The sequence below is a fragment of the Malus domestica genome, chromosome 10 (assembly GCF_042453785.1).
Source record: "Malus domestica chromosome 10, GDT2T_hap1".
Lineage (NCBI taxonomy): Eukaryota > Viridiplantae > Streptophyta > Magnoliopsida > Rosales > Rosaceae > Malus > Malus domestica.
The window spans coordinates 31,708,852-31,853,030 of record NC_091670.1 but is presented as its reverse complement, the minus strand read 5'-3'; the positions used below and the strand labels follow the sequence as shown (position 1 = coordinate 31,853,030).

The 144,179-nt window shown below is 37.7% G+C and overlaps 10 protein-coding genes, 2 long non-coding RNA genes and 2 pseudogenes across 18 annotated transcripts; 9 read left to right on the top strand and 5 right to left on the bottom strand.

Moving 5' to 3' along the window:
• LOC114827698 (vinorine synthase-like) overlaps nucleotides 1–142 on the top strand; it is a 1,352-nt pseudogene extending 1,210 nt beyond the window's left edge.
• A 966-nt stretch (nucleotides 143–1,108) lies between these two features.
• Nucleotides 1,109–2,712, top strand: LOC103445776 (NAD-capped RNA hydrolase DXO1-like). 4 transcript variants are annotated; one of them, XR_530813.4, is made up of 5 exons: nucleotides 1,109–1,553; nucleotides 1,673–1,861; nucleotides 1,960–2,047; nucleotides 2,224–2,280; nucleotides 2,371–2,712. XR_530813.4 is itself a non-coding variant. In XM_008384817.4 (5 exons), exons 1-4 carry the CDS (start codon nucleotides 1,434–1,436, stop codon nucleotides 2,233–2,235), a joined length of 378 nt encoding a protein of 125 aa, XP_008383039.1. In that variant the 5' UTR covers nucleotides 1,119–1,433; the 3' UTR covers nucleotides 2,236–2,280; nucleotides 2,371–2,712. The 4 variants fall into 4 exon arrangements, 3 of the variants coding, with proteins under 3 accessions (XP_008383038.1, XP_008383039.1, XP_008383036.1); XM_008384817.4 differs by having other exon boundaries at nucleotides 1,119–1,553; nucleotides 1,960–2,016; XM_008384816.4 differs by lacking the exon at nucleotides 2,224–2,280.
• Nucleotides 2,713–24,805: 22,093 nt separating this feature from the next.
• Nucleotides 24,806–26,571, top strand: LOC103445778 (BAHD acyltransferase BIA1-like). The gene has a single exon (XM_008384818.4). It carries the CDS (start codon nucleotides 24,882–24,884, stop codon nucleotides 26,340–26,342), a length of 1,461 nt encoding a protein of 486 aa, XP_008383040.2. The 5' UTR covers nucleotides 24,806–24,881; the 3' UTR covers nucleotides 26,343–26,571.
• Nucleotides 26,572–39,862: 13,291 nt separating this feature from the next.
• LOC139188681 (uncharacterized) lies at nucleotides 39,863–40,779 on the top strand. The gene is made up of 2 exons (XM_070806348.1): nucleotides 39,863–40,094; nucleotides 40,409–40,779. The coding sequence occupies exons 1-2, from the start codon at nucleotides 39,863–39,865 to the stop codon at nucleotides 40,777–40,779; spliced, it is 603 nt and encodes a 200-aa protein (XP_070662449.1).
• A 4,988-nt stretch (nucleotides 40,780–45,767) lies between these two features.
• LOC103445779 (epi-neemfruitin B 7-O-acetyltransferse L7AT-like) lies at nucleotides 45,768–47,628 on the top strand. Its single transcript, XM_070806993.1, has one exon. It carries the CDS (start codon nucleotides 46,118–46,120, stop codon nucleotides 47,441–47,443), a length of 1,326 nt encoding a protein of 441 aa, XP_070663094.1. The 5' UTR covers nucleotides 45,768–46,117; the 3' UTR covers nucleotides 47,444–47,628.
• Nucleotides 47,629–63,759: 16,131 nt separating this feature from the next.
• On the bottom strand, nucleotides 63,760–66,093 carry LOC103445837 (limonoid 21-O-acetyltransferse-like). The gene has a single exon (XM_029110022.2). The coding sequence runs from the start codon at nucleotides 65,487–65,489 to the stop codon at nucleotides 63,969–63,971; it is 1,521 nt and encodes a 506-aa protein (XP_028965855.1). The 5' UTR covers nucleotides 65,490–66,093; the 3' UTR covers nucleotides 63,760–63,968.
• A 9,506-nt stretch (nucleotides 66,094–75,599) lies between these two features.
• On the top strand, nucleotides 75,600–77,196 carry LOC103445835 (galacturonosyltransferase 8-like; annotated as a pseudogene).
• A 12,463-nt stretch (nucleotides 77,197–89,659) lies between these two features.
• Nucleotides 89,660–91,045, top strand: LOC103445775 (stemmadenine O-acetyltransferase-like). The gene has a single exon (XM_008384813.3). It carries the CDS (start codon nucleotides 89,660–89,662, stop codon nucleotides 91,043–91,045), a length of 1,386 nt encoding a protein of 461 aa, XP_008383035.1.
• Nucleotides 91,046–98,981: 7,936 nt separating this feature from the next.
• Nucleotides 98,982–100,694, bottom strand: LOC103412267 (uncharacterized). Of its 2 annotated transcripts, none has more exons than XR_525671.4 (3): nucleotides 100,472–100,694; nucleotides 100,112–100,312; nucleotides 98,982–99,279 (listed from the first exon to the last, which is right to left on the bottom strand). It is a non-coding gene; the product is annotated as an uncharacterized lncRNA (long non-coding RNA). The 2 variants fall into 2 exon arrangements; XR_525672.4 differs by having other exon boundaries at nucleotides 98,982–99,275; nucleotides 100,472–100,681.
• Nucleotides 100,695–116,532: 15,838 nt separating this feature from the next.
• LOC103445773 (uncharacterized) lies at nucleotides 116,533–121,055 on the bottom strand. The gene is made up of 3 exons (XM_070806061.1): nucleotides 120,679–121,055; nucleotides 119,248–119,319; nucleotides 116,533–119,161 (listed from the first exon to the last, which is right to left on the bottom strand). Exon 3 carries the CDS (start codon nucleotides 118,337–118,339, stop codon nucleotides 117,044–117,046), a length of 1,296 nt encoding a protein of 431 aa, XP_070662162.1. The 5' UTR covers nucleotides 118,340–119,161; nucleotides 119,248–119,319; nucleotides 120,679–121,055; the 3' UTR covers nucleotides 116,533–117,043.
• A 2,978-nt stretch (nucleotides 121,056–124,033) lies between these two features.
• On the top strand, nucleotides 124,034–126,394 carry LOC103445772 (pentatricopeptide repeat-containing protein At4g33990-like). Its single transcript, XM_008384810.4, has one exon. The coding sequence runs from the start codon at nucleotides 124,180–124,182 to the stop codon at nucleotides 126,238–126,240; it is 2,061 nt and encodes a 686-aa protein (XP_008383032.1). The 5' UTR covers nucleotides 124,034–124,179; the 3' UTR covers nucleotides 126,241–126,394.
• A 318-nt stretch (nucleotides 126,395–126,712) lies between these two features.
• LOC139188488 (uncharacterized) lies at nucleotides 126,713–132,962 on the bottom strand. The gene is made up of 7 exons (XM_070806060.1): nucleotides 132,837–132,962; nucleotides 132,671–132,752; nucleotides 129,355–129,487; nucleotides 129,021–129,178; nucleotides 128,427–128,903; nucleotides 128,198–128,326; nucleotides 126,713–127,032 (listed from the first exon to the last, which is right to left on the bottom strand). The coding sequence occupies exons 2-7, from the start codon at nucleotides 132,718–132,720 to the stop codon at nucleotides 127,008–127,010; spliced, it is 972 nt and encodes a 323-aa protein (XP_070662161.1). The 5' UTR covers nucleotides 132,721–132,752; nucleotides 132,837–132,962; the 3' UTR covers nucleotides 126,713–127,007.
• Nucleotides 132,963–136,705: 3,743 nt separating this feature from the next.
• Nucleotides 136,706–139,144, top strand: LOC103445771 (pentatricopeptide repeat-containing protein At1g79080, chloroplastic). Of its 3 annotated transcripts, none has more exons than XM_008384809.4 (2): nucleotides 136,706–136,895; nucleotides 137,090–139,144. In XM_008384809.4, the coding sequence occupies exon 2, from the start codon at nucleotides 137,123–137,125 to the stop codon at nucleotides 138,824–138,826; it is 1,704 nt and encodes a 567-aa protein (XP_008383031.1). In that variant the 5' UTR covers nucleotides 136,706–136,895; nucleotides 137,090–137,122; the 3' UTR covers nucleotides 138,827–139,144. The 3 variants fall into 3 exon arrangements, with proteins under 3 accessions (XP_008383031.1, XP_008383030.1, XP_028965853.1); XM_008384808.4 differs by having other exon boundaries at nucleotides 136,716–136,895; nucleotides 137,096–139,144; XM_029110020.2 differs by having other exon boundaries at nucleotides 136,823–137,012; nucleotides 137,096–139,144.
• Nucleotides 139,145–140,210: 1,066 nt separating this feature from the next.
• Nucleotides 140,211–140,849, bottom strand: LOC103445770 (uncharacterized). Its single transcript, XR_530809.4, has 2 exons — nucleotides 140,668–140,849; nucleotides 140,211–140,489 (listed from the first exon to the last, which is right to left on the bottom strand). It is a non-coding gene; the product is annotated as an uncharacterized lncRNA (long non-coding RNA).
• Nucleotides 140,850–144,179: the final 3,330 nt, after the last annotated feature.

Here is a 144,179-nt window from a genome sequence, read left to right as displayed (position 1 = left end):
GCGAGATGGAGATGGTGTTGAAGTGTCCTTAACTTTTAATGAAGAAGACATGGCCATAATTGAAAGCAATAAGGAGCTGCTTGCACGTGCTTCTCTCGGTCGGAATCTTATTCTTCAAAAAGATGTTGCCCTTGTTGTATGAGTTTTGTTGGCTGGGAAAGTTCAGGGAGCAATGAGAAGTCGTCCAGCACAAGTATTTCTTTTTTCCTTAATTAACATGCTGCACTTACTATCTATTTATACCAGCTTTCTAATAGAGGTAGAACTCATCAACACATGTGGGTCTCACATCTCTCTAATAGAGAGGATATAAATGATGGTACAAATTGTAACAATAGCAATTTTTGAAGTTTTTATTAAGTGGCTGGCGCAGCAATTATTGTCAGGTGAAGATTTGGGAAGAGATTGTTGTGAAACATAAATAACGGCCATTCTTACTCAATGTATGTTAGTAAAGCATCATAAACAATCATATTAATGTAGAAAGCCTTTTGGGTTACCACTCATGTATTTGATGCCCTATATAAAGATGGCTTATTGATAATTCTCTCCTTAATTTCTTATCTCTCTCTATTGTCTTTTACTTCATACTTTATTTCCAACACATTATCAGCACAATAACACTCTTAATTTTAGCACCAAAATAAAGAGACAAGGAAATGAAATGAATACTGCAAAATCATCAGCACGTTATACAAGAACAGGATTATATATGCTTCAACTACAAATTCCAATTAGTTTATTTTAATAAACTTTACTGCCGAATGTCCTTTCTAACATATATGATATTGTTTTCTTCTTACAGATCCATTATTCCACAAGGGCATGTGTGCTAGGGGTGGGTTCAAAAAACCGAAAACCGAAAAAAACCGAAAACCAAACCGGACTGAGGCCGAAAAAAACCGAACCGAAACTGTCAAACCGAACCGAACCGAATCTGGTCAGTTCGGTTTCGGTTTTTGAGGTTCGAAAACCGAACTGAACCGAACCGAACCGAATTATATATATTTAATTATTGTTTTCAATATTATAAATAGTTTAGTCATACAATCATAACAAAACAAAACCTGTTGCCAAGTTGGTTTCAGGGAAAATTTTCAAGTTGCAGCGCAAGGGTTCGAACCCCCATGCCTCCAACATTTCAGAAACGTTTTTTAATTTTTTTGAGAAATCCCCTTTAAGTTAACCCTAGCAGCCACACCTTTTATTCATTCCCCTCTTCTCTCTCTCGTTCCCTTCCCTGCCTCCAGTGTAACCCTAACTAACCCAGTAACATTCTCGCGCAGCCGAGCCTCCTCTCTGTCTTTCTCAAACTCTCTGTCTCTCTTGGTCTTGAATCCCAGGCGACCCGCGACGGCGCGACCCTTCTCACTCTCAATCTCTCACACCTCGCCCTCGCCGTGTGCTTCGGCGACCTCGAACAAGTGAAGGCGATGATCCTGATCCAAGTGGAGCTCACCAACATGGACCTCAAATCCATCTCCTCCAGGTCCTTGCCCGACCCGCATACCCTCCGAAAGTCCTCTCACCTCATCGGCCCCAAAGTCCTCCAGGTATTGACTCCTCTCCGTAATTTCTCTCGTGAATTTTCTGGGTTCTCTTTTGTTGCTGAGAAAATAGATAAACAGAAAGAAAAATGTGAGCTTTCGTCTGTTTGTTTGTTGATTATCAGATAGCTTGGGTGAGAGATCCAGGAAGAGGCGATGGACCGATACATAATGTTGATGCCAATGTTGAATACTGTTCTGTGATCAAAACAAAATTAGGGGCTCATCGTATTCTGATGGGTGCTGAAATGGATTGCTGTGATTCAACTGATGATGGAAGGAGGTTTTATGTGGAATTAAAGACAAGCCATGAGGTTGAGATCTGTTTTTCTTCACTTTCCGTTACATGCAAATTTTTTCTTCTCTGAGTTTTCTTATGTAACTGACTGTAATTTCTCATTCAATTGTGCAGTTGGACAACCATAAGATAGAGTACGAGTTTGAGAAAGAAAAGCTCCTCAAATTTTGGGTACATTACTGTTTTAAAGACAAGCCATGAGGTTGAGATCTGTTTTTCTTCAATAGCTTTTGTTAGAGATTGACATGCATAGTTGAAATCATTTCGATAGTAAATAAATGAGTAGAAGTCAGTTTGAAAAGAAAATAAACTTTGCGAAATTTTGTAGCATTTAAATGGTGATGTAAAGCAATGATGTATAACTAGTTAAGATGACAGATAAAAGCTTAAGTTGGTGGATATGAAAATAGTTCAATTGGTGGAAGATTGTTCAAGGTAAGAGTCTGTAGTCTCTGCATTTCTTAACAATTGAATAGAATGTGAACATTCAAAGTTCTAATACACATTTGTTTCACAATTGTATAGGACTCTCTATTGACGAGTTCTCGAGGAAGAAGTTGGATGCAACTGCAGAGGAGCTCAGTGAGGAGAAAGCTTTGGCATACTCTTGCCTCTCTTAGATGCTCTTGGCCTTTCCTTGGTGTGGTTGTAAGTTGGCCTCCCTGCAATGTGTGAGAAAAGCAGCTGAAGTTTTGAATAATGCCATTGTTAAGATATGTTAATGATGCAGAAGCTGCTTCTGTGGGTTTTACGGTTGTTGAGCCCAATATTCTATTCGGACACTTCGACTTTTTTCTTCTTTTAGTTGCATATTTGAATGGGATTGTCCCATTGACGTAAAATAATCCATATCTGCCTTGATTCTAATTTGTTAGTTCTTGTGCTTATGTTGATTTCCAAGACTTTCTTGGAGGAAAAAAAAAAAAAAAAAAAAACCGAAAAAAACCGAACCCGAACCGAAAAAACCGAACCGAAAAAAACCGAAAAAAATATGGGCCGAACCGAACCGAACCGAAATTTCGGTTTGGTTTCGGTTTTGGCAAAAAACCGAACCGATAAGAACCGAACCCAGCCCTAATGTGTGCTTATTCGTTTCATGGCAGATATATGGAACAAAAAAGGTGAGATTAATATCGTTGCGGCTTGCATCATGAATGACATATCTTTATTGCATCATCAGCTTATGTTAGTATTCATGTATTCACTAAGCGTGGTTTCAATTTAGTTAATTGTAATATAACTCCAATTAATAACGTAGTGATGATGAATTTACTAGAGATGAGGACATGCAGTCCCTTTATTCTCGTCAAATAGTCAGATCCGGACCTTAGTTCTCATCACATGATGATTGAAGGGCCTATAGCCTCATATGAGTACAAAGTTCATAGTTATGCAATTGCTAGAGCCTATAGCTCATTGCATCAATAACCAAATGAGAATACGGACTTATGGGATTTAGTGGATTGTATTGAGTATTCTTTTCCCCGAAATTGTTGCAAAATTATTTTGTAATTTCTAGTAATGAAATTCCACATCCCAGTGATAAAGTATTGAATTAAAACCTAGAGTTCAATGATTCTATATAATTGAAAGCCTGAAATTTCTTGGCTTAATTACATAAACAACGCAAACTAACTTTTGGTACGTTTATGGTTATGTAATTAGGTATCGAGCATGACTGCTTTACACCAAAACATTTGGTGTATTTTTACCAAGTCTTTGATCAAAAGAAAAGGAAAAATGTTGGAGACAATTTTACAACTCTCCCACGAATTTTAACTCGGTGGATATAACCAATTTGACGTATAAATTCCATTCTAGTTGATGAGTTTTATATCCCACCTTGGGCTTGCAAGCAATTAACAGTTGAGTTATCTCCCAATAGCTTGGCTTTTCATTTTATTTCATTTAATTTTTCAGCATTTTATTATGATGATTTCAATTTTCTTATATTAATATGCATTCGTTCATTGAGTTCATTTATTTTTATATTGAATTATATGTTAATCTGTTCAATTCATTTTTTCGAGAAAAAAGCTTCTACGTTCTCTTACAAGTTGTATCACACATTCAAAAGAAGTAGTGTATGTTTGTCATGAACCAGAAGTTCATTAACAAATCATGGCATGATTATCTTGGCTATTCAACATCCACAATGATGTGTAGGATAATTACAAATTTGTACGGTCATATTTTGTAGGCCTCAATATAGTGCCCTGTGCACGTCCTTGCAAGGATTGCTTGTACAGAAAATTGGTCCTCAGACAATGTAAGTCAAAATTGACTTTGAATCCCCATTTTCTTCTCAAGATTTAAAAGCATATTTGTGAGCTTATTCACCATCTAATTGTGTACCATTTGACCTAGGTGTACCTATAAGATGGTCATTGTGGAGTAAAAAATAATCCCAAAAATTCAGAAGACGACACGTGAACTTTCTCTCGAAGAAGACAATATTTGCCCTCATTAAATGGACAGGGCTCTCAAATATTCGCATGCACAGCTCAACTTCCTTGGAGGCTCGAGCAGTTGCCTATGACACCATCAAGCTCATCTGGTCACGGTATGGAAAAGTCAAAAGTATTAAAGATATAATTAATCACCAAATCCTAAATCCTATAGTTAATACATTCCTGATTGAAGAACAACTCAAACAAGTAAGGAATCCTCATCACTATCAATTAAGAATACTTACATGATAATTCTATGATTTTATCTCCTAATTAATATCTTGGAATCATTCCTTCTTCGTCCATTCGGCCACCTCCCATAAATACGTCATCTCCACCATCCACTGGTAAGCTTTACGCTACGCATACAAGCCTTAAAATTTCGACTCTTTTCTGAGTTACTGACTTAGGCATTGAAGATCCAATGACCAAAAAAAAAAAGTTAGGCGCGTGTGGCTTCGTCAAGATTGAAGACGGCAGATTCTTGCTACCACAGTCATAATATTATTTGATAGTTATTGTACCGCAATTTCTCGAATTTCGAAGAATATTTCATGTCAAATTGGGATTAATTTTGAGCACAAAACTTCTCATGGCTTAACAAAAGCCTTAAGCATTTTATTCATTGCTAATTTTTGCTTTGGAGATGCATTTTGAGCATGTGGATCATCATGATCAATTCGGTTGAGGCAAATTTTCCAATCAACAAGTAATTGTGAACACAAAGGTGGTTTTGTCAATTAATATTGGGATTTGAGTCGATTTAGTTATGCTCGTATTTACCGTGTTTTTGCGAATTTTAACTAAATTGTCTCATCGTTAGGGGAGAAATGTTAGTTTTAGGAACATCGTGAATCTATGTTGATACATCTGCTCTTGTCTCATAAATGACGTATATTACTTTGTTCCATGCCTAAGGCATGACAGATATATAGGTTTCCAACTTTGAAATCCTCAAAAGTGAAGGTTAATAAAGTTAAGCATGATTGAAAATAATGCTCCATAAGAGTTTATGACGAATTCTCTAAAGAATTTATCTTGAATGCTCTAAATAATTCATCTTGAAATGTTTGTATTACAAGTGACAATGGACGCCCTTAAGGAGAACAATACCCAAACAATATGATACTTATAAATTACATATGCGCCTGCATATAGAAATTGTTTTAGATCACGAATTGATGATAATTGATAATTTGATAATAGTAGCTACTTATCATATCATCAAGAGCTATTTAATCATGTGTTACCATTAATGTCAACAAAGTAAAGTGTTCACCAAATTGGAAAGAGGCAAATTCCATTTTTAAGAGCCATTGAAAAACGTGGAATAAAGGAACCTATAGTTTTAACTCCAAAAATTAATTTTGGGTGTATGTCACAAAGTGAGATAAATTTACTATGGCATAACGCTTATTTGTAGAGACATAGTCTACTATTTTAAGTGCAACCACATTTCTATAAGTATATTGATATTTTGAAGGTGAGACTCATAGCATGTGAAGGCTGCTTACTTGTAACGACCCGTCCCCAATTATTACAATTTTATAAAGTGAATTTTCGAAAATGCCCTTCAAGGCAAATGTGTTGACTTTTGTTGACTACATTGTCTAGTTATGTAAGATTCATTTTCTTGGCATATCCTCGTAGTACTCGTCGCTACGGACGCGTGGGCGCAAACGGATCGTGATTTGGAGTTATAACGAAGGAAATATTAACGTTTAAAGTCGGGGGCATTTTAGTAAATTGGTTATTTTCTAGAAAGCTCCAGATTTTTGAGCCACGTGTGTGGCCCGGATTTAAAGAAAGAAAAGTTGGGCGGTGGAGATGAAATATAAAGGAGGGAAAGAAGGGGGAACCGGCCAATGAGGAAAAGAAGGAAAAAGGAAGTGACCAATGGGGGAGAAAAGATAGGAGGGGAAAAGAGAGAAAGGGGATGCACCGGATCACACTTGACCCAGTTACACCTAGCCAACTCGCGCGACCCGGTTTTGACTTGGGGCTAATTCCAGCGGTTCGCTTCGGTTTTCTTCAGTTTTTCCAACAAATTGTGGCTATCCCTCATCTAGAACCGACTCAACAACCTTCATTCTTCATGTTTCACTCCAAAATCGAAGGAATTGGACCTTGATTCATGAAGATTGAAGCCATTGGCTTCGAGGGCACACACGACGGTGAATCCGCCATTCCTGAAATGATTTCGTGCAATTTCCACCATCAACATACTTATCTTAAGTCCAGGAAGAATACCCAATCATTTGTTGGAGCGTTGGAGTCGATATGAGAACGAATTAAGAAGCACTCTTTATAGGGTTTCCGACGGGTTTGGACGAAATTGGGACATTTCCCAGACAAATTGGCCTTAGTCACAGGTATAAAAGTTGCTCCACTCATTGAGATCTTCATTCCTGTAAAATTTGGTAATTTTTTAAAATAGTTGAATTTTCCGACGAGTCTGGGTGGCCGACCACCAACTGCGGTGGCGCGTGGCCAATGGGCCGCCGATGCTATTTTACACTAAATTGATATCCTGATCTCAGATTTGATAACCATGTGATGTGATTTGAGTATTGTGAATCTAGTTTGATTAAGGTGTGTTACTTGACAATTATATGAATCGACGATTCGACTATTGGATTGTCACCAAATCTTGATACGATATAGTACGTAATATTTGAGGATATTAGAAACTTACGGATCGGGAATCCGATGTACGGATCTTCTCGAATAGGATATGTAAGTTACGTATTCTATTGATAAGAATTCTAAAGCATGATTTGATAATTGTTCTAAGCGCCGATTGTTCGTGACGCCTTGATGTTTGTGCTAGGGAGTTGTAGCGCGGACTCCAGGTGAGTGAGCTTTTGGTCTATATATACATATATATACATATATATGTTTTACGTTTTCCCAGAAACTATTTTAAATAATCGTATATCTTTAAGTGTCATGTCATACCTGCATTTCATTTTAGTATGTGCATTTGTATTTGTATGCATGATATCGCATGACGCGGCGGAGCCCAGGTAAGCATCAGGTGAGTACTAGATGATGATAGTGGTTGCATTGTGTGTGGTTATAAATAAATGCATTTAGAGCTCATTATCCTACACCCCAGTGTTAGTACTCCTCCCGAGGCCAGGGCCTAGCCTTCAAGTGATCGTTCACCTCCCGCGCCACACGCTCACCTTGGATCCAAGGCAGGGGCCAACCTGTCATACAGACCACATTAGGTGGTTCCGACTCGTAGGTGACTTGCGGTACTTCGCACAGCCTTCACGTGATCATAGCACTTGAACGTATCTATTTACACCCAGCCTGTCATACAGACCACATTAGGTGGTTCCGACTCGTGTGCAGGAATTGGTTATGAGCTTTAGATTCAGCCGTACAGGCTCCATTAGGTGACTCTGGTTGATATATCATTTTATATTGATTTACATCACCTGGCTTACATATTTATTATTGAGATACTTGACATGGCACAAATCTTGGTTTTCACTACTCTTAAGCCTGATTTTTATATATGTATATATTATTATTTTCTGGAAAATTATACGGGTTTTACGGTGAGGGGTTATTATTTTTGGAAAAAGAAATGGTTTTAAAAGGCTTTGTTTTTGCCCACTCACGTTTTCTGTTTTTCGCCCCTCTAGGTTTTAGTGGCTGAAAGTTCGTATCGACGAGGACTATTGGCAAATCTCAGTCTAGGTGGCTACCTCTGAGGGTATGATCCTTACCCACATCACTGTACTTTACTTATGTCCTGACATCGCGTGTGAAATGGGTTCATTCCTGCTCATAGCACACTCTGGTCTTTAGGCAATTTTAGGTTCAAATTTATTCACATTTTCCACATCACTGTACTTTATGGCTTCATCACCTTCCAGGTATCAGCCAACACAACTCGATTTGGTCCTCAACGAGTATTTTGGTTAGTTTGAACTAAATTATATTGTTGCAGCATACCCTAAGAGCTAAGAGTTTATGACTCTTGAAGAGCTTACAAGGCTATTTGTATATATGGTTTATAGTTGCCATGGAGTTTATACTACTTATAGTTTATTTTAAATCATAAATTTAATTTTGTATTTATTTGTTGCAAGAACACAAATGGATGTTGTCAACTTCTGATAAAGTTCTGCATTTCCCCATGTCAAGTTCTACTCAAGTTTAATTTCTCGAAGACCGAATTCACATTACTTCAAACTTGACAATGGTGACCAATTGAATCAAGGCTACAATCATCAGGGGAGTCACTTATCTAGCGAAGTTATTGATCAGGGAGTCTTTGACAGTATGCTACAATGGACATATAAGCTCGTTGTGCTCTTTTCCTATCAAGGTTTTAGCGAGGCAACATTATGCCCGTCCAACACCATATTAATATTTCATAATCGTGGTGCCCAAATTTTTTCCTTCACTTAGGTTTTTCCTCACTGGGTTTTCCAAGCAAGGTTTTATCGAGGCAACTATCATTGAAACATAAATAGTGACTCTCCTTATTCAATGTATAGTATTAAACCATCATAAATAATTATATTAAGGGTTAATCTCAGTTTACTACCCTTAAGTTTCTTGGTTTTCAACATTTGGTACAAGAAGTTTTTTTCATCCTAGAGTGGTACATAAAGTTATAATTTTGGGATACTTTCATACATCCGTTAAGGTTGCTGTTAAATTTGCCGTTAACTGATGATGTGGCATCCACATGGACAATGACTGGGCGCCACGTGGATATTATATATATATATATATATATAATTTGGGTGTCTTCTCCTTCACCCCTTCCGACCCCCCTCCATTTTCTCCTTTACACCCAGCCTTCGCCCTCCTTCTTCGACTCCACCCACTCCATTTCTCTCTCTCTTTCTCCCTCCCACATGTCTATCCATCAATGGCTTCCTCCAAGTCCACATCTCTCCTAAACCCTATTAGGCTCCGGATCTCCTCATGTACCCACATCTCTGCCCGTTTCTTCTGCCCGGTGGCACCGCCTGGATTGCCTCCTGCTCTGCTGCTCACAACCACACATAATTCATGCTCCCTCTCCTCACCACCGCTGCTCTGCTGCTACTCTCGTTCGTTTTGATTTTGGTGGTGAGGTGGCGCTCTCCCATTCACCGCTGCCACCTCTATCATCATCCTGTCTCCATTTCTTGGTATAGTCCTCATCCCTTGTATAAGTCAACGACGTAGGGTTTCTCCGAGAGGTACATGTCCGATTGCTATTGGCTAGGGTTTGAGGGTGTATGAGAGTGGATTGACATGTGGGTGTAGCGAATAATACAGAATAGTGGAAGAAGACAGGACAAAGGATAAAACAGAATGAGAAATGAAGTGGGTGGAGTCAAAAAATGAGGGGGAAGGGTAAGTGCAGGGGAGAGAATGAAGGAGGGGTCAGAAGGGGTGAGGCAGAAGAAGCCTAAATTTATAATTTTTTAATTTTTTATATAATTTTTTAATTTTTTAAATTATTTTTTAATATCCACGTGACGCCCAGTCATTGTTCATGTGGATGCCACATCATCAGTTAATGGCAAATTTAATAGCAATCTTAACGGATGTATGAAAGTTTCCCAAAATTATAACTTTATGTATTACTCTAGGATAAAAATGCTTTATATACCAAATGTTGAAAACAAAGAAATTTTAGGATAGTAAACTGAGATTAACCGTTATATTAATGTATATAGGGTTTAATGATGATTGAAGATACTTGTTCTTGGACCAGGATCCTTGCCGGACGCCGTGGGGATCAATCCATTCGAACCGTAAAACTCATATCCTACTACCCACAATTATTTTGAATTTTGAATTTTTATTTTTCAGCTTCTCCATTTCTCACTTTCTCTGGGCAAACTCCATTAAATGAAGAATTAAATATTCTGCAAATCGGTCCGATAGGCATATCATTTGGCCCGCTTCATTTTCCCCTTTGATCCCTCCGTTGGTGACCAATTCGACCATCAACGCTGGTGGCAGCAAGATGAAGACGGGCTTGCTGGTAGCTAGGGCAAGGGTAACAAGGTCTACGCTAAGTCTTTCCCTCCGTCCCCAAACCTCTACTAAGGATTACTTGGTCGCGAGGGCAAGCTTGCAAGGGTTACTAGGTACTGAATTTTGGGGAGAGAGCATGAAAGAAACAGTAAGAAGGGAAAAAGAAGGAAGAGGCAGCGGCAGCGCCTCGTTTCTCGGGACATAAATTGGAAAAATTAGAGGCCGCACGATTTTCATCTATTTTGAATCAACGACCACGATGATGTGGTCCACTGGCTTCGTCTAGAAAACATCCGAATGGGATCTGAGTCCCTTGTTCTTCTCTCTTTTCTTTCTATTCTTTCTATTCTTTCGTATACCTTACTTTATTTCCAACATAAATGGTTTTTTCTTTTTAACAAAAAAATAAATTTTGTTTTTTTGACTTTTGAGTTGTTCAGCAGGAGAGAGAGAATGTGTATGAAAGAAATATAGTTGTATTTTTTGCCTCATTGAGTGTCGAAGATGTGTATGAAAGAGATATCTTGAATGAAAAATTGGATGTCTAACTCTAATTTTTATTGTTACTCAGTACTATGGTCTGGTTGTATTTTTATTTATTTAGAAGTGAGAAGTCTTAGATTTAAATCTCGTGGATGGTGAATTCGATACTAAATTAGGCTAACTAGCTGAACTCTCAATCTTCTTAGTGTAAAAATATCGATGTACTAAGAAAAACTCTAATTTTATTTGAGAAGTTCTTACTACCTTCCTCATTATCCTTATTCTTTAAGCCTTTTCCACTCATTTTTTGACTAAAATCACAAATTCTAGTTTTTCACTTTTACCCTTGTGGTAAATCAAAGAATGCAAAGTAGATGATAAAAAAGTGGGACCCCACCACTTATATCTATTTACACTTTTCATGAGCTTATTGACTATACGAATTCTTCCCTCAGTAGCCTTGTAGCCGTTAAGAAATTTTTTGACCGAAACACGAGTGGTATATCACGTGTTTTTATAGAAATTGTGGAAATTTTTATTTTTTAAGTTATTAACTTTTAAACACACATAGTATTAGGAAAATATTTCTCATTAATTCAATGAATAACTTTACACTTTAGGTATTTATACAAAGCCATCATAGCTAACAGAAAAGAGATAACTAGCAAAACTAACTAAGATTCCTTATCCTTCCTTAACCTCTAAGTATTATCTCTTGTAGGTGTAATTACATTTTTATCTTTAATATCCCTCCTCAAATGAAACTGTGGTACTTGTAGTTGTAGTTTGTCACGTAGAAGCAATAACCTGGGCTTTGACAGAGACTTGATACAAATATGTCACATCTTGGGCTCAACTTCGCTATAGCACTATATTGTCAGCTTTGGGCCCCGACCACGCCCTCATGATTTTGTTTCTAGAAACTCACACGAGAACTTTCTAGTGGGTCACCCATCATGGGATTGCTCTTGCGAGAACTCGCTTAACTTCGGAGTTCCGATGGAACCCAAAGCCAGTGAGCTCCTAAAAGGTCTTGTGCTATATGGAGGTGAGCATGTACATATAAGGTTTAGAAGATCCACTCCTCTGGGCACTATGGAATGCTACAATCCACCACCCTTAGGGGCCCGACGTCCTCGTTAGCACACTTCCGGCCAGGGATTGGCTCTGATACCAAATTGTCACATCTCGGCCCAGGCCCCCACCACATCCCAGGCTCAACTCTGTCTTAGCACAATATTGTCCGCTTTGGGCCCCGACCACACCCTCATAGGATTGCTCTCGCGAATACAAAGTGGACAATATTGTCCGCCTTGGAACCCAAGAGAATACAAAGCATTATAAATCTTGTCATACCAGGCTCGATGAGCCTGTTTTAAACCATAGAGTGATCTGTGAAGATGACAAACATGATATGGTTTTACAGGATCTTGAAAGCCAGATGGCTCTTGCACAAACATTGATTCAGTAAGTGTGCCATGGAGAAAGACATTGGTGACATCTAATTGATTAAGAAACCAATCATATTGTGCAGCAAGAGTGAGAATGAGTCAAATAGTCACAGGTTTAGCCATTGAAATAAAAGTTTCTGTGTAGTCCAGACCCTCTTGTTGGTGAAACCCTTTAGCAACCAAACAAGCTTTATACCTGTCAATAGATCTATCTGGTTTTCATTTGATTCGGAAAACCCATTTACATCCCACAAGGTTGTGAAAAGGGGAATGGGGTACAAGAGATCAAGTACTAGTTTTGACAAGGGCATTAAACTCATCTTGCATAGTTGTGCGCTAATGGGAATGTTTTGAAGCTTGTAAGTAGGTTGTAGGAACATAGTCAACTGCAAGATGTGGAAGAATGGGGTCCGTAGTTGCAGTTAGTGCTTTGGGTTTGAAGATTCCAGACTTAGATCTTGTTTGCATTGGGTGGATATTGGTAGGTGGTGTAGAGTGTGAGGAAGTGGAATTTGAAGGAACTGCAGAAGTTAATAAGGGTACAGGATGTGGAAAAGTGGATGTGGTTGCAGTCTTGGATGTAAAGGAAGAGGTTGATGAAGAGGTAGAATTTAATGGAATGGATGTGAGTACTGAATTTGGTGTAGAGACAGTATTGGGGAGGGGGAAGTACTGAATATGAGGGATGATGGAATTGGAGATTGGTATAAAGGAGAGGTAACAGGTTTTGATGGAAAAGAAAGCAAGGTATGAAATGGAAAGGTTGACTCATCAAAGATGACATGCCTTGAAATATACAATCTATGAGTAGATGGATGTAGACATTGATAGCCATTGTGATTTAGGCTATACCCCAAGAAGACATATGGCTTGCTTTTAGGATCTAGTTTTGAAGATGTATATGGCTTCAACCAAGGGAAACAACTGCAACCAAAGACTTTAAGGGACTTATAGTCTGGTGCTTTCTTGAAGAGAGACTGCCAAGGAGAATATTTGGAAATGGTGGGTAACCTGTTAATGAGATAGACAGAGGTAGCAAAGACCTCAACCCAATAAGCATGAGGCATCTTAGATGATGGCAAGAGAGTCTGAGCACTCTCAACTATAAGCTGGTGCTTACGTTCTGTACATCCATTTTGCTCGGGGATATGAGGATAAGTGAGCTGAAGTTGAATACCATGGCTAGGTAAGAACTGAGAGAAAGTAATGCTAACAAATCCTCCACCAGAATATGACCTTAGTGCAATAACTTTTGTACACAAAGAGTTTTCAACAAGTAATTTCCATTGCATAAAAGTGGAGAGTACATCAGATTTACACTTTTTATGAAAATGACATAGTACCGAAATCCTTTGTGATAAACTATGGGTAAGGGTCCCCAAACATCCGTATGGATAAGTTCTAAAGGCTTTCTTGTTGTACAAGTAGTACTAGAAAATGGACGTTTAGAACATTTCCCTAATGCACAATCTGAGCAAAAAGTTTTATTGGAATTATCAAGAACAGAAATACATGACTGAGATGCCAACTTATTTATGATCTTAATAGAATGGTGGCCCAATCTTTGATGCCAGAGATGTTGTAAAGCTTTGCCAGATGTAGTTAAAGCTTGATGAGAATTAGCAGGATATTTTGATGAGTGAAAGGATAGAATCCATGTTGAACTGGACCTTTAGAAAACATCCTCCCCGAAGAAAGATCATTTACAGTGAAGTGAAAAAGGATAAAGATGCATATAACACGAATTGTCAAGTAGAAATTGATTGGCATAGATAAGGTTATGTTTCAAATCAAGAACATGTGAAACATGCTTCAATGCAAAAGAATTAGTAGAATTATGTAAAGATGAAGAGCCAAAGTGGAGAATAGGTAAACATTTACCATCTCCAATATACACTTGCTCAGGACCAGTGTATGCTTTTGGATTATGAAGGTTGGCATATGAATTTGTCATATGCGAACTGGCATCAGAGTCGACAATCTAGGTAGGAGTAGAATTAGAAGTACTGGTAACCATTGCAGAATGAGAAGATTTACCAATATAGTTTTGATCTATGCCATGAGGACACAAGCTTCATGATCTGGTTGTCGAAAAATCTGAGAGAATATCTTTCGATTTAAAGAGTAATTGTTGCGCGCTCCACGATTGAATCTTTGATTGGTGTTTTGAGAGTAGTTATTTCTGCCAGTGTTAAATCTGTAATTTCCATGAGTTTGAGAATTGTCCTAATTTGTATTTGGATAATTTCGATCCACATTGTGACCTTGATTGGTGAAATTAGGAACATGTTGAGCAAAAAAAGCTTGAGGATTAGAATTGGCAGGCAAAGGAACAATACCAGCAAAAGAATTATACGCCTAAAACAGTGCAGTTGTGACAATTTTATTCCGATTGTTGAGTTGAATTTCCTTACTAAGAAGTAAGCTGTGCAATTCATCAATAGTCGTGGAACCAATATGAAACTAAATAGCATCCACAAAAGAGTCAAATTCGGGAGGCAAGCCATAAAGTGTGATTAAGATGAGTTCTGAATTTTCAATAGGAGCACCAACACTTGTAAGTGCATCTGCGATTTCTTCAATTTTCTGGAGATATTGAATAGCAGTTGAATCTCCTTTAACAAGACTGAGAAGATGAGATTGAAGCTCGTGAATGTGAGACTAAGATGCAATGGCGAGGCGAGTTTCCAATTTCGCCCAAACCTCTCGAGCAGAAGTCACGCCAACTGTGTAAGGGATTAAAGATTTAGAGAGTGTGGAATTAATCCAGATAAGAATGTTTTGATCATGACATAGGCTAGATTGAGAGTTGCAGTTCGATTTCCAGATGAATCATGAAGGTATTTGGGCGGCGCCGCCATAATTCCGTCAACGAGACCAATAAGTTTGTAATGACGAAAGATTGGAGCAAACAAGGCACTCCAAGTCAGGTAATTTGTAGTTGAAAGCTTGATTGGCACCATGGATCTAATATTTTGGATAGTAATGGAGGAACAAATCACAGAATTAGGGTTAGGAATTGCATCAGGAATCAGATAAACAGGAGAGTCTGATTCTGAAGAGGGAGATACAACGGGTACCATAGCTAGAGATTGAGGAAGAAATCATGATCAAGAACAAAGAATCAAGATCAAGAGCAAGAACTCGATCAATTGATAGGAGAAGACGAATATGGTGAGGCGGTGTAGAGAGAAGAGGGAAAATTGGATCGAAAAATAGGTGTTGTGAGACTAGAGGTGAGTGATACGATATTATGAAAATATTTCTCATTAATTCAATGAATAATTTTACACTTTGGGTATTTATACAAAGCCATCACAACTAACAGAAAAGAGATAGCAAGCAAAACTAACTAAGATTCCTTATCCTTCCTTAACCTCTAAGTATTATCCCTTGTATGTGTAATTACATTTTTATCCTTAATATATTTCACATTATTTGTATAGTGACATATGATGTACCACTCTGTATACCGGTCACATTGAAAAATCTCTTGTAGCTGCAGCGAGCCCGTGGTTGCTCACCACAAACTCTACCAATCCTTCATCCCCGTCACCCCAACAAAAGATATAACTCAAAATAAAGAATCGTGAACCTAATCAAGTTTTGAACAATTCATTTACTTTTCTCACCAACCAAACAATGGCTAATGCGACTGTTTGGGCCAAAAATATTGGTGTGGGCCGAGTTAGGAGTTGTTCTCAGCCCGGCAGTATGTTTCTAGAATCATCGCGAATTCTAGTTATTATGGGCCGCTTGGTTAAGATCGGTCGAGTCCTAGTATGAGGCTGATTGATGGGGTAAGTCAAATCCTAGTATAATAAAGAGTCTCAATGGGATGAGGATGCTGAGATTCGAGAAGTGAATGTGGCCGGATAAAGAGGTTGGTTCAAAGCCCTAATAGAGGTAGGATTAGCCAAGATCTAGTTAGATTAGGTTAAAGAATCCTAATCCAAGTGTAGTTCTAGTTCGGCCATGATAAGATTAGCTGCTATAAATAAGAAGGGGGTGCATTATTTTAAGACCTCCAACTCAACACACAAACTGCCCTACGCAAACCCCCACTCTACGCGAAACCTCTCAACAACCTTGAGATTTTTGTTTTCCTTTTTTGCCAACACATCTTTAGTTTGGATAAACAGCACTGTGAAGGCAACCTGCGACACCTTCAGTTTGGATAAACAGCACTGGAACAGTAGAATCAGCCGACTGAAGAGCATCTTCTGCTAAGGCAATTGCAGAAGTACACGAAAGAATTTGCAGAGCTTATCAATCTGGATGCAAGATGCGTTGGTTGCTTCATTGACACAGATATTTCTGGTCGAGTATATTGAAAGATTGTATCGAGTATGCACGAAGATATGTACAGTGTCAGATTTATGGGCTAATACAAAGAGCCCCGGTCGAACTACTTCACTCGGTCACCAAACCTTGGCCGTTCAGAAGATGGGCTATAGATGTAATTGGTAAAATAACGTCGTCTTCTAGAGTAGCAAAACATTCATGGATACTTATGGCGACCGACTACTTCACCAAGTGGGTCAAAGCAAAATCATACGCCGAATTAACATCCAAAGACGTTTGCAATTTTGTAGAAGAAAACATCATGACACGATTCGGCATACTAGAAACAATCATAACTGACAACGGCACGATCTTTACGACTGAAAGGTTCAAAGAGTATACAACAAACTTGAAAATCTGACTCAAACAATCCACGCCGTATTACCCATAAGCAAATGGACAGGCCGAAGCAAGTAACAAAGTTTTGATCGCCATCCTTGAAAAAATGATAAAAGAAAAGCTTGGTATGTGGCATTTAAAGTTAAACGAAGCATTATGGGCTTGTCGAACTTCACTCCGATCAGCCGCCGGAACGACTCCATAGGCGTTAACCTATGGACACGATGCGATGTTACTGGTCGAGCTAAGTATAAACTCGTTGCAAGTGATTGAACAAAGTAGTTTGTTTAGTGCCGAGTATAGTAAAGCCATGAGACAAGAGTTAGAAGACTTAGAAGAAATTCGGCTTAATGCTTATAATTTATTGGCGGCACATAAGAAGATTGTTGAGAGAGCCTATAATCAACGAGTCAGACAAAAAAAATTCGGAGAGGGAGAGTTGGTTTGGCAAACTGTGCTACCCGTGGGGATTAAAGGCCCCAGGTTCAGCAAATGGTCATCGAATTGGGAAGGGTCGTTCGTCGTTCACAAAGTTCTCGGCAATAAGGCATACTACCTCAAAGATTGGACTAGTTTAATTCACAAGTTGCCAATCAACGGGAAATTTTTAAAGAAATACTATCCAATTACTATTCAATGAGGGAATAAAGGCGCGTTTCACTAAATTTGAAAAAGATACAAGTGATAAAAAATTAAAGCAGCCTATAGATATACAAAGTCCTAAGGGGTCGAAAGTAGGAAGGCTTCGAGAGCGACTTTTAGTTCTAGCCACCTTACTTCACCCATTGTAACCTCGACCTGTCTCGTTCTCTTATCAAGTTTCATTTGTTCAATCCGCCTTGGGCTAGCTGCGAACTTTGTCAACTTAGCCTGTTTGATTCAAAATCCTTCTCAAGTTCAGAGGCAACGGTCGATCTCAGGTGTTGAACTTCTGCAATTTGATGGTCGAGATCGGCCAACCATTTCTTCTTCATTTTTATTGCCTGAAGCTCCTGTCAAATTGCTTCTTGAACAACCATTGCAGCCTTCAGGTCATCTCCTGCTTGAAGAGCCCTCTCAAAAATAGTAAAATATTCTTGAGTTCTCTCCAAGACCGATGACAAGTGAACAATGGATTCATTGCTCAATTGACCTTCAGAAGCAAGGATGTTCAGACACTTTCCCATGGAGTCGAGACCTTTGCACTCTAGGACGTGCGAAGCCAAAAAAGAGAGAACCTCTTGCAGTTTGACAAAGGTGTTGGTTTTGGTTGTAGTTACAGCAGGTTCGCTTGACGTGGTTGAAGGTCTAGCTGCCCGGTGGTGGTAGAAAAAAGGCATCGAGCTCGACCTCCCATGAAGGTTGCATGAAGGGACATTGTTAGAACATGTCAAGTTGCAAGGGAATAAGAAAAAGAGGAAATGGTAGACCTGCTGAGAAGAGACTTTGGCCATGTCTGCTGGTTCATTGCTCGAACTCAGAGAGCTTAATGGCCAAGCCCAATGCTTAAGACTGCTTTTTAATTCACAAGGCCAATAAAAGTTATCTATGTTCGACGGGTAAAATAAATAACGCCTTTCGGCGCGTAAAATTTTCAATGAAAGGAGTAAGTAGGCACCTGACATTTAGTATTTTCCTGGTTTAGAATTCTAAGGCAGAAGAGTGACCAGAGGAAAACAATTAGGATATTTACAAAGGCTGAAGTAACTTCTTGAGAGGGAATGCCAAGGTTCTGATCCTGTAGATGGATTGGTGTCTCCGCCCTTGCTTCAGGCTTGACAAAAGACCTTTTTCCATGATAGGCTGCAGGAGGAACGACCTGGTCAGTTGCCTCAACCACAGGTAGAGGATTAGTGGTAGGGGGTTTAGTTGGTCGATAACAACTCGTTAGCGAGATTTCTTCGATGTTGTCGTCCTGAAATAAAAGTTGTTAGTATTCATAATCTAATCGAAGAAAAAATTTTGCTAGCAACATAATCATACCTCTTCTTCCAGAACGACCACTGGTTTTGTTTTTGGATTTGGGGGAAGATTTTTCTCGGCCAAGGTAGCCACTTCCTCTAAGGCAGGAGCAACGGTCGGCCTTGGGGTTGCAGGTTCCTTGATTATCGGATCAACGGTTGGCTCGACCATGAATTGCTCAATGGGACGAACCTTAGGTGCTTGACTGGTGGGAGGTGTTGGTTGCATGTCGGTCGAAAATCGAATGGTAGGAGCATGAGGAGACTCATCAGTTGTTCCTGTGGTTTAGCTGAAGATGACATGAATCTCCCGTTCCCCTTTTTTGCCAACTTCTTGATGCGTTTTTTAGGACGGGGAGCATCGTCAGCCGTTTTGGCCTCTGGACGAGACCGTTTGCCCGGTAAGATTGGTAAAGTGGTCGTGGTCTTCTTTAACGAAAAGGCAAGTTTTTTCTTAGCCATGACTGCAGCTGCCATGTCCGTATGACTACCTGAAAAAGGTAAAATCAAATCAGAAGGGAGTTTGAACAAGTGGCCAAAGTGAAATGATAGATGTAGACAAATACCTTGAGCTGTTTCTTTAGATTTTGAGGTGGGAGTCTTCTTTGGATGGTCACCGAAAATTTTCTTGATAACATCTTCAACTGGCGCGCCAAAAAGGTCTTCAGTATATGCTACCCACCAGTCAACAAAGGTGGCAGTATTAAGAGTCTCAGGGACGTTCGCCTGAAGGCGGAATTTCTTGCACCTTTCCTGAAATTCTTGCTCGGCCTCCCTGCATTCTCTCTCTGAAGAACTAGAGAGGCATCATCGACTTAGGAGGGAATGAGAGGTGAGTAGAGTTGGAGGTAGCCTTGGAGGTAGCAGAGTTGCCTTGTGGTGAAGTGGGGTTAGTAGACTTCCCAACTTGCACACTGAGCATTGCAACCGAGAAAGAGGTCATGAGTTAACACAAACGATCCCCAGTTCTTTCGGAGGTCAGCATATTTGGCTTCATTCCATGCTGAGGATGGAAGTTTGATGGAAGAGGGATATTCTTGACAACGACAGATTAGAAACTCGTCATCGGAAAGATTTTCTAGGCTGAAAAAGTATTTAAAAACTTCTTCGGCCGAGTGAGGAGGAGCGAGTCTAGAGCCCAATTAAAGACCTAACACTTCAAAGGGTTTGAAGTTGGGGACTTCTGGCGAAATAGACTTACAGCTAGAGTTGAAAAAACTAGAGTGGGCCTCTCTGGTGTGGGTTAATCTTGTTGACTGTCGTCTCAGTTAGGCAACGCGTGAGGTTGGCGAGGATAGCCGAGTTAAGAGCCAAGGTATGACCACTGGCTAAGGCTTCAGCGACCAGCATGTTCTCGACCAAACATTTATTCGACTTGGTACATCAAATAAATTTGTTGTGCCAATAGAATAGGAAGGCTTCATGTTCTCCCTTCTTGAGGGTTTTTTCCCTCGGCCAGCGAAGTGTTGGATGAATATGTTGTAGCTGAAGAAGTTCTTGTGCAACTTCTGAACTTCTTCTTTCGAGGGCTCTTAGTCTTTCTTCCTCAGCGACTCGACAGTGCGTTCGTCGAAAAGTATCTTGAGGTCGAGGTTAGATTGATACCCAGAGAGGGTGACGTCAATCGGAAGACCTGAAAGGGAGGTCCCAATGATGGCTGAGACGTCAAGAATAGTGGGAACAATAGGGCCGAGTGGGAAGATCATAGTATTGGTAGCCGAGCACCAAAAACCTAGAGCTGCCATGAAAAGTTCTTTATCTATGGCGATCTCGATAGTCGAGAGCTTGATGGCGTCATAAATGCCGAGAGTCTTCCATTCCATATTGAAGAACTTCTCCATCCTCTCGACCCAAGCTACCTAGGCCGCAATAGTTGAAGGCCAGGCCATTTGAGATTTGGTCAATTCCCATTTCGACTAGTTATATCCTTGAAACAAAGGTTTTAGGCAGTGATCTTTGATGAGGTTGGTAATGGACGTTGGGACGTTGTCTTTAAAGAGTGGTCCCAGGATCTGGTAAGAAACACTCAAATCACCTTTGAATCGTAGGGTTTTGATGGCACTCTGATCAATGAAGTCCCGACAGTTGGCATATTCATCGGAAAGTTTGGAGATGAAAGTGTTGGAGGCCATTGTTGAGAACTCGAAGAAATTTCTAGACTTAAAAGTTTTTATGGGTAGAGAAAGAGCTTTAAGGGTTGTTTTGGGAGTAAAAAGTTTAAGAGTTCTGAAAGCGTAAAGGAAGAAATGAAGGAATTTGGGTATTTATAAAGGTTTTGGAAAGAGGCTAATCGTTTGATTTTGAAAAGAAAGGATAAGACCGGTGGGACAGTTTTACAATCATCATGGATATTCAGGGAATCCGTATGAAGGGACCGGAGAACTCGTGGATTGAGGCAATGTGGTGACGTGTGGCGGCAATTTTTATGATGAAGGGACGATTCGATGACCTAGCAGTTCGTGATTCAAGGTAGTATGGTTATGTGTAACGGCAAGGTTAATGATGAATAGATGTTTGACATCTGCACATTTCAAATATCATCATTAGGGGATAAGCAAGTAGAGAATTTCCACTTGGAAAGAACTAGGAACATGTGATCGTGTCTCATAAATGCGCATGTTTGGGTTATTCGAGGCATTTCAGTTTTTGTAGAGGTATAAGAGTTAATTTCTCTTCTTCAAGGTCAAGGCTCGGCCTAAGAATGAAGGCCAATGACCTAAGAAGCAAGAGGGCAATGTTTGGGCCCAAAATATTGGTATGGGCCGAGTTAGGAGATGTTCTCAGCCCGGCAGTATGTTTCTAGAATCATCGCGAATTCTAGTTATTATGGGTCGTTTGGTTAAGATCAGTCGAGTCCTAGTATGAGGTGAATTGATAGGGTAAGTCGAATCCTGGTATAATAAGGAGTCTTGATGGGATAAGGATGTTGAGATTCGAGAAGTGAATGTGGCCGGATAAAAAGGTTGGTTCAAAGCCCTAATGGAGGTAGGATTGGCCGAGATCTAGTTAGATTAGGTTAAAGAATCCTAATCCAAGTATAGTTCTGGTTCAGCCATAATAAGATTGGCTGTTATAAATAAGAAAGGGGTGCATCTTTATAAGCCCTCTAACTCAACACACAAACTGCCCTGCGCAAACCCTTGCTCTACGCGAAACCTCTCAACAACCTTGAGATTTTTGTTTTCCTTTTTCGCCAACACATCTTTAGTTTGGATAAACAGCACTGTGAAGGCAACTGGCAACACCTTCAATTTGGATAAACAGCACTGGAGCTGTAGAAGCCGACCGAGGAGCACCTTCAGTTTGGATAAATAGCACTGCGTCGGGGCCGACTGATTACCTATCCAAGTCTCGGTTGAGAAGGATTTTCAAGTCCATATTGGCAGAGGTCATCTCATTAGCCTCTTCGACGAAGTAAGGTGTTACGAATTACTAGGCTCAGCACATTGAACGCCGAGTTGCTTATGATTGGTTATTCACAAGTAGGTTTTAAAGTTCGCCATTCTGACGGCCGAACTATATTCACCATCAAGACATACATCTCTTTTGAGTACTTGTGTCTGTATAGTTTAGTACCGATTCAGTGTGTTTATACTCTTACAAATATAATCATCGTGATCGAACCCGGTGCCAATGATTTGTGAACTTTGCAGAACTAGCAGCCTTGTCTTTAGGCTCTAGAACCTGAAGGTTGAGACGTGTTCCTTCCTCGGCTGCAGTCGCAAGATCAAGAAGTCAGCAACGTGCTCAACACAACATCAACTCATTTTACTCACCAGCCGAGCTCGACCGTCGAGTTGGCACGCCCCGCACATAACTGAATGACGTAGTTAGCTTTTTAATTACTCAGCCGGCACGCCACTTAGGCTTGGTAGTTTTTAGGGTCAATAGCGACATAAAGAAAATAAAATTGTACAAAACGAAGAGAAAAATGAAGAAAAGACCTATGCATCTTAAAGTATTGAGCATAGCCAAAATTAATGAAATATTATGCCTAGCCAAAATTAACAAAAAAGTATTGAGCCTTTTCATTGATTTCTTTTTGTCTGGTTCCAATTGGACGATTAATAGGGTTTGTGGTAAGCAGTCGTCGCGGCTACTCCAAGAGGACTTGGTAGAGAAAGTTAGGGAGGAAATGAAGGCATAGATAGGAGAAATTTTTAATTGTGTCCAGAACACGAGGGTACATCACGTGTTATTAGATGAGTGGTGGAAAGTCTTATTTTTTAAGTTATTAATTTTTTAACACAAGTATCTCACCACTTATATAGTGACTAGGGATGCAACTTGAGTGGGTTAGAAGGTCAACTCAACCCCAACCCAACGTTCAAATATAAACAAACGTCGAACTCAAGTCGTTTTGTCCAAATTCAATTTGCATTCCTATTAAATAAGAAAAATAGTTAGATATATATCATATATTCACTACTATCATTATGATCCTTTAAAACAAAGTACATGATGACCTACAAGTTACCAAATAGAATCAAGCTTAATTCTACAGGAAACCCCAATGCCAAAAGCTTCAGCACCATCAACTATACTTATAAATGAAATTGTACCAAATATTACATATGTAATACATGCATTAGTTCATTTGGGTTATATAATTGGGTTAGGCATGGGCTGGCCAAGGATCAACCCAACTCAACTCAATAAATGACCGGGTTGAAGTGGGTTGGGTTTGGACGGGTTATTATTAAGAAAAAGCCTACTTATTTGGGTTTAAATTTGATGGGACATGGGCGAGTTTGGGTTGGTCCAACCCAAATTCCATCCCTAATACTGACACGCGGTGTACCACCCCGTCTTCTGGGGATATGAAAAATCTCCTCATAGACAGATAGGTGGTCAGGCCCCACTTTTTATCATTTATTTGTCCTTTTGTTGTATTATAACTTTATAAGGATAAAAGTGGAAAATAAGAAATTGTTCTAAGAATCTCTGCCTAGCACCGCCTAGGCGCTAGCAGCTAGCCACCACCCCAGTTAATCCTTAGACCTGCTTAGGCGCCCATCTAGCTTGCCCATATCTGCCTAGGCACCTGTCTAGGTCGTGACTCTCACTTAGACAGAAAATAGATAACTTTCGCTTTGCATTTTATTTTTAATAAATTGTAAGAGACGTTGAATACTTAGATTAACACACATTATATGAGTGTTTCTTATGTTTTCATTATGTTATAATACTTTATAATCTATATGTCATTTTATTTTGCAATTTATGTATCACAATGCAATTATGCATTACTTAAGTATAATGAGACACTTATTTACACGATATATAATAAATTTACATAAAACTGCCTAGACCCCGCCTATGTGATAGTCCTCAGACCGCCGCTCAACTAGCGCCTAACGTCTTTTAGAATCTTGAGACTTTGTAATGTCAATACATTAATTTTTTATATAAAGATGTAAGTGGAGCATACGTGTCAAATAAAGACACAAGGGAGAAAGCAAATTGGAGAAGTAGGTAGCATTTCCCAATTTATTTTGCCCAACTTGAAGGATAATTTATCAGCATTCTCTCTCGTGGCGTTAACAAAGCATTTTTAATGGCAGATGCAAAATGCTTTGAAATTTAAATGTTATATTTCATGTCTGTCATTAAGTTTGAACAAATTTTAAAGGATATAAAATATTATATTTTAACCAATAAGAATGTAAAGAAAAATATGCAAGTTTATATTTTTAAAAGATAGGTCACGCCACTTAAAATGATAAAAGTAAATGGATTCAAATTTACATCTCTTTTATTATAGTAGAATTCAGATTTGTATATTCCGCAAATATAAATGAGATGTAAATCTGAACTTTACATCTCAGTTCTCAATAGTAGTATCATTATTAGTGTGATTGTTATATTACTATTAGTAATTATTACTACATCCATCTGGACCATTGCAATATAAAAATGTACAGAATGTAACAGCTGGGAATCCACCAAGAAAGCAAATCCTGTTCCGCGGGTCGCATATGGTAGACTCATTTTGCGCATTAATATTCACTTTTGGTTATATCTAGTCAATGCTTTCCTTTGCTCGAGTTGCAAATGGTAGACTAATGAGACAATATTATAATGGTGATCTAGATCTGCGTCGTTATATGGAGGTTCGTGTTATGATTGTGAAACTCGAAGAGTGGAGAAAAACGATGGCTTCAGAGAACATCAAGGTTGAAATAACCCACAAGGAAATAATTAAACCATCCTCTCCAACTCCTCGCCACCTTTCAAGTACCGATCTCTCGGTTTTCGATCAGTTTACGCCTGAAATTTATGTCCCATTACTTCTCTTCTATCCCAGCTCCAGTGATGAGGAGGTCAATAGTATTGATCACCATTCTTTGTTTGCTGAAAGATCCAACCTTCTGAAAACATCATTGTCTGAAGCCCTCACTCGGTTCTACCCTTTTGCCGGAGAATTTGTATACAATGTTTCGATCAGATGCAATGATCATGGGGCTGGATTTCATGAAGCCCAAGTCAACTGTTCCTTATCGAAAATTTTGGAGAAACCTGATTTAGGTATCTTAAAACTATTTGTTCCAACTGCTGTAGAATCCAAGCAAGCAGAGGCAGGCCATCTTCTCCTTGTCCAGGTCAACTTATTTAAATGTGGTGGAATGGCAATTGGGGTCAGCATTTCACATAAGGTCGCCGATGCCGCTACACTAAGTACATTCATCAAAAGCTGGACTGAAATTGCCCTTGGCTCAGATAGTACTATTGTTCCTGCTGTGCTTCCTGCAGAGTTTCGGGTTGCAGCTACTCTATTCCCACCACAAGATTTCTTTAGCTCATCCAAACCAATCGTGGAATTTGCAGAAAACAAGTGTGTAACAAAGAGATTTGTGTTTGACGCTGCAAATATTGCTGCTCTCAAGTCCAAAGCTGCCAGTACCACCCTGCCGAATCCAACGCGTGTTGAAGTTTTGTCTGCGCTCATTTGGAAGTGTGCCACTGAAGCATCGAGATCAAACTTGGGTTTTGTAAAGCCATCTGTGTTGCTTCAAGTGTTGAACATGAGGAAAAGATCAGGGCAGGCATTGACAGAAAACATATTGGGGAACTTTTTGTGGTACTTCACATCAACGACTATGGAAAGTGAATTGGATCTTGAAAGCTTGGTTGAGAAACTCAGGAAAGGCATTGAGGAATATAAGGAAAAGTATCCTAGTGGACTTAGTAGTGAGGTTATATTTCAAAGCTTGAAAGAGTCCGGGAATCTCTTGCTAAAGGATAGTACAGAAAATTATACTTGTACCAGTTGGTGCAGGTTTCCCTTCTATGAAGCCAATTTCGGGTGGGGGAAGCCTTCATGGGTGAGTACCCATGGCAGTGAGTTGAAGAATAAAATTCTGTTGATGGACATGAGTGACGGGGTTGGCATAGAAGCGTTATTGACTCTCAAAGAAGAAGACATGGCCATAATTGAAAGCAACGAGGAGCTGCTTGCGTACGCTTCTGTGAATCCGACTATCATTTAATCAGTACTTTGTGTGCTTACGTTGTGTGGACCTTTGATTTGGAGATGCCTTGTTAAAGCTTCGATGCTTGTACTATGTTTGTGCTTTCATTTCTTGCTGTTGGTGCTTTCATTTCATTGCCCCTTTATTTGTATATGTGTGGTTTTTTTTTTTCCCGATAAAAAATGATATGTTTTCTGAACTATATGAGAACAAACATGAATGAATAAGTTATATTTCTGAAGCACAAGAGAGGAGGGGTTTAATTTTTTTGGATACTACAGTCGGATTCAAAGCAGCTCTTTGTTGCCTTCAAATATATGGCCTTGTCTTCCTTCAAACAAGGCCCACGTTGTCGAATTCTAAGGGCTCCCGAAGCATTATTAGCCCCCATTTCCCAAACAAATTAATTTTTTAGGCAAGTGACCGTCTAACATGTTACGTGCTGGAGACCTTTTGGCGAGATGTTCTGATTCCCCAAGATTCCTCATGTCTTAATTTGTTTAGTTTGTATTCGAGCAAGTTACAAGTATGAGTGCAACGTAGTGAAATTGTTTAGAATTCCTTAAATTCATGGAATACTCTGAAGTATATGTCTTGCCACAAACAATTGTCAGGTAACATGTACATATAGAAACAGGAAAACTCCCTCTATAAGCTTTCAATTGTATTTACTTGATTAATTATGTGTACACTGTGAAGGTATATATATAGCCCTTGGCTATTTACATAGATACCCCTTAACTACCTAACCTTATAACAGCCCTAACTAATCACAACCATTAGCACAGGTAATTACATTTAGTTGTAACAAACTATTTAACAGTAATTGAAATAGATGACTTGTCATTCTCCTTAATACACCCTCTCAAGCTAGAAGGGGAATCAGAACAGATTCCAATTGGAAGCTTGGAGCACAGATAGTGAAATCGACTTTTAGATAGGGACTTGGTGTGGAGATCAGCCAATTGGTCTTCACCGCAAACAAACTGCACTTTAAGAAGATTAGCCAGAACCAATTCTCGAATATAGTGGTAGTCTATCTCAACATGCTTTGTGCGAGCATGAAAGACATGATTAGATGCTAAGGACATTGCTGAGATGTTGTCACACCAAAGTTGAGGCAGTGTAGGTAGAGGAAAGCGAAGATCTCTAAGAATTTTGCAAACCCAAGTGAGTTCTGTAGCTGTGTGAGCTTATGAGTGATATTCAGCTTCTGTAGATGACCTAGCAACAGTACTTTGTTTATTGGCACTCCAGCTAATGAGATTGGAGCCTAAGAACACACAATAGCCACTTGTAGAATGTCTATCAAATGTACAGCCAGCCCAATCAGCATCAGAGTATGCAGAAAGATAGACAGTATCCTTTGTGAACCACAAACCATGTGAAAGAGAACCTTTAAGAAATCTGAGAACTCTTTTAGCTGCCTGAAGATGTTGTTCCCTAGGAACATGCATGAATTGGCAGATCTAGTTCATAGCAAATGCAAGGTCCGGTCTAGTCCAAGTTAGATATTGTAAACCTCCTACAATAGAACGATATTCAGTGGGATTGGACAAGATAGGCCCACTGAGATCTAATTTCTTGGAACTAAGAGGTGTGCAGCACGGTTTTGCAACCTCCATGTTTATTTTCTTGAGAAGATCAAGTAAATACTTGGTTTTATGTAGAAAGATGCCTTGTGAGGATCTGTGTACTTCTAAGCCCAAGAAGTAGTGTAAAGTACCAAGATACTTCACTGGAAACTGAGAACTAAGTTGTGTAATAAACTGTTGACATTGTTGAGAGTTTGGACCAGTTACTAGAATATTGTCAACATACACTAGGACAATAACCAAATGAGGACCATTTAGAACAAACAAGGAGGCATCAGAGGAATATTGTTTGAACCTAAGAGAATGAAGGGCTTGAAATAGTTTATCAAACTAGGCTCGAAGAGCTTGTTTGAGTCCATATAGAGATTTCCTCAACTTGCAAACATGACTATGAGAATTAAGGTCAACAAACTCGGGAGGTTGCTGCATATAGACATCCTCCTTTAAGTCTCCATGAAGAAAGACATTACTTATATCCAATTGATTGGGAAACCAATTATATTGGACAACAAGAGTGAGTAGGATTTGAATTGTAACTGCCTTGGCAACTGGACTAAAAGTCTCTTGGAAGTCAATACCTTCTTGTTGATGGAAGCCCTTCGCCACAAAGCGGGCTTTATACCTGTCAATAGTACCATCAGCATTTTTCTTAACTCGAAACACCCACTTACATCCAACTATATTTTGGGAAGGATGATGCTTGCAAGTATGTACTGGGGACATAATCGAGATCAATAGGAATATGATGCTTGGTTGCTGCATAAGCTTAAGGTTTAGATTTGCATATGCTAGCCTTGGATCTTGTGATCATTAGATGAGAATTAATAGGGATAGAAGGATGACTTGTCTGACTTAATGGCAAGGTTGAGGGTTCTGAAACAGAAACAGAACTAGAAGAAGGAGGTACTAAGATGGTTTGAGAAGAAGATGAATTTAGAGAATTTGAGATAGAGGCAGAAACATGTGGTGAGGGGGTGATTCACTGCTAGTTGAGAGATTGGGAATATATTGATCAAAATGAAAATCCAGAAATGAAGAACTTTCTGGAGATGATGTATTTTAATTGAAACAGTGAGGCTACAATGACTGAAATGGATAGGTACTTTCATCAAACACAACATGTCTGGAGATGTAAATTCTATTTGTAAGTGGATTAAAACACCTATAGCCTTTATGTTGTAGACTATATCTGAGAAATGTGCAACTTTTGCTCTTGGCATCCAATTTGCTATGAACATAGGGTTTAAGCCAAGGGAAGCATTGGCAACTAAACACTTTGAGTTTGGAGTATTCTGGGGGTTGATTGAATAGTAGTTTCCATGGTGACTTTGAAATACCAGAGATGGGAAGCCGATTAATGAGATACATTGCAGTGGAGAAAGCTTCAACCCATAATATATGAGGAACATGAAAAGCAACTAGCAAAGTACAAGCTATCTCAACAAGGTGCCTGTGTTTTCTCTTAGCACAACCGTTTTGTTCAGGAGTATGGGGACAACTAAACTGGTGAAAAATGCCATGTTTACTAAGAAATGATGCAAAAGATGTTATGGTGAATTCACCCCCTGAATCTGAACGCAGAACTTTGATTTTATTTCCAAGTAAGTTTTCTACATAGGATTTGAAGTCAACAAATGTAGAAAATACATCTGACTTTGACTTTAAAGGAAAGAAAAAGCTATATTTGCTAAAGTCATCAATAAGAAGCAAAATAGTACTTGAAACCACTATTTGATATAACAGATGTTGGACCCCACATATCACAATGCAAAAGTTGAAGACTTTGAGTTGTTGAAGAAGTTACTCCAAAAGGAAGCTTATGATTCTTTGCAAGTACATAATCTGAGCAGAAGAAATCAACAATTGACTTGCCTTGTAATGCTAGTTTATTAGTAGATATTACCCTTTTGAAAATAGAGGAGGAATGATGACCCAAGTGTGCCAAACTTTAACAGGAGCTTTAACACTGAGCAAAGCTAAATGTGATGGAATTGAAGAGTTGCTAGAACCTTGAAGAGGGTAGAATCCATCTCTAACCGGTCCCCGCAAAAACATCTTCCTCGAAATATGATCCTTGACACTGGATCCATAAGGGTCAAAGGTCAATGAATAATTATTATCATTAAGAAACTGATAAGCTTACAAGAGATTATGTTTCATGTAGGGAACATATTTTGTAGCTTAAAAGAAGTATGAGGAGTATGCAAGGCTGATGAACCAATATGATGAATAGAAAGGCCTTTACCATCACCAATATACACTTTATCCTCGCCAATATAGGGATTAGGAGAAGAAATATTTGCAACATCATTGGTAATGTGAGAGGTTGCACCTGAGTCAATCAACCAAGACTAAGATGGTTTGGTAGAGTGATTTACACACATAACAGCGAGTTTGGCTGAAGGAATTCGACCACAGATGTCAGGATTCATGCGATCAAAGCAGTCAATAGCCTCATGACTGGTAGATCCACGTATTTGACAAGGAACTTTGAAGGTGGAAGAACCTTGAGCATGGCAGGGGCTTTGATAACTACGATTTCCACGATTGTTGGAGTAATTACCACAATTGTTATGGAAGTTACGATTGCCTCTATGAGAGAAGGAATTGCCCTCTTTCCACCATTGTTAGATTTTGGTTGGTGCCATGGTTGAAGTTGGTGCTGAGCAGCAAACACAGAAGAAGTGGTTAATAGAGGGGGCTGAGATTACACCGAGAAAGCTTGAAAAGGCTCAGCTGCAGAAGATGAACTAACATGTTTGCGTCGAGCCATAGATAATTCTTTAGTGAGAAGAAGACCATGGAGCTCATCAAGAGATGTAGAGGACAATCAAAGCATGATTGAGTCAATGAAAAACTCAAAATCATCAGGCAAGCCATGAAGTGTGGCTGCAATAAGATCGCGATCAGATATGGAGGCACCAACAGCTTGCAAGGAGTCTAAAATTTCCTTAATTTCTTGAAGATACTTAGAGATGGAATGAGATCGTTTCTGAACCGATTGAAGACGTGATCGCAATTGATGAATGTGAGCCTTTGAAATTCCACCAAATCTCTGTTCAAGCTTCATCTAGAGTTCTCGAGATGAAGAAACCCCAACTGTGAAAGGGATGATTTCCTCAGAAAGTGTGGAATTGAACCAGATCAAAAGATTTTGATCTTTTTCATACCATTCCTCAAAAGCAGCATTGATGCTACGATCAAGCAGGAATGGCGATGGACATGCTTCAGTTCCATCATTGATTCCAAGAAGCTTGTATCACCTGAGGATTGGGCCAAACAGCGCACACTATGGCAAATAGTTTAATCTTTTTAGCTTGATCGACACCATGTTGCCGATGTTGTGAATTGTAAGAGAGGTGTAGGAACTCAGAGGACTTGGATTACCAGAGAAATCAAGGTTTTGAATCGACGGAGAAGATGATTCAATTAGTTGCGAAGATGATTGTGCTGCCATATCTTGCAGAAATTAAGATGCAAGAAAAATTGAAGAAGAAAGATTGAAGAATCAGAGCAGACGAAGAAACAGGAAGGATGGATCGATGTTGTTAAGCAAAATGACGTGATACCATATAGAAACAGGAAGACTTCCTCTGTAAACTTTCAATTGTATTTACTTGATTAATTATTTGTACAATGTGAAGGTATATATATAGCCTTTGGCTATTTACATAGATACTCCTTAACTGCCTAACCTTATAACAACCCTAAGTAATCACAACCATTAGCACAGCTAATTACATGTAGTTGTAACAAACTATTTAACAGTAACTGAAATGGATGACTTGTCATTCTCCCTAATAATACATACCCACCGTAGTTTTTGGTCTGTGGTCTAAGCGGACATTTCTTTCTCGTAATTAAGATATGTTTGTGGTATAATTCGTTAAAATGTTTGTCACACATTAAATAACTGAATCATTTGTTTAATAAGCACCTATCACATGATGAATTGATTACAAGAGAGAGTCTCTCGTCTTCTTGGGGTGTAACATTTTAATCAAATGCATGCCCAATCAAATAAAACAAAAGAACTGCAAAAGGTGAGGGAGATCTAATCCTATATTTGCACCTTCAACAGCTGGCATATATATAATAGCTTATAAAGGGAATAGTAGACAATACAAAGCATGGTACGAATATATAACTACACGTATGTAACTTGAGGAATCGCAGTGTATGCTAGTGAGACTAATTTTTTAAATTACCTTGACCTTAAAGCATCGGCATTATACTTTTTTTTTTTTTGAATTATGTCTGTCTATTTATATCCAGCTAATTATTTCTGTCTATTTATATCCACCTAATTATTTCTGTCTACGTATGTCCACCTAATTATGTAAGCAATTTCTAGCTTTGTATTAATTATTACATGTCAATAATATTTTCTCAAGTCTCGACTATATAATAAATCAATAATCGTGACAGAAATCAAATCATGGCCACGCACCTCAACGGGTTTTTTTTTTTTTTTTTTTTTTAGGGTTAAATGAGATTAAAGCCCAAAACTACAATTACACCACTACCATCCTTTCTTCTTGAGAGTTTGAATAGTATAAATTAAATTAGAGTAATTAATTTTTTTATTGTTATTATATTTTTTAAATATATATTTATTATATAAATTGCCGTATGCATGCCGTATCATGTCTTAAATTTTAAAAATTTGACGTATCCCCGTATTGTATCGTGTCGTATCCTTATGTCTGTGTCCGTGTCCATGCATCGTAGGTGTTGCATCTGTTTTTCAACCAATAGGATTTTCTAACTCATCACGGTCACTAGCAAGGGAAGTCATCAAAGGAAAATGCATAACATTGAGGTATGTGTTTGATGCCTCAAAGATTGCCACTCTTCGATCTGAAGTAGCCAGTTCAGTTGTTCCCAAACCTACATGCGTAGAAGTGGTTTCAGTGCTCATTTGGAAGTTTGTAACCGAAGTATCGAGATCAAACTTGGGGAAGCAAGGGCCTTCATTTTTCTATCAAAATGTGAACTTGCGCATAAGGGTTGTGTTTGGGCTAATATTTGAACATTGGGCTACAAATATGTGGAAGCCCAGTGATACCAATTAAAGGGAGACTTGCCCGAAGCCCAAGCATCAAGCCCAAAGACAAATTGGCGCCTTCCCATTAATGCATAGGCCATGTGCCTATCATTTAAATGTCAAGTGATGTGGACTGCCTCACAATCAGCCAAAAAGCACTTTTCGGTGGCAATACAAGTAAAAAGATGATGACTCACTACCCTTCAAGTGTTTTCGGGCAAGAGCAAAGTCATTGCAGTCAGACTAATTTGCCTATAAAAGGAGGAAGAGGCCCCAAAGACAAGGACACTCAACCAATCAAACAAACAAACATACAAACTCTACTCTCAAGCTAGATTTGCATCTAAAAGCTATAATCAGCCCAGATCTCAGTCCTTTTCAGGATGTCTCCCTCACAAAAGCTATCTTTTGTCTTGATTAGAAGCTCTGTTATCACCCCTAGTGGCGTAGTATCGATTCCCTTGTGTAAACTGGTGTACCATCCATCCATTTCTAGCATAGAAACCACTATAAACTCAAAGAGAAGTGACTGCAAGAGGTTTAACCTTGCCAGACAAGGTGAAATCTTGCCCGAAGCTCTTTGTTTGCTTTCTGAATTTGTAGATCTATTACTTAATGCATTTTCCAGTATGTATTCAAGTTATATCCGCCTATTTTCCTACTTTAAAAGTCTTATTTGTATATGGATTTGGTCAATTTAATAGATATGCTTTCACTTAAAACCAATCAAGAACCAAACAAATGGCTTAAAGGATCTGGACTCCCCTCATTCGAATATACAAGAGTATGAACTGAAATTCCTTGGTGACAAGGCAAGAAAAATAACTTAATGTGGACTTAACCCATTCACGACAATCCTTTGATAACAAGCAGTCCAAGTAACTTGGGGCGCAAGTAATCGATTAAACACAATCTTGTCTACATCTGCTATACTGAGATAGCAGTGACACACCTAGCACTTAGTTAGTTTTGATTGTGAGCCTTAAGGCTTACACCTAAGGCCCCACAAAGGCACATTTCAAAACTAACTATGTCCTCTTCTTGAAGCACATCAGCAGGTAAGAACCCGACTACACATCCAAATTGCCAATCCCTTAGGGAGCTATGCTAAGAGCTGAAAAGCCCTTTCTGGAGAAATCTTCACCCAGACATAGTTTTGGCACGCCTAGTGAGACTCATTTAGTCTTGTATGCCAAGAAGAAGGAAGGAAGGAGAAAACCTACAGGTGCAATACAGAATACGGGCAACCCCAGTATTTATCAAAAGCAAGCATGACAAATCATCCAGATGATTCTCCTTCCTTGCAAGGACCAGCTATTCTAGAAAGCCTGACTTCATCCGAGAAGTCAAGAGGGAATGTGACCAATGAGGACTTGCAAGCCACCATGGTACAAGTACTAAGAAGTATGGAGAAGATCACTCTGGAAACCAGAAGAAAAGTAGGCAAACTCTGTTCTTTAACGAGGAATTTGCAAAGAAGACTAGATCTGGAGTACTTTACTCTAAAGAATGGTTATGCTAGAGAAATGATGAGAGAAACCAGCCCTGTGAAGGAGCTAGTTATTCCTCTATTTCCATTGCTTAAGGAAAAGAATGATAAAGGGAAGACCAATGAGAAATCTGGAATTGATCAGCCAGTGTTGGAAGAGATCTTAGAAGCGGAGTTGCCCGACCTTCTATTATTTTCACTAGATAGTAAGGGGCACAAGGGGCAAGAAATAACGAAGTATGGGATGCCCCAGTCAATCAAAGAAACCAGTGGAAAAGGCGAGCCTACCAAGGCAGGCAAGCCTCCCCCTTATAGGCCACCACCATTAGCTACTAAAGGAAGAGAGACCAAATGGAGGAAGCCCGAAACAAGAAAGGAGACTCTTTCGGGCAATGATCGTAGCCCGAAGTGAGAACTTCCTCATACCTCGTCTAATAATGCAGTTCAGCAGTAGCTTAGGATGAATTGACCGAGTTAAGAATGATGATTGCCCATAATGCTTAACCCCAGGCTCGCCCGCTGTTCAAGATCACCTACCAAAAGCCATACCCGAAGTTTATTGATGAGCATAATCCTTTTCCTCAACTTCAAGATGCCCGTGTTTCCAATTTTCAGTGGAAATGGTGGCAGTGTATCCTCTAGAGACCACATCTTCAAGTTCTCCAACCATTGCGTGGCATTTGAAGATAATCCTAACTATAAGTTGAGGTTGTTTTGGAACTCGTTGGTTGGCTTAACATCTCAATGGTACTATTTGTTGCCCCCTAGTTCTATTGCTAACTGGGGGCAAATGAAGATGGCCTTCCATGAGCAGTCCTATAGGATGAAGCCTGAGATGTCCATTAATGACCTTGTGGAGGTGAAACAATATGAACATGAATCTATAGAAGGACTTCATGATGAGGTTTAGCAGGACAAGAATGAGGTGTCAGTTCCCTATCAATCATGCCCAACTTATATTCATTGCTCAAAAGGCCTTGAGGCTGCCTTGAGGAAGAAGTTTTATGATGTGCAGTTCAATGATTTGCAAGAGTCAGTGATTGCTACCACAAAGTATGAGAAGTTGTTGCTTGAAGAACAGCAAGTGAAACACTCGTCTAAGGTGCCTCTTTTCTACAAAAGCAAAGCTGTCATCCACCAAGTGGAGTTTGAAGGAAAGCTAGAAGAAAATGATGGGAGAGAAGGAATGAACATGTGTGCAGTAGAAATGACTACCCCTTTTAAGCCTTTAATAGTAAAGAGGTTAGTCCAGCTGACTAGAAAGTGGTAATGAATGATGGTGGTTATGTCCCCATGAAGCGCCCTAAATAGCAAAGTTACTTTTTTGATTTAACCAAGGCTGCGGAGATCTATAAGGAGTTGGTACGAGTAAGGGTAATTGTGCCCGACAACACCAAAAAGATGCTTAAGCCAGAAAAGTTGAGAGGAAAGAAGTACTGCAAGTTGCATTATACCTTCAATCACTCCATAGCCAACTGTGTCCAGTTTAGAGATTGGATACAAGACCTTATAGTGAAAGGAAAGTTGTTGTTGGAGAAACCACAGGCTAACATGATGATTAACACAGATCATTTCCCAGAGACCCTAATAAACATGATCAACCTAACGTGGGTTGAGAAAGGGAAAGAGAAGTCCACCTGGGAAGTAAAAGCAGAAATGAGGCAAGTAGTTAACAAGCCAATAGAAGGAGCCATAGAACTTTGGCATAACTCGGGAATAAAGGTTGCCCGAGCTGATGTTACCCAAATAAGCAGAAGCTTGGTTAAATGAATTCATGAGCCACATTGGGGGCAAGAATGAGGACTTAACTAGACCTAACAATTTCTACATAAACATGACGTATGTTCTATCTACCATATTTTGTCCCAAGCATGATCAACCTGCCACAATGGAGGGCGATTACTTGGCAATAGAACTTATGATGGCACATGTTAGTGTTGAAGAAGCATGAAGGGATGAGTCACGCAGAATAGGTTTGCCCGAGCTTGCAAAGAAAGAGCCCGAGAGAGTGTACTCAGACAGAATGGTCTTCAGTCGCCCGAGTTTGACCCTAGCTAACCATTTTAAGCCTATTTATGTAACTGCTCATCTAGAGGGAATACCCTTAAATAAGGTTTTGATTGATGGAGGAGTTGCAATCAATATGTTGTCATACAAGCAAATGAAAAAGATGTGTATAAGTGAGGAAAATCTCATCCCCATGGATCTAACAGTTTCCAGTTTCTTTAGAGCCGTTACTAGAACTCATGGGATATTGCCCTTGGAGGTTGACTTGTGTTCCAAGCAAATCATGCTAGCCTTCTTCGTTGTGGATAATACTTCCACATATGGAGCTTTACTGGGCCGAGATTGGATTCATTAGAGTCTCTCGGTGCCTTCCACCCTACATCAAGAAGTAGCAGTTTACCATGAAAAATGAGCCATAAGACCAGGATTTTGGGCAATTGTGGAGGCCAAGTCATGGCCATTCCTCCCCACAGCTAATGTTGCAGAAGCCAGCTTTTACAATCCTAGTATTGGGATTCTCTAGTGCTTAGGAGCTAATGAGAACGGCCGCCTAACTAAGGTGACAGCCCAAAAGCTTTTAGAACAATGATTGTTCCTCACCAAGAAAGAATGGGATATACCCCATATTGTCCCAACTCCCCAACACCAGTAATGTCATAACAAAGAAGGAAGGACCAAGTGATTGCAGTCAAGTCCTTAATCAAAAGATTATTAGTGTATGAGAGAGAGAGAAAACAAGAAAGGGAGAGTTTGGCCGACGAACAAAGTGAAAAGCTTCAAGCATCCAAAACCAAGATGAAGAAAAGTTTTTTAGAAGAGAGTTGGAAGCGGCCATACAAATGGCCGAATGTATATATGACCTGGATAGGCCAGAAAACTTACCCGAGAATCCAGAGTTAGTTGAGTTTTTGTGTGCAGAACCTGACAAGCCACCACTAGAGGTGCAAGACCCCTTGGTAACTATTGATTTGGGGTCTAAGGAAGATCTAAGGCCTATACAGATTAATGGCTTGTTAGAAGTGGAGGATCAGGCAAGAATTGTCAACCTTTTACATAAGTTCAAAGATTGTTTTTGCTTAGAATTACCCTGAGATGCCAGGTTTAGATCCAACCTTAGTAGAACACATGATGCCTATTAAAGAGGGATATAAACCTGTAAAGCAAGCACCACGGAGGATGTCAAAGGAGATTGAGGAAAAAGTCAAAGAAGAAATTGAAAGATTAATGAAGGCGAGATTTATTAGGCTTGCCAAATATGTCAAATGGTTGGCCAACATTGTACCTGCATTGAAAGCTATAACTAAAACAGATTGTGTTGACTATAGAAACATTAATGAAGCCATGCCCAAAGATGAATATCCCATGTTCATGGTTGACTTATCCATTTCATGGTTGGGAATGCTGGTTATAATCAGATAAAAATGGCTAAAAAAGATATACACAAAACAACTTTCAGGTGCCCAGGCCATGTGGGAGCATATGAATACTTAGTCATGTCATTCGGGCTTAAAAATGCTGGTGCAACCTATCAAAGAGTAATAAATGCCATTTTCATGACTTAATCAGCCATAGTGTGAAAGTATACATTGATGACATCGTGGTAAAATCTAAAACTGAAGAACAACACTTGGTAGACCTCAGACAAGCTATAACAAGAATGAGAATCTATAAGCTGAAAATGAATCCAAAGAAATGTTCATTCGGGGTAAGGTCAGGCAACTTTTTGGGATTCCTTGTTCATCAAAAAGGTGTAGAGGTTGACAAGAACAAAGTTCGAGCAGTAGTGGAATCACCTTATCCCACCAATAAAGTACTACTGCAGAGGCTACTAGGAAAGATCAACTTCTTGAGAAGATTTATTGCTAACTTGGCGGGTAAGATTCAGCCGCTAACTCCTCTGCTGAGATTGAAAGACAAGGAAGAATTTGAGTGGGGCCCACCACACCAAGAGGCTTTCGACATAATAAAGGCTTACTTAACCTCCCCATTAGTGCTTATGCCACCTCAGAGGGGGAAGCCGTTAAAACTTTATATTTCTGCCTCTGAAAGTTAATGGGAAGCTTGCTAGCCTAAAACAATAAAGGTGGGAAGGAACAAGCAATATACTACCTCAGTAGAATCCTTACTGAGGTAGGGACGAGATATACACTAATGGAGAGGTTGTGCTTAGCTCTATACTTCACTGCCTGCAAACTAAGGCATTACATGTTGCCTTGCCACATCCGTATCATCGCCAAGACAGATGTGATCAAGTACATGCTATCAAAACCAATGCTAACTGCAAGAATTGGAAAATAGATTCTAGCACTATCAGAGTTCAGCTTTCAATATGTGCCTCAAAGAGCGATCAAGGGACAAGCAATTGCAGACTTCTTGGTTAAGCACCAAGAGTCTCAAGAAGAGATTATCAACATCCCAGAAACTCTGGAGGTAGCTAGTATATGGATCCCGCCAAGCAAAGCCTTCTCGGGCAGAGAAAAATGGATCCAGCAAGAAATAAAAAGAATAACTAGCCTCTGGATCACTCATTAGAGACTGTATTTTAATGGTTCTTGCACTCAAAATGCTACGGGAGCTGGGATTGTTATCATTGATCCCAGGCGTACTCACCATTACTATTCATTCATTCTGGATTATCAAGAGACTACCAACAATCGGGCAGAGTATGAGGCATTGATAATTAGCCTGGAGACCTTAATAGAGTTACGGGCAACTGAAGTTAAGGTGTTTGGTGATTCAGAATTGGTGATCAATCAGTTAAATGGAGAATACAAGTGTAGACACATCACCATGGCAAGTTACTATTTGGCATCCACACAACTATTGAGCTATTGGGGCACTGAAATATCTGTCAACCATATTCCCAGATAATCAAACATGATTGCCAATGAGATAGCACAATTAGCTTCTGGAGCATAAATCCAAGAAAGGAAGTTCGAAGGGGATATATAAGTTCAAAAGAGGATATCCCCTCTATCTTTGAAAGGGGATTCAATCTAGATTTGGTAACTGAAGAAATAGAGAGAGAAGATTGAAGGACACTTATTGTTTAGTATTTGAAAGATCCATCATTCCTCACAAGTAAGAAAAATAGACAACAAGCAATGAAGTATGTTTTGTGGGTGGGAAATCTATTAAGAAAAAACTCTAGATGGACTTTTGCTGAAATGTTTAGGCTAAGAAGAATCAATAAGGGTAATGGCCAAAGTACATGAAGGAATCTGTTGGGCATAGCAAGCTGGAACTAAGATGAGATGGTTGCTTATGGCTATTTCTGGCTCGAGACTACAAGGCTTATGCCCGAGGGTGAGAAGAATGTCAAAGGCATAGACCTCGCCAACATATGCCCTCAATACCCTTGAACCCCATGGTCAAACCTTGGCCCTTCAGAGGATGGGAAATGGACTTCATCAGGCAAATTCACCCAGCCTCTAACAAGGGACATATGTTCATAATTGTGGCGACGGATTACTTCACCAAGTGGGTAGAAGCTTCAACTGTAAAGACTATCACATCAACTACAGTCAAGAAGTTCATTGAAATCAAGATCTTACACAGATTTGGGATGCCCGAAACAATTGTCACAGACCACAGGCCATCTTTTATTTCAAGAGAAGTAGAGGAATTTGCAAGTAAGTTCAAGATAAAGATGATTCAGTCTAGTCCTTACTACCCCCAGTCAAATGGTTAAGCAAAAGCCAGCAACAAGATCTTGGTGAACATTATTAAAAGAATGGTGGCTGAGAGTCTAGAAAAGTGGCATGAGAAATTAGGAGAAACTTTGTGGGCTTATAGAACTTCTAAGAGGGCAACAACTAGAACTACTCTTTATGCTCTAACCTTCGGGCAAGACGTTGTACTCCCCATGAAGATTAATATGAGTTCCCTTAGGTTCAGAACCAATTCAGGTTACACAGTGAATAATACATTCAGGCTATGTGTCAAGGAGTTGAAGATCTAGATGCAGCCCGAATTGAAGCTCTAGATAGAATTCAAGAGGGGAAGAGAGTTGTTGCCCGAGCATACAACAAGAAGGTAAAATTAAAGACCTTCAAGGAAGGAGAGTTAGTTTGGAAGGCAATTTTGCCTTTGGGGGCTCAAGTTAGAGGCTTTGGGAAGTGGAGCCTGACTTGGGAGGGTCATTTCATTATCAACCAAGTACTTGACAAAGGAGGATATTACTTGGCAGATATGGAAGGAGGCTTACAGAGGTATCCAATCAATGCTAAGTTTTTGAAGAAATATCACCCAACCTTGTGGGATGTTAAGGATTGCTGCATTGAAGAAATCATCAAGAAATCGTTTGAGTGGTTATAATCACTTCCTGTATCCAAATGGAGATGAGAAATATCACCATAAGCTCCTGGTACGAGATATCTTGTACATGTGGAGATTATGATGATGTTTCGGTGATTATCGACTGACCTGATAAGTCAACTAACTTTCCCTTGGTCCAAAGGGACTACATTTTAGATCACTTGGTAAAATTACTCATTCTTGAATTTATCGGGTTTTCTGGTGTTTTGATCAGCGTATATTCTGAATATGATTTCATAATCACCTTTTTGTGTCAGAAGGCATTCCATTCAAGCTTGGGTACAAGTCTACCCTACTGCACTTCGTATTATTTCTGATGCAGATAAACTATCTAAAAGAACCACTGACGTTAAAATTTTAGTTATGACCATTAATCCTTGATTCACCCAACAAATACTCTGCTGGTGATTGAATATTCCGGAAGCTACCGTTGTAGCGACATGTTATGCATTCAATCCAGTTGTCTTATACTTTAAACTTAATGGACTTGTTTTGACTCTTAAATTCTTAAGTGTTCTTTTAGCTTTTTCGACATAATTGTTCGCTAAATTCGAGATAAATTCACTATGAACTACATGGTGTGCATATCACTACTGTATCTCACTGTGATGCGCGTTTCACTTCCAAGTTTTGGGAAGTTTTCTTGAAGGCTATGAGTACTAAGTTTTTGTCCAGTACAACATTTCACCCTCAAACTAACAGCCAGTTTGAACGAACCATCCAGACCTTAATGTACATGTTGTGTTTGTTTGTTTCGTAGTTTTAGCATGGTTATGATTGACACTTATCTTTGTTAGAGTTGTGTGTAACTGTAGTTACACTTTTGATTTGAGTATGACACCATTTGAGATGTGTATGGAGATTTTATGCATAGCACATGATTGATAGAGGAGTATTACAAATAGGTATTTGAATAATCAAGATTACAATTCAAAAAATTGTGTGCTATTTGTGTTGTCACCTGATAGGGTAGCACGTGAGCGTAGTCGATGCGCTAATTAGACGATTTATATGTATTTCCTAATGAGAGGCAAGATGGTAATATTGTACCCTCGTGAATTTTTTGCTTGCTTATCGAGACAACAATGAGTTGTCGATATCGCGGGCTGCAGACTGTAATATCGATAACTTATTTGTTATGTTCGTTAAGCAAGTGGACAAGTAGGTCCTTTTACGTTAGTATTTTTAGTTATTTATTTATTGTTTGGGCCTGACCCAAAGATACTACACTTATTCTCAAAGTACGTGACCCTACAAGTGTGTAGGTGAAATTTTTCTATGTTCAGTTTTGATTTCAATACCAACTATGTCTACGTTAATGTATATACGTATTTTGACGTTATGTTTTTATATAACTATTTTTGACCTTATGTTTTTATAACAGTATTACATTTTGGTATTATATTGAAGGATAATGAAAGTTTGAGTTTGGAGGCATGAAAGAGGAATCATTGCAATCCGATAGCGACAGAATGACATTCTCTTTGATGCAACCGCTCTAGCTTGATTTCTTCTATATATATATATATATATATTTTTTTTTTCTATCTTAATCTTTTATGTACAACAACTTATTTCAAATTTCGGGGACAAAATTTTTTTTAAGGTGGGCAGATTGTGACAACCTGTCCCTAATTTTATGATTTTATAAATTTTAAAAGTGTGAGTTGACCAAAATGCCCTTAGAAGAAAGATTGTGACTTTCTTTGATCGTCTCTTCGGGAAGTGTATGAGCTATTATTTTACCGTATTATTGAAGTACTCGACGGAAGGAATGCATAGGCGCAAGCGGAACTGAATTTGGAGTTACAACGAAAATTTTACAAATTACAGAGTGTGATGGGAGTTTTGGTAAATTCACGTTACATGAGATATTTTTCAGTTTCTTCATTGGTGACCTTAAGTTGTGTGCCAAAGGGGCCCACACCCCACTTTTTCCCCTCACTCCCCTGTTCCTTTCCAAATGCCCTCAGGGTCTCATTGGTTGCCACCTCACTTCTCTCCCTTTCTCTCTCTCCCGAAGAGCTCTCTCTCACCCGGAATTCTCCCATCCTTTGTGAAGCACAGCACCACCGTCACTTTTGCCAACTCCGGCGAGCATCACAACCCAAATCACCACCTCACACTGCTCCCTTTTCTCTCAAACACTCTTCTGCCCTCTTATCTCTCTTAGCTCACTCTCTCTCACCTCTAAATCTATCTTAGTTCTCTATCTCTCTTCTCCTCTTGGTGAAACCTAGAAATCAAGCCAACACCATCGTCGTTTCAACGAGCTTCAACCACAAAACAATGCACTACATTCTCTCCCTCGGATTTCTCACTCTCTAGATTCCGTGCACACTACACAGAAATGCAAAGGGCAACGCCGCCATATTTTCTGGCGAGTTCACAAACTTCCAACGAGAGTAAGCTTTGAGAATAACCTAAAAATTCTTGGATCATGTTTTAATATATGTTTCTAGCTTTCTTAAGGGTCTTGATGTGGGTTTTAGTACATAACCGTTGTAGGGAAAACATCCTAGATTTTTCGGCTACTTCGAGCCGTTTTCCGGCCAACTCCTGCCACGGTCGAGGAAACAAAGGTATATTTCGATTCCTTGCCCTCTGAGCTTCAATTTGATATATTGGAAGGCTAGGTTTAGTGAAGATTTCGTGTGGTTGGAGATGGGATTATTCCCGACGGTTGTAGCGGCAACCGGCCGGAGAAGAAGAAAAATAAAAAATAAAAAAAAGAGAGAGGAAGCCTAGATCCGAGACCCGAATTGGATCCGAACCTAGGATCTGGCCCAGCCCAATTCAATGTGGATCAGGAATATTCCTGGAATATGCTCTGAAATATTCCTTATGTTGACTTTTTTGAAAATCTTTCAAAAACCCTCCTAGACTAATTTCGACGCCCTGAGTTCGTTTTTGACATCCATTTAGTGAAATTTCAAAGTTTTAACATAGTTGACCACCTGGGCGTCTCGGTTGACTTTTCGTTGATATTTTATGAAAATTGCGCGGGATCCTTCTTAGCGTATTTCGACGTGCTGATTCCGAATCCGCCGTCCGTTTCTCCAAATTCAAATGTTTTAATTCTGTTTTACTAATGGACCCCAATATTATGCTTAGGTGCAATTACTACCGGAGACTCCGGCCTTCTTAGCTCGAACGGAGGTGACATTGTAAGTACCTATGAGTGAGTATTTTCTTTTATATAGTATATATATAATTGTTGGAAATTATAACACAAAGTGTAACGTTTATAAGATTTAGCGCTTTGATAGAAAATTATAACGTTATGCTACATCCTACGGGATACACATGTATGGCCGTGAATAATATTATGTTGACTAGAATTATCGAATCACTGTGGCATGACTATATTTATGTTATCTGCTCATCGTTTGTTGCACTGATGTTAGTACTCGCTCAGGCCAGGGCCAGTCTTTCACGTATATGTTCACATCGCACCGTACGCTCACTTTGGATCCATTATAAGTGCCAGTAATATCCTAGATTGTTATAGGCAATTAGGACTAGTATGTGACGCGCATAGCACCAGTCTTCACGTGATTATAGTACTAAATCATAAATCATTAATACACACAGGTCATGTTCATCTTAGAATACCTCTGCATGAACTCATGTGTCAGCATATATCGATGAGCACTCGATGTGATGTATTTATTTCTGCGAGATATTATGATTACTAGAAGTTATATGCTTATCAACGGAATTTGTGACGTATTGGAGTCTTGAGATATTGCAGGCTATGGTAAGTATTTTCATACTATACGTAGTATGTATATTTTGGAAACTATACTGATTTTATGGCGAGGGGTTATAATGTTTTCAAAAAGGTTTTTGTAAAGCTTTATTTTTTAGGCCTACTCACCCTTATTTTTCGCCCTTCCAGGTTTAGTAGCTATGCTTTCGTGTCGACGGGGATTCTTGGCAAATCTTGGTGTAGTTGGTTACCTTCCATGGTATAATTTTTATCCTACTATACTGTACTTTACTTATGCTCTGACATCACTTGTCAAATGAGTTCATTCCCACTCACCAGCACTCTTATATTTAGGCACTTTTAGGTTTAAATTTATTCACATTTTCCACATCACTACACTTTATGGCTTCGTCACCCTCTTGGTGTCGGCCAACACAGCTCGATTCGGAGTCCAGGTGAACATTTCAGGTCGGGGTTTGTCAACAACCATGTTTATATTAAATTTTAATCATCTTCAAGAATTAAAGTAAGTGGTAATTTATACTCAATATATTAATTTTCCACTTTTCTCAAGCAATAAAAAAACTTATGTATTACTTTCTTCCACTTCTCTTTAGTAATAAAAAAACTAAGTTGTGTATTACTTTCTTCCACAAACACAAGCATATTTTTGTATCTATCTTTCAGTCGTGCTCCATTTTTTATTGATGAACCCTAAATTGTAATTTCATGGCAATAGGAGATTATTCAATTAGTAAGAGTGAGATGTTGATTTCAATTAAAGTTTGAATATTGATTTTTGAATTATGTATAAATATGTCGATTTTTTTTTTAATTTTATAAAGAGGGTTTTTTTTATTAAATTGCACACAAAGTCCTCAAAATGTCAGAGACGGTCATGTGCCTTCTAAAGCATTAATACAATAAACTCGTCCTACTCTCAACTTTTTCCCTTCACAAGTGTTCTAATAATATTGAGAACGAATTTGGTGATTGCTACAGAAAATAATGAAGAGACAGAATTAAGTGGTTGGGTCGATGAGTGTACAAGGTCAAAAGGGATTTCAAAAAGGCAATCATTTTCCCTATCTTTTCTGACACATCAATCATGTACGTATATATAATATTTAGGAAATATAAATAAAATGAATACAACAAAATAATGAACTTGAATTTCATCGCACAGGAGCTGCAGCCGTCTAAATATGTGTATATATGCAGGTTCTTTGTTATGAAATTCAAGTGTGAAACAAAGGATGGCTTCAGAAATGAAGGTTGAAGTCCTTCACAAAGAAATAATTAAACCATGCGCGCCCACGCGCTGCTGCGGGGCTCAGAGTGCCAACATGCTGGCCTATATCTTGCTTATTATTTATTTTTTTCATCTTGGACGTATGTTTAAGCCTACCATCGGAAGCAAAGATGTTACGGCGCCTAAGGCCAACAACTTTTGGCCATTGGCCAATGATTGGGGTTGATTATCACCAAAACCCTTCTAGTAATTGTTGATGTATACAATAAGCTGAATAAAATAAATAACTTTGATTTCATCCCACAGGTACTGACTTTTTGTGTTGAATTATATAAGGAGGACCTGTGTTATGCAACTCCAGTGTAGAGCAAAAGATGGCTTCAGAGATCAAGGTTGAAATCCTCCACAAGGAAACAATTAAGCCTTCCTCTCCAACTCCTCACCACCTTAAAACTTCCAGCCTCTCTGGTTATGATCAGCTTACTCCTGAAATTTATGTCCCACTAATTCTCTTCTATCCCAACGGCGGTGATGAGGCCAGTATCGATCACCATGCTTTGTTTGCTGATAGATTCGGCCTTCTAAAAAGATCGTTATCTGAAGCCCTCACTCACTTCTACCCCTTTGCAGGAGAATTCATATTTAATGTTTCGATCAGCTGCAGTGACCATGGGGCTGGATTGATTGAAGCCCAAGTCAACTGTCCCATATCGAAGATTTTGGACAAACCTGATTTCCAGATCTTAGGACAGTTGATTCCAACTTCAATAGATTCCAAACAAGCAGAGACAGGCCATCTTCTTCTAGTGCAGGTCAGCTCATTTAAATGTGGTGGATTGGCAATTGGGATTAGTATTTCACATAAGGTCGCTGATGCTTCTACACTCAGCGCATTCATCAAAAGCTGGACCGCAATTGCCCTTGGCTCGGCAGGTGCTACTGACCATGCAGTGCCTTCTCCAGAATTTGGCATTGCAGCTACTATCTTCCCACCGCAAGATATCTTCAATTCGCAGCAAGGAACCATGGAATTTCCTCAAGAAAAGGGTATAGGAAAAAGATTTGTGTTCGATGCGTCAAAGATTGCTGCCCTCAAGTCCAAAGCTGCCGGTGCAACCGTGCCAAATCCTACGCGAGTTGAAGTTGTGTCAGCGCTCATTTGGAAATGCGCAATGGAAGCTTCAAGATCAAACTTGGGTTTTACAAAACCATCTGTGTGGTCTCAAGTGGTGAACATGAGAAAAAGATCAGGGAAAAGCTTGGTGGAAAACATATTGGGGAACTTTTTGTCGTACTTTGCAGCAATGAGTACGGAGAGTGAGGTGGATCTGGAAAGATTGGTTGCAAAATTCAGGAAAGGCATCGAGGAACATAAAGAAAAGTATCCTAACAATGTTGGTTGTGAGGATGCACTTCAAAGTCTCAAAGAGTACGGGAATATCCTGATAAATGACAGTATAGTGATCTATAGTTGTAGCAGTTGGTGCAAGTTTCCCTTCTATGAAACAAATTTTGGATGGGGGCAGCCGTCATGGGTGAGTACTCGTAGTAGTGAATTCAAGAATACGATTATATTGATGGACTCAAGTGATGGTTTTGGCGTGGAAGCGTTGTTGACTTTCCCTGAAGAAGACATGGCCATAATTGAAAGACATGAAGACCTGCTTGCATATGCTTCTGTGAATCCGCCTGTCATTTAATTAACATCCTCTTGCGGTTCTTAGATGGATGTGATTGTATAGGTTTAAATTGTTTTTTCGATGCTTCTACTGTCTGCGTTTTCATTACTTTTTGCTCCTTAATGGTCTGTACTGTATCTTCAATAAAATTGATATGTTTTCAGCTTTATATTAGAACAATTAATGAATGAAGGAGATATGTTTCACCCTGTGTGTATTTCAATTATTATCTAATACATGAACCGTGATCTTCCAAGATGGCAATGGCATACCAGCTCAGTTGGCTTCAAAAGAAGTCACGGGCCATAGCTAAAAGCAGTCAGGAGCCGCTTGCTTGCAGATGCTTCTCTATATGACTAATTAATTAGTATCCTCTTGTCTCTTTCAATTATTGGGGTGATGTCGTTCTCTTTGTGGAGTGGTTAACATTGTGTTGCTTTTAGTCATTGACTTTTCTTAATAAAAGACCGGATTTGTTTTTTAATTATTATGCATACATAGTAGAGTTTGGCACCACGCGTAGCATCGCTATATGTTCAAACATGTCTAGCACTACTACAATATTAGCTTTAGGTGTCAGATGTTGGTGACGGTTTAATAAGCCATTATGTTGAATAAAAGATATACAATACATCATTCAGTTAGTGTCGGATAACAATAAAATGATGTCGGTTATATCCGATATAAATTTCTATGGATATATTTTTAAATATTTTTAATATATTTCTGCCTTTTTAAGTTAATGGTGACAGTTATAACCGACAGAAAGTGACTATTTTATTATTTTAAGATGTTATATTGACTAAAAAAAGATAAATAAACACATGGTTTAAATATATTTTTTTCACTCATGACTTTGTCAGATATAACCGACACGAACAAAGCAAAATTTTGGACGGCCGTTAGAATAATCTTTGAATGTTTTTTTTTTCCACTCATGGTCCTGTTACCTAATCTTTGAATTTTTAATTTTTTTTTTTTTTGCGATTTTTTACACATGCTATCTCGGAGTATATACAAACATATTTAACGGTTGGATCATTGAAACTAGTTTCGTAGAATGCATATCTTATCAAATTGATAGATTTAACAAACACTTAAGAGTTAATGTTATACTTCCATTAAGTATAAAATAAGATTTATCCACTAATGTAAATATTTTAAATTGAAGATCGAATTCATTCATTGCATTCTTATAGGATCGAGGAGTGTAGCTGCAAAAAATCATCAAAATCAGAGCTAAAATAACCGTTAAATTATGATTTTTCATTTATAATCATTGAAAACTTTTGTTCAATTACCTAATTTATGAATGTTTGTTTTTTGCGATTTTTTACGTATGCGATTTTGGAATGTGTACAAACAAGTTTGACGGTTGAATCGTAGAAAAACTTTTCGTAGAATGCATATCGCATCAAAACGGTAAATTAAACCAACACTTAGAGTTAATGTTATACTTCCCCATCAAGTATAAAATAAGATTTTGTGGTATCCAGTGTAAATATTTTAAATTGAAAATCTAATTTGTTCAATGCATTCTTATATAGTCAAGGAGTGTAGCTGTAAAAAAATCATCAAAATCGGAGCTAAAATAACCGTTAAATTGTGATTTTTCGTTTATAACCGTCGAAAACTTTTGTTTTGTTACCTTATCTCTGAATGTTTGTTTATTGTGATTTTTTACGTATGTGATCTCGGAGTGTGTACAAACAAGTTTGACGGTTAGAGATCATTGAAAAAAGTTTCGTAGAATATGTATCGCATCAAAACAGTAGATTAAATAAACACTTAAGAGTTAATGTTATACTTCCATTAAGTATAAAATAAGATTTTGTAGTATCCACTAGTGTAAATATTTTAAATTGAAGATCAAATTTATTCATTGCATTCTTATAGGGTCAAGGAGTGTAGCGGTAAAAAATCATTAAAATTGGAGCTAAAATAACCGTTAAATTGTGATTTTTCGTTTATAACCGTCGAAAACTTTTGTTTCATTACGTAATCTCTGAATATTTATTTTTACGATTTTTTATGTATGCAATCTTGGAGTGTGTACAAATAAGTTTGACGGTTTGATCGTTGAAAAAAGTTTTGTAGAATACATATCGCGTCAAAATGGTAGATTAAACAAACACTTAGAGTTAATATTATACTTCCATTAAGTATAAAATAAGATTTTGTGTTATCCACTAGTGTAAATATTTTAAATTGAATATCGAATTTGTTCATTGCATACTTATAGGGTCGAGGAGTGTAACTGTAAAAAATCATCAAAACTGGAGCTAAAATAACCGTTAAATTGTGATTTTTCGCTTATAACCGTTAAAAACTTTTGTTCCGTTACCTAATCTCTTAATGTTTTTTTTTTGTGATTTTTTACGTATGCGATCTTGTAGTATCTACAAACAAGTTTGACAGTTAGATCATTGAAACTAGTTTCGTATAATGCATATCTCCGTTAAATTTGCCTAAATTTGAAGTAAGAAAATTAATTTGTGCTAAATTTTTATTTATGTTTTTCAAGTATTGATTAGACAATATTTAATTTGTGCTAAATTTTTATTTTGTTTCTTTATTTCATATTTTACATGGGTTATTATCTATTAAACCAAACAATTATTTATTTAATTTAAAAAAAAACTTATTCCATTTAAATGCATACTATTTATTTATTTATTAAACCAAACAATTATTATTTTATTTTTTAAAATTGTAACAAAATTTTTGGGTGGAATTTAGAATTTTGGGATGGAATTTTGGGGGGATTTTTGCCACCATTTTTTTTTGTCGATTATAACCTACAGTAATGAAAATTTTCCAACATAAAACCCCTCTATCTCTTCCTTGCGCTGATGCCTTCTCCCTTCCCCCTTTTCTCCTCTCCACATTTCCTTCTCTTCTCTTCTCTCTTATGGTTCTCCTTCGCTTGACATCTCCATGCTTCTTCTCTCTCCCTTCTCTCTTTTTCCATTTTTTCAATCACTTCCAAATACTTCTTATTAAGATTCTCTTGGTGATCCACAACCTGCTTCACCAAGTTCTCAAAAAACCTAGTCATTGAACTTAATTGCACCTTCATTTTCCTCTTCCTCTTCTAAATCTTCCTCATCAGCACCTCTTCTCCATGGAGTCTTCGGATCTGTTATCCACCCTAAATGTATCAGCTAGAGCATCTGCTTATGTCAGCCAACATGATTGGCATGCGATAGAGATGACTGTAAGGGAAACTCTTGAGTTTGTAGGACGATATCAAGGTGTTGGATTTAAATATGGTAAGCTTTACATAGTCACGTCTTTTGGTATGAATCGTGCTTGTTTATAAGCTATTAGAATCACCAAAATACATAGGAAATCCTACATTTTTTCAGGCAGTTTTCGCCAGTGAGAGCAGAGCCATAGCCAGTTTGATTCTGATTACCCTCCCCCATCTTTGCAAGGTTATAGATTGCTTCAAGCTCACCATAGAGCCTGTGTTTTTCCTCCAAGTCTCCGCATTTCTCCCCTTCTTCCTGCCTCTGCCTATTGTTAGTTGTGTCGAGGACTACCGCGTCAAGAGGCTTCCAACTGCTGCATTAACACAAACAAGTGGGGGTAAAAACAAGGTCAGCATGAAAACCAGAGAGAACACAGAACAAGTACAACAAAAAAGCACGTAAATTGCTGCAATATCAACAAAAAGTGGTTGTTTATATTTTTATTATTAGTATTATATTTTATGTCAGTTTTATCCGACAATAGTGTTTTTATTTATTCTTATTAATAAATTCTCTGTCGATTATATCTGACAGAAGTTCTATCGGTTTTAGCCGACAGAAATGCTCTTATTTATTCATTATTAATATATTCTCTGTTGGTTATATCCGACACAATTTCTGTCAGTTTTAGAGTGTTTTATGTTGAAAATTCATTTCCTGATGTTGGCAATTATGTTGCTTATTATATTTGCCACTGTATCCATTTTCTGTCGGATTTTGCTTAAAATTTGACAGTAATATACGTTTCTTGTCGGTTATCACAGCGACACTAATAAATGGTTTTGCAATAATGTAGCGTCGTAAACACTAGCTAACTTGTTAGCACTTGAGCGCTCTTGGTAAATACTAAAGAGAGTCTATACATATTTTATGATCAGTTCATAAGTGTTTACATGATCTAGTAAGGCATCATCTACCTAGAGCTAAGAGCTAGATAATAGCTAGTTGTAATATTGTTATAAGTTTGTTACAACTGTCCATGTAACTAATCCTAGTTTAGTTAGTAAACTAAGCTTAATTAGTCACTAAGGTTCATCCCAAGGTTTGGGCTACGTCCACACTAATTATGTATTTATTTGAGGGAGAGAAAGCTCTGAGAGTGAGAGCTTTGAGAGGGGGTGAGAGGGCCTAGGAATTGGCCTCTGAGGGTGAGAATATGGCTCCTCCCAATTGTGAGGGTGAGGGATCCTTTTATAGAATAAGGGCTCCTCACTTATTACATATTTACCCCTTCCCTTAGTACATAAATACATTTGAGTCCCCCGAGTATTTGTACGAGATCTAAATACGAAGGCCCTAAGTATGGTATAAACATATAGTATAAAAATGCTTACCATAACCAGCAATATTTCAAGGATACCATACGTCACAAATTTCGTAAATAAGTACATGATGTTCATAATCACATATTTTCGCCTAAATAAACATATCACATCGAATGCTCAACAAATGCTAACACACAAGTTCATGAAGAGGTATTCTGACATGAACAGGACTAGGTGTAATAATGATATACGCTCTAGTACTACAATCATGTGAAGACTGGCGCTATACGCAGCACATACGAGTCGGAGTTGCCTATTGCAACCTGTACGACAGGACTGGCACCTAAAATGGATCCAAAGTGAGTGTACGGTGCAATGTGTACATACTCATGAAAGCCTGGCCCTGAACTAGACGAGTACTAACATCGGTGCAGCAATGATGAGCAAATAACTTGAATATAATCATGCCACAGTAATTCAACAATTCTAGTCAATATAATTCTATTCATGACCATAGATATAATTAAGGCATCCCCTTTAAAGTAAGCTTACCTATGCATCCCGTAGAATTATTTCATCATTTCCCAACAATAAAACATTTCTTAGGAACCTTAATTTAATTGTGACAATCACGTAGGAAATTCATTAAGAAATGGATATATGGAAACTAACCAATATACATATCAAAGAAAAGACCCACTCACATTTTATGTCGTTAAGTCGAACCCGCATCATAGCATCGAGAGTCCTTGCGATGCGTTTCGCCTAGAAACGAAACCATTTATGTAAATATGTAATGTACTAACGTATAAATGTGTTTTTGTACAAAGTATGACTAATAAAGAAACTATTTTAAAATGGTCGAATTTCAGAAAACAGAGGGCAGATTCAGGTCCAGCACGTTGAGAAACCTTGTGACACCCCACCCACTAAATTAAATTGTATTTTCATTTTGTCCCTGAAACTTTCTAAAAATGTGCAATTAGGTCCCTTATCCTAATCTAATAATGACCCTCCATCTAGATTGTCTTTCTCCCCCACGATGCCACGTGGCAGGCCATTAGTCCACTTACTCTCTTTCTCAGCACTCATTCTCTTCCATGCACACACGTTAAGACAACACCACCCCAACGACCTAGCCACCACCACCATCAACCTCGTGGGAACCTTCTTACTCTCTCTACCACTTTTGTGGACCTTGAGGACACCCAAAAGGCACCCAAAACAATGTCTGGTGAACCCATGTGGGTTTCAAGCAAGATCCAGCCACCTCCGATCACTTCTCAGCGAAAAAAAGGTAACAAACCTCCCCCTCTCGACTTTAGCTTCAATTTGGTACCTAATTTGTGCCCTAGGTTGCTAGTTTAATAAGGATCGGAGCTAGGAAGCTCCGGCCTTCTTCCCCGACAATCGGTCAAAGTCAACGCGTCACAGGCCTTCAGGCCGAATGTGTAGCACGGGCCCTTAGCCTAATTCTTGGGTCGGGCCTCAAGCTCTAAACCCTATAACCTAACCCAATCTTTTAAAACCCAAAACCCACTCAATTAGGGCCCTTGTGCAGTATCCCTAAGCCTAAACCCTTAGGCCAATTAACCCTAAACCTAAAACCTAGTAACCATTAAGCTTCAAAGCCCAAAAGCCTAGAGGCCCAACCCGATTCTAGACCCAACCCCAAACCCTTGACCCAGTCCAACCCTAAACCGGTTTGACCCGGTTGACTTTGATCGACCCAACCCGCTGACCCATTGACTTTGATCGACCCGTTGACTTTGACCTAGTCAACGCTGACCGTTGACAACATTGACTTTTTTATCGTTATTCGGGTTTTCGTCTAGGACCCGTTATGACGTCCGTTTTCCTAAATTCAATCGTTTAAGTATAGTTTTGTTAATTGTACTCTTTATGTGTCTAAGTGAAATTAATATCGGTGATTCCATCATTCCTATTTTGTATGGCTCTACGACGACGGAGTATCTGTGAGTGCACCCCTTCTAAAATGCATGTTTTAATATTAGAAATGCATACATGAAAAGAATGATTTAATGATTACGTTTTATGAGATATTATGCTTACTTAGAATATTTTGGAATACCATATTTTCTATTGAATCCATGTTCTTGTAGGGTATCTGATGGATGACGATATACTATTTAGAACATGTTTTCCACACTTCTTTGTAGTATAGATGATGGATGACTTTATACTATGAAAATGCTTTTGAGATATATGTACCTATGTTTGGAAAGAATATGCTCAATGTTTTTGTGTGTATCTAGTGGTCACTATTCCTCCAGGGGTGAGGATTTGGTGCTAGTATATGGGCCGGGAGAAATAATCCCTAGCTTCGGGTCCAGGGACATGGAGTTGGCAAGGGGCCTGGAGAAATAATCTCTTGGCTTCGGGTCGAGAGACATGGAGCTGGCAATGGGCCGGAAGATATTATTATTTGATACCACTATTTAGCACACTATATACGAGATATGTTTTATGAAAGATTTTATGGCATGCTAGGGTTTCAAAAACCTATTACATATTATGCTATTAATGTTTTTGGAAAACTTTGGGGGTTAGTATGTTGATAAATGTTTTAGTATTATATATATATATATATATATCAACTTGATCCACTCATGTTTGTTTCGTGCCCCCTCAGGACCTAGGTACAAGGAATACGACCCGAGCTACGAGGCATTCCCATACCGGTGACATCGTCTTATCTCCTCCACTTTGACCACTCTTTTAATAACACCTTCCATTGTAATCTGTTTTAGAATATGCTCTGAACATGTCATACATTATCATAACAATTAATTGTTGGCAGTTGAATATTAGTATTGTGATAATACTCTACTACTGCATGAATAGTCACATTATTTTATCTTGTTACAATTTAGGTTATGTTCTAAGCATTTGCATTCTTAAATGGCTTACGTCACCTTCAAGTGTCAGCCAACATGTGGCCATCCCGATGTCCTCCGGACATTGGAATCGGGGCGTGTCAAACCTAAAGAGGGACCTCAGCCAATTTTGTAAAAAGTCAACGGTCAACCCTAAAAATTCGACCAAGACGCTCTAGTGATCAACTACGTTAAAACTTTAGAATTTCATTAAATGGATGTCAAAAATGAACCTAGGGAGTCAAAATTAGCCTAGGAGGGTTCCCGAGAAAATTTCAAAAATTCAACATAAGGAATATTCCAAAGAATATTCTCAGCCCATTGTGGAAATTGGGTCGGGCTGGAGCAGTGGCCCAATGGGTTGAGCTGGAGTAGTGGCCCAAAGGTTTGGGCCAAGGACTTGGACCAAGTTTTGGGCCAAGTTTGGGCTTCGGCCTCTCTTTTTTTTTCCCTCTTCTTCTTCTCCGGCGGTTGCCACTGCAATCGTTGGATTCCACCCAATTCCGACCACACCAAAAACCTAACTAAACCTAGCCTTCCAATATATCAAATCAAAGCTCAGATAACAAGGAATCAAAATATACCTTTGGTTTCCTCGACTGTGGCCGGATGTGGCCGGAAAAGGGCTCGAAATGGCCGGATATTCGCTGAAAAACTGCGAAATTTCCCCCCACACCATTTCTGTAGCAAAATGTCACAAAAACATCTCAAAGTTACCCTAATCCTATTCCAAAACGTGGTCCAAGAAGGTTTAAAGAGTTTTCAAAACTTACCCTCGCCAAAAATGGCGAGAAATCGCCAGAGAGATTCTTGAACAGTGGCGGTGCCACTGTGCAGAAAGGAAAAAAGGAGAGAGTGTGGCCAGGTGCGTGACTCCATCATCATTCATTGGTGGAAAGTTCGTGAATGAGGTGTACATCGGCAAAGATGGTGTGCGGTGGCCGTGTTTCCGTCAATGTTATGGCAGAGGAGAGACTCGGGAGAGGTAAGGGAAGAGTGAGGGAGAAGGGAGAGAGCGTGAGAGTCTGGGTAAGAAAGAAGAGAGGGAAAGAAAGAGAGTGCCCGAGATTGGGGGAAGGGACACGTGGGAGAGATTGAGAGGTGAGTGTAGGCCCCACGGGCCACAAAACAAATTATTAAAATATTAAAATATCCTTTAAAAAATATTAAAATAAAGAGATAAAAATATAAAAATTTGAAATAAATATAGAAAATATAAAATAGTAATTTTTACAAAAGTATTTTCGAATTTGTAGTTCCGTAAAATCTTCATCGTAACTCCAATTTCGATTCCGCTTGCACCTATGCGTTCGTACCGTCGAGTACTTCAAGACTATAAAATAGTAGCTCATACACGTCACGAAATGACGGTCAACAAAAGTCAACAATCTTGTCTCTAAGGCATTTTTGTCAATTCACTCTTTTAAAATTAATAAAATCGTAAAAGTATGAACGGGTTGTCATAGTATATACACACACACACACACACACACACACACATGGGTACGTTCATCAAAACTAACCAAAAATTATTGTACCAAAACATGGGTACATTTTCCAAAAGCACAAAAAAAAAAGATATTAGGCTTAATAACATTATTAAATTTCTTCTAATAAACTTGACATAGATACATTCTCGAATCAACGAAGTAGAATGTACCCATATAAGTTAAAAAAAATGGATTATAGAAAAGATTGAATGAAATTTTATATAAAAAAAAATGGGTACATTTTATATTAAAAAAGGGTACATTTTTAACAATTGGTATATTTAAGAATGGATACATATAAGATTATAAAAATTTATGGGTACAAACTTATTCTAATTTTATTTTTTATATTTGGAAAATGTTTGAATTGAAAATTAATTAAGAGTTTAATAAGGGTATGAGTATTAAAATTCTAAATCAATTACTAATTTTTTATATAAAAATTATGTAACTTACATGTAATTCATTAATATATTAATGCTATGGACTTTGATTAAAATTTAAAAACTAATAAGATCTTAATCAATCAACATTAGAAACTAGGGATCAGATACTAATTGAATGTCCACTGTTTGGAAGTGTATCCTTTGCCAGATTCTATTGGTCACTGCACATGCTTGTAGCCGTCAACTCTTAATTTCAGGTGCAAAGGTGAATGAAACATTGAGACATGATTAGAAAACAATTGTAGGATTCAAAATCAATTCTTGAAGAAATCACCTCTCATAATCACTTTAAACGGAACACCAGCTGAACTACAAGCTCGTTGCAACTCTTATATATTTCTATTTTATTTTAATTTTGGAAGAACCTCGTGGTATGACGGAATTTTATTAATAAGAAAATAAGAACTTACACTAATGGCGTAAACTATTTACTAAAGAGGAATGGAGGGGACCTAATGGAATTGCACTATTCGATGGATTCATGTGTTTACTAGTTGGCTAGGAATCAGCTTACGTGTGGGACCCGCACCCAATTCCGGAATTGAACTCCTAAAATTGGCGGAGTGGGATTCTCTAGTTTAAGCTAGTATTTAAGTTCCACATATTGGAGGCCATCTAGAATACAACTTTTCTTCTGAGATTGCCCTCCTATAATTTTGCTTATTACAAAATAATCTACAACTTCACCACCAACAAGCAGACCCTATATCCGTCTTCTCCAATCCCACCAATTTCCATTGGAGGACTCCGGCTCAGGGCTCAAGCCACCGGACCTTATTTTCCTGATTGCTTGCAAAACATATTGCCGAAAATGATAAGTGATTGAGGATGATAGGAGGCATTATGAAGGTTTATGCATCTGGGCAAGTGGGAAGGCCGTTGGCAAAGAAAATACGAGAAAGAGAAGTGATCAGAGTGAAAGGGGAATGCATGGGGTCTATGCATCTGAACAAGTGAGAGGGTAGTTGGGAAAGAAAAGGTTAAGGATGCATCTGGGCAAAAGGGTGGAATGAGGCTGATGAAGATCCGGAAGAAGAAAGAGTTTTGATCAAATAACAAATGGGTGGGGATGGCTGAGGTTGCATCTGGGGCGAAAGGGTGGGATAAGGATGGTATAATTTTTATTTTTTATTAACACAAAACCTTACGTGATAAAATTTATTAATAGACTTAAATGTCAAAATGGTCCCTATATTATAGCCATATTACCAATTTAGCCCTCGTTTTCTCGATTTGGCTAATTTAGTCCTCGTGTTTGTCTCTTTTAGCCAATTAAGGATATTTCATTCAATTTCTTTTAAAAAAAAAATCATAAGAAAAATTACATGAGATATAATTACCCTTTCTCTTTACATAAAAATGAAAATCAATGAGAAATAATACATATAAGAGATAAAAATTCCAATCTGAAAAATGATTGAGGTTGCAACATAGAAAAGAGAGGGGGTAATGTTAGGGATGAGGTTGGGGAGTTGGGAGGAGAACAAATTTTCTTTTAATTTTTAATTTTATTTCATTTTTAAATGTTTTAAATCAAATAAATAATTTTATAATAATTTATAAATTTTTATACATAAATTAGATGAAAATGTTGTTAATTGGCAAACGAAGATAAACACAAAGACCAAATTGGCCAAATTGAAAACACAGGAACTAAATTGACCCAATAACTAAAACACATGAACCATTTTAACATTTAAGCCTTATCAATATGTAATGGCCAATCAAATTCAATATCAACCAGTTCACAGAAGCTCAACATCTTAACCAGACAAATTAATTATCATTCTTTGACAAAAAATAAATATTTTATTATAGTTCAGTTTGGTGCTTAAATCATTTAACATTTTCTTTGCTCAAAACCAAACTAAACTGGCCATTAAAATTCAGATTGGCCGTTTGGTTGGACTAAAATATCCCTATGTTCCACAATCTATTCAACCCTATAAATAAATAAGTTCGATTCTTTATTCAACCATTTTTCTTTCCCTTTTTTTTTTTTTTTTTGAGAACTCAACCATTTTTTATGAGTGTTGTCATGTTTATCCTTATCATATTTTTCATCGTCTTATAACTAATATATAAATAAAAAAATAATATAAGGTAGGTGAAAAAATATGTAAAAGAAAACTATTTTACAAAATATTACCGAACACACTCTGAATTAAGTCATTTCAGAGATTTCCCAATTCCCCTTATTGTCTAGCTTCAAGATCCAACAGTCTGTAGATTACGAACAAAAATACAAGGGAAGCTACATGTTACTTTTTTTTTCTACCCCTTTTAATTGAGGTTGGGCTTCAAGAAATTGGGCCTTGGATTGGTGATACCTACCATTCCTGTGATGTCTGACTAATGAAGTCCAAAGCCCCTCACATATAATCTTTTTCTTATTTTTTATTTTTTTATTTTTTGTTCAAATCGGATCAGAGTCAGAAAATCAGACTAGGACGGGCCTTTAAGTCATACAAAAAATTAGACAAATTAATTACAACGTAACTAATGAGAGAAGATTAAAGTTTTTTATTTTTGTCTTGGCATGGAAATTTTAATCCACAACCCTATTTTTTGTCATAACAGAGAAAAACTCATCTATTTTTACAATATGCTAATGTATGACGAGAGAGGTCACTCGGTATTGCGGTTTAATAGTATTTCTTTTTAATTGTAAGTGAGAAGTGTTACGTTCGAATCTCGTAAATGTCGAGTTCGATACCAATTTAGTTCCTCTACTCATATAATGTTATGTAAGAAACAAAATGTAAAAGAGTGCAAGAAAGAGTACAATGCCTTAAACCAATATAAACTGGCATAGCTCACATATGTACTTATCGAAGGGGGCTCTTATTTTGCTTAAACGAATAAACTTGAATCCATTGAAAAGATTTTAGTCCAAAAACCATACGAGGAAACTGTTGGAATAAATATAAGAAATACTTTTATTGCAAATGATTAATTGTATGTAGCCCTTTGAAGAATATATGACATTGTATGATTGTATTTAATTAGTTCAAAACACACTGTACTTAGATTAACACTAGAACTTTCTTCTCAATTTTGAAACTGATATCTTGTTCAAATCTCATATCTTTCATATAGAAATAGAGGGAAAAAAAAATTTAAGACGGGATAACTACCTAACTTTTATGGCTAATTCTAAATTGATCACAACCTTTCATACTTTCCAAATAACTACCTAATATTTTGAAAAGTGGACATTTGGTAGGTTCACTAGTCTTAAGTGATGATGGACAATTATTAAAGCAAGTTTTTCTCTCATATCATCTACAAAGCTTTAAATTTTCAATCGACCTAGTTTCACTAGGCAAATTTACGGTTTGGCTAAAGGAAGTCAACTTGGAGAATTAGAGCTCCATAAACCACTTTAGAATTTGTCTACATCATCATTTAATGCTCGAAACATTAATTTCCCGACCTCCTCCCTAACATTACCCCCTCTCTTTTCTATGTCGCAACCTTAATCATTTTTCAGATTGGAAGTTTTATCTCTTATATGTGTTATTTCTCATTTGGCTTAAATGTCAAAGGGATCCCTGTGTTATAGCCATATGGCCAATTTAGCCCTCGTGTTCTCGATTTGGCTAATTTAGTCCTCGTGTTTGTCTCTTTTAGCCAATTAAGGATATTTCATTCAATCTCTTTTAAAAATAATTCATAAGAAAAATTACATGAGATATAATTACCCTTTCTCTTTACATATAAATGAAAAGCAATGAGAAATAACACATATAAGAGATAAAACTTCCAATCTGAAAAATGATTGAGGTTGCGACATAGAAAAGAGAGGGGGTAATGTTAGGGAGGAGGTCGGGGAGTTGGGAGGAGAACAATTTTTCTTTTAATTTTTAATTTTTGATTTTATTTCATTTTTAAATATTTTAAATCAAATAAATAATTTTATAATAATTTATAAACTTTTCTACAAAAATGAGATGAAAATGTCCTTAATTGGTAAACGAAGATAAATACAAGGATCAAATTGGACAAATTGAAAACATAGGGACTAAATTGACCCAATGACTAAAACACATGGACAATTTTAACAATTAAGCCTAATTAATATGATATAAAATTAAATTTCATTAACTAGCATGAAAAAAAAAATTATGTTGTACAAGGGTAGTTTAGTTATCAAGCTAGTTTTAATTCCAATTTAGGTGAACTAGTAAACAAGTTATATGAAATCAATATAATTTTTACTACGATTCCAGCTAGTATAGTAAACAACTTTAATAGGAATCTAATTATCTTTTCTCCTCAATCTAATTCTTCCTCAATTCAATTTTCCTCAATCTGATTACAAATTAATAAACGAGTCATTAGTCCGACGGGATGTAAACCTTATTTCTCATAAAGCAAGAAAAATAGAATATAATAAAAGAGGGGAATATAAACCAACTGTATTACAAGCTTGTTGCAACTCTTATATGTAAACTGATGTTTCTAATTTCTACATATTTCTTATTACAAAAATAATAATAATACAATACATATAAAAAGTCAAGCTAGCTAGGTACGTAGCTGGCGGATACAATCCTTAAACGATAATCTTATCTATTCAGAAAGCCAATGACAATTATAGAATTTTGGTTTGATTTATCATTATCTAGAAGAACGACGTCGTCTGAACTTGACATAGTCAGTTGTATGGGGAAAGATTCATACAATGCTTCAAACCCAATGTGTTCTTATATGCCGCCACGTTATTAACTGTTTTGTAGTCAACAAAATTATATAGCATGGTGGTTGACGATTAGATTATTACTTAAATATTAATTAACGTGCTTATATTTTTAATTAGTAACGCATCCATAATTTACAAATTTAGTTTAAAAATCTAGTTTACCTAGCATTGCTCTTATTATCAATTTTATTTTCGGGGAGTACTATCCACACACCACTTTTTACTTCTTACACACCCTTGTTAATTTCTATCCGTTGATCTTCTTCAATTCATTCGATCCGACGGCCAAAAACTAAAAAGATGGGAGAGAAGTAAAAAATGGTGTGTGGATATCACACCCCTTCTTTTATACATTGCGCGTGTTTTCATCCATAACTATAGTTATGCAAGTAAAACTAGGAAGGAGACAAGGATCCTCAAAATTGTCTAGAAACTAAGTTTTGTAGAACAGTTTAGTATTTTTTGTGTGGAGAAAGGAAAATTATGATATTGGTTAATTTATTTTAAGGAGAAATTTGTCTTATATGTAATTTTCCAAATTGGTTAAGCAACCATTCAAATAAGATGCGTCTCTTCCTCAACTAATCTCTTCCTTTAAAGGCCTCCCTTTTATATAGAGGTTTTAAAGAAATAAACTTTGTTTCTGAACCTTATGTATGTGTTTGTATATGCATGTTCAAAAACTTTATATGCATTTTTCTGAAACAAAAAGTTTAAATGCATTTTTTTCAAACGAAAAATTTTAATTCATTTTTTTTTCAACGAAAATTCTAAATGCATTCGAGTCTTATAATCACCTCAGTCAACGAACCGCACCAATCCGACCCACTTGATCCCTGCTCTAGCAAGTCGCAGTCGCAGGCATCGGTTCGAAGTTAAGGTAGATTTTAAACATATCGTCAAGAAGTGTTTGCCCTACTTACTGATGCAGGTAGGGTTGGAAAAAATTCCCGAAAATCCCGAACCAAACCAAAAAAATCTCAATCCCAAACCAAAATTCTCGAAATTTTCGGGATGAAATACCGAACCAATCCCAAAATTTCGGTATAAGAGTAGGTATTGTCTACTCAATTTTTCGGTAATCCCATACTGAACCGAAAATAAATATTATATCTATATAAGCAGCCTGCAACATAAAATAAAATAGCAAAAGGTTAGCTTCTTTATGCTTGCAGATTGTATTAAAGTGCAAATTCCAAGTTAGAAGGAAAAGGGGCACGGCCACTTAAAAAAAAGGGCTGCAATCATAAACATATCAAAATTTTGTTCGAGCAATGCAGCTAGACTCCATGTTATGCCTAGGGTAAGATCCAACAAATAAACACTACGCTTTATGGTTTCATATTTTAATTTATAATTTGTGTTGTAGTTAGTTTTGGAAGTGGGATCCCGAATAATATATAACTTGTGTTCATCTTCAAACTACATGTCCATATTTTCGACAAAAAAATGGGGTGCAGAACACAAAAATCGTCAGCTTCTGCAAGTTATTCGTGCTTCCTTGCTCGAGGGGCGTCTTCCGTTATCCTATTGGATAGAGCTCTCACCTCAGCTATCTTATTAATCGTCTTCTATCTCAATTAGTTGATTTTCAATCACCACTTCAAGTTCTCTCTTGGACATGTTGATGCTCTTGTAATCCCCATATTCTACCTCAAGTGTTTGGCTATGTGGCATTCGTTCATCTCCATAAGCTGCAAAGGAGTAAGTTGGAACCTTGGGCCTTTGCGATGTGTGTTTGTAAAATATGCCTCAAATAAAAAAGGATATCGATGTTATCATCCTCCGATGAAAAAGTAGTTTGTCACTATGAATGTTACATTTCATGAGAGAGATTGTTGACTTTTGTGTACATATTCCTGTAATCTTGAAATTCTTACCTTAGTATGATTTCATGTAAATTAGTTATTTCCTTATTAATATGATTGTAACATCTTATAAATTCATTCTTGAGAGGTGAACAGAATTAGCACAATACCATTCTAATCGAGCATTCTCTTCTCGGCCAAGTCATTAAATTGTTTAAGTTAAATATGATCAGGCTGCATTTACCATATCAGGTTTATTACACATCCTTGTAAAATCTGAGCTAAATGGCGCTTTAAGTTTGAAAGGAAAAATAATATTAACCTAATTAATTAGTTTTCTATGTAGATGACGTTTTGCAATAGTGGTGGAAAAGTAATTATTTGTATGCACTATGAGTTTGATCTTGATTGATCCCCTCCTTCTAATAATTAACAATTTAACCTATTAACGTTATCATTTGCATAAAAAAAATTTAAAAAAAAACTTGTTTATTCAAAGTAAAACAGTAAAACACAGTAAGTAGTACATACGCAAATTTAGTACATATCTCATTCTTATACAGTCGTCCGCCCTTATTAATATATTATACACTTGGACTAACAACAACATATAGTGGGGTTAAAAGAATGAGAATAATAAAAAGGAAATAACTTTCATGTGGACCCTAATTGTATGGCCATTTACTTTTTCAAAACCTTGAGAAGCAATCGTAATGAAACCGAACCCGACCAGAGGATTTTCAACGGTTTGGTTTGGATTGGTCTCTCGCAGCATAAACTTGGTCGGCTTTGGGTGTGATACTTTGTGACCTGACTAAATCGGCCTTGTTGGCGGGTTAAGGTTGAAGTTGGCGAACTAACTCGACTCGTGCCCAACCTTGGTTGGAGGAAGACGTCAGTTTCAAATTTAGCCATAACTTGCTTTTCCAGGCTAACGTATGCCTCTATTCCCCTACCACCACCACCAGCCTCTTTGGTGTCGAGGAAAACTATTAGGTTCTTGAAGGTGAGTGCCGGTAAGCCCACCCATGTAGGTCTCCCCCAACCAAAATCGTTGTCGTAGAGAGGATATCTGCACAAACTAGTGAAGTTATATGTAACCAAGTGTTCTCTGGTAAAACTGTCAGCAAGTTTCTTAACGGAACTCAAGTGCTCATCTCCCTCTTGCAGTCGTTTCACGTACTCATTGTCAATCTTGCTCATTGCTTCTCGTATATGCCTAACCATGCCATAACAAGGATCATTATCCAAACTAGTATTACTACTTGTGAAGGGACCAGTCATGGAAATAAGACAAATATTTCCAAAAGAAGACCGCGGCAATGGGGGATCCATCCGCGGGCGCAAGTTCACAGCATGGATCAGCATGTGCAACTTATTCTCAACATCAATATGATCACCACCTTTGGCAGCTTCCACAATTCGCCTCCATATGAAGGCCGATAAAATCTCAATACGTGATGGCCGTATTTTGTTGCTTTCTAAGCCTGTATATTTTTTCCTGAGCTCCTCTATCGTTGAGGCATCGAACACAAACCTTTTTGTTACCTTTTTTCTTGTGATACCAACGTGTGCGTCATACCCAGTGATCTCCTTAGGTGGGAAGAGTGAGGCTGAAACAAATTCCGGTCGCTCTATTTTCGCTTGATTATCATCATGGTCATGACCACCACGGGCAATGGCAGCCCAAGTTTTGGTGAACATGAGCATGGATAGTCCATCTGCAATCTTGTGAGAAGTGCATAGACCAATGGCGAAGCCTCCACATTCAAACATATTGAGCTGGACACCCAGTATAAATTCACCAGCGACATCATCCAGTTCAAACGGGACAAGTTTGTTGAGTTCCTCAGGGATTGGATTGTTGAGAACCTCAGAAAGTTGACAGTTCTTGACTTGGGCTTCAAGGTAGGGAACACCCTCGTCATTGCAATTTACAAAATGGTTTTCGAGTCTGGCTCGTCCAGCTAGTGGATAGTAAAGGGTTAAGACATATGCTAAGGACTTCTTAAGGTGTTGGGATATTTCATTAATTGTGGGTTGTCTCTCGCCATTGAATTCAAAGAAGAGGACCAAAGAAGTATACACTGGGGGATTTATTTGATCAAGAAAGGAGAACTGGTAATGGGAAAGGTGGTTTGGGGTTGGAGAAGATGGCTTGATAATCTCCTTGGAGATTACTTCCACCTTGATGTCCTCCATATGGATCAAGAAAGGAGACCTGGTAATGGCAAAGAAGTTTGGGGTTGGAGAAGATGGCTTGATAATCGCCTAAAGTTCTATAATAAGTTAACTTGACTAAGTTGTGTGATCTATATTCTCATATGTATACATACACATATAGACTTTGTTGCAACTCCCTTCTTCGTGATCCTGGTGGTTTTGGATTCTTCTCTCACTAGTGTTACTGTAAACACAAAATTTCTTGCAACGAATGAAACAAGAAACACGTGTACAAAATAAATTTGTATTGATGAATGTTTAGGGTTAAGATCTGTGTAGCTATTCTTTTACAAGAATCTTCCCTTGATTTGATCTCCAATCTTGAGTTTGATCCAAGGGTAGCAATCACTTGATCTTGAACCGGGATGTGCTTTGGTCAAGGGTTGTCGAGGCTTGATCTTGAACAAATTGGGACAATGGGTAGTGTTATGTGGTGGTGGATGAATCGGCACATGTCAGCACGTGTGTTTGTTATGCTTATTGATTCACCGCGAGCTTGGGGAAGAACACGAGTGTTTGAGTATTTTGGTGTTAGCCTTGGTTAGAGAACTTTTGAATTTCTCTGAGGCTTGGGCTTGCTTTGTTTTCTTTTTTGAAGTATTTCTCTTAAAAATGAGACTAGTATTTATAGGCAAGGGATTGAGTCTTAGTTTTGAATTTCCAATTTGAATCCCGTAATTGTGGGATTGATTTTCTGATTTGATTTAATTTAGATGTTAGTTAAATTAGAATCTTTAAGCTAGGAAATTAAACCCCAGTTGGTATAATTTGATCAAATTAGAGTTAATTTGTCCCATTTTATATTTGATTTGATTTGTTTCACAGAGGTTTCATATAGGAGTAGGCATCCGGTTGGTTGAGTTGGACTTTAATCCATTGACAATCCAACATGCTCGGGTTGAAATTGTTCAAGCCTATTTTTCACCCAAGAATATGTGAAAACCAACCAACACAAGCCATTCTTAGGCGGGTAGGGTTGGGCGAGTTCCACGAGTTGGGCCTAATTGGTTTCTTTTTTAATTGTAATGTGATTGTGACAAATAATTAATACTTACGTCAAATTAGGCCCAGATCATGTGAATTTGATGTTTATATGTCACTACATTTTTTTTTCTAAACAAACGATATTATCTATACTTATGGGGAGGAGGTAGGCTAAGTCTCACAATGAGCTAGCAATAATGTGGTTCAAATTCGCCTTTGGCGAGAATTGAATCTAAGATCTCTCACTTATAAGTGATCACTACATATTACTAACACATAAATTTGACTATTCAAATCAAGAAATAATTAATAAACAAGCGCATTTAAAAGTTACTAAATTCTTTGTGTAGATTTATCTAATATATATGTATGCTTAAGAATTATTGTCTTTCGGGTGGGTCTGTTTCAATGGGGTTAATAATACTTCAACCTAACCTAACCTACTTATTGAACAAGTGGTAGGGTTTTATCCATTGATAGATTGTTAATGTTTAGAACCCAACCCAACCCAACCCAACCTTTAATTATCTGGTGGGATGGTCGGTAGACCCACTAAACTACCCAAACCTAGTTTCACATGTTGATGTGCCTCTCTTGATAATTCATCCAATTTCGACGAATCACATACTATGTATGCAATTTGGTGAGATCCATAGTGTGCATCACATATGTTCTGGCAAGTTAAAATTTAGGGGTTTCTCCATTTTAATCCTTGATAAAGATTGAAATTCAATTAAAACCTTATGTTAGATTATATATTCATTATAGTCCTTTGACTAAATTTTCATGTCATCATAAATATTAAAATTCATGTTTTCTTGTTTTTAAATATTTAACGCGTTTTTTTTGTTCCTATAATGCCCTATTAAATATTTGATTTTAATTTGCTCCATATTTTTTGGCATTGATTATTGTTTGACTTTCTAAAACGATAAGCACAGTCCAAAAAAATATTAGTGATACGTTACAAGAATTAAAAAATACCTAATTCAAATGATTCATTATCACCATCCAAAGCATAGAGGAAATAAAAATAGCCAAATCATATATTGTACATAATCAAATGCACTTAAACCATGTCCTAATGTGCTTAAACCATAGTACCTAGTCGAATGCACATAAATCATAGTACCAAGTCAAATGCACCTAAACCATGGTACCTACCACAATGCACCTAAATCACAGTATCTACTCAAATGCACCTAAATATGTAATCATAGTATCTATTTGAATGCATCCAAATCATAGTACTTACATGAATGCACCTAAATCATAATATCTAGTTGAATGCGCCTAAATATTCATACCTTAGGTCCCATGATAAAAAAAATAAAATAATAATAAGAAAGTTGATGCTATTACAAGACACTATATACATAGCCCTCTTAATTTTAGAAAATGAATTACTAATTTCTCGAATATGAACTAAAATCAGTTTGAAATTTGAATGAGAATAAAAAAAAAAACTGATACAAAATATCATATACATCCTAAAAATAAGCTATAATAAATGATGTCCTATGATTGTTATAAAAAAAATTAATAATAAATAAATAAATAAAAAGTCTTCATTACAAACATTGACAAAAGGGTATAATTGGAAGAATAACAAAGAAATAAATGACAACTACTGTTGAATTATGTAGGCTGACGTCGGCCAGGGACTTAATTCAATTGTTAATCTTGCATATGGTACTTGTCTAAACCAAATCTTTTTCAAGGATTAAGGGGTTTCTCCATTTTAATCCTTCATAAGGATTGAAATTCAATTAAAACCTTATGTTAGATTATATATTCATTATAGTCCTTTGACTAAATTTCCATGTCATCATAAATATTAAAACTCATATTTTCTTGTTTTTAAATATTTAATGCGTTTTTTCGGTTCCTATAATGCCCCTATTAGATATATGATTTTAATTTGGTCCATATTTTTTGGCATTGATTATTGTTTGACTTTCTAAAACGATAAGCACAGTCCAAAAAAATATTAGTGATACTTTACAAGAATTAAAAAATACCTAATTCAAATTATTCATTATCACCATCCAAAGCATAGAGGAAATAAAAATAGCCAAATCATATATTATACATAATCGAATGCACTTAAACAATGTCCTAATGTGATTAAATCATAGTACCTAGTCAAATGCACATAAATCATAGTACCAAGTCAAATGCACCTAAACCATGGTACCTACCACAATGCACCTAAATCACAGTATCTAGTCAAATGCACCTAAGTATGTAATCATAGTATCTATTTAAATGCACTTGAATCATAGTACCTATATGAATGCACCTAAATCATAGTACCTATATGAATGCACCTAAGTCATGGTTCTAGTCGAATGCGCCTAAATATTCGTACCTTAGGTCCCATGATAAAAATAAAATATAAAAAAAAAGTTAATGCTATTACAAGATACTATATACATAGCCGTCTTAATTTTAGAAAATGAATTACTAATTTCTCGAATATGAACTAAAATTAGTTTGAAATTTGAATAAGAATAAAAAAAAAACTACTACAAAATATCATATTCATCCTAAAAATAAGCAATAATAAATGACGTCCTATGATTTTTAACCGAAAAAAAGGTCTTCATTACAAACATTGACAAAAGTGTATAATTGGAAGAATAACAAAGAAATAAATGATAACTAATGTTAAACGACGTCAGCTAGGGACTTAATTCAATTGTTAATCTAGCATACGGTATTTGTCTAAACTATATCTTGTTCAAGGATTAATATCTAGAGTGGTTTCTCCATTTTAATCTTTGATAAAGATTGAAAATATTAAGTTCATATTTTCTTGTTTTTAAATATTTAATGCGTTTTTTTTTTGTTCCTATAATGCCCCTATTAAATATTTGATTTTAATTTGCTTCATATTTTTTGGCATTGATTATTATTTTTTTGGCATTGATTATCATTTGACTTTCTAAAACAATAAGCACAGTCCAAAAAAATATTAATGATACATTACAAGAATTAACAAATACCTAATTCAAATTATTCATTATCACCTTTAGAGATGGTCTACATCAGGTAGGTTGGGATTTTTTTTTCTTTGTCTAGAATTCGCAACACGGGTACCTGACTTCAGAAATTAGTTAGTCATTATAATTTTATATTGAAGTTGTTATTCATAAGATTAATTTAATTACAATATTCTAATTAAAAATAGAGAAAAATAGCAATTATACTATTACCACGAATAATTAGAAACTAAAGAGAATGGTGGACCTTAAAAGATTCGTTAGACTTTGACCAAAAAAAAAAAAGATACGTTAGACAATTGGTAGAGAAAATTATACAATAAATATATAAGAGCATCTCCAATAATACTAGCTAAATTTTTATTATTGTAGCTAACCAAATGACTCAATTTGGTTGGTCACCACATCAAGAAATATTAGTTATTTTAGCTTAAGTTAAAATATTTTAATATCATTTTTTTTAATTTAAAACCCAAACCCTTTCTCGTCTCTTGAAGCCCATAAACAATATAATTTTATAGTTTTCAACGTTCAACAAAATTTGATTATTTTTCTCTCCTTCTAGCTATATTTAGATAGCTATTGTTCGTACAAAGTTAATATAGATAGTCGATTAGAGCAAGTCCACTGGAGAACTTTTTGCCCAGCACCCAGCCGAAAAAATAGGCCAGGACCCAGTGAATTTGCTCCAGCCGACCCAATTGACTGGCACCCAGCCCATGCCAGTCTCTAGCCTAGCCCATTTTTGACTGACCAAGGGACTGGCCTGTTTGTTTTTTTGCACTGGCGCGTGGCCTTCACGCTCGCATGGGCACGAGTAGGAGACAAGAAATCAGGCGGCGGGGACCCCGCGCAGGCGCACTCAAACAACAACTGGGGCTCGGCGACGTGGCCCACTTGCAGCCGTTGGATTTCCAACGGCTAGTTATTCTAGACCGTTGGATTTTCAACGGTAAAAAAAAATTGAATTTCACTTTTAAACTGGACCGTCCGATCACAGATCAACGGTCCACGTTTTTTCCCCCAATAAATTAAGAATTCACTTTTAAAAAATACATAAACTTTTTAATAAATTTTAGATATTATTATTATTATTATTATTTTATTTTTTATAAATTCAGAAATTAAAAATAAAATTATTATTTTATAATTAAAAAAATAATATTTTAATAAAATGGACTAGGCTATTTTTTGTTAGGGGTGGAGATGCTTTGGCCTATTATTGTTCAATGGAGTCTATTACTGTTCGCTTGAGTGGATAAATGCGCTAGGTGCTGGCACAAAGTCCTTAGGGGTGGACTTGCTCTTAGCTAGCATGTTGAAGTTTAATTTTTCTATATTTTATGTGAAAGTAGTAAAAAAGTCTTATTTAAATAGGCTATTGGATATGCCTTAACTATCGTAGAGTAACATATTATTTTGTAGCTCAATTGATTAAAATCATTTATTCGTTATATTAAGGTCATGAATTTGAAATCTCTCTCCCTTAAAATCCCTTCTATTAAAATAAAAAGTTGTCGTTACTGGTCTAGAGATATCTTGTTAGATGTTTTAGATTTGCCTTCTTCCTGTTAGTCAAGACACGTCACACCCCCATAACCTTTTATGATTCTATGCTTGTGATTTTCATTACCGTATAACTTTTAAATATTTTTGTAGACATCGAAATTTCGGTAAATAAAGTTGACCGATAAATCAAAGTTTCAACGCTCATGTATTACATAAATTTTACACGTAGCGTGTGACTCAACGAAAATTGAAATGAGTTGGAAAAGTCATCAAATAGGACACGTGTCAACACCTGGCAGAAACGACTTATTTCATCTGGAATATTATATTCAAAATTAGGCCTTGGAAAATTCTATAAATACAAGCCCATTTCATTCATTTTGGAGAACCAATTCATATTACACCTTGAAGCTCTGAAGCTCTGAAGCTCCGAAGCTCTCAAGCATCCAGGTTCCCGAAGAATCAAGAAAGCTCTCTTCGTTCTTCGTTCTTCGTCCATCGCTCTTTCAAGATCAAGCCCCGACGGCCCTTGAAGAAAGCACCATCGTTCATCATCCGTTCTTCCAAGATCAAGCCCCGACGGCCCTTGAAGAAAGCGTTCATCGTTCATCACTGTTATTCGAGATCAAGCCCAAAAGCCCTCGAAGATCCGTTCAAGCCCAAAAGCTCTCGAAGATCCGTTCAAGCCCAAAAGCTCTCGAAGATCCGTTCATCACTATTCTTCGAGTTCAAGCCCAAAAGCCCTCGGAAATCCGTTCATCACTGTTCTTCAAGATCAAGCCCAAAAGCCCTTGAAGATCCGTCAATCACCATTCTTCAAGATCAAGCTCAAAAGCCATTGAAGATCCGTTCATCCTCGTTCATCCAAGATCAAGCCTCGACGGCCCTTGGATCAATCGCACATCCCACAAATCAACACCTTACGGAGATCGAATCAGAGGATCAAATTAGAGAGAGATTGTAACCCAAAATCATCAAATACATAATATTTGTTTGTGCGCGTTTGTTCTTGTCTCTTTCGTTTCAGGAATTTTCCTTGTTCACAAATTGGCACGCCCGGTGGGATCATCTCTACCTCTCATCTCTTTCTCCGTTCAAGGAATCCAAACACACCTCAAAGTCAATGGCATCAAGCAAGGGACAAGCCGTTCTCGCAACCACTGAGGGAAGGATCCTAAGCACTTCTGCCACAAACAGATAATCCATTGGCGCCACAACCGTTCATCAACATGCCACTTCAAAGTTGGTGCCGCTAAAAGAGAAAGGGGAGCATCAAAGGTGTGAGTCTGTCATCAACCTGACCTCGCTGGGGGCACCGAAGCATGCTGCTGAGGCACACAAGATGACATCCCAAAACAGCCAACGACAATCTTCGTCAGCATCTTGGATGTCTAAAGGAAAGTCACGTCTATTGGTTGCACAAGTCATGACCATCGGCGTTACCTCCATCGAAGAACAACTGGCTCAGATGAATGAAGCAATTGCAAGGTTAACCCGAACTGTGGAAGAAAAAGACTTACAAATTGCAGCACTTGTCAACCGACTGGAGGCGCAGGATGGTGAGAAACCCAAACCAGAAGATGATCCACTACAGAGAAGAGATGACGAAGAAGAGGAGCCTCAGGTGGAGGAAAACGATGTGAAGCCGGAGCCAGACCAGGCAGCGGCACTCATGGGATATCTTTCTATCCAGCAACTGCAGGAGATGATCACCAGCACCGTCAAGGCGCAGTACGAATAGAGCTCAAATACCTCGGGGTTGTACTCGAAGCCATATTCAAAGAAGATTGACGCCTTAAGGATGCCGATGGGATATCAACCACCAAAGTTCATGCAGTTTGATGGAAAAGGAAACCCAAAGCAGCACGTTGCACATTTCGTCGAAACTTGCAACAACGCGGGGACGGAGGGAGACTACCTCGCCAAGCAGTTTGTGCGCTCGCTGAAAGGAAACGCCTTTGAGTGGTACACGGACCTAGAGCCTGAGTCCATCAACAGCCGGGAACAGTTGGAAAGGGAATTCCTCAACCGTTTCTACAACACCCGCCGCACTGTGAGCATGCTAGAGCTAACGAGCACAAAGTAGTGGAAGGACGAGCCAGTCATTGACTATATCAACAGATGGCGCACTCTAAGCCTCGACTGTAAAGACAGGCTCTCAGAAACCTCTTCAATCGAGATGTGCATCCAAGGCATGCAATGGGGTTTGCAATACATCCTTCAAGGCAGTAAACCACGGACCTTCGAGGAATTGGCCACTCGCGCCCATGACATGGAGTTGAGCATCGCCCATCATGGGAAGAAGGAACCGATCATCGACTACAAGAACGACAAAGTTCTTGAGACAAAGGTGGAGAAGGCTACGTGGAAATCCACCAAAGAAGCAATGACAGTCAACACATCTCCCGTCAAAATCCCTACAGGAGGCAAGGCGATTCAAGCTGAAGCTTTCGTGATCAAGAGATGCGTAGACGCACTTTGAATGAGCTTGAAGAGAAAACTTATCCATTCCCCGACTCTGATGTGGTTGCCATGTTAGAAGACTTGCTGGAAAAGAAGGTGATCGGCTTGCCTGAGTGCAGATGGCTAGAAGAGATGAATCGCACCGACAGTCCAAGGTACTGTAAATTCCACCGCTTCATCAGTCATCCGACAAAAAAGTGCTTCGTGTTGAAAGATCTCATCATGAAGCTGGCTAAAAAATGAATCATCGAGCTAGATCTTGACGATGTGGTGAAGTCAAACTATACCACCATCACTTTTGGCTCTTCCAACTCAAAGTTTTCACCTCAACCGCTGGGGGCATCCTCAAAGACAAGCAAAGTTGAAGGATGGACTCAAGTCACTCCTAAGAAATTGCACAAGAAGCATACGTCTCCTCCACAAGTCTGCCAATCGGAAAGGGGGCAAAGCAGCTCTTGTCAACCTTCAAAGCAACATGAACGTGTTGAAGATGATGAAATTTCGACACATAGATCATCCATCCCCATCACGATGCGTGATTTCTTTCCTGAAGACTTCTTCAATCACTCGGTCAAGGCTCATTGCTATGAAGATTGTGAGGAACGCCTCTCCAAAATTACTTGACAAATTCACCAATGCTCCTTGTTCGCACGAGCCTAAACTGCACGAACCAAAGCTCCTTGTCCGCACGAGCCTAAACTGTAGGACACGAGGCTCCTCGCCCGCACGAGCCTAAACTGCATGGCACTACGCTCCTCGCCTGCACGAGTTGAAACTGCATGGCACAACGCTCCTGGTCTGCATGAGCATAAAAGGCAACACCAACGCTCATCGCCTGCACGAGCTGAAACTGCAACACGACACTAAATGCTCCTTGCCTGCACGAGTTGAAACTGCAACACGGCACCAAATGCTCCTTGTCTGCACGAGTTGAAACTGCAAACAACACCAACGCTCCTGGTCTGCACGAGCATAAAAGGCAATACAACATTCTCCTCGCCTGCACGAGTCTAAACCGCATGGCACAACGCTCCTGATTCGCATGAGCATAAAAGGCGACACCAACGCTCCTGATCTGCACGAGCATAAAAGGCAACACCAAACGCTCCTTGCCTGCATGAGCTGAAACTGCAAACGGCACAAAAAAAGAAAATACCAAAAAAAAAATATGTATGTATTTGAACTACGTTATGACTTGATCTCTTCTTTGGAGGGGTACGTAGGCAGCTCGAATGTTCAAATTTTTCGAGTTCAGTCACATCAAAATAAAAAGAATAAATGTTTTATTAAAGAAGGTCAATTTTATTACAAATTTATTTTGTTAAGAAAATTTGCAATTTTCTTTGTACAAAATTAAATTACAGTTTCTTCGAAAAAAAAAATGAATACATATGTTATTATGTATTTAGAAAAAAAAAGAGAATAAATGTTTTATTAAAAAAGGTCAATTTTATTACAAATTTATTTTGTTAAGAAAATTTGCAATTTTCTTTGTACAAAATTAAATTACAATTTCTTCAAAAAAAAAAAAGAAAAAAAAAAGGGAAACATATATATGTCTGTCTCGGCCCAGCAGCAGAAGGACATGCAGACGAACAACAGGTTCGTCATCGAGCACATGCCCAGGAGCCCAGAATGTCCGTCTCGGCCCAGCAGCAGAAGGACATGCAGACGAACAACAGGTTCGTCATCGAGCACAGGCCCAGGAGCCCAGAACCGGTTGATGCCATTAGATGTAGCCCAGACCCTTCAAAACCATAGACCAAATCCGGGCCCGGCTCTCAAAGCCCATCTTCACTCGTCTCTCCCTCAACACCCAATCGGATCTTCCTCCCCTCTATTGAAGAAGTAGCAGCCATGCCGTCGCAGGAGTACATGGAGCTCGATCGACTTGAACAAGTGCAAAATGTACAAGACCGAGTCGGTCGGCGAGCCCACTGGTGAAGCCGCCGTCGATTTAGACTGATGACAAAAGGTACCAACCCAATCTTGACCTTCAAGCACCTCCAGATCTACACACCCTCTCATCTGCTCTCTCTCTCCCTCAGTTGGAGGCCATGGCGTCTCGTAGATCCCCGGTAGTCCTGGCGATCTTCCTACTTCTTGGCGATCTTCCTACTTCTCGTCCATGGCGGCCCTAACCCGCCTATCAAAACCCTCATTCTCCTCCGATCTATGCGACTCGGGTTTCGATTCCGGTTCATTTGGTGGATTTGGATCGACGAGAAGGACCGTGCTGGCTCTGAAATCGGATCCACTGATGCCCCGACTGGACCATATCCGGAAGCAGGCGGACGATCACCGGACCCTAGCCCTAGCGTACGCGAGCTGTGCGCGGAAGCTGAAGCTCGAGAAATCGAAGCTGGTTCGGGTCTTCGTCGATCTCTCACGGAACTACTCGGATCTCATGAACAAGCCCGCCTATCGCGCTCTGTTCGAATCCGACGCTCTCAACATCGACGAATCGGTGTTGCGGCAGTTCGAGAAGGAAGTAAATGAGCGAATCAAAGTAACTAGACAAATAATTGCTGAAGCGAAAGAGTCTTTCGATAACCAGCTCAAGATTCAGAAGCTGAAGGACACCATTTTCCAAGTGAATGAGCAGCTGACGAAGGCTAAGAAGCAAGGGGCTTTCTCGAGCTTGATTGCCGCGAAATCAATCCCCGAGAGCTTGCATTGTGTGGCAATGCGGCTAATGGAGGAGCGAATTACGCATCCGGATAAGTACACTGATGAAGGGAAGCCGATCCCACCGGAAATTGAGGATCCCAATCTATATCATTGTGCTATATTTTCGGATACTGTGATTACAGCATCAGTGGTGGTGAATTCGGCCGTGAAGAACGCCAAGAAGCCATACATGTGTCCCATGTCGTGACTGATAAGATGAACCTCGGAGCAATGCAGGTTATGTTTAAGAGCAAGGACTATAATGGGTCACATGTTGAAGTGAAGGCTGTGGAGGATTACAAGTTTTTGAATTCTTCATATGTGCCGGTGCTAAAGCAATTAGAGAATGCAAAGTTGCAATCGTTTTACTTTGAAAATAAGCTCGAGAATGCAACCAAAGACGCAACAAACATGAAGTGCAGGAACCCCATCTTCTACGTCGGCGAGAATCGGATCTTCTGTTGCGGCTTGGATCTATCCAATTTCTTCGGGCGCGAGTCTCTGTTTCGGAAATTGGAAACCGACCCGTATATCCTTAGGAAGCAAAGATCAGTAAGCAAGAAATCGGTCGGTTCGTCTTCGAATTTCTCACGGCGAAGCTCCTACAGGCCCAGGAAGCCCAATTGGCGTTTTCTCCTTCATCGAGCCTTCAACTTGCAACTCACCATATGCCACGGGCCAGCCCAGTGCCGTCAACAATTACCACCCTCATGATCATCACACTTATCATCATCATCATCAATACACGGCGCCACATGATCATGTAGAACATCATCGTAGCAGAGTCCACTCAGAAGAAGATGACGGTAGCGATGACGGCCAGTGTTACTTCTCCGATGTCTTTGCAGCCGCAGCAGCGGAGCAGCAAGCAGCAAGCAGCACATGAGGAATGTGTTTCTTTGAACTGCCTTGAGCCTCGCTCTTCGCCGTGCATTATTTCGGTTCCAAACCTTCGTCCCCGTCAAACGCCGTCACTTCTGAAGATTCCGACGGTGATGGTGCCACCAAAGGCTCTGTCTCCTTCACTGCAGCTGCAACTTCACTTGACGATTTAAAATGCGACTTTGGGAGTTGAATACTGTCTTCCTCTGCCATGGCTGCTCCTTCTGCTCACCCTCCCCCTGCAAATCAAATTTCAATAAAAAAATAAAAATAAAAAATAAAAAAATGATGCTGCATGTCGGTCCAGTAGTGCAGCGGACGGCGAGAGTGCAACGGAGCGCAGCAAGGCAGCCTCCTTTGCAGTAGACAGCCACAACCTCACTGGTGCATGCTCCATCTCTGTCGTCTTCATCCTTGCCTCGCAGCTGCCACCAACTTCAAAGACCGCTGTCAAACGACTAGCCGGCCGAGAAGCTCTTCCTTAAACTGCATCTCCCCCGTCAACACCTCCCCCGATCGGAGCAGCAACCATCCTCGCCGTCTCTGCCGCAACGGCCTCAGCCTTCGCCTTCCTCCTGCGTGCTCCACGAATCCATGGCCACCCAGTTATCGCCGTCTTCCTCATCGGCTGCGCTGCTGATCCTGGACACCAACCTCTGCGCCAGAACTGTCATCAAGGGCACCGACGACGCCATGGCTGCTCCTTCTGCACTCTTGCTCCGCTCCCTGCAAATTCATCTACCCATCGTCCAAATTTATACAGAAAAAAAATAATAATAAAATATAATTAAAAAAAAAAAGGTGGTGGTGCATCTGGCACCACGTGAAAAAGAGGAATGGTGGATCAAAGATGGGGTACAACCCCATGGCAGATCAAAAGTTTCTGGTGGTGCATGGGCACCATGTGCAGAAAGAAAAAAATTGTAAAAAAATAAAAAATAAAAAATAATAAAAAAAAAAAACGAAACAAAACAAAAAAAAAAAAAAAAAATGCATAGAGAGAAATTGAAGGTCCATTTTATTTATTTTTTCTGGAAATTTTACAAATTTACAAGAGGGGATATTCAAGGACGATCAGGTGGCGCCTCACAACTCGGCAGAGCTCCAGGAAGAGAAGGTGTCGGAGGTTGGTTGTTTGAAGCCTCAGCGGTCGGTACAGCCCCAGAAGACGAAGGTAAATGCTGCTGAAACAAACCCACAAACCTCCGATGATCAAGTAAAATCTGACCATCAGATTCCTGCATCTGGTCAATTTTCCTTTTCATGTTTGTGGCATAGTTGTGTGCAAGCTTGTGCAACTGTTTATTCTCATGCTTGAGCCCTCTGATCTCCTGTTTGAGACTCATCACTTCAGCCGCCAACGATTCAACTTGACGGGTTCGAGCAAATAGGCGTTGGGCCATGTTGGACACAGAACCCGCACACTGCACACTAAGGGCCAGAGACTCCTTAACAGCCAACTCATCAGACCGTTTGGAAAACAGTCTACTATCTTTGGGAGTGACAAGGTTCCGGGCCACCACCGCAGCGGTCATATCATTCTTCATCACCGAATCCCCAACGGTAAGAGGACCAGTAGGGGATACGAATGAGGGGCGCCATATGTTGTCGGGGGAAGGCGGGACTGCCTCTTCACCAAGGTTCAAATCAAAACGACGGTCGGAGGGTCCAGACATTTTCAAAGGTGTTGAAGAAAGAAGAGGTCGGACAGATCAAGATCTTAGAAGTGCAAGAAGGGAGTTTCTGCAAGCGAAAATTCAAGTGTGCTTTGAAACGAACTGCGTGCCTCTATAAAAATCAGGACTCGACGGGATTTCAGAGATCGAAGAGGCGAGCTCAGAATTCGAAGAGGCCATTCAAAAATCGAAGAGGCGAGCTCAGAATTCGAAGAGGCCATTCAAAAATCGAAGAGGCAAGCTCAGAAATCGGAGAAGCATCTTGCTTTTCCAGACGCGTCGGCACCCGTCACACGCAAACTCAGCTTTGCGGAAATCACGGGTAATTCGTCGAAGCGCCAATCCCAGATATCGAAGAGGCGCCAGTCTTTTTCAGCCGCGTCATCACCTGTCATATGCACACTCAACTTTGCGCAAATCACGGACAATTTGTCGAAGATTTTCGGTGAAGGAGAAAGCACGTGAAGTTTACTGTTCAATCACGCGTTAGTTGCCGACACGAGTGAAAGAATAGTACCTCTACAGGTATTAAGGGACCTCCTATAACTGTCCACCTTCACCTTCCATAGCAAGGCAGACACACAGAGTCTTTCTTCATCTCCAAAGATGCTTTCCCAACGAAGCCTCTCGAGTCATTCAGTGTTCCTTATTCCTTGGGGTACCTCTGCAAGCCAATGACTCCAAAGCAAAAGTATCTCATATCACCAGGGTAGAAAGCAAGAGTATCTCATATCATGTGTTCTCCCTGTCTTTTCCTTTGTCCTTGTTCTTACCTACAAAGACAAGGATAAAGAAAACAATATGCCGAAACTTCCACTCAAACTCAGGTAAGGAACCGACTGCTTGGAACCCTTCCCTGATTGCCTACCTGGCACTGCTCTCGAGTACTCGCCCCCCACTGCTGCTGTACTTTCAAAGAAGCTGCCACATCTGCCCGGAGAACAGATAAGGCAAGTGAAAATGATACCTTGAAGCATGTGGAGACAACGTGCAGAAGGAACAAGCAGAGAAGAATGCGGTCTGCACAGTCAACTCAGCAGAAGGAGTCCGAGCTGAAGAACTCGAGAAGCTGCCACATCTGCCTGAAGGAACAAGCAGAGAAGAATGCAGCATGCACAGTCAACTCAGCAGAAAGAGTCTGAGATGAAGAACTCGAGAAGATGCCGCATCTGCCTGAGGACGGTGAACTCGTTTTGACCCTCAAATTCTTGGGTCGACTTACTAGGCGTTGTGGGCTGCACATGCCGATTCACCACCCTTGAATCAAATCCTTAAAGACCAAGTCACCAACTGGAAGAAGAGCCCATCAATCTTGAAGATCATACCGTTGACCAAATTGCTCAGGTGTGAATTAGAAAGATTGAACAAAGCAACAAGTCGTCACCTTCACCTCGTGCCTGCTTGCCGTGTGTTCGAGTCAGCCTTCAAGAATCAAGCCTCAACGGCCCTTGAAGAAGCTTCCAGCCAAATTCAAAATCAAGCCTCGACGGCCCTGGAAGAAATCACAAGTCCGATTCAAGATTAAGTGTCTACCACCCTTGAATCAAAACCTAGTTCAAGAATAAGCTGTGGAAAATCAACAATTGGAGGAATCCAGAAAATCCTCCAACCCAGTTCAAGATCAAAGCTGTGGAAAGTCAACAAGCGCAACAAAATACGTGCCGATTCATCCACTACCAAAGCCAAAGATCATCTAACACATGAAGCTCCTTGTGGTCCAATTTCAACCTTCAAGATCAAGCATCAACGGCCCTTGAAGAAATCTCCAACCCAATTCAAGATCAAGCCTCAACGGCCCTTGAAGAAATTTCCATCCCAATTCAAGATCAAGCCCCAACGGCTCTTGGATCGACATCTACAATAAGGGACTTCAAAACACATCTCCTACACATGACAAGCACATGTATACGACGCGCCTTGAAGTGGGGGCATTTGTAGACATCGAAATTTCGGTAAATAAAGTTGACCGATAAATCAAAGTTTCAACGCTCATGTATTACATAAATTTTACACGTAGCGTGTGACTCAACGAAAATTGAAATGAGTTGGAAAAGTCATCAAATAGGACACGTGTCAACACCTGGCAGAAACGACTTATTTCATCTGGAATATTATATTCAAAATTAGGCCTTGGAAAATTCTATAAATACAAGCCCATTTCATTCATTTTGGAGAACCAATTCATATTACACCTTGAAGCTCTGAAGCTCTGAAGCTCTGAAGCTCTCAAGCATCCAGGTTCCCGAAGAATCAAGAAAGCTCTCTTCGTTCTTCGTTCTTCGTCCATCGCTCTTTCAAGATCAAGCCCCGACGGCCCTTGAAGAAAGCACCATCGTTCATCATCCGTTCTTCCAAGATCAAGCCCCGACGGCCCTTGAAGAAAGCGTTCATCGTTCATCACTGTTATTCGAGATCAAGCCCAAAAGCCCTCGAAGATCCGTTCAAGCCCAAAAGCTCTCGAAGATCCGTTCAAGCCCAAAAGCTCTCGAAGATCCGTTCATCACTATTCTTCGAGTTCAAGCCCAAAAGCCCTCGGAAATCCGTTCATCACTGTTCTTCAAGATCAAGCCCAAAAGCCCTTGAAGATCCGTCAATCACCATTCTTCAAGATCAAGCTCAAAAGCCATTGAAGATCCGTTCATCCTCGTTCATCCAAGATCAAGCCTCGACGGCCCTTGGATCAATCGCACATCCCACAAATCAACACCTTACGGAGATCGAATCAGAGGATCAAATTAGAGAGAGATTGTAACCCAAAATCATCAAATACATAATATTTGTTTGTGCGCGTTTGTTCTTGTCTCTTTCGTTTCAGGAATTTTCCTTGTTCACAATTTTATTTATGATTTGACCAATTCAATTGCTTCAGAAATCAGGAAGACAATTAGACCTGGCATTCGTGTCGTGTTTCTCGTGTTCATGTCGTTTTCGTGTCATACCCGATAGCTTAACAGGTCGTGTCGTGTAATACCCGTTAAAGTAAACGGGTAATATGATCCAATCCGAAATTAACCCGTTAATATTATCGAGTAATATGACCCGACCCGTTACTCGTTAAGAAAAATATATTTTAAATCAATAAAAATGAAAATGAAAAACATAATTTGAACAAAAAAAATGTAAAACATAATAATAAATTAGTATATACATACTAAATTTCGGAGTTGACCCCTTCGTGAAAGTTATAAAGTTTTTCATTACGAGTGATTACATTTTTCACACTTCTACAATAATTATTATTAATTTTATTAATTTTGCACTCAAATAAAAAACATTGTTCATGAGATTTGGAGGATTTTAAAAATCTAAATGACTATATAACCATCGTCTAAGCGTTGAGGATGCAATTATGAACGTTTATTATGCTTTCACATCTTTCAGACTTATACATTAATGATTCTGAATTTTGTTTATTTTGAACCCCCTTAAAAATACTATTCATGAGAGTTTGTATGGTTTTAAAAATTCACACGATCATATACCCATCCTCAAAGCGTAAAGGATGCGACTACGAGTGTTTGCATATTTTTTTGCACATGTAAATTAATTATTATAATTTTTTAATGTGTTTGGTATTTTTAAATTACTTGATATTTTTATTTTTAATGTGTTTTATGATTTTTAATCTCAATCTTTGCCTATAATATACTATATAAATAAATAAATAAAACTTCAATTTTAAAATTTATATAGAATAATAATTAATAAACAATATATACATTATTCATTATATCTATTGTATTTTATAGTAAGTTTTTTTTAGTAGTTTAAAAAATTAAAATCATCAAAAAAACTTTTTTTCTTATCGTGTCGAAACAGGTTACCCGCGTGTCACTCTCGTGTAAACTTATTAAGGACACGTTATTAACGGATTATTATCGTGTGACCCGATAATGACCTTATTAGTTATCGTGTTGACCCGAAACCCGTTATTTTCGTGTCGTTTACGTGTCGTGTAAGAAATTGTCAAGTCTAAAGACAATGTTGAAAACACGTATAGCTTAATTCAGCTCTCATGCCTATCTTAGTCCGGATGTGGCTCCGCCACTTAATCATGAGGTGTGGAATCATACAAGTCAATTGCACAATTAACATCATTTTGTCATCCCAAAATAATATGTTACTCTATGAAATTATTATTTAGTTTACTAACTTATAATTGTAATGACGATTTCATAAAATCATATTCTCCATCAAATATGGCCCGTCCATTAGATTAAAACTTATAGCAACGGTTAAGATGGCTGAAAATGCATCACAACATTTTATAATACGGGAAAAGGTGATATTGGAGGTAGGAAGTTTGTGTTAAACCGTAAACGGTTGCAACAGTTTGTTGTCCAACTGATTAAGAGTGTACGGAGGTTTGAAATTCAAATTTTCTCTTCCTCAGTATTCCTTTAAATAGAACAAATAAAAAAAATTGTCATTAGCACTATATTATGTCACACCTCGATTTCGAGATATGCCCAAAATTGATACGCCACAATATAACAATAATGGTGCAGTAATATATATATAAAACATCTCACTAAATTCAATACTTCAATAAAACACATACTAGATGGGTCTATCCCACATAAGTATGCAAAGTATCGAATATACAATGCCCATATCCTCTCAAATGAAGTACTGAAATGAAAGAAACCTTGGTTGTCTTGCCCTTCAAGAGTTGTGCAACTCGCGTAACAAAGCGCCTCTGAGCTAGTTAATCGTAAGCTTTGAATCATGAATCATAATCGCGAGGACAAATGAATTATGTTCGAGGCAAAAGGTGGATGGCCCCTCCCACAGCTCCCAAAGGGTAAATGGCACTTGGTATGTTTGTTTGTCAGACTCTTGCTGCTTGATGTGCTGCAAGATGAGTTTGAAGTTAGTTTTGAAAGGTGTCTTTGTGTGGCCTTAGGTGTAGGTCTTGAGGCTCACAATCAAAACTAACAAAGTGCTAGGCGTGCCACTATTATCTCAGTATAACAACTGCTTTTAGCTCTACTCTTTCCCGAAAGATTTTGCAGGGTAGTGAGTTATCAGTTTTTTACTTGTAGTGCCACTAGAAAATGTTTTTTGGCTAATAGTAGGTTGGTCTTCATCACTTGTCACTTCAGTCATAGACACGTGGTTTATCTCTTGGCTGAGAAGGCTTTTAATTTGCATCAGGCTTCAGGGTTGGGCTTCAGGGAAATGCAACCTGTTTTAGCGACTTTGGGCTTCCTTTCTACTAAGCCCAATATTCAAATATTAACCCAAACAAATTCGATATCAGATTTTCAAGAAACCTTTGTCGTAGCTTGCATGCCCGTCTAGGGGGTATGGTTGCGGCATCGATCTGTTAATCATCAGAATTTAAGAGAATTTGATACTTTGCTTTATAATTTGATTGTAGGACACGTGAGTCTACATTGGACAAAAAGTGACGAAACAAAGGAATTTTGACGTAATTCCATTTAAAGGGGATTCAGGCCTTTTAAGATGACTGTGTCAAAATTTCAGAATTTATTTCCAAGTCATTTGACTGTGGCGGATAAAAGAAGGTTGGTTATGCAGTGTTGCCAGCTTGGCGTTTTTGGCCTATAAGTCACTGAAAGTGACAGCTTTTTTAGGAAAGTTCCTTCTGCAGGACATCTGGTTTCCGACTACATTTTCCGAGCAAAGACCGTTGAATCCGAGGTGGATTCAACCTCCCCTTCTCCCAAACCAGTTTTAGATTTAGGCGATGGTCAGCGGCAATCGCCGGTAGTTTTAACAGCGGCAGCAACAATGCCGTTAAATTTAACGGCATATCCTTCCCCTCCAGTTTTATTAGAAGATAAAAAGAGTATAAGCAATGAGCCTATTGACAAGGAACATTCTGCTTACTTGTGAGTGGACCCCTTTGAAAACTTAAATGTTTTTACTATATATATTTATATATGCCTATGTTGATGCATATTACTCATGTTAGTCCTTGATGAGGCTTATACTTATCTTAACTTAGATGATATCTTGAGATCATTGGTAATTTATTTTCACCATATGATTATCATACATATCGTATAGCTAGCTACGGCCATAGGATTTATTGCAGGTACATTTTTTATTCTAGTAGAGGCTAGAATTTGCTAGTAGATGCTAGATATCGATAAGGTAGACGACACTTCACGTGCTTGCTATACGTTACTTTGTTCATGATTGATTTACTTTATTTGATATGACGAGCAAGATTGAGTTGATCTTGACAAATATTATTGTAGTACTGTTATGTATGTAGTGTATATACAATTTCAAAACAGGGTTTATTATATTCGAATGATTGTGACATGATAAAACTGGTTCACTCACGTTTTGTTTTGTCGACCCTTTCAGGACGTAGCAAGAATAAGGAGAACACTGAAGGTGATGAGTGGGCTTGGCAATGAGGCTTTCATCCTTTGGATTTAGGGTGATGGTTCATTTACTACAGTTTTATCATTATTGTAATAATTGCATGATTGCACTTTTGATTATGCACAGTACTACACTTTTATGTGTTTACTGTTGTGTGAGACTTCTAGTTGCTTTGATATGATGTAATAATAACAGGATTGAATCCCAAGATAATTTGTGTCCCAAAGTATGGAGATGGCTAATAATGTGTTGTGGGCTATTTTATATGAGGCCGAAAGTTAGGGAGACCAAATTTTTTAAACCAAATTTGCAAACCTAATGATGTGGTTGTTGATGAATGGATTATTAGTTAAACGTTGATTAACATGCTTATTTTTTATTAGTGACACATCGTTTGGTTTGCAAATTTGGTTAAAATTTTTGATCTCCCTAGCATTATCCTATAGAGATGAGGGTTAACTTGTCCTCCAATTAAGTACAAGAAAGAATCACTAGAATAATAAAAACTCAAAATCTTTCTAAAATTTACACAATTACAATTAGATAATACTTATAACAAATACTAATAGCATCACGAAGAATAATTATAAACCAAAGAGAATAACGTAGCTTATAAGATTCATTAGACAATTAGCATAAAGAAAATTATACGATAAGCATGCAACACAATACCTAATGGACCTCATTTTATAACAAAACCAATTTCTTGGAATTTAGAATCTTAAGTCAGCTGGACCGTTAGCATCCTGACTCTGTCATCTAAATAAATATTCGTTAGTATGTTACTGTAGGAAATTAGTCTTTAATTTATTAATTTATAATTGTAATGACGATTTCATTAAATGAAGAAATATTTGTGCAGAGTTCAACGTGCCGCTAGGCAATGCCTAATGGCACTACGACTCAATCAACATTTAACATTTTTAATTATGATTTCAAAGTTATGTTACCTTTTAAAGATTTCATAATTACATAAAAACTGAAAATATATTATAAAGATTAGTAAAATTAAAAGTAGACTCCAATCACCCAACCGGAGCTCTCCTCCATCAGCTGAGAATTCACCCCTTCGGCGCGGATGTTGGTATCAATTGACTAAACTTTGAGGGAATAAGCTTTATATTTTCCTTTCTCATAGATTTTCCTATCATGGTTAGCCTAATTCTTTGAACAAAAAAGGAGAAATATTTTGTGTTTGCAGAAAATGGTTCATCATTGAAAAAGAAAAAACACAAAACAAAATAAAACGAATCTGGATTCAATTATATGTAATCGTTTTTCATGATCAAAGTCTATACAATATATTCCAATTAATCCATTGAGAGAAAATATGAAGTGGTGGGATTTCAATTCTTTAAAGACAATGGAGATTTAACACATAAACTGGCCAACATGGTGAATGCAACAAGCATCCCTTACTTAGGAAACTGATCAACATCAACCCATATTAAAGTTTATCCCCCATGCTTTTCCGATGGAGGAAATCTGGGTGGGTGTTTTTGTTTTATTTGTTTTAATGTTAGAAATAATATCTTTTTTAGTTTTTATGTAAATAGGAAATTGTAGTTAAATTTAACTATATGTCAAATTTTGATTGAATCGTAGTGTCACTAGGCATTGTTAGATGTTTTAGGTTTGCCTTCTGCCCGTTAGTCAAGACACGTCACACCCCCATAACCTATTATGATTCTATGCTTGTGATTTTCATTACCGTGTAACTTTTAAATATTTTATTTATGATTTGACCGATTCAATTGCTTCAGAAATCAGGAAGACAATGTTGAAAACGGTTATAGCTTAATTCAACTCTCATGCCTATCTTAGTCCGGATGTGACTCCGCCACTTAATCATGAGGTGTGGAATCATACAAGTCAACTGGACAGTTAACATCATTATGTCATCCCAAAATAATATGTTACTCTATGAAATTATTATTTAGTTTAGTAACGGTTAAGATGGCCGAAAAGCTTTTGGTGGGTAGTGAGTTATTAGTTTTTTACTTGTAGTGCCACTAGTTATTACTAATAGCATCGCGAAGAATAATTATAAATTAAAGAGAATAACGTAGCTTATAAGATTCATTAGACAATTAGCATAAAGAAAATTATACGATAAGCATGCAACACAATACCTAATGGACCTCATTTTATAACAAAACCAATTTCTTGGAAGTTAGAATCTTAAGTCAGCTGGACCGTTAGCTTCATGACTCTGTCATCTAAATAAATATTCGTTAGTATGTTACTGTAGGAAATTATTCTTTAATTTATTAATTTATAATTGTAATGACGATTTCATTAAATGAAGAAAAATTTGTGCAGAGTTCAACGTGCCACTAGGCAATACCTAATGGCACTACGACTCAATCAACATTTAACATTTTTAATTATGATTTCAAAGTTATGTTATCTTTTAAAGATTTCATAATTACATAAAAACTGAAAATATATTATAAAGATTAGTAAAATTAAAAGTAGACTCCAATCACCCAACCGGAGCTCTCCTCCATCATCTGAGAATTCACCCCTCCGGCGCGGATGTCGGTATCATTTGACTAAAATTCGAGGAAATAAGCTTTATATTTTCCATTCTCATAGATTTTCCTATCATGGTTAGCCTAATTCTTTGAACAAAAAAGGAGAAATATTTTGTGTTTGCAGAAAATGGTTCATCATTGAAAAAAAAAACACAAAACAAAATAAAACGAATCTGAATTCAATTATATGTAATCGTTTTTCATGATCAAAGTCTATACACTATATTCCAATTAATCCATTGAGAGAAAATATGAAGTGGTGGGATTTCAATTCTTTAAAGACAATGGAGATTTAACACATAAACTGGCCAACATGGTGAATGCAACAAGCATCCCTTACTTAGGAAACTGATCAACATCAACCCATATTAAAGTTTATCCCCCATGCTTTTCCGATGGAGGAAATCTGGGTGGGTGTTTTTGTTTTATTTGTTTTAATGTTAGAAATAATATCTTTTTTAGTTTTTATGTAAATAGGAAATTGTAGTTAAATTTAACTATATGTCAAATTTTGATTGAATCGTAGTGTCACTAGGCAATGTTAGATGTTTTAGGTTTGCCTTCTGCCCGTTAGTCAAGACACGTCACACCCCCATAACCTATTATGATTCTATGCTTGTGATTTTCATTACCGTATAACTTTTAAATATTTTATTTATGATTTGACCGATTCAATTGCTTCAGAAATCAGGAAGACAATGTTGAAAACGCGTATAGCTTAATTCAGCTCTCATGCCTATCTTAGCCCGGATGTGACTCTGCCACTTAATCATGAGGTGTGGAATCATACAAGTCAAATGGACAGTTAACATCATTATGTCATCCCAAAATAATATGTTACTCTATGAAATTATTATTTAGTTTAGTAACTTATAATTGTAATGACGATTTCATAAAATCATATTCTCCATCAAATATGGCCCGTCCATTAGATTAAAACTTATAGCAACGGTTAAGATGGCTGAAAATGCATCACAACATTTCCATACTTTTTAGCATTTTGATAGTATTACTACCTTATTTATTTTAGGAAAACTAACGAAAATGACTTGAAAACTTTGAGTTTTAACGATAAGGACAAAATGAAGAGTAAAGTGAATAGTACCACGATTGACTTTTTAGTGTAAAAATGTGGTTTTTCGTTAAAGTGAACAATACCAAGGATTTTTCGTTAAAGTTCCCTTTATTTCAGGTTGTTTATCAATTTCCATACTTTTAGCATTTTGATAAGATAAGAGATCCCGAGGGGGGATCTCTTCCACCAAAGCCCACTAATCAATTAATTTGGGTCCTTAAATTTGATCTAACGGCTTCAAACAGGGGGCCTCTTTAAAGTTATAATAATTTTAGTTGTTGAATCAAATTTCAATGATCCGGATTAATTGATTGGTGGGCTTTGGTGGGAGAGATCCATAGGGGATCTCTTCCCTTTTGATAGTATTAATAATCATTACTAGTATTATGTGCTTTGTCCAGCTGTTATAATAAACCAATTCAATGGACCAAAAAATAATAATAAACCAATTCAATTGATTCAGAAATCAGGAAGATAAGAATTGGGTGACGTGGAACACATGTAGTCGTTGGAGAGATTTTTCAATGTAATCGTCACACAATGTGGTACACAACATGCCCCTATATAAATGGTGGATTATGTATGTTTAAGATTAATAACTTAAAAATTAAAATTTTCCACCGCTTGCATAAAAACACGTGGTGTACCATCCGTATTCCCGTTACAACTAAAAATTTCTCGTAGTCGTTGAGCTTCACACGTGGGCCAACTTGCTTTGATATCATGAAAAATTTGAGTTTCCACCATAAAATCAATTGTCAATATGGGAAGTAGCCCAACCTCTTATAAGCCCTTTAGGTTTCTCTTTTCACCAATGTGGGACTCTTTTAGCTTCACATTTTCACGTCATCAATGCTTAAGTAATAATTCAATCAACTTTCATATTTAGTTTACAAAATTTTGTCTGCACTAGGTCTGCTGTGTTGTGGGTGATATATATACGATGCCAAAGCGAATTGAGAACCACACAACCAATTAGCTAAAGATGGTGAACGTTGAAGTAATCTCCAAGGAGATTGTCAAACCATCTTCTCCAACCCCAAACCATCTTTACCATTACCAGTTCTCCTTTCTTGATCAAATAACTCCTCCGATTTATACCTCTTTGGTCCTTTTCTATGAATTCAATGACGAGATCCAACCCGAACCTGCGGCTGCTGTAATATCCAAACGCCTAAAGAAGTCCTTATCTGAGGTGTTAACACTTTTCTACCCACTAGCCGGGCGAGTAAAAATCGACAACCATTTAGTACAGTGCAACGACGAGGGTATACCCTACCTTGAAGCTCAAGTAACCAACTGCCGACTTTGTGATTTTCAACAAAATCCAATGCCTGGTGAACTCTTTAAACTCATCCCGTTTGAACTACGCGACCATGACAATAGTGAATTTGCCCTAGGCGTCCAGCTCAATATCTTTGAATGTGGAGGATATGCCATTGGCCTATGCATTTCCCACAAGTTAGCGGATGGGTTATCTATGATCATGTTCACCAATACTTGGGCTGCCATAACCCGTGGAGAAAATGAAACCAAAATAGAGCGTCCAGAGTTTGTTTCCGCCGCAGTCTTCCCACCTGCCGATGATGTCAGTGGCTATCGTACGTTCGGTGTTATCCCAAAGAATAAAGTAACAAAGAGGTTTGTATTCAATGCCCCTACTATAGAGCATCTCAGAGAAAAATATACAGGCTTAGCGGGAGATGATCGCGAAAAACTTCCATCGCGTGTTCAAGCCTTATCAGCTTTCCTATGGAGGCGACTCGCGGAAGCTAGCAAGGATGATCATTCTATTGATGAGAATATACTTCATGCGGCAGTCCATACTGTGAACCTGCGTCCCAGAACGGATCCACCAATTCCACGCTGTTCCTTTGGAAATTTTTATCAAATTTTCCTTACAACTCCCTTGGTCAGTAGTAGCAGCAGCAGCAGCGGAATCGATGATCAAGAATCTTGTCATGACATGGTAAAGCAGGTACGAGAAGAACTAAGCAAGATTGACAAGGACCATGTGAAAAGGCTACAGAAGGGTGGCCACGGGAGTTACCTCAACCGATTTATTCAAAGGCTTGCCAAACCAGGAAAGGTGGTTACGTTGTCCTACAGTAGTCTGTGCAGTTTTCCTCTCTATGATATTGATTTCGGTTGGGGGAGACCTACATGGGTGGCTGTACCGCCGCCTCCCTATAAGAACCTAATAGTTTTAGCTGACACCAAAGAGGCTGGCGGAATAGAGGCATACGTTAGCCTGGCAGATGATGATGCCATGACTAAATTCGAAAGTGATGCCTTCATCCAAAGACGGGTGGGCATGAATCAGGATGGTTCTGCAGGATCAAACGTAACAGGCCACCGAGCCAAACTCTAATGAAGCTGAAGATTTTGACACCGGAATTGGAAGGTGTTTGATTTCAGGGGCTCGTTATCACTAGTACAACTACTACGCTCTGTTGCAGCTAAACAAATGAAATTCAGGTCAGGTTCGGTTTTATTCGGTATACACCGAAAGCTTTTGAAAAAAATAAAAGCCTTTGTAATCATAAGTTGTAGAGGATTGTAGCTCAAGTCGTCAATGGAACACTTACACATGCACCAGCGTATCGTGTTCGACAACAACAATCTGTTGCAGCACCCTTCTGCTTCATGATCCTGGTGGTTGTGGGATTCTTCTCCTTTTTTGTTATTTTTTTTTTTGGGGTCCAATTCTCCTTTTAGTTATGTACGTTCAGTTTGTATTTGTTGTATTACAAATTTACAATTTCCTTTAATTAATTAGTTTTCCGGTTATATTTGTTTTCTCGTGTATATTGACACTTCTTGTGCAGGAAAGTTAAGTTTAATTAGGAAAACTGATGAAAAGGGCTTGAAAACTTTGAGTTTTAATGATAATGACAAAATAAATGGTAAAGTGAATAGTACCAGGATTGACTTTTTAGTGTAAAAATGTGGTTTTTCGTTAAAGTGAACAATACCGGATGCTTTTCGTTAAAGTTCCCTAATTAATTTTGTATCTGTTTCTCTACGTCATTACCGCTTGCCCTTAGAATTAGGAAAGGTTTATATGAACTGTATGTTTCTTGTTTCATTCATTAGTTCTATTATTATTATTTTTTTTATCTTAATTAATGTGTGATCACCATTAGGATTGCTTACCGATTGTACATCATGCCATGTATTCTCTTTAGTTATTGAAGTTTTCTTGCATGTCTTGGATTCTTCATCGGTAATCTAATTAAGCTGAACATCATCCCAACTACATTGAAAATTGGGTACTTGATCAAAACCACACATCACATGGTTGATCATATAAATGCAAAACCAACTTTGGAAACAAATTAGTAATCGAATATGGGTTAACTTAATAAACATAAAATTAGCTTCTAATGGTGAAATAGAGATCCCAAGTCCTATTCTCATCATCTCTGAATCTAGCTCTAATTCGTCTTTACGTTCTCTTGCAATTTTAAGTAACTTTAGTTTTCATCTCAAAAACCAAATTTAATTTGTTATTTTCATTGTTTAGTTAGGGTTTACATAAAATTAGTAATTTGTAAGGTTTAATCAACAACATCAGTCAGGAACAAATTCAGAAATTCATTGTTAGGTGGGCTAAATTTACCTTACGAAATGTTTTAAATGTGGTAAAAAGATAGAAAAGTGGACGATACGAGTGAATTTTACAGACCATGTAGCCCTCTTCTATGTTTCATCCTTGCCATTAGCTGCCATGGTGGGTGGTCGATGATCTGGTGAGTTTTGTTAGACGGACGGGTTTATGTGTGATTTTATTTTAGGCTAAATTGGATTAATAGTCCTTGTGGTGATAAGATGTTCGGAAGATAGTTTTTGTGGTAAAAAAATTGGGATTTAAACCCTTGTGGTGAAAACCATTAGCAAATTTAACCCAAAAATGGTATTTCCGTTTAATCACCGTTAACTACAAGGATAAATATGGATTTTTGTCTAACCCACACTTTCTCCTGTTCACTTCACACTCTCTTTTCATCGATATCTCTCGAGGGCCATATAAATATTTGTGCGCTATACAACACACACTCCACACTCTATCCATCGACTGATGGTGAAATCTAGAAACACATACATCCATATAATTCTGATACTTTGAACTATACTTGTCAAGTTCTTTAGCCATGGTTTCTCTCCATAGAACCACAAACCCTTGTACCCTCCACCACCAACCTAAGACCACCACCAGTTCCATGAACAACCCCTAAGCCTCCCTACTACCAGAAGCTGCCCGTATACTATCCATTTCTAGTCAAACGTCACCTAGTACCTATGTGCAGATCTCATACTCGCAAGTGTGATTAATTTTATGAATGCAGACTGAATTTAATAAATTGGATTGACTTGGGTACTGAAATCAATCAGATGGCGCAGGAGAAGGTGCGAGCACATTTGAAAGAATGCAATTTAAAATTTTTGGATTGTGAATTGTCAATCCGTGATAAATTTGAATAGTGAATTTGAATTTCTGGAAAAAGATGAATGGGTTGTGAAACTGGGGGACGATGAAGGTGAAGGATTCAATCTCAGTAAATCGGATCACGAACACGAAGACAGAAAGACGAAGACAAAGTCGTTCAATTTATGAGAGGGAAGAGAAGCAATAGAAGAAGGTAAACACATAAAAAGTATGATTGGACATTTTTATTCCTGCATCTAACAACGATTTGATGGAAGTTTCACTTTGGATTAAATTTGCTAACAATTTTTACCATGAGGGTTTAAATTTTAATCTTTTTAACACATGGACAATCTTCCGAATATCCTATCACTACGGGGATTATTAATCCGATTTAGCCTTTATTGTCAGTTATATATACAAACTGTAATTCTATATATTTGAAGGGGCAAAGCAGGAAGCTTGTGTGATAAAAAATTGGTATTTGGTGTAGAAAGGTGATAATGAATTCAAATAAAAATTTTCTGATACTTTTATTGAAAATAGGTATTTGGTAATGAATTTGAAATCTCTCTCCCTTAATATCCCTTCTATTAAAATAAAAAGTTGTCGTTACCGGTCTAGAGATATCTTGTTAGATGTTTTAGGCTTGCCTTTTGCCCGTTAGTCAAGACACATCACACCCCCATAACCTATTATGATTCTATGCTTGTGATTTTCATTACCATATAACTTTTAAATATTTTATTTATGATTTGACCGATTCAATTGCTTCAAAAATCAGGAAGACAATGTTGAAAACGCGTATAGCTTAATTCAGCTCTCATGCCTATCTTAGTCCGGATGTGGCTCCGCTACTTAATCATGAGGTGTGGAATCAAACAAGTCAACTGGACAGTTAACATCATTATGTCATCCCAAAATAATATGTTACTCTATGAAATTATTATTTAGTTTAGTAACTTATAATTGTAATGACGATTTCATAAAATCATATTCTCCATCAAATATGGCCCGTCCATTAGATTAAAACTTATAGCAATGGTTAAGATGGCTGAAAATGCATCACAACATTTTATAATACGGGAAAAGGTGATATTGAGGGTAGAAAGTTTGTGTTAAACCGTAAACGGTTGCAACAGTTTGTTGTCCAACTGATTAAGAGTGTTCTATACGGAGGTTTGAAATTCAAATTTTCTCTTCCTCAATATTCCTTTTAATAGAACAAATAAAAAAATTATCATTAGCACTATATTATGTCACACCTCGATTTCGAGATATGCCCAAAATTGATACGCCACAATATAACAATAGCAGTGCAGGAATACATAAAACATCTCACTAAATTCAATACTTCAATAAAACACATACTAGATGGGTCTCTCCCACATAAGTATGCAAAGTATCGAATACACAATGCCCATATCCTCTCAAATGAAGTACTGAAATGAAAGAAACCTTGGTTGTCTTGCCCTTCAATCCTCTGAGCTAGTTAATCGTAAGCTTTGAATCATGAATCATAATCGCGAGGACAAATGAATTATGTTCGAGGCAAAAGGTGGATGGCCCCTCGCACAGCTCCCAAAGGGTAGATGGCAGTTGGTATGTTTGTTTGTCAGACTCTTGCTGCTTGATGTGTTGCAAGATGAGTTTGAAGTTAGTTTTGAAAGGTGCCTTTGTGGGGCCTTAGGTGCAGGCCTTGAGACTCACAATCAAAACTAACAAAGTGCTAGACGTGCCACTGTTATCTCAGTATAACAGATGTTGAAACAAGCGATAAATCTACTAATTTAGAGGACAAGCAAAGAGACTCAAACAAGATTTCACCTTGTTGGGCAAGGTTAAACCTCTAGCAGCCATTTCTCTTTGAGTTTACAGGGGTTGCATGCTAAAAGGGATGGATGGTAAACAGGTTTTACACGAGGGAATTGATACTACGACACTAAGGAGGGTAGCAAAGCTTTTAAACTAGACAAAATATAGCTTTCCTACGGGGACTATGACTAAAAAAGACTGAATCTGGGTTGATTTCAGCTTCCTGGATGCAAATCTGGCTTGAGAGCAAAGTTTGTATGTTGGTTGTTTGATTGGTTAAGTGTCATTGTCTCTGGTGCTTGCTTCCCCTTTTGTTGACAATCTGGCCCAACTGCTTTTAGCTCTGCTCTTGCCCGAAAGCTTTTCGAGGGTAGTGAGTTATCAGTTTTTTACTTGTAGTGCCACTAGAAAATGCTTTTTGGCTGATAGTAGGTTGGTCTTCATCACTTGTTACTTCAGTCATAGACACGTGGTTTATGTCTTGGCTGAGAAGGCTTTTAATTTGCATCAGGCTTCAGGGTTGGGCTTCAGGCAAATGGAACCTGCTTTAGCGCCTTTGGGCTTCCTTTCTACTAAGCCCAATATTCAAATATTAACCCAAATAAATTCGATATCAGATTTTCAAGAAACCTTTGTCGTAGCTTGCATGGCCGTCTAGGGGGTATGGCTGCGGCATCGATCTGTTAATCATCATATTTTGAGAGAATTTAATACTTTGCTTTATAATTTGATTGTAGGACACGTGAGTCTACTTTGGACAAAAAGTGACGAAACGAAGGAATTTTGAAGTAATTCCAATTGAAGGGGATTCAGGCCTTTTAAGATGATTGTGTCAAAATTCCAGAATTTAGTTCCAAGTCATTTGACTGTGGTGGATAAAAGAAGGTTGGTTGTGCAGTGTTGGCAGCTTGGCATTTTTGGCCTATAAGTCACTGAAGGTAACAGTTTTTTTAGGAAAGTTCCTTCTGCAGAACCTACTTCAGGACATCTGGTTTCCAACAACATTTTCGAAGCAAAGACCGTTGAATCCGAGCTGGATTCAACCTCCCCTTCTCCTAAACCAGTTTTAGATTTAGGCGATGGTCAGCGGCAGTCGTCGTTAGTTTTAACAGTGGCAACGACAATGCCATTTAATTTAACAGCATATCCTTCCCCTCCAGTTTTATTAGAAGATAAAAAGAGTATAAGCAATGAGCCTATTGACAAGGAACATTCTGCTTACTTGTGAGTGGACCCCTTTGAAAACTTCAATGTTTTTATTATTTATATTTATATATGCCTATGTTGATGCATAGTACTCATCTTAGTCTTTGATGAGGCTTATACTTATCTTAACTTAGATGATATCTTGAGATCATTGGTGATTTATTTTCACCATATGATTATCATACATATCGTATAGCTAGCTACGGCCATATGATTTATTGCAGGTACATTTTCTATTCTAGTAAAGGCTAGAATTTCTAGTAGATGCTAGATATCGATAAGGTAAACGACACTTCACGTGCTTGCTATATGTTACTTTGTTCGTGATTGATTTACTTTATTTAATATGACGAGCAAGATTGAGTTGATCTTGACAACTATTATCGTATTACTGTTATGTTTGTAGTGTATATACAATTTCAAAACAGGGTTTATTATATTCGAATGATTGTGACGTGATAAAACTGGTCCACTCACGTTTTGTTTTGTTGACCCTTTCAGGACGTAGCAAGAATAAGGAGAACATTGAAGGTGATGAGTGGGCTTGGCAATGAGGCTTTCATCCTTTGGATTTAGGGTGATGGTTCATTTACTATAGTTTTATCATTATTGTAATAATTGCATGAGTGCACTTTTGATTATGCACAGTACTACATTGTGTGAGACTTCTAATTAAAAATAGAGAAAAATAGCAATTATACTATTACCACGAATAATTAGAAACTAAAGAGAATGGTGGACCTTAAAAGATTCGTTAGACTTTGACAAAACAAAAAAAAATATACGTTAGACAATTAGTAGAGAAAATTATACAATAAATATATAAGAGCATCGCCAATAATACTAGTTAAATTTTTATTATTGTAGCTAACCAAATGACTCAATTTGGTTAGTCACCACATTTAGAAATATTAGTTATTTTAGCTTAAGTTAAAATATTTTAATATTAATTTTTTCTGAATTTAAAACCCAAACCCTTTCTCGTCTCTTGAAGCCCATAAACAATATAATTTTGGAAGTTTTAACGAAAAACCCATAGTACTGTTCACTTTAACGAAAAACCATATTTTTACACTAAAAAGTCAAACCTGGTACTATTCATTTTACCCTTTATTTTGTCCGTATTATTAAACTCAAAGTTTTCAATCCATTTTCATTAGTTTTCCTTATAATTTTATAGTTTTCAACGTTCAACAAAAATTGAATTTTTATCTCCTTCTAGCTAAATTTAGATAGCTATTGTTCGTATAAGTAGTAAAAAAGTCTTATTTAGCTAAGCTATTGGATATGCTTTAACTATTGTTGGAAACGTCATGGCTCCGAGCTGCTACCATGTTAACGAACTACATAATGGACCTCGTTTTATGAAAATTTGTAGAATTATGTGGTTTATTAATTTAAATATCGATGTAGAAGGGGTTGATTTATACACAAAGTTATAAGCTATTTCAAGTAAACAGAAGCTATAATCAAGCTAATTTACTCTAGCTCAACAGTTAACGAATCCCCAAATATTGGAATTGCTCACAATCAGATCGTGGGCTTTTGTTTCCTTTTAACAGCCAGATCATACAAGTCAACTGGATAGTTAAGACGACTCTATCATCTAAAAATAATATGTTACTCTACGAAATTATTCTTTAATTTACTATTCATATTGTATTCACGATTTCATAAAATCATATATATTCTCCATCAATTATGGCCCATCCATTAGATTAAAACTTATGGTAGACAGTTTGTGCTAAACTATAAAGGTTGCAACGATTTGTAGCTCAATTGATTAAAATCATTTATTCGTTATATTAAGGTCATGAATTTGAAATCTCTCTCCCTTAATATCCCTTCTATTAAAATAAGAAGTTGTCGTTACCGGTCTAGAGATATCTTGTTAGATGTTTTAGGTTTGCCTTCTGCCCGTTAGTCAAGACACGTCACACCCCCATAACCTATTATGATTCTATGCTTGTGATTTTCATTACTGTATAACTTTTAAATATTTTATTTATGATTTGACCGATTCAATTGCTTCAGAAATCAGGAAGACAATGTTGAAAACGCGTATAGCTTAAGTCAGCTCTCATGCCTATCTTAGTCCGGATGTGGCTCCGCCACTTAATCATGAGGTGTGGAATCATACAAGTCAACTGGACAGTTAACATCATTATGGGCTGGTTTGGTATTGTTGTGCTTTGAAAAAAAGTTGTTTCTGCTGTGCTGTGAGAATAAGCGGCTGTGAAATAAAGCAGCGGAGTGTTTGGTAAACTTTTTTGTAAAAGTGCTTTTGGAAAAAAAAAAAAAGCATTATGATAGTGTTTGGTAAACTTTTATGTAAAACAGATGTGACTGTGTGAAATAACCAAAAAGGGTATAATACTAGATATGCTATTAATTTAATTTTCTTAACAAATAAAGAAAAATTACTAAATATACTTTTTTTTTAAATATTTATAAACTTTATCTTAAATATTAATTAGTATGACAAACTACTTCAATTGAAATATTTTAGACTGAATAGCTAGGATTCATTAGTACAATATTGTTAATGTACTTGAAAGTAGTCTAATTAAATGCATTCATCAAACTTGCCGCTATAATTGATTAGAATACCTGGTTCAAGGAGATATGTGACGAAGTAAGCGTCACAAAACACTAAATTCAATAACCTATAAATTCGTCACATATCATATATGTGAGTGACGCTGAATCGTCACTTATTCATTTGATATGTGGTGTAGTGTGCATCACATATGTCAAAATCCAATCCCTATTTGCTTCTAGTATGTGATGAACCAACTACCACATAATCCGTGTTCATAATTTGGAATTAGAATTGATAACAAATGTAATGTAATACTTTAGTTAATCACATTTTCATTAATCAAGAATTTAATCATATAAGTTGAATACACACACCAAGTGAAGTCTCAAAAATAACATAAACATCCTAGACGCTAACAAGTCGAATACCCTTATGGTGTCTCATCTCAACTTAAACAGCAATTGGACACCTCTAGACATATTGAGGTGCTAACCAAAAAGTCTACCCTATGCATTTTGTCTACCACTGACTTGCAGCTAAAACACCTTCAATTGTGGATAATATCTTCATTCTCCTTTTGCAAACCCATTGAGCTCTCAACTCTCCGTTCTTCCTTTGCACAAGTCATACATGACATACAAAAGAAAAGTTAGTTAAATAAATTTGGTTTTGAAACATCTCATGCATCAAGTGATGGATAAGTGGAAGAAAGATAGTGAAAACTCTGTTTAGCGTCCTGTGGTTTGTGCCAGGATAAGTTTACGGTTCCATGTTCAAAAATGCATAGTTATTCTACAATCATAGCAAAACCCTGCAAGCAAATGGTACACCACATATGGTTCTGTATAGGCATACATGCATTGCATTGTTTGAAAAGAAACCGAATGAAAACCACAAACGAAAACACAACCATGACTCGTGCATAACAACAGACCCCACAAGTCTCGATCGCAAGTGACCTTTTCTCAGACCAGGACTCACTTCCCCCCACATTTAACAAATCATCAGCATGAATTAGGTGACAAAAGTTTCAGGTTCATACAATTGACGGAGCGGTTTCTTAAGGATGCTGAGCAGACATTTGATAGACAGAAGGCATGGTTTCTTAAGGGAAATATGTCAAGGATAAAATCAAGGGTTGTCTCTGTCAAACTTATGATGGAAGGTTGGCCACAATGGATTGTGGAAATAGAAATAGAAACAGATGTAGAGTTCAGAAAAATTCATAGAAAATAAGGCAGGGCATAACTTTCAATGTTTTCAACTGTAGGGCAGGAACATAGAAATATCAACAAGTAAAAACAATAAATTTTCTTCAAGCATAAGTTCGCATTGTATGATATAAATCTCCAGTAGAAGCAGTCAAAAAAGAAGACACAGAGCATAATAGACACATTTGGCAAAAGTGTAATCCTCACTACAATGGTGATCTGTTAGACAACTACCAAACCAAGTTTGCAGGAGAATTCAGAAACTCTCCATAAGCGCAGAGGCAGCAGCATCAAAACCCGCCTCTCCTTCCTCTGCCGGTTCCCAACAGACCTCCTCATCACCACCAGTCTCTGCCGTCTCTTCCGTCGCGTACTCGCGATGCCTCCCGCCGCTAGGAAGACATGATCACTAGAAGCCAATCTCTCACCCCGAAACTGAAAATTAGAACATTAATTCAAACTCCAAAACTGAAATTGCTTCAACGATGGAAGAGAGAGAGAGAGAGGGAGAGGGAAACTGGAGAGAGCAGTCAAACCCTAACCTAAAAATTAAATTAATTAATTACAGCAAATATATTCAAGCAAATCGAGTACCTGGTACCTGGAAGGCGACGACGGTGTGACGCTGAGACCGACGGAGAGAAAGGAAAAGGAGGAGGAGGAAGAGGTGCAGCGGCAGGAGGGAAGAGGGGCGTGCGGAGTGTTTTGCTAGAGAGAGAGAGAGTGCAGAGTGTAGGAATCAGGAGAAGGAGAAAGGAGAAAGGAGGGGGCAGTATTGGCAAATTGAGAAAATTTATTAACTTGGTACTGTAGCTCCGTGTTTTGGATGATAAGCGGCTTCTTGAAGCTGCAAAATGCAGCTTTCACTTTTTGGCTTTTTTTGACGTGAAACTTTGAAATAAAGCTGTTTTGGAATGTTTACCAAACACCAAAATCCCTACCAGTTTTTTTTCATTCCAGCTTTTTTTTTAAGCACATCAATCCCAAACTGCACCTATGTCATCTCAAAATAATATGTTACTCTATGAAATTATTATTTAGTTTAGTAACTTATAATTGTAATGACGATTTCATAAAATCATATTCTCCATCAAATATGACCCGTCCATTAGATTAAAACTTATAGCAACGGTTAAGATGGCTGAAAATGCATCACAACATTTTATAATACGGGAAAAGGTGATATTGAGTGTAGAAAGTTTGTGTTAAACCGTAAACGGTTGCAACAGTTTGTTGTCCAACTGATTAAGAGTGTTCTATACGGAGGTTTGAAATTCAAATTTTCTCTTCCTCAATATTCCTTTTAATAGAAAAAATAAAAACATTGTCATTAGCAATATATTATGTCACACCTCGATTTCGAGATATGCCCAAAATTGATACGCCACAATATAACAATAGCGGTGCAGGAATATATAAAACATCTCACTAAATTCAATACTTCAATAAAACACATACTAGATGGGTCTCTCCCACATAAGTATGCAAAGTATCGAATATACAATGCCCATATCCTCTCAAATGAAGTACTGAAATGAAAGAAACCTTGGTTGTCTTACCCTTAAAGAGTTATGCAACTCGTGTAACAAAGCGCCTTTGAGCTAGTTAATCGTAAGCTTTGAATCATGAATCATGAATCATAATCGCGAGGACAAATGAATTATGTTCGAGGCAAAAGGTGGATGGCCCCTCGCACAGCTCCCAAACGGTAGATGGCACTTGGTATGTTTGTTTGTCAGACTCTTGCTGCTTGATATGCTACAAGATGAGTTCGAAGTTAGTTTTGAAAGGTATCTTTGTAGGGCCTTAGGTGTAGGCCTTGAGGCTTATAATCAAAACTAACAAAGTGCTAGGCGTGCCACTATTATCTCAGTATAACATATGTTGAAACAAGCGATAAATCTACTAATTTAGAGGACAAGCAAAGACACTCGGGCAAGATTTCACCTTGTTGGGCAAGGTTGAACCTCTTGCAGCCATTTCTCTTTGAGTTTACAGGGGTTGCATGCTAAAAGGGATGGATGGTAAACAGGTTTTACACGAGGGAATTGATATTATGACACTAGGGAGGGTAGCAGAGCTTTTAAACTAGACAAAAGATAGCTTTTAATTTGCATCAGGCTTCAGGGTTGGGCTTCAGGCAAATGCAACCTGCTTTAGCGCCTTTGGGCTTCCTTTCTACTAAACCCAATATTCAAATATTAACCCAAATAAATTCGATATCAGATTTTCAAGAAACCTTTGTCGTAGCTTGCATGGCCGTCTAAGGGGTATGGTTGTGGCATCGATCTGTTAATCATCATATTTTGAGAGAATTTGATACTTTGCTTTATAATTTGATTGTAGGACACGTGAGTCTACTTTGGACAAAAAGTGACGAAACAAAGGAATTTTGAAGTAATTCCAATTAAAGGGGATTCAGGCCTTTTAAGATGATTGTGTCAAAATTCCAAAATTTATTTCCAAGTCATTTGACTGTGGCGGATAAAAGAAGGTTGGTTGTGCAGTGTTGGCAACTTGGCATTTTTGGCCTATAAGTCACTGAAGGTAACAATTTTTTTAGGAAAGTTCCTTCTACAGAACCTACTGCAGGACATCTGGTTTTCGACAACATTTTCCGAGCAAAGACCGTTGAATCTGAGCTGGATTCAACCTCCCCTTCTCCTAAACCAGTTTTAGATTTAGGCGATGGTCAGCGGCAGTCGCCGTTAGTTTTAACAACGGCAACGACAATGCCATTAAATTTAACGGCATATCCTTCCCCTCCAGTTTTATTAGAAGATAAATAGAGTATAAGCAATGAGCATCTTGACAAGGAACATACTGCTTACTTGTGAGTGGACCCCTTTGAAAACTTAAATGTTTTTATTATTTATATTTATATATGCCTATGTTGATGCATATCACTCATGTTAGTCTTTGATGAGGCTTTTACTTATCTTAACTTAGATGATATCTTGAGATCATTGGTGATTTATTGTCACCATATGATTATCATACATATCGTATAGCTAGCTACGGCCATATGATTTATTGCAGGTACATTTTCTATTCTAGTAAAGGCTAGAATTTGCTAGTAGATGCTAGATATCGATAAGGTAGACAACACTTCACGTGCTTGCTATACGTTACTTTGTTCGTTATAGATTTACTTTATTTGATATAACGAGCAAGATTGAGTTGATCTTGACAACTATTATCGTAGTACTGTTATGTATGTAGTGTATATACAATTTCAAATAGGGTTTATTATATTCGAATGATTGTGACGTGATAAAACTAGTCCACTCACGTTTTGTTTTGTCGACCCTTTCAGGACGTAGCAAGAATAAGGAGAACACCAAAGGTGATGAGTGGGCTTGGCAATGAGGCTTTCATCCTTTGGATTTAGGGTGATGGTTCATTTACTACAGTTTTATCATTATTGTAATAATTGCATGAGTGCACTTTTGATTATGCATAGTACTACACTTTTATGTGCTTACTGTTGTGTGAGACTTCTAGTTGCTCTGATATGATGTAATAATAACAGGATTGAATCCCAAGATAATTTGTGTCCCAAAGTATGGAGAGGGCTGATAATGTGTTGCGGCCTATTTTATATGAGGCCGAAAGTTAGGGAGACCAAATTTTTTAAACCAAATTTGCAAACCTAAGGATGTGGTTGTTGATGAATGGATTATTAGTTAAATGTTGATTAACATGCTTATTTTTTATTAGTGACACATCATTTGGTTTGCAAATTTGGTTAAAATTATTGATCTCCCTAGCATTATCCTATAGAGATAAGGGTTAACTTGTCCTCCAATTAAGTACAAGAAAGAATCACTAGAATAATGAATATTCTAAAACTCAAAATCTTTCTAAAATTTACACAATTACAATTAGATAATACTTATAAAAAATACTAATAGCATCGCGAAGAATAATTATAAACCAAAGAGAATAACGTAGCTTATAAGATTCATTAGACAATTAGCATAAAGAAAATTATACGATAAGCATGCAACACAATACCTAATGGACTTCATTTTATAACAAAACCAATTTCTTGGAAGTTAGAATCTTAAGTCAGCTGGACCGTTAGCATCATGACTCTGTCATCTAAATAAATATTCGTTAGTATGTTACTGTAGGAAATTATTCTTTAATTTATTAATTTATAATTGTAATGACAATTTCATTAAATGAAGAAAAATGTGTGCAGGTTTCAACGTGCCACTAGGCAATGCCTAATGGCGCTACGACTCAATCAACATTTAACATGTGGTAAGATTTTTAATTATGATTTCAAAGTTAAGTTACCTTTTAAAGATTTCATAATTACATAAAAACTGAAAATATATTATAAATATTAGTAAAATTAAAAGTAGACTCCAATCACCCAACCGGAGCTCTCCTCCATCATCTGAGAATTCACCCCTCCGGCGCGGATGTCGGTATCATTTGACTAAACTTCGAGGAAATAAGCTTTATATTTTCCATTCTCATAGATTTTCCTATCATGGTTAGCCTAATTCTTTGAACAAAAAAGGAGAAATATTTTGTTTTGCAGAAAATGGTTCATCATTGAAAAAAAAAACACAAAACAAAATAAAACAAATCTGGATTCAATTATATGTAATCGTTTTTCATTATCAAAGTCTATACAATATATTCCAATTAATCCATTGAGAGAAAATATGAAGTGGTGGGATTTCAATTCTTTAAAGACAAGGGAGATTTAACATATAAACTGGCCAACATGGTGAATGCAACAAGCATCCCTTACTTAGGAAACTGATCAACATCAACCCATATTAAAGTTTATCTCCCATGCTTTTCCGATGGAGGAAGTCTGGGTGGGTGTTTTTGTTGATGCACAAAACTAGAGAGGTCTTGGAACAACGTAAATCCGACCGTGAATCTGCAAGAAAGTAAAGAACACAAGATGTATCGTGGTTCATCCCAATGTTTGGGCTACGTCCACATTGATATTGTATTTCTTTGTTTGTAAGAGGATTGTGAGGGAGAGAGAGCTTCTCTGTGAGGATGAGAGCTCTGAATATGAGAGTGAGGCCCTTTGACTGTGAGGATGAGGAAGCCCTTTTATAGACTAAGGGCTCCTCCATTTTTTACATATTTGCCCCTTCATTTATTACATAATTACATTTGAGTCCCCCGGGTATTTATACGAGATATAGCTATAATTCGTCTTTACGTTCTCTTGCATTTTTAAGTAACTTTAGTTTTCATCTCAAAAACCAAATTTAATTTGTTATTTTCATTGTTTAGTTAGGGTTTACATAAAATTAGTAATTTGTAGAGGTTTAATCAACACCATTAGTCAGGAACAAATTCAGAAATTGATTGTTAGGTGGGCTAAATTTACCTTACGAAATGTTTTAAATGTGGTAAAAAGATAGAAAAGTGGACGATACGAGTGAATTTTACAGACCATGTAGTCCTCTTCTATGTTTCATCCTTGCCATTAGCTGCCATGGTGGGTGGTCGCTGATCTGGTGAGTTTTGTTAGACGGACGGGTTTATGTGTGATTTTATTTTAAGGTAAATTGGATTAATAGTCCTTGTGGTGATAAGATGTTCTGCAGATAGTTCTTGTGGTAAAAAAAATTGGAATTTAAACCCTTGTGGTGAAAACCATTAGCAAATTTAACCCAAAAATGTTATTTCCGTTTAACCCACACTTTCTCCTGTTCACTTCACACTCTCTTTTCATCGATATCTCTCGAGGGCCATATAAATATTTGTGCGCTATACAACACACACTCCACACTCTATCCATCGACTGATGGTGAAATCTAGAAACACATACATCCATATAATTCTGATAATTTGAAATATACTTGTCAAGTTCTTTAGCCATGGTTTCTCTCCATAGAACCACAAACCCTTGTACCCTCCACCACCAACCTAAGACCACCAACAGTTCCATGAACAACCCCTAAGCCTCCCTACTACCAGAAGCTGCCCATATACTATCCATTTCTAGTCAAACGTCACCTAGTACCTATGTGCAGATCTCATACTCGCAAGTGTGATTAATTTTATGAATGCAGACTGAATTTAATAAATTGGATTGACTTGGGTACTGAAATCAATCAGATGGAGCAGGAGAAGGTGCGAGCACATTTGAAAGAATGCAATTTAAAATTTTTGGATTTTGAATTGTCAATCCATGATAAATTTGAATAGTGAACTTGAATTTCTGGAAAAAGATGAATGGGTTGTGAAACTGGGGCACGATGAAGGTGAAGGATTCAATCTCAGGAAATCGGATCACGAACACGAAGACAGAAACACGAAGACAAAGTCGTTCAATTTATGAGAGGGAAGAGAAGCAATAGAAGAAGGTAAACAGATAAAAAGTATGATTTGGACATTTTTATCCCTGCATCTAAGAATGATTTGACGGAAGTTTCACTTTGGATTAAATTTGCTAACAATTTTTACCATGAGGGTTTAAATTTTAATCTTTTTAACACATGAACAATCTTCCGAATATCCTATCACTACGAGGATTATTAATCCGATTTAGCCTTTATTTTCAGTTATATATACAAAACTGTAATTCTATATATTTGAGGGGGCAAAGCAGGAAGCTTGTGTGATAAAAAATTGGTATTTGGTGTAGAAAGGTGATAATGAATTCAAATAAAATTTTTCTTATAATTTTATTGAAAATAGCAATTCAAAATGTACACGCATAGGAATAGGATGCGTTGAAAAATATGAAAGAGAGAAGTAAGAGATACAGAATAATTTAAACTTATGATTTTTGTATGGAACTTTAACGAAAACCTCTTGGTACTGTTCATTTTAACGAAAAAATCATATTTTTACACTAAAAAGTCAATCCTGATACTATTCACTCTACTCTTTATTTTGTCCTTATCGTTAAAACTCAAAATTTTCAAGATATTTTCATTAGTTTTCTATTTTGCATTTCAAATTGCATCTCCTCATGAGAGATGCTTTTATCAACAATAATCCTATTTGGGAGACGTAATCACTGTTAAAGAACTTCAAAATGAGACACAAGTTGAGATTCACAATGCTAAAATTTAAATTCCAAAGAGTTAAGTGGGACTCGAATTGAGTTTTACATTTGGTTGCATTAAAAAGTCACATAAAAAACCTAAGTAAACTTTTCTCTCCTCGCGAGTCTCTCTTCGTTTCGTGAGTCATTCTCACTGCTTGTGTGAGCTTTCAAATTCCGTCAAGTAGTTTAGCCGACGGCCCTCGCTTTGACAAGGGTCGGTGACTGTCCCTTTTCTTTCTCATTTTCCTTTCCTTCCGTCTTTGTCTGCCTGGTTTTCCCCATATTTTTCAACCCAATTTTCATTGTTCCCCAAACCTCCTTGCCTTTGATTTAACTGCCCCTAACCCCAGATCGGAAAGCCCCATTTCTCATCCCTCCATTCCACAACTGTCCCGATTTGCAACCACCTGTTTCCGTAGTGTTTCGCAACTTTATTGGAGGGTGTGTAGAGCTCCAGGTTGGGTGTCCACACCACCACTTTCCTTGTGTCTGCCGTTCTCGGCTCCGCTGCTGCCCGTGGGATGTAATTTACCACTGGCTTCCTTTGTTTTGTGGTTTAGATCTTTGTTATGGTTACTTGTGGATGTTGAGTATTTCTTTTCTTTTTTTTATTTTGCGGCTTGGAGTGGCTTGATCTCCGGCATCTTCTGGTGGTGTTGGCTGGTGTTAAGTTGGAGGTGCTCCGACAACAGCCGGGATAGTAGGCTGCTAGGTTTTTTGTTTTGTGTTAAGCTGTTTTGGGCTCCTATCCTTGTGTTGGGTTGGGCTTTCTTTGCTATGCGGGAGGTTCATTATTATGCTTTGTGCTTCACTTGTATTTGGACCTCTTTTTGTATAAATTTGTTGTGTTGGTAATAAATTTTACCTTAGGCCAAAAAAATAAGGAAAATTTTATTTATACCCATGCAATCTCTTTTACATCCAACTTAAAATTTTAAATATTAATTGTGTATTTTACTCTATTGCATAATTACTATTAAGTACAAAATGAAATTAATAATAAAACTCAAATTTATCAATAAACTCTCTCTCTCCTCTCTCTCTCTCTCTCTCTCTCTCTAGGATCACGATTCACAATCTCACTTTGTTCTTCAGCAGTCTTATTAAACCCTATTTTCCTGTTATGGTTTCTATTTAGCTGAAATCTTAATAGGGTTTTCTCAGACCAGGATTTGGATCAACTTTTGACTCTTGTAAAATTCGGATTTCTTTTCCTCCTCCTTGCAGATAAATATGAGAGCTGAGAGAAACTTTTATTTTACAGGCTGGGGTTCATAAATGATTGTGTTTACTTTTGACTATAACTGACCATCCATATTATTTCTTCTGATTCGGGTCAGGTTGATTTTCGCATTCTGATGGCTATTGCTATTGAGCATCCCTTCGATGCCGATGCAGCTGTCCTCGATGTTCTTAGTGAGCTCCCTAACTTGGCTACAATCATTTTTGGCTGTCAGTCCTGTGCAGGTTCAGAGTCATGGGACTCCACCGGTACAAGCATGTATTCGTTTTTTTTGTATCAATAATATGTATTATTTTGGGATAATAAATCTTGTTTTGATAGTTGAAAGCGTATTCTTAATGTTTTGTTTGTGTTATTTTGCTGACCCACCATTGTCATGGAGTTAGTTTTTGGCGGCACCATTTTTTCTCTCCTCCCCGATGATAGAGTTCCTAATCGTTTAACAATGTTGCAGAAAACCCTATTTTCAGCCATGGAATCGATCATCAGCATGATGAGAGAAGTGGAGGTCCAGGAGAAAGCAGTGGATATTGTTCAAGAGGAAGCTTCTAGGGGAGGTTTGGATATCATGGTCAAGGTGGAGGAGCTTAAACAGATGTTGGCACATGCAAAAGACGCAAATGTCATGGTTGTATTTTGTGAAATGTGATTAAAGTTTGAAGTTAATGGATTCTGAGTTCTGCTAATTTTAATTAAGGGTGCATCATAACTGAGGTTATATTCTTTCTGTGCAGCATGCTGGAAAAGTCTTTGGGGAGAAAGCAATTTTAGCAACTGAAGTGAGGGAGCTTCAGTCTTGATTGCTCAACTTATCTGATGAGAGAGATAAATCACTTGTGATTCTTAATGAGGTTGACTCCACTTCATTGAGTTGCTTATTGCACTGCATTACAGTTGGTGCATGCTCTATTTCACTAATTTATCCATTTATCTTTAGATTGCTTCATTTTTATGCTGTCTTTTTCATATCGTATTCTTCAAAAACAACAATTGTATGATTTGTTTCTTTATATTTATTTATCAAACAATATCATCACAAAAGATGTTAAGTATTTGCACAGTAAAAAAAATACTTACTGTGCAATTAATTGTCTATTAAGTATTTGCACAGTAAGTATTTTTATGCTGTCTTCTCCTCCTCTGCTGCTTATGGGCTTCTATGAGAAAATAAAGTGGCCGAGGAGGAGTTCCCAGGTCTATTTAGCTTCTAAAAATCAAATGGGTGTAAAAATAAATCCACATATTAAATTGGATTTATGGGGGTATATTAGGTATTAAATTTGGGTTTAAAGAGATATTAATAATTTAGTTAAAAATCAAATGGGTGAAAAGAGTAAGTTGGGTGTAGAAATAGGTTAGATGGGTTTAAATAAAATTTCCCAAAAAATAAAAAAAGCCACATTATTTCTTCTCACATTGGTTCTTATTAGACAATTACCCTAAATTTTTTGCTTTGATTGCATTGTGGCAAATATTTATCAAACATTTGAATGAAATGGAATCACAGCAACTGGAAAGAAAATTGTAAAAGTTATGTAGGGACAATCATTGTAATTTTGTAAAATATGTGAGGGTATACTTGTTATTGAAAATTTCATTAACTGGCGCTGATTACTATGCTTTGAAAAAAAAACATTTTTTTAAGTATGGTAGACCTTATTTATGCTTTTTTATACCTTTTTTTTTATTGTCATTGACAACATCTTTTTTTTTTTTTTTAAAAGAACTTTTTTTTTTGTTTTACCAAACACACTTTATGTTCCATATTTTTTAATAAGCTGCTTTTTTTAAAAGCACTACAATTCCAAACCAGCCTTATAATAAAGGAATTGTTGGAAACCAAATTTTTTAATCAAATTTGCAAACCAAACAATGTATCACCAATATAAAATAAGCACGTTAATCAACACTTAAGTAATAATCCAATCATCAATCGCCACGTCATTTGGTTCACCAATTTGGTTTAAAATTTTGATCTCCCTAGTATTACCTTATATAGTTAGTCATTTAGCTATTGAAAAAATATATATATTTTTTTAGAAGTATGGTAGACCCTGTTTCTGCTTTTTTTTATACTTTTTTTATTGTCATTGACAACATCTTTTTAAAAAAGAACTTTTTTTTTTGTTTTACCAAACACACTTGATGTTCCAGATTTTTTAATAAGCTGTTTTTTTTTTTTAAAGCACCACAATTCGAAACCAGCCTTATAATAAAGGAATTCTTGGAAACCAAATTTTTTTAATCAAATTTGTTAACCAAACAATGTGTCACCAGTATAAAATAAGCATGTTAATCAACACTTAAGTAATAATCCAATCGTCAATCGCCACGTCATTTGGTTCACCAATTTTGTTTAAAATTTTGATCTCTCTAGTTTACCTTATATAGTTAGTCATTTAGCTAGCACTTTGAAGTTTGATTTTTCTGTATTTTTGTTAAACTAATAAAAAAAATTCATTTGGCTAGGTTGTTGAAGATGCTCTAATAATTGTTAGAAACCTACGTCAGGGCTCCAAGCTGCTACCATAGCTACTGTCACATTCCAGCCCGGGCCCCCACCACATCCGGGCTCGACTCTGCAGTAGCACAATATTGTCCGCTTTGGGCCCCGACCACGCCCTCACAGTTTTGTTTCTGGGAACTCACAATAGAACATTTCAGTGGGTCACTCATCATAGGATTGCTCTCGTATGAACTCGCTTAACTTCGGAGTTCCGATGGAACCCAAAGACAATGAGCTCCCAAAAGGCCTCGTGCTAGGTAGAGATGAGAATATACATATAAGACTTAGAGGATCCACTCCTCTGGGCGATGTAGGATGTCACAGCAAAACACTACGTAATGGAGTAGAATTCTCTCCCGTCATATTCCCGTCATCTTCCTTCCCCTCTTCTCACACTTTCTATTTTGTCTTTCTCTCTTTATAATATAAGATGTTGACATGACTTAATCGTGACAGTTCAAATAGGAGGAGAGAGAAATGAAGGAAAAAAAAAACAGGATGAGAGATCCTAATCCTATAAACCTCATTTTATTATTATAACAGCCAGGACCCCTATCTTGGAATCATACAAGTCAACTGGACAGTTAACATGACTCTGTCATGTAAAACCAATATGTTACTCTAAGAAATTATTCTTTAATTTACTAATATAATTGTAATAACAATTTCATAAAGTCATATATATTCTCCATCAATTATGGTCCATCCATTAGATTAAAACTTATAGAAACAGTTATGATGGGTGAAAATGCATTACAACATCTTTATATATAAAACCAAGGGCTCAATGAACAATGTTTTTTTAGTGTCACAGGCTTCACAAAAAATAATTGGACAAAAATACCCCTCAAACAAAAAACTTCAAAAGCAACTCAAAATAATGCATCAAATGTGGCAAGGGTACTTTCATCATTTTAATAGTGTTTTTTAATAATTAATTTTTTTGTACAGTTTTTTTTTTTTTAATAATTAGTACCTCACAATAGGCTAGTAATAATGTGATTCAATCAGTTGTTCATTGAATATTATTTTCTCTATTTTTTAAACATATTCTAAACATCTTAAGAGGCATGTAATGCCGGTTATAAAAAAAGTATTTCGCATGCGGATAATAATGTGATTAAATTAGTTGTCAAATGATTATTATTTTTTTAACAAACAATATTATCTACACTAAGGGGGAGAGAGTGGGTTTAGCCTCACAATGGACTAGTAATAATGTGATTCAATCAGTTGTTTATTAAATATTATTTTCTCTATTTAATATAAATTCAATAGAGACCGATTTTATTATGTGGGTTCAGCTGCTTTAGTTGGTTTATAAGGGGTTTCTTCTAGCATGATCTAAGATTATTCATTTACTTCAAATATTTGACTTTCCTTTTGTCAATTTACGCATATAAATACATTTAAAACGTGTAAGTCACGCGTAGCACGCCATGATTCAAAAAAATGCCTTCTGCACACACGTGAGCGCATGCATAAAGCCTAGTGTCATAATATGCAGAAAATGAGGGATATTGTGGTACAAGGTTTGTGCTAAAAAATAAATTGTTGCAACGGTTTGTAACTCAATTGATAAAGATCATTCTTACTGAGGTCTGAAATTCGAATCTCATCTCCCTTATGATATCCCTTTTATTAAAATAAAGGATGAACTGAGAATTTAGTTCCTGAATTATCACCTGAGTGAAAATTAGGTCTCTAAACTATTTTTTTTTTCCAAAAAAATCAATCATCTTGAATTATAAAAATTTGCCAATTACATGCCTAATATTATATTCGAAACTACTATATTCAATTTTCCATCAATTTAAGTCACGTTACTTGCATGTGATACACATTGGAGGGTAGATTAGAAATTAAAGAAATATTGTATGAAGTTAACTTTTGAGGGTAAATTAGACATTAGATTCGCAACCTTTATAAAATGTTAAGGGCTTATAGGCGAGAAAAGAATGGTATTACACTCTAAAGTGTGTCAAGTGGCTTAAGTTGACGAAAAATTGGATAAAATAACTTTGAATGTAATAGTAGGGATGAAATTAGCAATTTTTAATGAATTTATGGGCTTATTTTATCGGAAAAATAATCCAAGGACTAATTTCCACTGAGGTGATAGTTCGGGAACTAAATGGGCACTTCATCCTAAAATAAATTACCATTAGCATTATGTATGATCTGGTGGTATCCCATGAATCACAATTTTTTGGTACTAAACTGTTGTTGGTTCGACTTTCCCATATGTGATCGGGTATATTGCCATTTGACCCCTAAACTATTTGAAATAAGCCGATTAACCTTTTGTCAATAAATTTCGTCCACTATTATGTCAAATTCAAGGGCAAATTAGTTTTTTATTATCACTTCTTACATGTCAAGTATAACCACCAATAGAATTATGACATGTGGACACATAATAATGTGTATGACAATGTGAAATAGTCAGTTATGTAAACATGTGGTTTCTTTATGTTTCTTATTATGCTATAAGTTTTTGAATTATTTCATGTCCACGTGTCAATATTTTATTGGTGGTTATAAATGACAAGTAAGATTTGATTATGAAAAGACTAATTTGCCCTTCAATTTGACGGAATAGTGGACGGAATCTAACGGCAAGGGTTTAATTGGTTGATTTTAAATAGTTAAGGGGGTTAATTTACTAGAAAAATAGTTCAGGGGCTCAATTTCAATTGGGGTAATAGTTTCGGAGATCAAACCGCAATTTACCCTATGCGATCAACCCATTAGTTGAGACAACCCCACAACTTATTATGATTGTATGATTATGCTTTTCATAACCGTATTATTTGTAAGGCTTAAATGTCAAAATGGTCCATGTGTTATAGCCATATGGCCAATTTAGTCTCCATGTTTTCGATTTGGCTAATTTGGTCCTTGTGTTTGTCTCTGTTAACCAATTAAGCACATTTCATTCATTCTCTTTTAAAAAGTTCAGAAGAAAAATTATATGAGATATAATTATCCTTTCTCTTCAAAGAAAAATGCAAATCAATGAGAAATAACACATATAAGAGATAAAGCTTCCAATCTGAAAAATGATTAGGGTTGTGACATAGAAAAGAGAGGGTAATGTTAAGGAGGAGGTCGGGGAGTTGGGAGGAGAATAATTTTTCTTTTAATTTTTAATTTTATCTCATATATTTAAATATTTTAAATCAAATAAATAAGTTTATAATAATTTATAAGTTTTTTTTACAAAAAATAGATGGAAATTCCTTAATTAGCTAACGAAGATAAACACAATGACCAAATTGGCTAAATTGAAAATACAAGGACTAAATTGACCCAATAACTAAAACACAGGGACTATTTTAACATTTAAACCTACTTTTAAATTGTCGATTTATGATTTATTTAAGTAATGTGAAAAATGATAGGAGTGGAATCGGCTCGGTTAACGTCACATATTAGAAATGAGCCTTGAAGAAGAGCAAACAAATATTATAAATCTCCATACTTTTATCATTTTGCCCGTATTATAGAAATCATTACCCAATATTTTAATGGTTAGCAATATTGGTCAACTTAGTAGGTACTTTGTTCAGCTGTTATAATTTACCAATTCAATTGATTCAGAAATCAGGAAGAAAATGTGTATATATTCTCTTTGACTGTATTGTGTTGTGTGTACATATTCGATGACACAGCGAAGTGAGAAGCAAACGACCAATTAGCTAAAGATAATGAACGTTGGGAGTAATCTCCTCCAAGGAGATTATCAAACCATCTTCTCCAATTATCAAACCATCTTCCTCAAGATCACCATGAAGGAAAGCATTCTTGACATCCAATTGTCTCAAGTTCCAATTGTGCTGCCAAAGTAAGAATGATTCTGACTGTAGTATGCCTGACCACTGGACTAAATGTCTCAGAGTAGTCCAAGCCCTCCTTTTGACTGAATCCTTGTGCCACTAATCGTGCTTTATACCTGGATATAGTGCCATCTGAATTCATTTTGATTTTGTAGATCCATTTACTCCCAATAACTTCTCTATTTGATGGAAGAGGAACTAGTCTCCAAGTCCCTTGAGCCTTTAAGGCATCAAATTCCTCCTGCATAGCATGCTGCCACTGAGTCACTGTTGATGCAGCTCGAAAGTGTTTTGGTTCTTCCATTTCTCCAATATCAGCAAGGAAAGAGAAACCACAATGATCCATAGTAGTAGCAGAGACTAAAGAAGGTTCAAGTTGTAGAGATGACAATTCAAGAAAACTTGCAAGAAAAGAAGAGTAATTTTGTCTTGGTATAGTCCCTATTTTAAGTCTTGTCTGAATTCCAGTAGTCACATTTGAGACATCACAATTACTTGCCATGTCATTAGAAGAGGATAAAGGACGAATTACTTGTAGTTGTGCAGGATCTAAGATAGGAAGCAAGGGAACTATACCAATTGGGGTGGAAAGAGTAGTTGCTGATGATGATTGTGTTTCAAAATCCTGCATATCTGAGTCTTGATGTAGAGGACTAGATGCATGATGATGAACTAACACATGGCAAGGAATTGTGAGTCAAGTTAGTTACAAAGGTAGTTGGGAATTGAGTTTGTTAAGGAGGATAAGATTGTAATTAAGTAAGGAGGTTAGAGGGTAATATTGTAATTGTGGATTGTGATTGGTTAGTACATATAGCCATTTGATCCTTTACATTATCGAAGTCTTATGGGAGCCCTTCAGTACCTCACCTTCACTCGCCTAGATATTGCTCATTCAGTTAATGTTGTTTGTCAGTATATGACTCATCCAACAAATATGCACATGCATCTGGTGAAACGAATCATGAGATATTTGCAAGGAACTTTAGACTGTGGTTTGAAGTATACCAAAACATCTGATTTTAACATTGCTGCGTATTCTGATTCTGATTGGGCAGCCGATATAAATACAAGGAGGTCTATTACGGATTTGTTATGTTTATTGGATCTAATCCCGTATTATGGCACTCAACGAAACAAGCTACAGTCTCACGAAGTTCAACAGAAGCTGAATACAAAGCTTTACCTCACTGTGTGGCTGATATCTATTGGATCAGGTCATTGCTCAAAGATGTGCATCAGTTTATACCAATACCACCTAAACTTCATTGTGATAATCTCTCTGCTTTAGCACTGTGCTCCAATCCAGTGTTTCATTCTCGATCAAACATCTAGATACCGATTTTCATTTTGTTCGAGAGAAAGTGCAGAAAGGTGATATCATTGTGCATTATATACCAATTGAAGAGCAGGTTGCAGATGTTTTTACCAAGGGTCTTCACAGTCCAATCTTTGTAAAACATTGTATCAATCTTACTTTGGGAGCTTCCAATTCAAAGGTGCAGGATAGCCATCAAGCAATGTTGGAGTTTTCAAGTGCTAATGCATCAAGTGGTCACAACAACTCACAACCATAGCTTGGGACTTCCCCAACTATGTTTGAGGGGGGAGTATTAACCAATGACACTTGATCCTTCACATTCGGTAAGAAAGCTTTGTAAGAACACTTCATCACTAAGAAATTAGATAATACTTTGTTCTGCCATTTTCTTTCTTTTTGCTTGATCTTAGTGTTCTTTAGAGATTCATAGTTCTATTAATATGGTTCTGTTATTGATACGGTGTTTTTTGGTTAATCATTGGTAGTCTTGACTTCGGCCCGAAATTTGGCTTGAGAAATCCTGAATTCGTCTTGAGACTTCTTGAACTCGTTGGAGTTGGCTTCCCGATTGGAAACCCTCAATTCCATGGTTTTGCAAAACGTTTGCGGTGGTATACAACGGAGAAGGATTGAGAGGAACAACGACTGGCTGTGATACCAATGTTAGAACCTAGCTCCACATCTTCTACAATTGCACAGAGAGATAGTAACAAAACAACAATATCATTTCATTAACTGCCTTTCTTCTCTTACAATGTACTATTTATGCTAATACTCAACTCTAGCTATCACCACAAGATGATGCCATCTGGCATCCTAACAATACCCCCCCTTAAAACCAATCTTACAAGTAAGATTTACAATTTCGAACCAAGTACAATCGAAAACCAGCAATAAAACCAGAAACAACAAAATCACAAGAATGTATTAAAGGTTCACAATTTCTGGAAACTTGAGCTTCAGTTCACGGTATAGTTCCCATGTAGCATCATCTTGGAGTGGTTTTGCCATTGACTAAGGCTTCCGTAGCTACAGCACTTTCTTGATCATTCTTCTATCCAAGACTGCACTGGTACATCTTGCAAAATCCCAGAATCTGTGATAACTGGCAATGGCCCTGTGGCATCCTAACAATACCCCCCTAATAAAATGACCTGTGCAGCAAGGCTTGAAACTGAAAAACCTGAAGAATTTGATTTGCAAAGCTGGACAACTTCAAAGCTTGACAGTTCCACAAAATCTGATCAAAGAGTAGTACCGCCACTTGATTAGCACAATAGCAGCTACATTAAATCTCGTTACCAATTCTCTACAAGTTGAGCTTGAGACGAACCCAAAAGATCTCTGATTGATTAGTTCCTCGAAATGCATATTAGAAACAGGCTGTGTGTTCAACAAGATGGAAAGGAATGCAAAGCAGCAGCACTGCAATTCAACATTTCTCTTTTCATGGCCTAAGTTACTCCATAAAAGTGACCCAAAAATACTTGACCATTCAGAACCCAATGTCATAACACACCCTCCCAACAAAGAAGTCCAAGAAACGATATCTGGTTTAGTCAGTCTGCACAAATCTGGGTCCAAGAGAAACTGCAACGCCTTATGCTCATTGCCACACCTAGAGTACAGATGCATAATGACACTACTCACATGAACTGAGCTCCTACCTAGAAAGTCCACCTGTACACCAACCCTATGAATTTGTTTCCTTTCTTTCTCAGTAAACAATGCACCAATCACAGCAGTAAGCACAAAATTAACAACCATGCTCGTAGTATTATTTTGAAATTTGTGTGTTAATACTAGCGGCCATATCGGTTGACAAGAATCTGCCCTCTCAATTGGCAAGCCCCCTGTTTTGCGCAACACAGTATTTCCCACAATCTCATTTGTTTTACCAATTGAGATGAGTATCAAACATAAAGCCTCATCTGCTACATCGTTGTTATATGCAATAGCATTTTCAGATTCATTTGTAGAAGAGGAATTAAGGGTTGTACTTACATGACTTATGCTCTTGTCAAATACAGGTTCCTCTGCATGACTTAATCCATTGCACGTGGTTAGCAAAGCCATTAATTTTGGTTTGAGGTATGTGAGAAACCCAGGATATAGACCTGTAACCTCAAAGCTTTGCAAATTGTCACCACCACGTCCAAGCAAAGCTGAAACTGCCAAGGTATCATGTGAATATTGCTTGATTTTGTAACCAACAGCCGAGCGTTTGTGTATCAAATAGGACACTTGACACGACACGATATGTGATATCGAGATGCAAGAGTGAGTAATAGCCGCAGCAAGAATAAATGTATAGACTTCAATACGATCAGGTGCAATAATGCATTCATAACCATGCAACTGAGATTTTCCCTTGCTAATAAGCTTGTTGTTGCCTGCTCCTTCAATGCAAGCCCCATAATCAGTAAGAAACCGAGCAAGATCAGCCACCTTTGATTTTCTGGCAACATTGGACATTACAGTTTTTCCATCAGTCATACGTGTAACCATCATAAGAGTTTCCGTTACCCAAACACTTGGGTAATCAAGTTGGAAACTTCCTCCGACTAATCATCCTCTATTTGCAGCACATGCTTGAATTTTTTCATCCCTGAATTTTGAGCCTCCATCCTTATCATGAATGCCCTTCCAGTAGCACATACAGCAACTAGAGAGCCACATTTTATCAAACAGATTGAAAACAAGAAAAGTCGTCTCAACAGGTACAATCAAGGGGTCAGCTTCCTCCAAAAAATTCATCTTTTTCACATTAAGAACAAAACCCAACTCACAGACTGCTAGGAAATCCATTGAATTGAATTCAGAGAGAAAAATAGTTCCACCTTTATCACGAATTCCTTTATGATAGGTGAACTGAAAACTAACAGAAACAAGTGCATCATTATAAAACCCACCAAAAGGCTGCAATGCATCAAACAGTTAAGCAGACGCATTTTCTTGCACCAAAATGGTTTCAACTTTTCCAGTAGATTCTGAATTAAGGAGCCTTTGAATAGTTGTTCCACCTTTAGAACTATGAGCATCTTTGATTTGAACAGTCGAAGTAAAGAACCTACGAAGTGTACCTCCGGTGTCAGAAATCGGCATGTGATAGCCCAACTGCAAATCACAATCTGCTGAGTGTGACCTTTCATCAAACACTTGGAGAGCAATACGAGTTTGGTCAGCAGGTACAATTAAGAGGTCGATTTCTTCTGAAAAATTCCTGGATATTCTTGAGTGGTCCTTCCAAATCTTGTCTTTTGGTAAACCTCCACCCTTGTCTCGAATGAATTCATGGAAGCCATGCTTCAAAGAAGCAATGTCAGTCGTTTGCTGCCGTCCAACAAACACATGATGGGCATCATTTTCACCAGATTTTGCAACCGAAATTAAAACCATTTCAGGACAAGAACAATTACCCATGTCACAGAATAAGGAGTCTTCACCTTTCGTGGCCAACAATTTTGATGTAGCAACTTTTTTCTCCATTCCTATAAATTCACAATCAAAAACAGAAAACCCAAAAATCAATTCCTTTGTGGTGCCTGTCTTGCAATAAGAATCAAGAATTGGAGGATTCACCGAATCTTTAGCTTCCTTGTCGAACAAATAAAAAACGTTTTCGTTCTTCCGAGCCAAAGCTTTTCGAAATAGTGCAATGTGGCATTTCTGTTATTACTAAACATTTATGTTATTACTCCCCCCCCCCCCCCCCCCTCTCTTTCAAACTGAACTTGGTGTAGCCAAATGAAGTTTGAACTAGCTAGAGCTCTAAAACCGATCTGGAACTGCAAGACGTTTTGAATGCATGACAAAGGTTGTGGTGAAGCCTGGGATTTGGTAGGAGGACCATGTGACTGAGAGATCCAAGGTTTCCAATAGGGACATGCTTAATGGAACATAAGTTGGACAAACATTTGATGAAGGCACTGAGCTTAGAGACGCCAATGCGCGAATGATCCAGTTCTAAGCCAACAGAAGCCCTGAAATCACTTTTCAGATAGGAGAGAGCATATTCTCCAACCGTGGGCTTTGGCAGACATTGTAAGAAGCGAGGAAACCACTTCTTGAAAGCCATACAGGCATACTTTTGTCCTTTAGAGCTCAATTGATCAACCCATGAGGCTCACTGAAATGTATGTTGCTGCTGAAAAAAAAAAAACCTCTGCACAATACAGTTTCTAATCCTAATCTGTTGAAAAAAAATATATCTTGAACTAACTAAAACTTGACAGAGACCGGTACCAAATCAACTAAGGAGAATGACACTCCAAGAAACCAGATCAACCAAGGAGAATGACACTCCAAGAAACCGAATCAACCAAGGAGAATGACACTCCAAGAAACCAAATCAACCAAGGAGATTGACACTCCTGATAGCTTCCTAAATCTTCCCAGATACTAACACCAAAGTTAACCAAGGAGAATGACACTCCTGAGGTCTTCCTAAATCTTCCCAGAGACTAACACCAAAATTAACCAAGGAGAATGACACTCCAAGAAATCAAATCAACCAAGGAGAATGACACTCCTAATCGGCTCCACCAAATCATCAGAATACAATCAATCATGTATAAAATCAAGAAACCATCAAAAAATGATATCAATGAGGAATTTGAGGAAAACTACATAACAGACTAGCAGACTATTAACAGCAACTCCAGACAATCAAGAAACGCAGATCACCAGAATCATCAGAATCGCAGAAACTCCTTCAAAAAAAAAAAAAATTATCTTGGCAAACAATCAAGAAACTATATTTCATCATTCTTCAACTAATGTAAACTATATTTCATCATTCTTCAACTAATGTCAATGGCCTTCACAAGTAATCATGTATAAAATCTCACACTTTATCCTCTGCAGCAATTCCACAAACACCATGCATGCATAAAGAAGATGACAGATACAAGAAACAACTTGACAGAGTCCAAGATCCCACTTTCCAATCAGCAACGCAGAAGAGAAATTCCCAGACGAACAGCAGAAATAATCACCACCGAATCGAGATTTGCACAGCAGAAAGAAGATGGAACTCGGCACCGTAATCTTTTGACGACCCAGATTTTGACCTACACTCTCTGTTCATAGCCCAGAAGTTACGAATCGATTACAGAAACCATCACCACGAATCATTGGTTAATCAAATCAAACACCCCCAAATCTTTTAATCATCCGATTAAATGATTGAACTTTGAATTCCTGCGAGTCAGCAGCAGCTTCACAAAAAATCAACCCAGAAGTAAACGAACGATTGCGGAAGCACCCAGAAACATATCCGACCATCGAATGAAAATTTGGAAAGAAAACTAAGCTAGAAACAGATGAAAAATAATGGGAAGTGGAACCACCAGAATCCATGGTGTGAGCCTGGTGGCTCTAATACCATATTAACAGAACTATGAATCTCTAAAGAACAGTAAGATCAAGCAGAAAGAAAGAAAATGGAAGAACAAAGTATGCTCTAATTTCTTAGTGACGAAGTGTTCTTACAAAGCTTTCTTACCGAATGTGAAGGATCAAATGGCTATATGTAGTAACCAATCACAATCCACAATTACAATATTACCCTCTAACCTCCTTAACAAACTCAATTCCCAACTACCTTTGTAACTAACTTGACTCACAATTCCTTGCCATGTGTCATTGGTTAATACCTTAGGCGTCCAGCACAATATCTTTGAATGTGGAGGCGGCTTTGCCATTGGTCTATGCACTTCCCACAAGTTGGCAGATGGGTTATCTATGCTCATGTTCACAAAAACCTGGGCTGCCATTGGCCTGGGAGAAAAAGATGAAGCAAAAATCGAGCGTCCAGAGTACGTTTCCACCTGCCAATGATGTTACTGGCTATGATACGCTCGGCAGCATCACAACAAATAAAGCAAAAAAGAGCTTTGTGTTCAATGCCCCTACAATAGAGGGATATCGGAGAAAAATACACCGGTTTAGCGGAAGATGATCGTGAAAAACGTCCATCGCGTGTTGAAACTTTGTCTGCTTTCATATGGAGGCGATTCACAGAAGCTACCAAGGATGATCATCCTATTGATCCACGATTGATCCACCATTGCCACGCTGTTCATTTGGAAATATTTATCAAATTTTCCTTACGACTCCCTTGATCAGTAGTAGCAGCAGCAGCAGCAGCAACGGAGTCTATGATCAAGAATCTTGTCATGACATGGTAAAGCAGGTACGAGAAGAACTAAGAAAGATTGACAAGGACCATGTGAATAGGCTACAACAGGGGAGCACAGGAGTTACCTCAACCGATTTGTTCAAAGGCTTGCCAGACCAGGAAGGATGGTTATGTCTACCTACAGTAGCATGTGCAGATTTCCTCTCTATGATATTGATTTCGGTTCGGGGAGACCTACATGGGTGGCCATACCGCCTCCGCCCATGAAGAACCTAATAGTTTTAGCTGACACCAAAGAGCCTGGCGGAATAGAGGCATGTGATGATGCCATGACTAAATTCGAAAGAAATGCCTTCATCCAAAGACGGGTGGGCATGAGTCGGGTTGGTTCTGCAGGATCAAGCTGAAAACTTTAAAACCCGAATCCTTAGGTCAGGTTCGGTTCGGTTCGGTTGTATTCGCTTTACTTCGAAACCTTTTGAAAAAATAAAAGGCTTTGCAATCATAAGTTGTAGAGGCTTGTAGCTCAAGTATTCAATATAACATTTACACATGCACCAGCCGTATCGTGTTTGACAACAACGATCTGCTGCAGCTCCCATCTTCTTCATGATCCTGGTGGTGTGGGATTCATCTCCTTTTTGTTATGTTTGTACTTTGTTTGTATTCGTTGTATCATTTTAATTAACTTGTAATGGTGAAGTAGAAATCCCTAGTCCTATTCCCATTTTCTCTGAATCTCGCTATAATTCATCTTTACATTTTCCTACATTTTTAAGTAACTTTAGTTTTCATCTCAAAAACCAAATTTAATTTGTTATTTTCATCGTTTGTTAGGGTTTACATAGAGCTAGTAATTTGAAGAGATAGGTTTAATAAGTCCATATGGTTCGACTTCTATATGGTTTGACATCGTTACTTGTGTTATTATACTAAGAATATATTCGCTCTTAGAAAGAACACAAAAAAAATTTAGTGCCCTTACCAAGATCAAAAAATAAAAACTCTATCACATTATTCGACAGCAGCTTAATCTCCTTCTTTCTAAGCGCTGTTGAGTCGCCGGCAGAACTTCTCACTCCTCTCTCTCTCCCTCTGCTCCTTCCATTCTTTGTCTCAAAGAAACAAGAAATCAAATGAACATCGAATTGGGCTTGATTAATTTACACGTGTACATACACCTCAAATCTCTAGGTTTTATATCAGGGTAGTAGAAAAGGTATAATGCTGGAGACATGTTCATTCCGGTGATTTACAAAGTGCCCACCCCTTGTTTTAGAAAGATAAATCCTGCCTAATGGAAAGCTCGGGCAATATAATGCAAGGGTGTGGTTGGTGCAGGACCTTTAACAAATGACCTAAAAGGTCCTATTTATACGAGTGAAATTTTCGTATAACCAGCCTTCATTATTTCACGCGAAATGATATATCACATATGATAATAGAAGTGGATAAAATATATATTTTTCAGTGTCCCTCCATTTTTCATTTGTATTATGACAAGTGTTTAATGAGCTCATTTTCCAGGTTCACTTGAAAAATCTCTCCATAATTTGAAGAGACTAATTATAAATTTTTCATCCATTCCTCAAACAATTGACATGTCAAAACTTAGCAGTGTTTGTTGTGCTTTAGGAACTGCTCCTAGCAAACTTTGTAATCCAAAAATATCTTTCTTGCAAACTTATAATCTCATGTCACTGTTTCCCAGCTAAGACTACAAGCTTCATGTCAGCATACGGATCAACTGCGGTGGACAGTTGCTGTATAAAAATCTGAACCGAGGTCCTGCGCACCTTCCTGTGCATAAGCTAGGAAGAAACTGTTAGTTGGTCGAATTGTAGAGCACTATTTAAAAATCAATTCGGCTAGAAATCAACAATATGTGAAATCGTTTAGTCATCTAATAGTTACCTAATAAATAGACGAATCATGTTATTTAATTAAACATCGAAATTTTAGCAACATTAATTAAACAGTTAAACTATTTTTCTATTGGATTAATTTACAAAGTTGATCTTAAAAAAATAAATAAAGCTAATAAGCACAAGGGGGGTGTCGTTTCATGCCTAGACACGGTCATCGTCCGCTTATTACCTGTCCTGGCGCGAAGAAACTGAACTTCACAACTGCTTTTCAAAAGCACTTGCAAACTTGAAGCTTCTCCGTACAGAGTACAAGATGTAAAATCCATTAAAAAAATAATATCATGCTTTCAAAACTACCCACCAACGTCCCGCCTCACCTGAGCCTTAGGTTCTTGAAAATCTACTGTAATTCCGGCGATCTACAACGTGCACGCCACCTGTTCGATCAAATTCCCGAACCAGACCTACATGCGTGGACCGTGCTCGTATCAGGCTACACGCGACATGGGTTCCTCAAGGAATCTATGAGTCTTTACGCTTCACTCAGAGCTCGGCGAATAGCGCCCGATAGCCTTCTGCTTTTATCAGTTGCTAAGGCGTGTGCTGCTCTTGGTGATGTTAGAAATGCTAAAGAGCTTCACGATGAAACAATTCGATTTGGGTTTCATTCGGATGTCGCTTTGGGTAATGCAATGGTCGATATGTTTGGAAAATGTAGATATGTTGATGGGGCGAGACGGGTTTTCGACAGCATGGCGGTGAAAGATGTGGTGTCTTGGACCTCTTTGTGTTCTTGTTATGTTAACTGCGGGCTGCCTGGGCAAGGTTTGGCGGCATTTCGAGAGATGGGGTTGAATGGAGTGAGACCCAATGCTGTGACAGTGTCTTCAATCCTACCTGCTTGCTCAGAACTGAAAGATTTGAAATTGGGAAGAGAGATTCATGGGTTTGTTCTCAAACATGGAATGGAAGAGAATGTTTTCGTTAGCAGCGCCCTTGTAAATATCTATGCTAGTTGTCTGAGCATTAAACAAGCTCAGTTGGTATTTGATATGATGTCTAAACGAGATGTCGTATCCTGGAATGTACTTCTAACTGCATATTTCTCGAACAGAGATTGCAAAAAGGGCGTAGCTTTATTTTGTAGGATGAGAAGGGAAGGTGTTAAATTGGATGGTGCTTCATGGAATGCTGTTATTGGTGGGTGCTTGAATAATGGGCAGACAATACAGGCTCTGAAAATGCTCGGACAGATGCAAGAATCAGGAATTAAGCCCAATCAGATCACAATTACTAGTTTGTTACCAGCTTGCAAAGATTTGGAGAGCTTAAGGGCAGGCAAAGAGGTGCATAGTTACATCTTTAGGACTTGTTTAATGGAGGACTTGGCTACCACAACAGCTTTGGTTTTCATGTATGCAAAATGTGGTGAGTTGGAACTTTCTCGGAGGGTCTTTGATATGATGCCAAGAACGGATACAGTTGCTTGGAATACGATGATCATTGCAAACTCGATGCATGGGGATGGAGAAGAAGCCTTGTCGCTGTTCAGGAAAATGTTAGACTCCAAGGTGAAGCCCAATTCTGTTACTTTCACTGGTGTTTTGTGTGGTTGTAGCCATTCTCGGCTGGTTGATGAAGGCATCGTGGTTTTTGATTCAATGAGGACGGATCACTCAATAGAACCTGATGCAGATCATTACTCATGCATGGTTGATGTGCTTAGCCGTGCTGGTCGTCTAGTTGAGGCATATCAGTTCATACAAAGAATGCCAATGGAACCTACTCCCGGTGCTTGGGGAGCATTGCTTGGTGCGTGTAGAGTGCATAAAAATGTGGACTTAGCAAAAATTGCAGCAAACAAGCTGTTCGAAATTGAACCAGATAACCCCGGCAACTATGTACTGTTGTCCAACATTTTAGTCACTGCCAATCGATGGGAAGAAGCTTCGGAAACCAGGAAGTTGATGAGAGACAGAGGAATCACAAAAACACCGGGTTGTTCTTGGGTTCAGGTTAGAAATAGAGTCTACTCTTTTGTTTCCGGTGATAGGAGTAACGAGCGTAGCGAGGAGATATACAAGTTTTTGGTTGACATCGGTGAGAAGATGAGATTGGCAGGGTATGTCCCCAACACTGATTTTGTTCTGCAAGATGTGGATCAAGAGGAGAAAGTGGGGATCCTTTGCAACCATAGTGAGAAGCTTGCTGTAGCTTTTGGGATACTCAATTTGAATGGCGAATCGACTATTCGGGTATTTAAGAATTTGAGGATATGTGGGGACTGCCATAATGCCATCAAGTTCATGGCCAAGATTGTTGGTGTGCAGATTATTGTTAGAGATTCCTTGAGGTTTCACCATTTCAAAAATGGAGATTGTTCTTGTAGAGATTTCTGGTGATATTCAGTAACCAGGTTATTGAATGTTGGGCTTGTAACTGATGCCGTTAAGAGTATTTACTCATGCCCTCGAGGTTATGTGCTCGATTCTATCCAACTAATATCACACTATTTCCCCAAAGACAAATATTGGATTATTAAATGTTGTAAATCTATCGGACGGTGTCATCCTAAAGGGTGCATACGGATGCTCTGAGAATATTTTGATAGGACGAATGAAAAATAAACGAGCTGGATTGGTGTCGAACACAAAAGCTCGGTTCTAACAAGATCTTGTAGCAAATTTGTACATGAAATTCGTCGATATTTTCGGTGAACGAGATTTTCGGTGGGTAGCGACCGAACCAGGTTGGTAATGTCGTTTAGGATCAACAAGCAAAGACGCCCGCGCTTTGCTGCGGGTTTTGAAACCGTACTCACAATTTAAAACACCCATCTTCTAATAATTTAGAAGCCAATCAAAGCAATTGAGTGATTGCAATCCAAAGGGGAAATTGCTAAGTTACATTTACATACACTTCCAAAAGTCTCCCACATTGATTAGTCGTTTATTTTGCACCTGTATTTTACTAACTCTATGTTAAAAGTTCTATGTACAACCAAAAAACACAGATCTGAACGACTAAAAGGATGGAGCTTCAAGTCCCAAATATATACAATTTCAAAAATTGCCCACATGGTTCTATTTTTCATGTTGCTTCTCTGTTCTTGGGCAGCTGGGCTCATCAAAAAACATCTTCCATTTGTTCTGTATTGTTAAAGAGAACTTCAGTCATCTTTGCACTTGTTCTTGCTGTATATTGAAATTAAATTATTTGCATAAGAAATATGATAAAAAGAAAAATTAACCTACAAAAATGTAATCCAGTGTGAGAATTGTAAGCAAACCCCTTTCATAAATTAAACTTAACAATGACTGATAGTTTGATATTGGTTAAGGGAGATAGTCAAACTAATGTGCTCGCTACTTTGCTCTTTTAAGTTTGAATGGATCAGAATTATTATCTTTGTAGAAAAAGAACTATACGAACCAAATCTTTTAGAAGCTTTATCAAAATAAACAAAAATACAGAAGAATAAATTCTTATTTTCCTTTTATGGGAAGAGCCAAATGTTTCAGTAGTTAATTGTTAATATTTGTTGTGACCTTTGTGTGAATTCCAAGTTCAGTAGTTACTTTTGGAATAAATGGACAAAAAGGAAAATTAACAAATTCTGCCTATTCAGGTTCAACTCTAAACAAATATAAACTTAAGCATTTGGACTTTTTCTTATGTTTTCACTAAGTTGGGAACCTAATAACAAAATTTCATCCCAATAAGAACCAAATCTTTAAGAAGCTTTATCAGAATAAACAAAAATAAAGAAGAATAAATTCTTATTTTCCTTTTCTGGGAAGAGCCAAATGTTTCAGTATTTGTTAATTGTTAAAATTTGTTGTGAACTTTGTGTGAATTAACCCAAAATTCAACACACATAAATAGAAATAAAAATTCAGAAACCTTTCCCAACAATTGAAAAGAGTAGGTTTTACGTTCAGAAGTCAAGCCTACAAAGATACGCATGTTCATTAACTTCATTAACATCCTCCATTTATGACAACCCTATCAAAACCTCACAAAACCATAATATCCCTGGACACCAATCCCACCCACCATTGAAACAATTTGACCAAACCCAAATCAAACTAACCAAATTTTAGCCAACAACTGATCAAAATAACATTGCACAAACCCCAAAAGTTGCACCAATTCCACACATAAGTGTAAACTCGTACAGCAAGCCTATCCAGGTTCAACTCTAAACAAATATAAACTTAAGCATTTGAGCTTTTTCTTATGCTAAGTTGGGAACCTAATAACAAAATTTCATCCCACTAGTCCTAACCACAAAGTAAAACCGTACTTCTGGGACCTAACTAATAGTTAAAGCATTCATAACAAATAGATGTAATGTACCGGGTTTTGGAAGCAGCAAACACTATTTCAGATTTGCTTGGAGACACTTTGTTCCTGAGAGATTTAATGGGAAAATCTTCAATGTTTGAAGCGTTTTGTTCATCTATTTCTTCGGTAATTTCAGTTTCCCTTAAATCAATATAAACAGAAGAGGGATTAATACATTAGTAAATATCAGGTTATTTGAAAATATAGATACAAATGAAATAATTACCATGAAAACTCTTACCTTTTTTGTTTTTTTCTATTCTCAGAGCTGAAGAGACTCTTCCGAATTGAACTTTTTGTAGATGATGTGACAATAGTGGGTAAAATGGTGGAAGAGATAGGTTTTAACTCTTTATCAAAAAGTGGTGGGGTAGATGAAAAATTATGAGCTGTCGTATCTTCCTCCTCAAATTCAGCCAATGATTCATAAGAAGCTTTGGAACTTAATTGAACAGCTTGTATTTTGTCGTCGAAAATCACTTGGATCAAAAGATCATTTCTGTTGAAATCATTTTTCAAATTTCCAAATCGAAGTTGAAAATTTTTGATATGCCCTTGACATTGGAGAATTGCATATGGTAGCTCTTGTTGATCAGTAAACCCTTTTTCGACAACTAAATCATAACATGAAGTTCCAAATAAACGTTCAGCCGGTTTACCAATGATGATAGCATTGGTCTCATCGCTGGCGTCTTCGAGGATTAAACTTACTTTGAACCTAAGTATATGAAGAACAATATTTCAGTACAAAGATTATGAAATTAGTTGTAAACATTTGGTTTACCAAATGAGGGTACTTAAATATTATGAAATTAGTTATAAACATTTGGCTTACCAGGGAAGGGGAATTTGAACATTGTGCTTTACACAAATTAGCATGTCATTATTTTCATCCTTTCTAAGTTGTTTGTAGCAGCATGGACATGCTTTGTACCACCAGCCAGCATGCGTGTCAAAACGTGTAACAGCTGCTCTACATAAGACTGAAGTGTTCTGAAATATATGTACAGACAGTAATTAATATATGGATCTCTAAGAATGATATATACTTAACTAATGTGTCATATATCATATGAGGAATATAATTTATTTAACAATAAACGATGCGTATTAGTATCACAGCAGGTGCACATATCTGATTTCTAAAACATTGAGAAAAGTTTGTTTACCTTATACAAATCTGGATCCAAAATATTCAAATCCTGAACAGACATTTTTTCAGCGTTTTCTAATTGTTCTGATCCCATTAATTGCCTTGCTGATGTTGACAACATTTTTACAGAATGAGCCGGACCAACAAAGCTGCATATATTTTTGTATTCAAATCAAATCGAATAAGAATCTAAACCATGAAGGGATACTAAGCATTTATCAATTGAAAAAGAAAATTTCACATATTATACCATCAGAAATTTGCAAGAATAATTTTCATACTTCTATAGATTTATTGCATCACCATGTAATGCATATACAAACATGGCTTGTGTTTCTAAAGTGTGGTCTCTCAAAAGTTTGTCCAAATGTATATGCAAATGTTGTTATTGTCACAGCCCGTCCCGGGATTTTTATATCTGGGACGTGAATTGAAGTAATTACCCTTGGCGGACATTAAGGTACGTGTGTGTGTGACATTATTTGAATTAATTTTGTAAGTTTTGGGATTAAACTTTTGGAATTTGAATTTTTGTGGTTAGGGATTTGGATGGATGGTGAGGATTGTGTTGGGCCACACAATCACACACACACGCACTCCTTGTCTTCTCTCCCTCTCGTAGCACTCTCTGTCTCTCCCTCGACCTCACACACACACACACCCAATGTGTACGGCACACACCCAAACCCTCTAAAAACTCGACGGATCGAGGCAACCAAGGTATGCATCTTCATCCTTTCGACGTTCTGAGTTCATTGGTACTAGTTTTAGGAAGTGAAACCCTCGAAATCACGGGAAACCCGAACCTCCATTTTTGAGTTACTGTTCATGCACACGTAAAATGTCGTGTTTCAGGGAATTCTAAGCTTGTAGTGAGCTTAGTGAAGTCCTAAGGAGGCTCGGAGTACTTCGTTTGAAGGATTTGGACGTCGGGATCACGTGGTTCCATTTTGGCCGAATTTCTTGGGAATTTCCGGTGCGATTTCTTGATTTTTAGAGCCTTAAACTAGTCTATCGTGATTCTACATGTTTGGGGCTTCAATTTGATATAAAATACGAAGAAAATGGGTGAAAAACGAAGGAGAACAAGAGGTTTTAAAATTGGCCGGAAAACGGTCGCCGGAAAAACCAGTCCGGCGACCCAAGGAAGAAGAAGGGCGCGTGGGGGCGCGTGGAACATCAAAAAAATAATCTAAAAATATGTCGATGTTCGTGACGTCGAGTAGATCACTGTGGTATATTCATATACCCAAATTGAGCACTGTATGAGAAAGTTATTACGATTATTCGTTAGGTGCTTTAAATAACGTTTTATAGTTTTCGCATTTAGGTGAAAATGTGAATTGACGATCCGACCGTTGGATCGTCACCAAACTTTGATACGTTGTAATACGTAATATTTGAGGATTATTGGAACTTACGGATTGGGAATCCGAGTTACGGATCTTCCGGAATTGGAGTTGTAAGTTCATAAAATAAAATGTTAACCGTCACTTAGTTTTGGAAATTGACGGAGATCCGACCGTTGGATGGTAATGAAATTTCAGGATGTTGTCCTAGAGATATATTGTGGACCTCTGGAAGTTATGGATTTAAAATCTGAGTTGCAGATCTTTCGGATCGAACTGCGTAGTGATGTGTTTTATATAAGTTATATTCTATCGATATGATTTCTGAGGTTGGATTTGATTATTGTTCTAGGCGGCGATCGTCATGACGCCTTGATGTGTTGTGCTAGGGAGTTGTAGGGCGAACTCCAGGTGAGTGGGCAGTTTTGTTTTCGTATTACCTATATACTATTGAGTTTTCCCAGAAATTGAATTTAAATGAAAGTATGATTTAAAATGCAATGGATAGATTTATATGAAAAGTATGATTTGAAATGCCATGCATAGAAGTATATGAAAAGCATGAATTGATGTATGATGCATATATATATGTGAATTGGTGCTGTGGACGCACAGGTAAGTATCAGGTGAGTTTTATATTATTCATGTGCATTGTTGATGTGTATATTGTGGATAGCTCATAACCTGCAATCATGGTGTTAGTGCTTATATTATTCACCACACCGCACGCTCGTCTTGGATCCAAGTAGGTGGATGTCGTACAGACCAAGTGAGGGTTCCGACATGCTAGTCGTATAGATTACTAGATGTGATTCCGACTAGTGGGTGACCTTAGATTATGTGCACAGATGATTGATGAGAGAAGCACTAGAGCGTATTATTACACCATCCATGTCGTACAGACTACTTCAGGTAGTTCCGACTTATCTGCAGTGTAGTGCCGTACAGGTTATCGAGGTGACTCCGGTTGGATTGGATGTTGAGCTATGGAATTAACCGTACAGGACCAACTGCAGGGTCTCCGGTTAATTCAACTTTTCACCTGTTACATTGATGCATCATTTATTTTGTTTTCGAAATTAAAACATGGCATACTTTCGGGTTTTAAAGAAAAATTGATGATTCGAGATTTATGAAAAGTATTATGTTATTATACTATTTTCTGGGAAAAGTATACAGGTTTTACAGTGAGGGGTTAGAATTATTTTTGACGAAATGTTTTTGAAAAGCTTGGTTTTACTGACCCACTCAATTTTGTTTTTCGCCCCTCCAGGTTCTTGATAGCAGAGTTTTGGTGGCCACAAGGAATCCAACGGTATTCTGACAGAATTCACAAAAGTAGGACTCACCTTCGAGGGTTTCCATTTTAATAATTGTATTTTAAAAGCTTCCGAACTGTGTAAATGGTTACGTCACTCTCATGTGACGGCCAGCATGCCCTCCTTCAGGACAGGGTGTGTCAGTTATGGCAGACTAAAATGAACACGTTCTTATGAGAGATTTTTTTTACGGATAAGGGGAAAAAAAAGATCATGAATTTTAATAAAACAAAATATTTTGACCTTAAAGGGAGACAAATTCCACCTCATCTACTGTACAGCAACAACAATGAGTTGTATACATCATTTTTTAAACAATTCTAATCAACTTGATAAACCTTTCCAAGTTTGCATATAGCTTGCATAAGTTTACAATATTACAAAAACAGGTATGCTAGTTTGTAATGTACAATTTTAGGTAGTTGTAGCAAATTATTTAATCAAACTTACACTCAAAAAAGCTAGATCATAGCCTTTTTAATTATAGAAACATGTAAACTAAAAGAAATATAAAAACATTGTATTCCCAGATGTGTTTAATTGAAATAACAGTTTCATATTTATATGCATACCATTAGTAAACAGGTATATCCATATTTTTTCTCTCATACTCAATTTCAACATGAAAACAATATTTTCAACAATTTGAAATATAGGAACTGACATTGCTTTGTAAGGTGCTGCCTCAGGAATGTCTGGATTGATGAAAATCATTGTGGAAATACTGCTGTTCAGCACAATATTTTCTAGTTGTTTATAGATGAGGAATTAAATCATTATTTTATATAATAAAAATGAACAATTGAACATAGAACTAAAAAATTTCATACCTCTGAATTGTCTAACTTTAAGGCTTGTAAAAACACCCAAAACTGGTGGTGTCAAGTGTTCCAGAGCTTTGAAATCAAAAGTCTTTGCAGTGTCACCCCACAACGTCAGGTTAACATCTTCTTTCTTAAGTGAATGAATATTACGAAAAAATTAGTGCAACAATTTTGAGAAATTCAGATGTCTCGACAAATTATTTACCTGATATTTTGCAACTTAACTTCACATATTTTCTCCATTCTCTCATTATTGATCATTCTGTCCTCCAAAGGCTTTACTGCAGTGATGCGTCCCAGAACGTCTCAAAATTTATCCAAAAAGTGTAGTCAGATATGAAAATGCTTGAAAAATATTGACAAAATGATACTAAATTGATGTTAAATTTTTTTATTATATATATATATATATATATATATATATATATGATTACCTGTGAGAATATCATATTGATCGATACGAGAAGACAATTGGGAATAATAGTTAAGTAAAACCGATGTGAGGGAATGTTTGGATGAACACCTGGCAACTCTTCAAAATTTGTTCTTGTATTGAAGCACACTTGTGCCTCATGGGGGACAATTTTGTAGGACAGTTTACAACGACTGGTAGAAAAGCGAGTGATCTCATAAACATGATTAGCTTTAATTTTTGGAGCAACATTCTCATAATCAATTTCTTTTGCAGAGGCTTGAATTGCATCTTTCTACATGATTACAAATAAATTTACAAAATTAGGCAAATAAACATGCACAGTACATCATTTAAATTCAAAAAATATAATCTGATAAAATGATATACATCAGAGCAAAAGTTTGAAATCATAACCACAATTTAAAATTGAAAACCTAAAAAAACAAAATACTTACCATTTCGTCAACCAATATACATTGAAGACCACCAAACGCATCCTTTCCTATAACCTTAGGTCTCCAAATTCTGCATACACGGACTCTGATCTTCTTATTAAACTGAAAATGTGATAAACTTCGGATAGGATCTATCATCATTCCGCTACAACTGCAAGTCAATTTACATGACATTAGATGTCAGTCGCTCGGGGCGCTTGTTTTATAATCTTGATCCCCTTTAAAATAAGAGTGGTATACATTATTTATCAATGCAGACATCTAAAATAATAATAAGCAGAAAGAATGAAACAGGGAAATTGAGGACGAAATTGAGCATGAAATAAGCAGAAAGAATGAAACAGCTAAGTTCTAAAATGATAATACTTGCACAATAAATGAAATAGCGGAACGAATCAGCAAGCTATAATTTCAAGGACTACTAAAAGCAAACAGTCACTGTCCTATCGGACCTGTGCCTTATTGAATATAAAATACTATTCATAACATACTCAATTTGTTTTGTTCACATTTTTCTCTATTCATTACATATATGATCTGGTTTTGGTGTGTGTAGTTTCACAATAATCTAGTTTTTGAGATATTTTTTCACGTAAAACATCATGCTTTCTTGACGTCCAAAACATATAGACTGAGGGCAGGATCAAACCAACTAATTGACAAAAATTAATCTATCATCATTTAGAAGCACATACTCAAATTAACATCTGAGCGCAAATCAATCCAGTTGGACTTGATCATCCGAGGACTTCAAATCCTGCTGTTCAGATATAATCCATTTGTTAAGAGTTGTATGTATATCTATTATATGAAACCAGAAATGATAAATTAAGGACTTTTACTCTGTAATCTATAGTATAACTAATTAGCTTGGAAAGATGGAGAAGAAGGTGAATGCTACCGTGTTTTGTTTTCTGGTGAAAGCTAGCTAGCTGCTTCATCTGCAATTGACTGTAATCAGTGAGATTGATGCACCAAGACTAAAGCAAATAATATGGTCAAAATAATACGATATCGAAATGATGAATTAAGAACAACTTCAATAAAGAAACTAATTGATTCAAAACATAAAATTCTTACAAACCAACACAAACGATACATTTGATTCCCAAGCAGAACCCAGAATCTAAAATCGAAAAAATGGTAAGGAATATTGCGGATTACCGTCGACTTGCTCGAACGCCTTCACCAAGGATTACCGTCGACTTGGTCGATCGCCTTCACCAAGCTCGCGTGATCGTACAGATCACCCTGTAAAGTAAAAAAAAAAACAACACACACACACACACATGAAACCAAAAATAATTTCAGGGAAATTGATAGATAATCAAATTTATTTGAAGAGATGAAGAGGTAACCTACTTTACTACAATTTACCTCTACCAAGTTAAATGGATTATACTTATCCAGCCATCTTGCCCGCTCTGATGGAGCAATCTTTCTTCAATTAATCTACCTTTGTTGGGCAACTATGACTGAGTTTTGGGTTGTGGATTTAAGATTTCTCTTTCGGGGAAAGGAGGAGGATTCTAGGTTGGGGAAAGCAAGGAGCAAGGATAAAAAGGAGAGTGCCCAAAAACAGCAAAACGATTTATAGGGTTTGATAGAGGAGCCTGCAGCCAGTTGAAGGAAGATTGAAGCGGTGGAAAGGAAGCAACGAAACCGTGAGAGAAAAAAATTTAAAAGGGAATGAAACTGTGAGAGCAAGATTGAAGCGGTGGAAAGGATGAACAATGAGTCGAAGAGACAGAGGGAAGAAGCTGGGAAAACCCACGCGTCCCATTTTGTTCTCCGTTTGACAGCAAAGCAAATGTTCTCCGTTTGACAGCAAGCAAAAGGGGCAAAGTTGCAATAAAAGAAAAATGGGCGAGGGCAAAATCGGAAATTCACTGTACGATGAATAGTGATTTAGGCGTTTTTCCCTTTTAGTATATATATAATTTATTCAAAGATAAACTGGAAGTATAAATTCATTACCAATGAACAATATGGTCTTGACATATCATTTGTACAATTTTGTCGATCTGATAATTAGTTCACTCTTTTACAGTTCACTTGTTGAACAATCATACAAAACATCCACTTCTTTAGAAAATAAAAGGAATAGATGACTAGAAATCCCACTTAGAGATCACATAGTAGGAGTTCCTATCCATCATCTTCATCGTTTTATCTTCAAATTACGGTTGATTCGTCAAATTAAAACTCTCGTAGATCCGGCAACCAAGTACGAGTTATCGTAGACTTTTATGTCCCAAATATTCCCTTTAATAAGGTCGCATTGACCGGTCTCTTCACCGTATAACCTTTACTCAGAAAACAAGAGCAAAATTTACCTTCATCGCTTCCACTAAAGACATGCTTAATTACAAGGAATAAAAATTAAAATCGTTTTTATTCTTGAGTTCCTACCCATGCAAAGAAATTGGTATCAAATAAAGGCACTCAATTTTTTAATAAAAATCAACAAACTTGGGAGTCAAGATCAGGGGCAGATCCATTCATGACCCCGGGTGATCACGGGACCATCCAAAAGTCCGAAGAAGCGCCTGTGAAAACATGCAAAGATCACCCGATGGTTTGGGCAGGTGGTGGAAAAGAGAAACCACCATGGTTGTGCAGATGATGTGCAACAGAAGTTTTGACCCAAGAAAAAATATCTAATTTCAGATGAAGAGAAACACAAAGAAGACCACCAAGGCTCAGCTGTCCTTGGAGCTTGGTTCCAATGAAGAAGAAAGTACTCCCCATTTTTCATATGTTTTTTTTTAATTGTTGTCCAATTAGGTACTTATTTATTTGATATACAATAAATTTATTTAAGGTTTGTTTAGACCTCTATCTAGGCGCCGTCTAGAAGCATAGACACTAGGTTCTAATCCGCCGCTTGACTAACACCTAACGTACCTTAATTATAATAACTTGATTTTAAAATCCTGAATCCGACACTGGTAACAGAACAAGGGAGAGCGTGCCTACAAGCTGGTCAAAAAGCTTGTGGATGTGAAGTCACCCCCCCCTCAACTTATTTGGATAACAAAGTGACGGGACGGGACTGGACAGTGGAAGAAATGGAGCAATGTGAAACATTATATTACCAGTTACCAGATTACAAATGGAAAAGGATCAAACTTTTAGCAGTGAGATAGCAAATGGACCAACCAATCATTCCTGAAAAAACCCAGCAGCTGATATGTATGTTGATTCTTTCCCCTCTCTCCATTTCTTATTCATCTCTCGGTTTTTTTATTAATTAGTGTTAAAATTATCCGTGCTCATCCTGGAAAAACATTCATCCTGGAAAAACATTCGGTAATCCATTTGTTTATGTTCATCTAATGAGAATTTAACCAACCCAGAATTTTGATTCTTGTTATCTGTTGCAAAAGTTTCAGTCTTTGTAGCATATTTTAGCTCTGTCAATGGCGGTTCTTGTAAATTCAGTCTCTCCAATTGCACACCCATCGCCAGAAGCCACCAGAAAGACTTGCGGCTTCTTCTCCCACATCAGGAATCTCCAACCCCTTTCACTCAGCAAGGGCTTTTCCAGAGTTTTGGCGACTACCCAGATCACGATTTCTCCGAAAGACACGGTTTTCACCTTGCCCAACTGGAGGCATGCCAAGAATGACAGAAGAAGTAGGGAGCTCAGACTCATTGATGCCTTTCTGCACTTGGAGTCTATGGTGGGGAAGGGCCAGAAGCCTGATGTGGCTCAGGCAACTCAGCTCTTGTATGACCTCTGCAAGGCGAATAAGATGCGAAAGGCGGTCAGAGTCATCGAAATGATGGTTGTTTCCGGCATTATACCTGATGCAGCTTCTTATACTTTCTTGGTGAATTACTTGTGTAAAAGAGGGAACATTGGGTATGCAATGCAGCTGGTAGAGAAGATGGAGGAGTATGGATATCCAACGAATACTGTGACCTACAATTCGCTCGTTAGAGGGCTTTGCGTGCGCGGAAACTTGAATCAGAGCTTGCAGCTTTTGGATAGACTGATACAGAAGGGGTTGGTTCCGAATGTTTATACCTACTCTTTCTTGCTGGAAGCTGCTTATAAGGAAAGAGGGGTCAATGAAGCCATGAAGCTCCTGCAGGAGATAATTGCTAAAGGTGGAAAGCCTAATTTGGTAAGTTACAATGTCTTGTTAACTGGCTTGTGTAAGGAAGGTAGGACTGATGAGGCGTTGCGGTTCTTTAGGAGTTTGCCTTCCATGGGATTCGATCCAAATGTTGTGAGCTATAACATCGTGTTGAGGAGCTTGTGTTACGAGGGAAGGTGGGAAGAGGCGAATGTGCTTCTGTCTGAGATGGAAGGCGAGGACCGGGCCCCTTCCATAGTTACGTATAACATCTTAATCGGTTCACTTGCACTTCATGGTAGAACTGAGCATGCTCTTGGAGTTTTGGACGAAATGCTGAGAGGTCGTTTCAAACCTACCGCTGCCAGCTACAATCCGATCATTGGTCATCTCTGCAAAGAGGGGAATGTGGATGGTGCTGTGAAGTGTCTAGACCAAATGATTCATCGGCGGTGCAATCCTAATGAGGGAACATTCAATGCCATTGCTGTGCTCTGTGAGAAAGGTTTGGTGCCAGCGGCATTCTCTATCATTCAAAGCCTCTGTAATAAACAAAAGTGCTCCAGTTACGAGTTCTACAAAAACGTAATCTCAAGCTTGTGTCGCAAAGGAAACACGTTTCCAGCGTTTCAAATATTGTACGAAGTGACCAAGCACGGTTTCACTCCAGATTCTTATACATATTCATCTCTGATCAGAGGGTTGTGTTTGGAGGGTATGCTTGATGAGGCGATTGAGATTTTCAAGGTAATGGAAGAAAACAACCTTAGGCCTGATACCGACAATTTCAATGCTCTTATACTCGGTTTTTGCAAATCGCGAAGAACAGACTTGTCCTTCCAGGTTTTTGAGATGATGGTCGAGAAAGGGCGTATGCCTAATGAGATGACCTACACCATTCTGGTGGAAGGAATTGCGCACGAAGGAGAACTGGAGCTGGCAGCCAGAGTCTTAAAGGAGTTGCACCTGCGACATGTTATGAGTCTGAATACAGTGGAAAGACTGGTCATGCAGTATGACTTTGAGGATTTACTGGGATAGGCACACAAGGGAAAACGAAAAGGAAACAGTGTTAAAGGAGAGAAGGGCAAGAAGTTTCGGAAACTCAGAGGGCCTTTTGAATCTTTTGTTTTGTAGATTTTGGAAATGGGCGATGAGGCAGAAAAGAAGAAGAATGGGAAAGGCACTCCTTGTGAATAATAATATCCATCGATACAGGATTTGGAAATGGGCGGAGAACGAGTTCAGACCAAGTTTTGCCCCACACTCTGTAACCTCATTTGCTTGAAGCTAATTATTTTATGAAAGGCTGTTACTCCGGTTTCCTTCTGTAAATTGAGTCTTTAACTGTTGCTCTGAGATCTGTTTCAAACCACATGCACGATTATGTTGTTTTTTTCTGAAAGAGCGTTGCTCCGAAGATTGTGTATCGGGTTTTCTCGTGTTGAAACTCAGCGCAGAGGCAAATATATTTATCGTCGAAGAGCTGTAATGCATATAGTTATTTCAGCAAAGAAATAATTGTTTGGCAGAAACTCTCATATCATGAATGTTTACGCAACTTCAAGGGCCTAGCACGAGACTGCGAAACTCAAACTTAGGACCTCTTTCAACGGGGTGATGAAATGCAAATCCATGCACAACGGAACCAATATAATTTAACATATATCACCGGGCAAAGAGGACTCTCTTCATGTCTGTCCAGTGTACACCGTATAATGCAGACTTACGTATATCCCAATTTTGCTCAAGCAAATTGTATTTTCTTGCCGAAGTTGACCAAAGTTCAAGATCAACTCAGATAAATCAGATACATGACCAAACCCAAACATCCCCACTTACCTGATACCTACGACTTGTTAGCAACCAAACTGGGTTTCTGCAAATCTAAAATTTTGAAAAACTCTCGGAGGCCTTGAGACGATAATGCATGAATGGTGAAAGAAAAAATCCATTTGGTGCTGTGAAAGGTATAATTGGATAAGTTAAGGAGCACACAGCCAAATGGTGATGGCCGTGAATGGTGACAGAGGAAAGCAGTTGCGAGACTAAAATACTAAACGCCTAGGATTTTTTATTCAGCGTGACACCGGAAAACATAAACAACCGATAAGGAGAAGAAACCAGGACCAAAGAACCTGCTGATGGTGTCCGGGGACAAGTCCTGGTTCTGCAGGTTGGCCAATGAATCCTACAGACCTTGTTTATGTGTTCTAAAACCTAAAGAACTGAATCTAATGGGCACAAAACAATGCATCATATACGATCCCAGGTCGAGCAGAGGATACAAAAGCTCTAAACATTGACATCTAATGCGACCCGGGATCCACATTGCATCATAACAACACAATCATTCAACTTAGAACAAAAAATAACAGAGGAAATCAAAGTCGAAAAACATCAAAGCAAGTAGAAGCCATTGCAATTTAACCAAATCGATACTTAATTATGTAATTAGAAGCAGAGTTAAACCAGTCATAAGAACATTAACATCCACATAGTTAGAATCCCGAAACTACTAAAACCGAAATTCAGAGTAATAAACCCTCACGAGCAACCTCCAGTCTACAAAACAACCTCACATGGGTTAGCTCACCCCATGAGAAGGCGGCGATGCGGACGACGGAGCAAAAGGCGGCTACTTGGATCTCTGCCTCATCTTTCGGCGCTTCCTCTTCAGCCTCCTCATGCGCTTCTTCTTCCACTGAAAACAACGATGTCAATAAAAACAATACAGTTTAATCACAACCACCGCACGCAATTGATTCAACCATCACCGGCAGATTTGATAGACTTTTCGATTCGAACACGGAAACAAAGAGAACCCATCGAATTCAAGGTTGAAAATAGAAATATTTCAGAAGAGGGTGTTGATGATTTACCTTGGCCCTCATGATCGATGGGAAATGCTGCTACTGTGATACCAGAACGATGGCCGCGACGTCTCCAGAAGAAAGCTACAGGGTTTCTGATGCGTCTGAACCCTAATCTCGGTGCTGCTTCTTGTAGATGTGGTCATGGGCCAAGAAGCCCAGAATGGGGGAAATACTGTTAACTTAGGCCCAAAATGGAAAAAGCCCGGTATCCCCAATTTCTAAATTTAATTTTCTGTTTGGTTGCCGAGAAAACTAAGTGAGAAAATCTATCAATCAAACTCATTGGTGAAGCTGAGAAAATGGAAAGCCAGAAGACCGAGCTGGAGTCATCAGAGGAGAAGAGTGTGACTGTGGACCAGAACGACAACGCGAAGAACAGATTACAGTCGACCTTTTTAGTTATAGCATACCAAGAATCCTCAGCATTTTAGTTATACATGGATGCAAGCACATATAGTTAACCTTTTTAGTTATTCTGATTGTATTGCTGTTTTCGTAAAGCGTCTTAGATGCCTTGATGTAGTTCTCATGCATGAACTTCAAAGTGATAGATGGTAATTCAACAACAGTAAATCTTAATCGTTTACTGGCTTGAAAACGAGAACACACAAGGCAGTTGCACGATGGAAAAGGAACAAAGTGTTTTTGTAATTTTAGTCAAAGATTAGTTTGCTGTTGTTTTGTACACAAATGTTTTTCTTCTGAATATTTTTATTCGGAAGTTAATGTTGTTCGTTGGTAAATGTATCACCTAGCAGAATGTATGACACAATCTCGGGTTAACACAATACGTTCTTCGCCATTTCCGTCGTTGTTATTAGTATTGCCATCTCAGGACGCAGTAATACTTTTGCAGTACTCACTCACTATAAAGTTATTGGCTTTCGACACAACCGCTGTCTTGCCGGAACCAGCCATTCCATAAACATGTATCGTCCCTACCTCCTTTGCCATCACATGCTTGTTAACCTCTTCAACGATACTCGCTGTCCTGCCGAGCAGTCTTGTGGTGTCTTTGACGTATCCCACCGTCCGTTCAACTTTGCGATTCTCTCTTCGATTTCTCTCAAAGTTTTATACTGTGACCAGCATCATCCTCTATAACTTCGGTCGCCCTTTGCAACCAGCCCGGAATTTTGACCACCTTGCAGTCCCCTTCTACTGCACTCACCAACTGTTTCAAACTATTCACGGTCCTTCTAAACGTCTCAAGTTTTTGTTGCGCTTTCGGAACAATTATAATCCTCCAAAAAGGGTTCAAGTATACAAGGTGATACCAGGGTAATTAACAACTACTGTTAGTGACACACCTCGATCCTAGAATCAAGGCGTGCTGGCCGTCACGTGAGCGTGACGTAACCAAAAGTGCGATGCAGAAGCAAAAGATAAGAGAAATACGAAGGAATAAAAAACCAACTACTAGCAATAATATCCAACTAACATGCTAGAGTAAGTTTAAGTGTGAAACACACAAATTCAGAGCATAAGTACTAGGTGCAGTCAAGTAGGATCATAACTAAATTACAATACCTGCAGGTGAGTCCTACATTTATGTAGTCTGTCAGTACGCCGTGGGAATCCTCGTGGGCCACCAACGCTGCTAACTAGAACATAGAGAGGCGCAAAACAAAATTGAGTGGGTCAGTAAAACCAAAGTTTTTCAAAAACATTTCATTTAAAACATTTCTAACCCCTCGCTGTAAAACATGTATACTTTCCCAAAAAATAACATAATATGCATATACTTCTTCAAATATTTCAAATCACCAATCTTTATCAAAACCCAGAAAATATGCCATGCCATAAATGTCAATAACAGATTAAGAATGCATCAATATAACAGGTGACATAATGTATCAACCGGAGACCCTGCAGTTGGTCCTATACAGTTAATTCCATAGCTCAATATCCAAACCAACCGGAGTCACCACGGTGACCTGTACGGCACTACTCTACACATAAGTCGGAACTACCTGAAGTAGTATGTACGACAAGAATGGTGTAAGAATACGCTCTAGTGCTTCTCTCATCAATCATCTGTGCACATAATATAAGGTCACCTACCAGTCGGAACCACCTCTAGTGGTCTGTACGACTAGCATGTCGGAACCCTCTCATGATCTGTACGACATCCACCTACTTGGATCCAAGGTGAGCGTACGGTGCGGGTGAATAATATAAGCACTAATACCAGGGATGCAGGTTATGAGCTCTCAACACAATTCACATGGATAATATAAAACTCACCTGATACTCACCTGTGCGTCCACAGCACCAATTTACATATATATATGCATCAATTATCAATTCCTATATTTCATAATATGCACGCATGGCATTTTAAAACATACTTTCATTTAAATTCAATTTCTGGGAAATTCAGTAGTATATAGGTAATAACAGAAAATAACTGCCCACTCACTGATAAGTCGAATGGTCGTAACCCTCGTGACGTCCTTGAATGCGCTCGTCCTCGGGATAGGTATCACCTATATGCGAAACAACTAAAACAACGTTATTTAAAGCACATAACCGACAATTTGTAATAACTTCTCATACGGTGCTCAATTTGGGTATATGAATATACCACAATGACCTACTCGACATCACAGACGTCGACATATTTTTAGAAAAAATTTTCGAGGCTCCACGCGCATCATCCCCTACCTCCAGTCGCCGAGAAAACTCGTCGGCGCCGGAAACTGGGCAGACTTGTAATCAGTCTTTTCTCACTCGATTCTCAACCATTTTCCATGAAATTTTCACCAAAACTTCACAAATTACGAGAGGAAGAAGGCTATACCTTTAAAAACCTCCAAATCCTTCGAAATCACGTCGGGAAATTTCACTAAAATCGGCCACCTTCGAACTAGGGTTTCCCGACGTCCAAAACTTCCAAATGAACGTCCCCGAGCTTCGTGGGAACTTCCTAGAGCTCACTATGAGCTTGGATTGTCCTAAAAACGAACCAATACAAAGTTAATGAATAGTGCCAAACTCGGTGCTTGTGATTTCAACATGAAAATGAGGAAAACCTTACCTGAAAATGGGACCTTTGAGTTCGTAGGGCACTCACGAACGCGATGGTGCTAATCTCCACTTCGATCCATGAAATTTCAAGGGTTTTTGGGTTGGTCTGTACAGTTTCGAGAGGGAGAGAGTGAGAGTGAACCGAGAAGAGGAGAGAGAGAGGGCACGGGGTGAGGGTATCCCGTGTGTGTGTGTGGTCCATCCCAAAACAAGTCCAACTTCTTTCCCTAACCACATAAATTACAAATAATTTTTAATCCATTTCAAATTTTCCAAACTTAGGAAAATATGCATTATTCAATAATATGTCACACACATACCTTAGCATCCGTCAAGGACAATTTCGTCATTTCACAACCTCGATAAATAGAATCTCGGGACGGGCTGTAACAATTAGACAATCAAAGATGCTGGAAACAAATGCAACCGTTTCCACAAGAAAAGAACATGCCAAAGTGAGCCAGTATAAGATCAGCATTGTACTTGCA

Coding starts and splice junctions, on each gene's coding strand:
- LOC103445776 (XM_008384814.4), top strand. CDS start 1,434: ATGATCCTGATCCAAGTGGAGCTCACCAACATGGACCTCAAATCCATC. Junction 1,554..1,672: donor TCGGCCCCAAAGTCCTCCAG/GTATTGACTCCT, acceptor GTTGATTATCAG/ATAGCTTGGGTGAGAGATCC. Junction 1,862..1,959: donor AATTAAAGACAAGCCATGAG/GTTGAGATCTGT, acceptor TCAATTGTGCAG/TTGGACAACCATAAGATAGA.
- LOC139188681 (XM_070806348.1), top strand. CDS start 39,863: ATGGACTTCATCAGGCAAATTCACCCAGCCTCTAACAAGGGACATATG. Junction 40,095..40,408: donor AGAAGTAGAGGAATTTGCAA/GTAAGTTCAAGA, acceptor CTATGTGTCAAG/GAGTTGAAGATCTAGATGCA.
- LOC139188488 (XM_070806060.1), bottom strand. CDS start 132,720: ATGATTTTCATCAATCCAGACATTCCTGAGGCAGCACCTTACAAAGCA. Junction 129,179..129,354: donor TGGATCCAGATTTGTATAAG/GTAAACAAACTT, acceptor CATATATTTCAG/AACACTTCAGTCTTATGTAG. Junction 127,033..128,197: donor TTTGCTGCTTCCAAAACCCG/GTACATTACATC, acceptor TTCAATATACAG/CAAGAACAAGTGCAAAGATG.
- LOC103445772 (XM_008384810.4), top strand. CDS start 124,180: ATGCTTTCAAAACTACCCACCAACGTCCCGCCTCACCTGAGCCTTAGG.
- LOC103445771 (XM_008384809.4), top strand. CDS start 137,123: ATGGCGGTTCTTGTAAATTCAGTCTCTCCAATTGCACACCCATCGCCA.
- LOC103445775 (XM_008384813.3), top strand. CDS start 89,660: ATGGTGAACGTTGAAGTAATCTCCAAGGAGATTGTCAAACCATCTTCT.
- LOC103445773 (XM_070806061.1), bottom strand. CDS start 118,339: ATGATGGTTACACGTATGACTGATGGAAAAACTGTAATGTCCAATGTT.
- LOC103445778 (XM_008384818.4), top strand. CDS start 24,882: ATGCTTTCCTTTGCTCGAGTTGCAAATGGTAGACTAATGAGACAATAT.
- LOC103445837 (XM_029110022.2), bottom strand. CDS start 65,489: ATGGAGGACATCAAGGTGGAAGTAATCTCCAAGGAGATTATCAAGCCA.
- LOC103445779 (XM_070806993.1), top strand. CDS start 46,118: ATGGCTTCAGAGATCAAGGTTGAAATCCTCCACAAGGAAACAATTAAG.